Here is a 144,179-nt window from a genome sequence, read left to right as displayed (position 1 = left end):
CTTAATTCAGTTTAAAAACTGCATTATAAGATTATAATTTATTCAGTGTTTTTCACAGAAACAAAATAAAAAAAATATTTTTAGAGTTTTTGTAATAAATCTATCTTAATTGTGGCATAACGTGGAGGATAATTTGTTATAAATAATTAATAAAAATTTTGAGCGAGACAAGAACTATAAAATAACTAAAAGTTATTTTTTCGCATTTTCCACGGCAACGGACACAAAACAAATTAAATCCGCTTTGAAAAAGGGACACTCGCTTAACTAATTGGTTATAAATATATTTTATTTTTAACAATTATTCGACGAACGACCAATGTTCGTTACAATTCCATTTACATCCAAATAGAAAACGAGTATATCAGAAATACTATACTGTAGTGGGTAGTGAGAAATAGTTGAAAATAAGATTTAAAATATTGAAAATCAAATTGAATGTTTTTACTTATAATATAATATTTATTTATTAGATCACCAACAAAGTACACACAGATGCATGATAGCACAGATCAGAGTTCATAAAATTAAAAAAAGTAGTGTTACCTCAATTACAGGTGATAACTATATGAACTGCAAAAAGGATACATACAAATTATAGCACAAAAAAAACAAATGACATACGAATCAAAATTTCAAGTTACAAAAAACAATGAACAAAAACTTAATAAAGTAAAATAAAAATAATAATGATAACTAAATATATTTATATAAATATTAAATTTGGTATCGATAGCCAAACACAAATAAATGTATATTTCGAAAAAAAAAAAATATCAAAACAAAATGGCGTTTTTAAGTTATAGAAACACCGTTTATTTATTATCAAAGTAATACCCGATTGCGATGGTGATGAGTTTCCATGAACCCTAAATTATAGTTTTGATTTAAATCATTCTTACTCCATTATTATTTATTGGTTTATTTTAATTACTTAACGACCTTAGTTACAAATATTGCTTAACGGGTAATTTGTTAAGCAATGCTGTGTTTTTTTTTAATGTTGGAAACAGACAGAATGAATGAAATTTGTGTTTAAGTAAACAGCCACTAAGTAATGTTTATATGTAGGGCCGTGATTCTTTTAATAACAATCAATCTTAATTTTTCTCATTCGCCTGGCATCCCAAGACTGACACTTTTTTGACAAGAAACATCATTTGGCTTGCCTTGTAGGTAAAACCGACACGTATTAATTTTTTTTATAGTTAATAACACATGATTTAATTGATTTGCATTTAATGTTTTATACGATTGTTTTATTTCTAAAACAGTTATGGCAATCGTTATTTTAAGATAGTATAAGAGCGTTTAGCTTACAGCTTATAAGTTTGAATATTATATAAAAGTATAATTGAGTAAGCAGTATATAAAAGGACTTTGTACTATTTCCCGCACAAAATAATGTTTTAAGAGCCGTAGGTATTTTTTTATAATTAACAAGAAGATTTAACTAATTGTCTCGTTAGGCTACTTATTTTTCCTCTTATCTTATTTTTAAGAATAAAATGTATTAAGTTTTTGTGTCAAGGAATTCTCAATAACTTCCCGGAGTTAGGAAATTAGCAGTGTTACACCATCCTGTGTCTAATATATTTCCGATTATGTCTGATTGCTATTCCAGAATATAAAATGAGAGAATAGTGAGTTTATCAGATAAGTAGGCTTTGAGATTGCCACCGAGAAGACTGAATTGAGAACTATTCTAAATATAAGCGTTGTGACGATTCATCTCACCAGATAACTTAGCAAGTTACAGTTGGCTTTTGATGAGGCAACTGCACTGTAGATCACATCAGAAGACAAATTAGTACAAAAAACAGCGGTGTAAGGGTTTTTTAGTTTACAAAAACGCCTTTGATTTTATTCATATCTTAAGCAGTTCTTAAGGCAGCAAAGATATCCAGTCAAGTCCTAAAATGCAATGTTTGAAGACGAATGTTTTTAATCAATTCGTCTTAGCTACCATGAAGTATAACATATGCAGCTAACTGCATAAGTAATCCAAAAATTCAATGCCGCTCAGCGCTAAAAGGTCTATGCTCGGAGTATATCTGAAGTATAACATCAAAAATAAGGTCATCCAGAGAAGAAACGGAGTTGCCGACCTTGCTTGATTAGCAGACTCAAATGGTAGTGGGCTGGTCACGTTTATTGAATGATCAATGGCCGTCGGAGCATACGAATCCTAGAGTAAAGCGTATTTTAATCCGCAACCTCCGGTCTGGTAGAATGATAAACCTGGAATAAATAGACATGACACATCAACTACTCATTAAGAAAGGTTGAGTTAACTAATTATCTGTTATTAGGAGACATAGATAAAACAAAATGTATATAATAGAAAATGCAAATGGTTATGGACTCATTATAAGTATTCTGAAAAAAAATATTTACTAAAAAATTAAAAGATAAAAATAACTAAATTTTTATACAGTACAACTGTATAAAATTTTAGTTACTTTAAAGATATGACATGGTCTTTTATATCGTAATGAAATAGGACAAAATTATACCTACGTTCAAAAAAGTCATGTTTAACTTAAAAAAGGAAATAGTTTCTTTCTAGCATGACACTAACAAGCCGTTTCTGTCTGCTTGACCTACTATTCGCTGTCTTGTATTTCCTGGAATTTTGATGTTTGTGAAAAAAAAACCAATAACGGCATCATATATTTATATTTTTGATACGTTTTAAAATTAATACAATAATTGACAATCTTTGTATGTACTTAATTAGCCGACATGGCATAGTAGTATTTGCACGTAAATCTAAGCTGAAGATTCAGGGTTCAAAATCCTTGCTTCATTTGTTTTTATATTTTCATGCTCGGTGGTTAACATCGAATGATTTTCTTACCGCATGTGTAATTATCAGCTTACATTGGAACAATGGAATAAACTCCAAATCCTCATCTCAAGTGGAGGGGAGGGTTTGGAGTCCAGCAATGGGACACTACTTTTCTGACACCATTAAATATCGGTTGAATATTTCAAAAGTTATGCTAATCATTTTAATAGCCCAGATAGTAAATGCCGACCTCAAAAATTCTACTGAAAAATGTACAAAAACATATTTAGAAGATAAATATCATTTAAGCCCGATGGCAGAATGGATAAAATTCATAGATCTAAACCGAAGATTGTCAGTTAAAATTCAAGCTATGTTTTCATGTAATTATAATTTACTTGGTTTCAGAAATTCATTGGTATTAATGTTCTTTAATAATATTATATTATCTTGTTTTTGACTGCCTGGTTGGTCTAGTGGCTATTTAAGGCCACAGGTCCCAAACCCCGGGTTACTGCGCCTGAACTCTTTCCAGTCGTGTCGCATAACCGTCCCGTCGGATAATAAGAGTAAGAGAATAGAGAGTGCATCTGTATTTGCATATACATGTGCACTATAATATTTCCTGCGCAGTTGGTTAATCTCTCTTGAGATGTGCCGTCGTGGCTGAAATCGGTCAGGAGACATCATCATTATCTCGTCTATAATCTATGCTTTCAATCTATGAAGCGTTTCTTAAAATCATTTTTATTTATTGTACCTACGTTCATACTTCATGTTGTTTTATTGTTTTTCGCATTACTTTAGATGTTTATATATTTCAGCCATTTAAAACGTTTATCGGGATATTGACTATGTAGAAATATCTTTTAAATTTGAAAGTTCTTAGTAGCGTGTTAAATGCACTAACAAATTAAATTAAATTCTTGTAATAACTTCTTAAAAGCTTCCAAGATCCAAGATCAAAGTACGGCGTTTCTGAGATCATAAGAAGATGCTTGTCTATTTTCTGTAGGATGTAATATATTTACTCGGTATCAGATTGATTATATATTACAATGTTTTCTATATATATATTATAATAATAATAATATATATATATGTGTGTATTTTTAAGTAAAACTATATTTTTTGATACTTTCAAAAATAGATTATATGATAGGTATATCTCGAGATTAACGCGGAGCCAGATTTAGAAGTCTGGGGGCCCTTTAGCCCGGATGACCTTCTCTAAATCCAGCCCTGGATTAGCGCGCTCAAACATTTATGAACTCTAGCTTTTTATGTATAAGTATATATGAGTATATATAATATTATAACTCACGATACATAGAATTTATTTATTAATAGTATGTAGAATCACAGTTGATTTAGTACGATCCATATAATGTGATGGTTAAACTCGGGCTTAGTCAATATAAATATTATACATTAAATATAAAAGTGTTTTCAGAGAATAATCAACACTATTTCCATATACAAACATCCAAGCGAGTAAAGCTCGAATAGAGTTTGACTCGTTTTAAATAATTATATGAAAAAGTTATTTAGCAAACCGTACATAATTTAATTTTCACCTTAATTTAAACCCGCTGAAGCAACGTCAACTGATTCCATTTTTATTAAATTTACAAGTTGATACTATTTTCTATGAGTCAATTAAACTTTAGATAAAAATTTAATAAAAAGTATGCTTCACCATATTCCATGACATAATCTAACATACATTTTATTTGATTGCTTTTATTACCTTCACACAAAAAGGTTTCACTAGTTGGTCCGTACGGTTTTACACTTTACTGTTCCGTTCCCATAAGACGTAGATATAGATTATACAGATTATTATTATTATAGTCTATGACCATTTTTAACTAAATAGTAGTTAGAACGCGTGAATCTTACCCGATGATCGTGGGTTCAAACCCGAGCAAGCACCACTGAATTTTTGTGTGCTTAATTTGTGTTTATAATTCATCTCGTGAAGAACCGACGACCGTTGCAGTAGACGTGTTCTGGAGTGGAGACCATGCCTTGGCAAACTTAGCGCAGGATGCCCTCCAGCTAAGTGGATTGACGATATACGCAAGGTGGCTGGCAGCAGTTGGTGATTGAGAGTTGAAGATCGAGGTCAGTGGCGTGCCATTGGAGAGACCTATGTCCAGCAGTGGACGAGAAAGGGATGATGACATATTATACAAACGTCGTTAGATTTATTGGAATTTTTGTTAAAGCGCTTTCGTATGACGGTGTCTCAAAATTTTATAATATTTATGAGATTTTTTTTAAAATAAGGATTTTTACAATGCAACGGGCATTGCTAATAAAACATGCCATAAAACTATCTGGTCCACTTATGTGTATATGTGTGTACGATCGTGTGTATCTTCACTTAAATACATAAATAATAAATATAACAACTTTAGGATTTAAGATTATTTATTTGCTTGGTGTAGCTAAAATAAATAATAGTGCTACGCATATATAAATAATTAGGTAACTTATTGTGAAAGAAATTTGCAGAAGATTTCATATTTCCGGAGAAACTTGATTATGAAAGAGGTTTGTGGGGAGGTATTGGCAACGGAATAATAAGCCGTGGTAGTTGGTACGTCCTTACAACTTTATGTATATGGATTTAAACCTAGATTCTTTATAACTATTATAATTGACATAATTAAAATATTTCATAATCTCTTTAGCTTAAATTCATATTATTTTCTTGACAACGCTATAATTAGTGCTATAAACAAAACAAAACGAACAAAAAAAAGAAAAAAAAAAGAAAATCAGTTGACAAAATAAAAGATACGGAACTGTTTTGTTTTTGCCTATTTATAGATAGGTAGCCAACATGTTTATAAGCATAGGTTATAAAGGTGTTACTTTAATCTATCAACTTTAACATTCGTGTTGTATGTCGTTCATTCTTAACATGATCTAAATTGCAGGTCATTGATTTTGTAACGTAGATAAGCCACAGTTTCCAATGAGGCTATCAGTGTGTAATCCAGTTAATTAGCGGCTTCTCGTGTACAACTCGATTAAAGCTACTATGTAAATTGATACGTTTAGTACCAGCCATACTATTTATATGGAAACTAATTGCTTACGTTTCATATATTCACAGTTTCTTTGTACTTCAGCTGTACACTGAAATCTGAAAAAAAAGTAGAAATGTCTATCAATGATTCGTACTAAAATAAAAGCAAGCCACATTCGTTAGCTAATACAAATACAAAGCTAGCCAAGTCTATTTAAATAACAATACTTTTAATATTATTATATACTAATTAGGAATATTATTTTTAAATGTTATTTTAAGTGTATTTAATGCGTTTTTTTAAAGTATAAGTTTTAGTTTCTGTTTATACAATACTTGTTTATTTATCTGATAACAATAATTAAATAAAACATATATTTCCAACTAGAAATGTCATTGAAATATACATTCAAAACTTTTAAAAAACAACTTTACAATGATTAAGAATTCATTCGTTGTATAAATAGTGAGTACTACGTTCCATATTCATTATATTTAACTAAAAGCTTCAATATTCCAGGAAGCGAAGGGAACTCGGGTTGAATCGCATCCCACGTACTTCTAATTAAAACCAGTTCAACGTTACTAGAAACCTTTGAAACACTCTGAAAGAGGATATCCGGAACAGAATGTTGCTTTATTTAACAAACAATACATATCATTTAGTACTGTCACAACTTTAGTTAAATATTCAATAATAGGCGGCATTAAGGAAATGACGTCGTATTCAACGTCCTTTAAAAGGATATATTTCTACAAACAGGTCGCAGGCAGAGATGGAAAATAGTTTTTGAATGGCATACTAAATTTTGTTTATATACAATATACATTTTCTAACTCATATTTATAAAAAAGCATCCCTGCTGTGTATGTGTATCTTTGTTTGTCTGCTTGAAAGCGAGTAACTAAAAAACTACCAAATGGATTTTCATCCGGTTTATACAAATAACGAGGAAAGTGTAGGTTTATAATTCATTAAAGTCGCAAATATTTAAAATACCCCAAGGTAAATTCATTGATTTACGACTATGATTGTTGAAGATGTCGGAAAAATGCCGGATGGGAGTTTTATTGGTGTGTGCTCGTGACCAATAGTGTTATACTTATGTATTAGTATATAATTAAGAATTTAATGTAGGCCCTTACAAATCCGGGACGTGTAGTTAGTTGATTTCTAATTTTAAAACATTATACTTCTCATTCAGACAGTTTTTTACTGTCTACTACTTTACTCTTTCTGCTCGTTACCGCTTTAGCGGACTGTGTGAATGAGTAAATAGTAGCTCCTGTGTGCACAAACACAGGAGCTACTACTACTATTTACTAGCAAATATTTACTGCTGCCTAGCCACCAACATTTATAAAAAACTATTTAAATGTATATATAAAGTTAAATTATAGAGTATAGATCGTTCGCTAATAAACGGATTATCAAAAGTAAGTAGGCCACAGTTTATCACTGTCTATCATTGTTGGTCAAGGGATTTAAAGTTTGTTCCACTACGTTGCTCCAGTTTGGGTTCAGGTTTCCAAACGCAATAATATTTTTTCAAATCAAACTGGTAGCTTATTAGACTTGTGCGTTCAAGCACACAAACTTGAAGCTTGATATTGGAAAAGATATATATGGATATGGGAGTGCGGCCGAAGGATCCTCTCTCGCATTGGTCTCTTCAGTCATGAACGCAAGTGCCTTCGCGATGCCGCTTAAGTCATCTGTCAAAGATGCAGAGGCCTATGTTGTTATATGGATATATATTTTATTTTTATGCTATTAGGCAGATTGGCGAGTTTATGGTAAGTGAACACCACTGCTCATACATTATTGGTATTGCGAGAAACATTCGTTACGTCGATAATGCGCTACCAATCTTGGGAACTCAGATGTTATATCCCTTATAAGTGAGCCAATGTTTGTTACATTGGCTTACTTACCCTTCAAACCGGAAACAACCATACTAAGTATTGCTGTTTGACGGTATAATACACGATGAGCGGGTGCGTACTCAGACGGGCTTGCACAAAATCTAACCAACAAGTAATAAAAAGTAAAAGTAAATACTTTACAATAGCTTTTATTAGATGGTTTATTTATGATTTATCAGTCTGCCTTCCTATTTTATAAAAAATTTTAGATTAATCTGAATTTGTTCACTAGGTTACATGACAATATATTAGACTGTTCTTAAAATAAATCTAACTCAGATAGGGATATAGATCAGATAAATATGATAAAAACAGATTTGTACTAACAAGAAAGTAAGACACGTCATCATTATAGCCATTTATTATTACAGACAGTTCTTGCAACAAGTTCTTGCAAATTATACACAAGAAATGATAATCAAGATTGCGCGCAGCGAATATACATGTATTTTTTCCTACGATATATTTTTCTTTAGGACTACAGTCATAATAGTTCTAGTAATTTATCTTGAAAAGAAACTCAGTTTTTTTAGATTCTTTTCACAGTCATAAAGTAAAGAATTTCTTAGGAACTAGTGAAATTTGAATAGATTGCGATATTTGACATATTAAATTCTAAGTACAATTTAGAAAGTTATTTAATTAATATATTTTTAAAATATTTTCAAGAGTCAAGAACTGTACCAAAATATTGCATGAATCTTATCGTTGTGATGTTTTTTAGAAACATTTTAAATGATATAAAAATATATCTTTATATAGATTGCAAATAATATAAAAATATATCTTCTATATATATGAAAGCGCAACAATTATTCAGTCAAATCATTAGTTGACGGAATTATTATTCTTTAATTGCATAACTTTTATGATGTAGGGTAAACGATTAGTATATTTTTTTATTAAATAGCAAATACTGGTAAAATCATAAGCACATTCTAACCAATTTTAAATTTTTGGTATAGCGTAACTGTAACAGCCTGTGAGTGTTCCATTACTGGGCTAAAGGCCTCCTCTCCCTTTTTGAGGAGAAGGAATGGAGCTTATTCCACCACGCTGCTCCAATGCGGGTTGGTGGAATACACATTTGGCAGAATTTCAGTGAAATTAGACACAGGCAGGTTTCCTCACGATGTTTTCCTTCAACGTAAAGCACTAGATGAATTATAATCGCAAATTAAGCACATGAAAATTCAGTGGAGCTTGCCCGGGTTTGAATCCACGATCATCGGTTAAGATGCACGCGTTCTTACCACTGGGCCATCTCAGCTTTTTGCTTTAAATTTTGTTATAATATATATATATAAAATGTTCGTAATAGTGTCATTATAATTAAACAATACTAACTGGATATATAGGAAAGTGACTCAGTTAGTTTGTTAATGAACAAATTGATATCGAGTCACATACTTGTATAAGGACATATGAGTATAAATCACAAGATTTATGAAGAAAAATGGGATGAACGGAAAGAATAAATTGACGCGAACAAAGCCAATTTAAATATGTTATATTATAATATAACAACTTTTTATTAAAAATGTATTAAAATTATGTCGGGTAATGGCTTAGTCTTAAACCATTGTTTGTCAGTACAATAGCTATCACTAGCCACCAGTAGCCACGAACTAAGCTCCGTTCCAATTTAAGAGCCACTTGAGTAAAGTGTAAATTATATATATTTAAGAAATTAGAATAGAAAAAATATTTTATTGAGGGTAACAATACTTTTATAAAGAGCTCCGAACAAAATGAGTAACTAAACATTTAAAATATTTTAGTGAGTATTTAAGATAAGTTAAGCAAATATGTGCTTGCGAGTGCTTCGCCACGGCAGCATGTGCAAGCACTCCCGTGGAGCTCCTCATTAAGACGGAAAGGGTACCGCTGGTTTTTTAGTGGGTATTCCGATGTTCGGGGCGCATTTGGCGCCTTGGACACCGGCGAGTCCCACATACCCCCCACTGTTCCAGTAGGGGAAACGCGTAACGCGTTTTTCCAGCGTTAAAAATAATATATATATGAGTGCTTGGTTGAAGTTAAGTTCTAGCAGACGTGTTGAGCGTGTATGTGTGTAATATACCGATTGCTATGGTGATACGTTGAGCGTTGTCGACGCCTATTGATCTCAAACAGTTATTATACAAACATATTTTTAAATATCTATGAATTTTTCACTCATCTTTATAATGGTCGTGCATAATTATAACTTTTAGAACGAAATAATTGTCTTCTTATGACGTCACAGTTTACGTGTCGTGTTCGCGTATTTGAATTAATCGTTCGAACGTGACAATGTTATAGTACCTCTTACTATGTTATTATATATCTACATAATGTAATTTTATATAATGTCAGTGAATGAGCTCAATGTTTGGTCAAACGGTGCAATATCTCAAGGCGATATATCACTAACTCAAGGAATTTTGTAGAAAGTTACATATAGTTAACGTTTAGCTCATTAATAAAAATTATATATAATTGAATGATGAACTTGTAAGATTTTAAGAAAATATCTACGTTTTCGTCAGCCGCCTATTTTGCATATCAAATAAGAATATATAAAATTAAAAGGCACTTTTTGGTTACACAAAAAATATTCCAAAATTTACCATTTACCATGTTATGCTCATGCCCATTATATATGTAATTGTTGTTTATTCTAGAAGGACTATACTTGAATATACGTATTTTAATTGACTACGATTTTTAAAGGATTACGGACCGCGTTTCAGTTGCTTCAAACCGAATATATACATCATATTATAACGATTACTACGTTGCAGTTTCGGGCGCATAGCTTAATAGGCAGAATCGTTTGCAGGATATTGTTTTACTTTTATTAGCTCAAATAATAATATTTTTGATGCTAAATAAAACATATATCATGGACCAAATGGTATGTTTAAAAAGTATTTAAGAATATTTTTCTTTTTTTTTCAGGATGCTGGGTGGCGTGGGAGGCCGGCACGCGTCGGTGCGCCGGCGCGGCAGTTCTCCGGGTGTTCATGCGCGACGCACGGAGTCGCCGCCGGCGTCGCCGCGCCCACCGCGCCGCCGTCGTGCCGCGCTTGCCGTCTCCGATCACAAAACATGCGCGCTTATACATACGCGCCTCAAACTCGGGGATATTATGTAAGTCACTGGATATATTATGTAGGATTTCTGTCATTAAAAGAACTAGAAAAAAATATATACTGAACAATAAGTTAAGCACTAAAAGGCTTGAATACAGTTACGACTACAACAGCAGTATTTTTTTAAAGATGCTGTGAATTTGACATAAAATATACTAATAATTTATCATCAATTTAAAATTATACTTAATACGCAGTTATGTGTATTAATAACTTACAAAATTAATTGAATAGAGTTCGAGTACTTAATTATAATAATAATAATTTAAATAAAATTAAGGTAGTACTACTAAGGGTTGTACGAGTATAATGGCTCGTCGGCTTTAAGGATCGTGTTATAACTTTGTTTCAAAATCCCGTAAGCCATCAGCTCAAAACGTTCAACTCCAGTGATTGCTTCCTTCCCGTGCCTGAGAAAATGTTTGCTTTAATCCTATGTTATATAAGTTTGGAAATACGTAAATTAATTAAAATCAATTTTAATTCAGTAAGGATTACAAATGACCTATTTATGACTACGAAATCAACATTACAAAATCTTGTTTCATAATGTATTAATATATATTATATTTTAAATTAATCTAAAAGTACATAATTATAGTCCCAAAAGTTAATAACGAATATAATTAAATTCTCGTTGACGTCTCGTTCACTGGCCATAGACTTCCGTTTTATGCCAGAACAGAACCTGTTGGAGGGTTGCCGTGAACCCGATGCGAAGTCATTAATTAATTATATGTCCTATATTTTAATGTGTGCTTAAATTATTAATTGTCATTATTCGTATATGTTTTATTTTTAAGAAGATTAAAATTTATTAACAAATTTATAAAACTGAATATTTCAATACATACGTAAGCCTCGATAAATCCTGATATATCCGAAAATAACTTTGTTTGTTACGCTTTGACATCTTAAATACACAACTGAACTTTATGAAATTGAACATGCATGTTGTCAGGATACATTAAAAATTAAAAAACATAGGATACCTGACACCTGGGTAACACCCTCTTACCCACACTTGCACGCAGTCGCGGACGGAAACAAGAAACTTATAAACAGCAAAAAGAAAATGACGAAAGTACATGTTATATATTATATCAGATATTCATTGAGACTTTAGCTATAGTTTTTGTTTGTACGTAAATTAATTATACCCAATAGGGCGATGGTATATAATAGGCGATGGATTCACTGGTGGTAGGGCTTTGTGCAAGCTCGTCTGGGTAGGTACCACCCACTCATCAGATATTCTACCGCAAAACAACAATACTTGATATTGTTGTGTTCCGGTTTGAAGGGTGAGTGAGCCAGTGTAATTACAGGCACAAGGGACATAAAATCTTAGTTCCCAAGGTTGGTGGCGCATTGGCTATGTAAGCGATGGTTGACATTTCTTACAATGCCAATGTCTAAGGGCGTTTGGTGACCACTTACCATCAGGTGGCCCATATGCTCGTCCACCTTCCTATTCTATAAAAAAAAAAAGATGGTGCTCACTTACCATTAAGTGGCCCTTTTGCGAGTCTGCCTATCTATTATATATATGTTATATGCATACTCAGCGTTCTATGCCGGACTTAACTCGCGACCTTCGCTTAAGATAAAAAAAATAACAGCGTCAGGAATATCATCATTGCGTAGAAACGTGTGATATTCAATTAAATTTCACTGTTATACTTTACTACACATATATAAATACAATTCTTTCATATTTAAATATCTATTCCATACATTTTAAGATTAAGCAAACAGGCAAATAGTCGATGTTATAGCCAGCGCATATCAGCTGGTAATCCAGAGACATGTTTCTTAAATTAAAACGCACACGAGTTCCGTGTATAAACGCAAGTAAGCATTAAATAAATATTTTTGATTATTCATCCTCTGGGGCGAAGGGGAAGAAAGTTTGTAATTAAGTTTATTTCTAAAGAAGATTTTATTTAATTTTACTTTTATTTTTATAAATTAGTCAGGTCAATCGGTCGTTTTGCATGTTTATCCACTGAGGGGTAAAATAAGGCGTGGAAGGCTACGTGGAACGTCATCAATTTAGTAAAATAAGTAGGAATGTTAAATGATGTTTAATTCTCTGTTCTCGTATAAAAAGCGAGATAATAAGGGTCTTACACAAAAGGGAAGTGGACAACTTTTTAGTTAGAAATTTGGAAATAACGTGGCGCCTTCCGTCTTCAAAATTTAACGGAAACTTCTAACATTTGAGAAAAGTCATATTGTTCTGAAATGCTTTGTGTGGGAAATATCATCAAAGAAATGGTTAATGTTAAAAATTCAACTCAGAGCAAACAGACTAGGCAGTCCTTATATGCATTTTCTTCGTTTCTTGCAGTTTTGGCGTTGTTCATTGATAGCAATTTTCATAAATATATCCCGTATTCTCAGCCTATGACTGTAAAATAAATCAAACTATAAAATACTGAACGTCGTCGTCGTCGATATAACATCGTCGGCAATATATTTTCTTACATTATTTAGTTTTTTTTTGTTTTTTATTTGAAAATAAAAGTTATTTTGTTTGTATTCTTTTTGCATCGTAGGAAATAGGTTTAATTATATACGGAAACGAAGCTACGTACATACTGATTTAGATTTACATATATTTTTACTTTCAACGCCATCTAAGGAAAAACTGAGTTATTCAAGCAGAAAGTTCTTAAAGCGCCCTCTGTTATGCTTCGGAAGATAATCACCGAAATTACGGAAGCGCTGTAGAAGCGCCACTTCTCCTGCAGTGTGAAATAGTTCAATACAACGTGTCAGCGCCATCTATTGACATTTTCCCTATAAATACTACCTTTCAAACTAGATGGCAGCCTGTGTCTAGTAAATTAAATCTTTTTAGTTACAAAACACTTCGTAATAATTAAATTTTGTAATACTTAATAGTTTAAATTTTGAATCAACAGATGGCGATATAAGTATCGAAATTTTACAATGTTTAAATGATACTGCAAAACTTTTCTTAATTTTCGTATAAATAACAAAACAATTAAAGTATAAAAAGAGGAATTATATGAAAATATAAATTTTAATCTATTCAATACTTTTATTAATGTCCTTATTTATTAAATAAAGCAATATAGTATATAAAGACAATTATCAACAAATTGTATAGGTTGAGGTTGTCAGAGGCAAATGACCTATTCGATTACTGAACTGAATCTTGATTCAACTTGAATTTGGAATCAGTTGGAGCAGAAAGCAAGACGTTCAAATTCAATTTCCGAATAATAGAAGGTTGTCAAAGTCGTCCATTGGCGACGTTCGGCTAGTGTAAATGGAACGGGCTTTGCTTCCTGGCTCCACGTGGCCAGATGCCATTATTGATTTCCGGCGCAAGAAAGAGACAATGCTATATCACAATTTGTTGCACTATTTTTCGTCTCTTTCTTTCGCCAATATATGACCTATTTTTATGCTGCTTTCCCTATATTAATTCAGCCTAAGTAATTAGGTGAAAAGTTTCGTCGACGATATAATCTAACCGGTAGTTTAATTGTTGTGGAAAACAGCGTTTACATGCCACATTTTTCGTTACAACGATTTTAAATTTGTTTTCAAAGCTATGTTATGATTTATTTGAAAATGTTCAGCGTTGATATGCCTCAAATATTTTACCTTAACAATAATATCCTATAAAATATAAATTTTATTTTAAACTTTAGTCAAATATTAAGATAATTATGGACAGATTGTTCAAGATATTATTGAAATTGAGTTAATATTGGCTTTTCGTGTCTTTTTATTATGCAATCAACATAATAATTAAATATTTAAATTGAAATATATTAACTGCTTGCAAACGCTTCTTAGAACGATGGATTTTCACAAAAATAAATGTTATAATAAAATTTAAATTTATTCTTTTTATTAATTTAAATTTAAAATTACTTCATAATATAATGATTTGTAGGAAATTTTAATAAAACTTTCACGTTATTCGATCTAGTATTAAGATATAACATTTTTTTATGATGTTTATTGATGAGGCATAGTTTTATTCTAATCTAGGCCCTTGTAGACTGTAATCGGTGTACGAAACAATAGCTTAAAACCGAACATTGTAGCTCTTGATGCCAGAGCTTAACCTATTTCGTAACCATTATGATTGTAATGCGCGGATAAATGACGCAGATTTTAAATATCCATTATAGAAGTATTATACATTAAATATAAAATTATTAATACTTGTATTTTGAGTACATATAATGTTAAAAAAACCCTAATTCAACCTAAAAAACACAATCATCACAAATACAAATACATACATATCGTTATAAAAGTTTCCTATTTTTGGGCTAAACTTTAAAGTTAAAAATGTAAAGCAACAAAAAATAAATAACCCACTGCTGGGCAAAGGTCTTTTTGAAGATCAATCTCTCCAAATAATAAGTATTAAAAAAAATATATGATCAAATTAAATTGTTACACAATATAATGCGTGTAGGCTAAATCTATTTTTTTAAGTTATTCATTGATTTTAGTTTATATTAGTTTAATATGATAAATTTAAATCACTACATGCAAACATTCGTTAAATTAGACTTTTATTATATAGTTTTTAAATATATAAATAAGCGCAGAATAGAGCGCGAAGGTATAAAAACTGTCTTCAGATAAAATAAATCAATAAAAGTTACATCAAAATTGGGTCGATTTTATTCGTCCCAACGATTAAGACGTATTATACAACTCGTCTTTATATCAAAAGTATAATTTTATACTTACGATCTTATGTATAAAGCCGAGATGGCGTAGTGTTCAGAATGCGTGAATCTTAACCAACGATCGTGGGTTCATATCCGGGCAAGCACCACTAAATTTTCATGTGCTTAATTTGTGATTATAATTCATTTCGTGCTTGACGTTGAAGGAAAACATCGTGAAGAAACCTGCATGTGTCTAATTTTATTGAAATTATGACACGTGTGTATTCTACCAACCCGTATAGGAGCAGCGTGGTGGAATAAGCTCCATACCTTCTCCTCAAAAGGGAGAGGAGGCCTTAGCCCAGCAGTGGGACATTAACAGGCTGTTGCTGTTACTGTTATACTGATCTTATGTATACTATTATGAAACTGTTAATTATTTGTTGTACCGAGGAAAACTACAACGACCGATTTTAATGAAAGTTTTTGTGTTTCTCCAAAATTGGCTGCCTTATAAATATAAAAACATCCAGTACCCAATGGGTATGAAACGAGAACTTCGTATTGACTTCACTTTAACTAAAATCTATTAATACTAGTTGTGAGGTAGCGAGCATAAGCTTGTGTTAATATAAAATGTCCTAATGATAGAGACAAATGAGTTCCTATTGAGCTGACCTATTTGTTCTCGGAGCTAAAAAATCAAAGCGTAATTAAAAGGAAACAATGCACGTTTGTAGGCCATCAGCTGTTTGCTTTGTGCACTCTGTGAGGCGCTGTTTGCTGAGGGCGGAGTGCAAATGCGCTCTGAACTTAAGTGACGACTGTGGAGTGCGACGTTTATAACGTCGATAGTGGGTATTATAGTATTGTGTATAAAAAATATTCTAATTAGAAATTTTATATGTATAGAGAAATCAAAATTAAATATAGTTAGTATACTACAGTTCTAAAATTTCGGTTGCAATGCTGACTGGAACTAAAAAATATCGACACACAAAAATGACACTGAAAATCTGTCTGTCTGTGGATAATTGATTATATATAGTTCAAATGACATATGACATTAATGACAAAATTCTAATACGGGTGTCTTTTTATTCTAATATATTGTCACTTACGTACTATTTCTAAAAGTGTTAAATTGTTTACACCTACCTAACCCTAAAATAACCTTACAGCATACACAACAACGACCCCAATACACTATACTATACAAAAGTCTTACTTTTTATCTCAAATAAACAACGTAAAAAAACTTAACATAAAAGTCCTGAAAGCAATAATGAAATTATGTCTTAAAATATTAAATCTATATTATTATATTTTTTCTATTTATATTATTATAATATTTTTTTCTGTCTAAATTAATAAATGGCCTAATTGATGCACCCGAACTGCTCGAGCGTTCAAGTTTCCCGGTGCCTCGTGACGGTAGCCGCTTACAAAATCGCAAGACGTTTTGTTTACCTCATACAAGAAGCAATCTTGGTCAGCATGGTCTGCTGTATATAATGCTATCCTTTGCTAACTATTTCAGAGATATTATAGATATCTTCAACGACAACATTAGGATCATTAAAATGAAAATGGCTACACAAATCGGTTAATTTTTAGTTTTATTTTTATATTATTTATTTACTTTTTAGTTCAGTTTAATTTTGTTTTGCTTTAAAGTTATTTATGTTTATTTTGTAGGTGATAGTTTTTATAAGATTTCGCTTTTTCATGGTTGTTTTAATATTACTCTGTAGTTACTAACTAATGTAAATTTTTTGTTTTTTTTAGCTTTCATATTCGCATGTAATGTCCACATCGAGAAGACTCAATTGTAAATATTTTCGGTTAAATGTATGTCATTGTTGATTGTATAACTATAGTCAGTTCTGTGGTCAAATAAAAAAAAATCTTTAATAAGTTAATGTTACTAAGATTTATATAAGTAGGTAGACTGGCATGTCGGCCATCTGATAGTAAGTTGTACCACCGCCCAGAGATTTTGGTATTTTAAGAATAAACAATCATACCTTACATCGCCAATGCCACCAAACTTGGGAACTAAGATGTCATGTCACGTGTACCTTAAATTACACTAGCTCATTCATACCGGAACGCATTAGTACTAAGTATTGCTTCTTGGTGGTAGAATTATATGATGAGTGGGTGTTACGTGCACAAAGCCCTATCACTAAGTAAATATAACATAAACATCTACTTTGTTCTTAAGTCAGATGTTCTGATTATGGACTTTAGCAATGTGCTTAGCATTTTCATGTATGATGTATTATTGTCATTCGAGGCTAAGGCTAATTGGTAGCAACTGTATTACCTAAGTTGATTTATTCTGTATAGACCGATTAACTTAGACATAGAATTACTTAACTAATCACCCACTATACAATATTATTATATAAAGTGGGTGATTTTAGTGTATTTATAGATTTTTCTTCGAGCTATATAATTTTGATAGACTAAATTATGAATTTTATAATTAAAAGTGCAACTTCCGAGTTCGTTGCTGGTTATTTTTGGTAGAATCAAACCTCAAACTTATGTTAGCTTTATCTTTAAATAAATGATTTAAAAAATATTTAAAAAACTGTTTGATTGTATATCAGAAACGGTTTAAGATTTAAACTATAATAGTCGTTTTAAAACATAGTCAGTAATTAAATATTTAGTAAACAGATATAAAGTTTTATGAGACATCTGGTATGGTTACTGTGTACTCGCAGAGGTGCTGTTTGCTGGCTGAGTGCAAATGTGTTCCGAACTTTACGACTGTGGGGTGCGAAATTTATATCCTTGGAAGTGGAAAACGGGAGTTTAGTTATTGCTATTTTTTGTGTTAAGAATTTTTATATTGTTTATTTAGAAATAAATATTTTTTTATTGTATTTTGTTTTGACACCGTTGTTGTTTAGGGTAGGTGTATGTATAGGGTCATGGTGGTTACGTTTGGATATCTTTATGTCAGGAAAAATCGTATATAGTAACAGCTAGTAAATGTCCTACCGTTGAGTTACGGCCTTCTTTTTGAGGAGATGGTTTAGAGCTTCACCACACTCGATTGCGGGTTGATGTTATAATTATACACGAGGTAGATTTTCGACCGCCACATACGCCGAACGCGAACATGAGCTGAAGTTTGCCCGAGTTTGAGCTCGAAATCATCGGATAAGATTGTCGTCTTCTAAACACTGGGCCATCATGGCTCAGAGAAAAGGTTTAAACATTTTGTCATCAGTAATAATAATAAAACCCACTTCTTTTACCAGATAAGGCATATGCAGTATGAAATTAGGATTATTTTTATCAATAGTTAGTAAAATTTATAGGTAATAAAAATATATAATTATAAAATATACGTCGTAATAATATGATTAATTCAGATAGTCATTGGTGCAGGGGATACTGCAAATTTATATGATTAGCCTGACCATTACGGACGGCCGCGTGTTGATACCAAAATTGCTGGTTTGGTTCTCTGCCATTAAACGGATATTTGAGGATGTGCTCAAATAAAATGGATAGGTGCGCTTTACAAGAAAATCCATTACTCCGCTCACCGACACTCACGGTTTGAAATGCGGTGGGCTTATTCTACTGTACCAAGCTAATATGGATTTGAATCGCAAATAATGTGGTTTTGGCATTCAGTAATATTTAAAATAAGTAAGTGATACCTTAGCGATATTTCATTTATAATTTAATTATACAACGCAATTTACTTTTTAAGTTAATTTTAATAGTCGTTAATATGTCACTCGTTTCTAATCCTCGTTGCGCAACTAAAAGAAGTTAAAAAAAACAACTTTTTACTAATTTTGATATAAACATAACTAGATCAGTGAAAATTATGTTATTGTTTTTAAGGTTATAGGTTAATATTCATTTATTGATGAACTAAATAATTGTAATTTTAAATACTTAAGCTATTTGCCCGGGTTTATGTTAATTAAAAAAACATTGTCTTAAAATCAGTTCAAAAATTTAACCGATTTACATTTTGATTCATAGACGGCTTAGTAGACCGTGAGAACAACTAACATAGTAAAAACATTGTTTACGGTCTCCGCAAGATCGGATCCCAAGTCAGGTCTCATTTCTAGGTCCGTGGGTCAATTGCCGGTCGCGTTGCATAGGTCGTTCACCTCGGTCAGTAGGTCACCGCAACCTGCAGCAGCCATGTTTGTATTATACCTACACTTGAACTTTGTAATTGGGAACGCATTTTTTAAGCTATTGATTATTTGTTATGACGTGTTTATTGTTTTTGTTACATAGAATTAAATACGGTGTTGGTGTTTATTGTTCTTTACTTAAAATTAAATAATAGAAATATGTTTCGATTGCTTTTGGTTTTTAAAAATTGCTGTCTTTTATACAAATCATGTTGATTATTTTAGTATATTTTTTTTAATCGACAATATCTGTATGGTATATTTATTAAAAAAACTTTAATAAGGTTAAGATTAATATACTATTTTTTTAATGCAATTGCACGAAATCGTAACATACATAATAAAAAACTACATATGTGTCACGCTTATATATAAAAGATCTAATAATACGAAAACCTTAAAATATATATATACATATATTCTTTTTATGATAGAATAGTGCACTAAATTGAAGGTTATTATAATATTCATATAAAAACAAATAAGGCTGAGAAGTTGGCAAAACTAACTTCAAGTTACGAAATGTACAAGCACGTAAAGATGAAAAACGCCGCTTCCGTGCCGATTTTAAAGTTATCCCGATAAAGTAGTCGAACAAGAAAAAAAACTTTGCACGAATCGTTCCAGCCGTACATTCGAATAGTTTACGTGAAGACAGGCGACGGAGAATAAAGAGAGAGAAAAAAAGTAGGCCTAGACGGAGAAGCGTAGTGCAATACTCTCCGGCATCTCGGCTACTACAATGGACGAGGCTTGCTACATATTTCTATTAATAGGTCACTTATCTTTTTGTGACCCATTTAATCTTTACCTGCAGAAACGGGTTCTGTTTTTAAAGCTGTATTTTTTAATTTTCTGCCCCGTTTATTTAATGTATTCTTTATTCGATTCCGTGTATTTCTTTTTTATTTTAAACCTTTTTTTTTCAACGTTGAAGTGCATACACGAAATTAGCATTGTAAATTTTCTTTTAAAACGCTTTTAGCACTGATTAGTATCGCTTGAGATAAGTTATTGTTATTACTTTACATTAATTACTTAAAAATGATGTTATTCTTTTTCTATTGGCTTGAATAGTTTATAAGGAGTACAATTATGTAATCATACAAGAGAATATGTAATATGACGTCACTAATTAAACAAAGTTAATTTGTCAATTCGCTACTCTTCTCTCCATATAGCGTTTCTTCCCGAAATATAATAAAGCACAATACAATAAGCTTGTCATAAAACGACAAATTTACAATATATAGCTCTAAATGTATCTCGGTGTTATAACTTTTCAAATATCAACAAACAATTATTTAGGTATGTACTATAAAGTAAATACGAGAGAGGAGGTGACGATGTAGAGTATGACTACAAAATTACCAACATTTTATTTATTATTATTTTTTTCACCCCACGTTCGCCAACAGAGAAAAACCCTGCAAAGAAATTCGTATATAGTGTCAAAGTAAAATCTAAGAAATTCTGAGAATGGGAACATGAGAAAAAATTTGTTGAGGAATGTCAGTGTGCCAAACACTATTTTAAAACTAGCGACTTTTAGATGACAATACATCTTGGGAATAAAACTATCGCTTCCAGGTTTAAAATATAAAATGTAATTGGTAGCAACGATTGTTGAGAAAGAAATTCTATAGAGTTTCTTCCGTCGCTGCTCTTCAGATGTGAAATATTTCTTTCCGAAGCGGTTGTTGATATTTAGAAATCAATAAGCAAGTGCAATATTTCTAAATAGATTAACTTAGCTCACTGTGAATATGTACGTAAAGAACAAAGACGCTGTGGCGTTCGAAGAGCTTATTTAAGCCGAGGGTTGTGACTTTTAATTCGATTTTACTGCGCGTTTTCTTTGGCACGAGATTCATGGTTCTGTCACAAATAAATATGCCTATAAACATACATATAATTGGGCGATATTAATTAAATACTCATAATATGAATAAACTCTTTGATTTTTCTAATAGTTTACAATTTCTAACATATTTCCTTATAAAAACCTCGAAATATACAAAAATATGAGTAATAAAATAAGATTGATTATGTTGAAATAATTGTTGAATAATATAATAAAATAACAAAAAAGCTGAAAATGTATTATAATAAACAAAATTGGAAATTTCGTTTCGCTCTTTGTAGTAGAATATTTTATAGAATGCATTACGAAAAACACATTCAACTTGTATTGCAGTATAAGCAATATTTTCATACAAATGGTGTCTTTGTGCCAAGTGGCTATCTTGGCGACGTATCTCTTTAGAATATACGTAAATGTCTTAAAAACGTTATAACCTAATGAAAAATCTTAGCTAGCAAGTTATAAATATTGTTTTAGTGACGAATTTGTACATCCCTAGGGATTCCCGGGAACCCGGGTTTAATGCCAAGATCAGGTCACCTGGATTGCCGTCCTGTCTGGTAACTTCTCATAGTATTGAGTGAACAGAGCGTGCATCTGTGTTTTTCCCTACACCTGTGCAGAATAATAATATCTCCTACATAGTTGGTTAGATTTCGTTGTGAATGTCTTATAATTCCTTATTTTAGAAGTACTTATTAAAATTTAGTATCAAAAGCGTTATTAAATCGCAATTCCTACTTGATATAGTTTTTTAATACAATATATTCCTATATTTTCACTCAAAGAACTTTTAAAAATAAAATTATTATAACCAAAATGAACAAAGTTGCAATGTAATTTCTAAATGTAAAACCAAACAATCGTGGGTACGATGGGGACGTGGGAACTGATGCGATTTCAAAAAGCTACTTCTAGATCTTGTAATTTTATGATAAAAAATGCAAAACATACTCGATGCTCTACAGCAACAAGTTTTATTTGTATGCGCTATGTCGCACTATTTTGCACACAAATGATTTTAATATCGATATCGATGGAATTTCCTCCGGATCTCTCCAGCCTCATAAATCTGCACTTAATAGCATAACATTTTGTGATGACTGGGGTCATGTGGGGTGACCGGAACCCCAGGACAGTGGTTAGACGGGGAGTACTCAAACCAATTATTTGAAAAAGTGTTTCCACATATATTGAGATTGAAATATATTCGATTCGAGTTGACTTTCGACTTTTGAGCCTTTATATTCTTATAGTCATATATTTATTATGTAATTTAAATATTAAGTTAAATTACACTATATATATAATTTGGTTTAACGATTTACTCGAGTAAGTACCACTGTGTAAGTTAGTAGTCATATTTTATATTTACTTCTGTATATTCAATAAAACATAAATGTACTTATATATCTTGCAAGAAAATAAACAAATTTGTAATTTATCGAATCGTGTTTAGAATTACATGTTTCGTCTATTTATGATTATGTAATATAAATGTCCAAACAAACGTTGTATTGAGAACGTAATCATATAACTTTGGAACTTGAATAGCACACTGGTCTACGGGCTGCCTAGCGATATAAAAGTAGCAAGCTTAATCCTTTTGGAGTGTAATTATAGTATCTACTCCTAGAAAACTTTAACGCATAGTTGTACAATGAAATAGGAATATCAGTACAAATAACAGTCTGTAGAGGTCCCACCGCTGGGCTTTTAATGGACCTCATTCTACTTCGCTGATATATAGCGGGCTGTTGCAGAATTGCATGACGTATGCGGGTATCCTCACAACGTTGTTTCAATGCCGAGCACGAGAGTAGTTATAAATTCGCAGACGCAGATTCAGCAGACGAATACTTATTGGTATTTGACAAGTTTTGTATTGTAGGGTATTCTAGCCGTTTGGCTCTATTGCCTATTTATATGAGTGATTAAAAAAGGGTATTTCTAAATCAAAATTCAAATACAGTTAAGAAAAAGTCTAAAATACATTTCAAATTACATTTCTCAATCAATAGATTCTACGGTATAATTTTCACATCAAATCCTAATATTAATATTATAAAATAATAATTTAAATTAGAAAGTGAGATCAACTACAGAAAAGGACATGAGGTACCTAACACCTATTCCCTGCCTCGAACGCGGGAGAAGCCGCAGGCGGCAACGATATGTTTAGTATATTTTAAGAATATCACATTATAAATACCACTGGACTGTACATTATTGTTGTCCTAGAAACATTCCTGACACGTGTCATGTTATTATAGTTATCGATTGAAAGCAACCTTGAAGTTTATTTTTATCAATCGCGTAATAAGATCATGGCTTTAACTCTTTAACTACTGTTCCATTCATATTATATTTATTCCTGAAATAATAATAATTAATGAAAGGTGTATCATGTATTTAAGACCCAAGAAGGCCCAGTACTTAGAACAAGATTGCTTGTTTGCATTCGTGTTTACGATTCATCTAGTGCTCGGCGGTGTAGGAAATCATAGTGAGGTAATCTGCATTATGTTAGATAAAAGTCTGTAACATTTGTATTCACCAAAACTTATTTGTGCAGTGTGGTGGAATATGTTCCAATACCTTCTCCAAAAAGGAGCTCAGCATTGGTAAATTAACATGCTGTTGTTTTTTTACTTTTGGGTATTAGTATTTGTTTAGTATTTATATTATTTATTATATTTTTTTCTATATTCATTAATTATAAAATGACAGGACGTGCAAAATATTGCATTGTGGCATTGTAAGAAATGATAACCAAACCAATATTTTTTTATGTTTATTCTGTTTGTCCGGGATAATATTCCAAAAAAGGTTAAAATTACACATGATAATAAGTTAGTTATTATAAGGAATATTCCAAGGTACCGTTTATTCTACCAAATAATTTAAATATTGTGTATGTATAATTTAAATAGGCATTATGTGCGTTAAAATAGCAGATTTTCGTCACAAACTAAGTTTGAATATAAATAGGGGTTTATAACAACACAACAACTTGTAACACTGCAAGTACAAAAATGGAAATATAATTTTAAATTATTTTGAACAATTCTACATGAATCAATTTTTAAAGTGCTTTATTCTTTTGTTTTTAGTAAGTATCAAGTTACGTTATTTATACATAAGAAACAGGCCTCCTCTCCCTTTTTGAGAAGAAGGTTTAGAGCTTTTTCTACCACACTACTCCAATGCGGGTTGGTAGAATACGCATGTGACATAATTTAATGAAATTAGACACATACAGGTTTCCTCACGATGTTTTCCTTCACCGTCAAGCACAAGATGAATTATAATCACAAATTAAGCACATGAAAATTCAGTGGTGCTTGCCTGGGTTTGAACCCACGATCATCGGTTAAGATTTACGCGTTCTAACCACTAGGCCATCTCGGCTTTTTTATAAATAAGTAAAGCTTATTGAAAAGTCGTTAATAATAATCTTAAATACGAGTCTATTTAAGGTGTTACATAACAGTGGCAGCGCACTCACACACGCGCAAATGTATTTGTAGCTGTATATTATATTAAGTCTGTATAAATTAATATTCAATAAAAAATTAATAAACATTAAAGTTACATTTTACAGGTCAGTTTAAGCTGAAACTGAAGATTATCTGATTAAATATTATTCACACGTGTTTGTCTAGAGTAAATAAAATACGAGTAAAATACAAAGTGACGTGACTCAACACGTGCATTGAGCCGGTAACAGACTGGGCTCACGCTACATGTAGCATATTTCGATAAATAAACGTATAAGTTTTGGATAATGATACCTACACGGGCTAACCAAGAATTGTTATTGTTACTATGCGCAGTAACTCCGGATTCACTTTCGTTGGTCGAGAAATGCACGACATTTTTCGAAAAAACTACGGTTCCTGTCATAGTGGAGAAGTCACTGCGATACCACATCTACTTATAGCCTTAAACATTTTTTGTTTCTCTACAGACTTTTGCGTCGGTACCTTTCAGAAGACATTTTTTTGTTTCTGTATTTGCAAATTTGTTATTTAATTTCTGACATGTTATTATATATCTACACTAACATGTATTATAATTACATGTAATAAAGATGAAATTAAAATCAAAATATATTTTATTCAGGTTTGATTATGTTGCTGTTACAAATGAACTTAAAATTAAAAGTTACCACTGGCTTGGAATGTAGATTCTACCAAGAAAGATCGACAAGAACTTCAGTAGTTCTCCGACAATTAAGTTTATGTAATTAAATACAATTAAATTATTATTAATCTTGTATGGAAAGAAAATAATGCTTACTCTCCACTTTTTTATTATCTATAATTTTTTTTTGAGCACGCTTTATTAATCATAGTTTTTTAAATATAAAATTTAAATTAATAGCTAAAAATATTTAAGGAATTTTATTATTAAGGCACCTTACCCAAGAAAGGATGAATTGACTATACGGAGACGAAGTCTGTTGTTACATGTTTTTCTATACTTCTCGTGTTTATACAAAGTTTGATACTGTTTTTATCATATAATCAATATTGTTATGGATATACGTCATATTGTTATTGTTGTTGTTAATATGCTGTGATGCTTCCATAAGCATGTCAATTTTATTATAATATAATTTACCTTATTAAATATAATGTAAAAATCCTAGATTTAGATAAAACTGCCAACTAAAATTGTGTAAATGTTTTTGGGTGTAAATAAAATGTATTATTATTTTTATTACTAATATATTTTACATATTTTTATTGAATCTCGCGCAAACAACACAATTATATTTATGTAAAAGGCAAAGTAATCCTTACTAATCGCTTGACACCCAAACTTAACTCTATGACAGAGCCTTACATTTAGAGAATACCATCGTTTTGTAACAAGGCTTATTGAGAACGGATTTTGCGTAATTTTAAGGGATGTTACTGGATGAAATTGAAGATTGAGAGAGGAACTGTCAAAACATTCAAAAAGTTTTTTCTTTGTAGCACATCAAAATGTGTATTTATTCTCTAAAGTAGACAAACGTCGCGCGTGACATATATAAAATCTCTTTTAACTTACTCTCTACTAACTCGTGATAGATAGCAAACCCTAATATTGCATAATTAACCTTATCTAACTGTGAGAGTATTACAAAAAGTTCTGTAATGCGTTTCCAGCTCAATAAACAATTTTAAAATCGAAACCCATTTTGAATATCTATAGCCAGAGTTTAATAAAATTATTTATTACATATATGAATGTAGGAGACAATTTAATTAAAGTCAAAACGCCTTCCTACAAAGTGTAAACTCGTTTATGATCATAAATTTGACAGACTGTATCTTAACAATTATAATTATAATAATTTATGACCATATTTATAAATGTTGCTTAGCAGCTATTTAAATAGATACTATTTTCTCCTTTTCGGTTATTATTGTTTACTAGTCACTCGCTAGGTTACATTTATAAGTAAGACATAAATAAGTATTATTTGCTTGTAGAGTCAACAAGAACTTTTTCCATAATAAACTGTTAAATCAATTTATTGATTGAGATTATCTTGCATGATAAAGACCATGGTGGATTTTCTTAATAGAGACTGATCTACGAAGGAAATATATAATATTGTGACGGCAATCTGAGACGATTTGAGCGATATCGGGCACAGAACAAGTAGTCTACGTTCTTTCCAAGGTTTGAGAATGTAAACACTCTTAACTATGTTTTGTTACAAGATTATAATCGACTTAAAATTTGTTAAGTAATAACAAAACAATCAAGATCATGCAAAATAACATAAATCAAAACCATAGAAAAGTTATGTCGAAAACACAGACATCATGTCTGTGGAGATTTGATTATTGGAGATTAAAAAAAAACACTCAACTTCCATATTTTGAATAACAATTTATTAAAACCTGACCCGGTTTTTAAAGTCTTTCCCTCGAGATCAATAGCCTTCTACGCTAGCTACTGAACCAACGAGGTAGTTATGTCAATTTATGATAATAATTCATATATAATATTTTATTTACATTTACATATTATATTAAGTCACTCCTATATTAATGTTCAGAGACTCTTTTTCATTAAAAATATCATCTGAATCGGTTCAGCTGATCAAATTTAAATTTATATCATATAGATTATATCAATAACTATTAACTCACACAAAAAAAGTTTTATTCAAAATTGTTAATGATTTATTTAAGTTTTAAGGAATATTATAAGACTTAACAAAGTAAAGCTATCTAAAATGTTAAATTCAACCAATGGCGAATCTCTTATGTGTATTACGAAAACTTTATTGGGATGTTGGGCCATCGCCAGACTGTCTCGTAGCCTCTTTTATACAGAGGCTTGCAGACTTAATCTATTACTGAAAATCTTTTCATACATTTTAAGCTAGCATTACTCATTTTTTCATATATGTGGTTATTTTTTAAAATTTCATAAAAATATTATTCAAAGTTTTATTTACTATATAATATGAATAACTTTTTTGATTTACAGTAGATTTAATCACATTAAATCACAGCAATTTTAGGTTATGTGATGACAAACAGGTTTAACGTATAAATAAAATAAATAACAATGTTTTACTGTTTCTTAAATTCTTCGCTACATCTTACTATATTTCATAATTTGTATTATATAGGTACATTGAAATCACTTCACACCTATCTCAATTCAATACTTAATGACTTTAAGTGAGATTGAAAAAACTTCACTTTTAACAACTTCCGATTGGTTAAGTTTCAATTAGCACTCCAAGTGCATATCAGCGACTTCTTAAAAGGTGCAGAAACGAGCAAAGTCGACAATCGATAGAAAGCGTGTGTTGTGTTGTGTGGGCGGTGTGGTGCCGGTGCACGCGGTGCAGGCCGAAGGCAGAAGGCTAAAGGCGCGGTGCGGCCGCGGCGCCGAGTGCGGGCGTGCGCGCGCACAGCGGGCGGCGAGCGGGCGCGGGCGGTGCGCGGCCCAGTGGCGTGCAGCGCGCGCCGCGGACGCCCGCACCGGCCGCACCGCAGTGTCGAGCAGGAGCCCGCCATGCCCGGCCCGCGCCTCTCCCGCGCCGCCTGACAGCATGGCCCACCCGACCGCCACCACCACACGCAGCCACGCTCTGACCACGGTACGAAACGTGAACCAATTTTCATCGACAACACAGATCGCGCTCAGTGTAGCCTTCGACCAGTGACAGTGTTTCCGACACCAGTGAGGGTCGGTCAACGCAGAGTTTTCATCTCGTTTCGATCGTCCGCAGACCGAAAGGAGTAGGCGCGAGTGGCCACCCGCGTGGCCGCTAGATGGCGCCGCGCATCGCTCCTGCGGCGAGCGCTCTCCGCCCGCACCCCGCCGTCATAGCCTTTTGTTTCACGCTGTTCCCGTTCGTGTATATAAAATAATAATTGGCTGGCGACGGTGGTGAGTAGGGCCGCGCGGCGCCGTGCCGTCGCTGACGTCAGCGGAGCCCGGGCTCGCGCCGAGCCGCGCTCCCGGCTTCCCCGACCTTCCGCCACCGCCGTCTACCGCTTGTCCGTTACACGACACTGACACGTCAGGCTCAGGCCTCACAACTAATCCTCCGCCCCTCTCACACGAGCTCGGTTATCGGTGTGCCAAATCCGTCGTATTAACAAAACTCGTTGTGATTTTAGTAGCGACTTCATAAATACTTACTGAGCCGGTCGTGCGGATGCTTTGCTGAGGTTAATTCGATAAGCGGAATATTGATACGTTAAAGTGTGTAGGTTTCATTCATGTAACCTGTTAGGGTCGACGATTGGTCTGCTCCTAGCAACAGCGGATCGCGCCGATACAATTAATTTTCTGAGTTAGTCGTAGCTAAATGAACGGTGATTCTATTACGGAAATGAAGATAAGAAAAGCGGTATTTCGTAACGGATTCATTTAACTAAAGGAGTGCGCCCGTGAGCGACGCGCCGCGCCCATGCCCCTAAGTCTGGTGAGTGCTAGATTGTAAGGCTTCGTGTAACGTGCCATTTTCTTGTGAACTTTAAATAGGAGTTTAATGCATAAACACCAGTCTTTTGTGTTTTGACAATTACATAAATATCGTTAAAACCTTCGTGATATCGCTAAAGGTTAATATTAAATCCAAGACTAAGTAAGACTACATAATTTTCGTCTTCGTAAAAAATGTTAATAAGAAGGGTCAGTAAATAGTTAACCATTAACACACTATCAAAATTTTGCAAATTTGACATATGATAACAAAATAAGTGACTAAACACAGTGGGATTATCTTTTTGTGTTTTGAAGCCATTACTTATAATAATCGATATACCATAAAGTATGGCTTAATGTTAATACATTATTTTTCCATTAAGTTACTGATTCATATTTGGAAGAATTTTAAAGTAGATGTTTTGTCTTTCTCTCTCTCGGTATTTTCAAATATACACGAAAGTGACGGCTGAACCGTTTGAGTAAGATTGATTTTAGTAGAAAGAACGAACTAAATTTTACATTTTAGCCTCTGTTACTCATTCAAATATATATTTTACTGTAACTAATTGCATTTTCTTAAAATCTTCTTGAACTAATTAGTTGCCTACAAACGATATGAAAGTCCTAAAATTTACTAAAACTTAATGTAGAAGATTTTTAGTATTTAATATGTATAATATTAATATTTCTTCTAATGTATCAAAAAGTTCGTATTATTTCGCCATGTTAAATGTCTATACGTACGATAAAGCAGCCTTTTTTACATTAAAATGTGCCATCGACGTGTACAAAACGTTTCCCTCAACTTTAAACCTTAGCACTTTGTAAGTGCATAAACTATTTAGACAACTTGTTATAATTTATGAAGTAATTAACTCGTGACAAACTAGTGGAATTAAACTTCGTCTCAAGCAGATTTCTTTAGTATGTTTATTTAACTTTCAATATTCTAAGTTAAATGCATACTTAATGTTATGAAATCTTAATGATGTCACATTTTATCAGCTGTTTATTTGTAACTGCAGGCGTTTGTATACTTCCAATATGCTAATTAGTTTACGTTACAGGCGTTTGTATGTCTTGTTAAATAAAAAAAAATCAAATCTCAAATCCATCAACAAAGACACTTGCCCTTTATTATTTAAAATCTGTATGTTCATACTGACATCATTATATAACAGATATATTATTGATACGTACATATGCATTTAAAACTGTTCCTTATAGTAATATTATATAATTTAATTAAAACAATACTATGTCATGTTGTTTAAAACTGTAACTGTTTTAATTCTTTATGTTTTATAATAATATAACAAATATGATAGATACAATATGTATGTAAATGTTAAATTATTTTTGATAATAATAATATATCCTGGGTCATTTTTCACACACGGTCATCTAATCCCAAATTAAGCTTGTATAGAGCTTGTACTATGGAAACCAGACAACTGATATACTACATATACTATTTTTCTTTTGTAAATACATACTTATGTAGATAATTACACCCAGATTTGGGACAACCAGACATGTTCATGCACACAAATATCTGTCCTGGGTGGGAATCGAACCCACAACCTTCGGCGTGAAAGGCAAGCATCCACCAACCACGCCAAACGGCTCGTCATAATATTTTAATTCACTCTTGTGTTAGTTGTAAAATTTACGATTACAAATGAATTACAAGTATAATATGTTTATTACGTACGTATTGATAAATATATAATACATTAAGATTGAATACATATAATTAACTTGTATTCATCTCGTGTTTACTGTCCTTAGTTATACGGTCTAATTCTGTAGTTATTTTATTACATATATACATATACTATAATTACACTATTTATTTATGTATGAGGTTCGTAAACATAAAAGTTATATTAATCTAAAAAAATACTTGTCGTATTTTTATACGGGTTTTTAATAAAATTTATTCCAACAATTTTACTTGTTACACATTTATAGCATATAATTTTACAGTTATGTGTGATTATAAAGTCACTTCCCTTTTAAATCAATAGATTTTATTCTGTACACCTATGTAATGCTATGAAATAAAAAATAAATCTGATACAAATATTAGATATGATGACGAAATTTCGCCTATTCCGAAGAAATACTTATAAGTAAAGTCAATATGATACTTTTTTTTGTCTTAACTATACGTTCCTCGAAGAATTTTTTCAAAGTACATTAACATTAAACCAGTTATATTCGCAAGATGGACTATCAGGTAGATATTATATGTAATAATAATACTATCCCGACCGATTTCGGCCACGGCGACCGCTTCAACTCCCTGCATTTAGTCTTATTAATATTATATCGATGTCCACTTTAAGCTTTCGCGATGATATCAATATATCATTATAAATTTATTGTTTACGAGAATATGAAATTCACGCGTATTTCGCCAATATTCTAAATTTAAAGCGGGTGAAAATGCGAAGCCCACTTATATAATATACTAAAACCTTCTTTGAAACGTTCTGTTATAAAATTTATGAATATTGTTTTAGTGTTTCTTTTTCATTTAGGATAGTTATATATATTATATTATATATTCCTTATTTTTTTGTTTTAAATAATTTTCAATATCTAAAATCTTGTTATAGAATTATTAAATGAGGTATTAGATGAAAGTTTTGTGTTATAAGTAATATATTAAATTTACTCAATACAAACTCAAATTATTAAAAGTCATATATGTGTTACATAACATGACATAGGATTGACTATTTAAAAAAAATACAAATTGAACGTTAATTTTCGAAATATCATTTTCATTCTAAGATTGTTACGTTGGATTTGGGACAAAATACAACCTTTGAAATTGGGTCACTAAAGTACGTAATGTCTGTTAGTCAAGGAATGGTGGACGCGACGCGATTTCACCAATTTCATGCTGTATTAAATTTTATGTAGATGAAAAATATTTTACGAGCAATAATCAAATAAATTATTAGGTAATGATGAATTTGGTAAGCAATCTTCATGTATACTTTTAAATATAAATAGAAGGTGCTATTCCTAAAATTATTTAATGGAAATTTATAGCGAAAATATGTGGAAAATAAAATATCTATATTCAAATTATGTACGTTTTATAAGGTTTTCATTTTTAAATAATTGTAATAAATAAGACTTAACCACATTTTGGCATATTTATAACTTTATTTTCTTTGCAAACTCATTACATACTTGTTGTTGTATAAAAGTTAAAAAATAAATAATAGAATAAATATCTGTATAGCGGTAAAAACATGAAAACAATATTTTTAAATACTGTATATTTGATTGTACTTAGAAAAGGTAAAAAATATTGTATTGAACACTAATGAATGTAGCATCTCGTAGATGAAGCTACGCGATTCTACGGATAAAGCTACGATATATATCATAAATTTTAATAACATAAATGTGATTTTACAATTTACCTCTGATAAATGAAGCTTACCATATTAAATTAAATTTTATGTATGACAACAATGAAGTTTAATGTTTGACAGTTTGGTACAGTAACTGGTATTTGATTAGCATGTAACAATGCTATGTGTGTGTTGTCAGTGTTACGGGTGAGCGAACTGTTGTAGTTATGTGCTAAAGAGATTTGGATGTTTACCATAACATAATGCTTCGATATAGGGTATATACTCAATACCACTGACATTACCAATGACCTTGAAGAGAGAACACTTACCATAAAATGGTTATTTAGTTTGTTGTTAAAACAAAATGACATTCTCCTCGGCGATTTAATATTTGCCGTATTACATACACGTTTTTGGTTATCTTGAATTAATTACTAACATACTCTATTTATATACTTATTTATGATATTGGAAAGGATTCTTAAAAGTTCTTTCAATTGTTAAATATATTGGACGACAAAATAATTTACCAATTTTTTACAACAATATTTAAAACTACTGTTAATTAAATAATTTCATGGCGACGTTAAGACTATTGGTACGTTTTACTTTATCTTTCAATGGATATTTTCTATTAAAATTTTTATATGATTATTGCATATTTAATATACAGAATTAATCCTAAGTACCTAATCTAGATGATTAAATTGATATTTTCATCGAAATTGAATTTATTTTTAGTCAAATCAAAAGTAATTTATTGATATACTATATTATAAATCAGCTGCATTTTACGTTTATGCTTATATATTTATAAATCAATAATCTAAAGCATGCATGATTCTTTTGTTTGTTGTTGGGATTTTATTTAAAATTTATCAGTTATTCCAGTAGAAAACAAAAATCGTGTAAGTACAATTCTAAGATATTTAGTTTATATACCAGGTTATACATCCACATATGTTATTAATACTCACTTTTTAGTGCATTTTTTGCTATTTTAAAGTACTTATTGATTGTAAAATTAAATTATATCATCGGTACAGAAGAGTATTTACAAGAGACCCTAGGGGTTAAAATAGAATAATTACTAATTTTAAAATGGGGAAAATCTCGAATATTATACACACTGCAAGTACCTGCACCTGATATCTTTCGTGATCATTATCATAATATATAATATAATATTAGTAATATATATTATGCCAATGATAATAAACTGAAAAATTGCTTCAATAAATTTCACCTTGTATATAGATTCATTCAAGATATTTTACACATCATACCTAACACTCTGCTCCTTCACACATATGATTGCATTTCAAACAGATCCAATTGTGTTTAGTGTTGAGGCGGGCATCGCACAGGATGAAGTCAATAAATCTCAATGACTTTATTTTGGCGTTAAATAAAGGGACGATTGTCAGCAATCATTGTAAATGTTGTGCAATCTGTATCGGATATACTTTATTACATTATATTGAAACGTTGAAGACAATAAAAAGTTATGATATATTTTTTTAAATGGTTTGTAAATTGTGTTTTTTTTTAATTTCCTGTTAATAAAGTTTAAAGTGTAGTCCACCACTCTTTGCACATGGGTTCCCTCACTATGCTCTATCGAAAAGAGCAAGATGAATTATAAACACAAATCAGTGAACATCAATGATGCTTTAAGCTTTTATAATTTGATTAAGTTTCATATATTAGTTTCTATGCAAAATTGTTTGAGTTGAAAAATTTAGAATTACCATAAGAGGGGTAGCAAAATAAATGAAACATGAGCTGTCTTTTCTGTTTTTTATGATCAAAATGTTGACTACTATGTCTATATATGAAATATTACACAAAAATGCAGATCTACAGCAGAGATCTACAATTTTTTCATACAATTTTTTCATGCATCTTTATTTTTTTCTATTATTACGTTGACATAATAAATCATGTCTCAAAAAATATGCATTATATAATGTACTCCACGATTCTATTCAAATGCAACCTTTACTGTTATGTATTATATATTAAATAAATTTTAATATCGGTTCAACAGAATATATAAATTTTTGAGTAGCATTATATACCTGTGCCTACTTTTTCAAACGAATAATTACTTTGTAAACAAATAAATACTAAAGGGACCACGGAATTTCAACCGTTTATTATTAAAAAATTAAGAGCTTCCCATACTAGATTCTAATCCCTTAAACCTCCTAATAATATATAAATTTCTACAAACGTATGTTATGTCTTATATAAAAAAATTACTTTACAAACGGAAACCTAAATACCAAACTATTTTTATTACTTAAAGGATGACGCATCTTCAATAAAAAATCTATCTTTATTTTATTCTCTTGCGTAATTAATTATCGTTAATATTATTTCTTATATAAAAAGCCTTAAACTTTATATAAAAAGTTTCTATTACAAATTTCATACTTCTAGACTAACTGACTGACTGACGGCTGAGCTTCGCTTCTATGCTATACACTCCAACTTTTCCGACTTCAGTTCTACCAAGAAATACTTTGTGTGTATATAAACTTACTATGTACAAATTGTGAGCGAGTTAATAAACATATTATTTCTACAATTAAACAAGGAACATCGGTAAATTAAGCAAAGATTCTTATAGTATAATTTTTTTTTATGTGAAGACTTTTCATCAGGTTATCAATCCGCTTCAACTGCTTAAAATTATTAACTATTTGAGTTTGTTGATTCCTCTTGTTTTAGTTTTTCTGTTCTACATTTCAGAGCAGTATAGTGCCTCTACAATAAAAATGAGAAATTAATTAGATTAAAAGTTAAATAAATAATTGTGACATTCATATAAACAAACAGCTTTAGCCTTTATCGAAAATCATTATCACTTGACTCACTACTATAATTATTTTCTAAGACATCAATACGAGATTGAACTTTAATTGAAATCAACACATTCAAACTCCCTTTCACGACCTACTTTACGACACGTTTGTATAAATGCTTGCCTATGAGTTATTTGCCTACACGGCCACTGGAATCAATATGCAATCTGGTACTGCTATTTTAATATTAGTAAATAAGATGTTAACTAAATTCGTATATATGTTTTTTTAGGTATAGTGTATAATATTTTTTGCAATATCAAATGGTCCAGAGTGTAAGCGGTTTCTTCTGCCTAAAGTCTGTCTGACTGTAAAATATAAATAAGCTATTCCTGACATCGTCGACACGATGTCAAATGTGAGATCTATGATGTCGTCCCTTGTGACGATAATTACATTATAAATAAGTAATGTAATATCTTCTCTTATTCTTCTATAATGTAAATGCCTTCTCGGTAGAATTCACATTCCGAACCGGTGTAGCACTTGACGATTCATAAGTACTTGTCAAAGTCTATTTGAAAAAAAATTATTTTGATTTGATTTGATTTCATTTGAATGAGTTTGGATCTAGATTACCCAGTCATGATTACAAATATAGGTTTCATTGGAAAAATAAAAAGTATTATATTTTATATTAGAGTTTAGAAACGCACAGTAAACAAGGACGATCAGACAATATTTCTATCTTTGTCATGATTCTTTAACGATAATATTATCTTAACTATCTCGTTGCGATTAATCTTTTAATAAATATTTAAATTACACAACCGGCTTTCTTTATAGTTTTATTATACGCGGGCGTGTCTCTTAATACAAGTGAATGAACGGTAAATTTATTATAAATTATTTATTATTATTTAATTCAGCGGTCACTGTATAGCTTTTTTATAAAAAAGATCGTTGTTGATAAGATTTTGCTATGTAAGTTAGTGTATTGAGCTTGGTTCTATCAAATATCAAACTCTAATTACTGGCAACTGATGTTTATTTATAACTCAGATTTAGATCTAAGTACTGGCTACTTATGTATTCAGTACAAATATTTTTTTTTGAAATAGCATGCAATTTTTTGAATAGCATCATAAAAATAAAAATTGAATTTCTTATCAGTCATGATTGTTCTTTGAATTATTTTTCGATTATGGATTTCATAAAATATATATACTTGATGATAATATTAAATTACGCATTAGCTTGGTCAAGTGACAGGAAGCTTAGATATTGAGATAAGATTTACAGTAGCAATTGGTTTATCTTTTGCTAGCAAAATCTTGAAAATTCAAGTTTTCCCTGTTCCACGAACTCCTGAAACAGCTTTTTACTAATAATTTCGTTGTAAATTATTCTAACACAAAAAATATTCAATACAACAATATTTACACATTTAATACAATTAAATTAAAAGATTACAATATTTCTCATCGAAATATTTATGTATATGTTTTGGAATATTTTTGGAGTAGCAGTGAACCTTTAACGAAAAGGCAGAAATGGTAAAATTGTAGTTGTCCGGAATAAAATAGAAAGTATGTCCAAAAGAGGTATAAGACAAATTGACTCCAGTTTAAAAAAAAAACGATTTCAAGCAAATCTGAAACACATTACGACAGTACTGCACTGAAAGGTAATCTGTAAAAAAATAATAATAAATAAAATAGACTTATATGAATAAAACGTATTTTTCTTTGGATTCAAGTTGGCAAGTGAATACTTGCCATTATCCTATTAATTAAAATTAATGGACTGTCTTTAATAACATTGCAAGAAATTTAGAATTTAACAGTCTTTTGCAACCAGCGTACTTTTAACCCTTTTTCTGAATGATTTTACTTAAATAAATAAGGGATTTTGAAGGAGCTTTTGCTGATTTTATTGATGAATGCGTTTGACATAAAAAACGGCATTGTATACCAAAGTACCGTCAATCGATTATTTAGTTCATATTTAAATGGAGAATGCTCACAATATAGGCAGTAAAGCTATCTTTCAATAATTACGTAATTATCTTTGGATTAAATATCTATAAGAAAATAAATAGAAATAATTAAATATAGACATCATCAAATCAAATATTTAAACGATCTATTCGACGGTTGAATGAATACTACGGCAGAGATTTAATTGGAATTATTTAACGACGCCTAGGACTTAGGATTTATTCACGGTTCAAGAGATTTGCAGCAGGAACACGAAATTGATGAAAAAAACGTTTAATATATTTTTTTTGTACAAAATGTTGTGTAAAGACTGCTATAGAATGTTACTTTGGTAATAATATTTAATACAATTGACCTAAAACTTGTTTAACATTCACGATTCGAATGAAAATAAAATGTCAATAAAAGTGCATTGTAAAGAATTAAAAAAAAATTACAGAATTTTTAATTAACTTTAATTTTAATTTAATCCTTGCGATCTTAAAACTTTCAAAGCCTGTACACGCATATAATAACATCAAAATTGTAAAATTACACGTACAAATATATATGAATGTATATGAATAATAATTCGCGTATCAAAATGACATTAACAATATGCACATGCCTCTACTACATGCTCGTTATTATTCAATTTGTTAAGTAGTTGTATGACAATATCTAATGTTATTCAGTAATTAAGTGGATAAACAGTCTAAGGGGTATGGCTTATGAATTACGTATAACCGATTGATGAAACGATGGAGATTGATGATAGCTATATGCATGATTTTTTTTTTCATGTAGATATTTTAAATATAATACCAAAAGTAACGAATAAACGTAGAATTATTATAATAATTTCTCTCAATTGTTAAGGAAAACAGCTAATTTATTTAAATTGGATAAAATAAGTTAGGTACATACATGAACACAATAAATAAGAATAATACAATTAATTGTATCCTGCTGGATGCAAATACAGCATGCAAAAAATATAAAATTAACTTTAACTCTTAAACCTAAGCCGTATATTCTGGGTACATGCCACGAGTTAGGACAGAAAATTGATTTAATTAATTAAATATTCAATAAATTCGCAGTAGCAGCTCTGAGTTTGAAAGCACGTGTTAGACTGCCGTCCCTTCGGGTTATGGGGGTGGGGGAATAGAGAATGCACCTCTGTTTGCTTATGTATATATAATATAGTTGTAAATTATCTTATGCTTGATTATGAAAAGTTACAACGGAACATAATTTTTATATAACAGTCTTTTACGATCTGTCGATTATTAAATTTGATTATGAAAACGAGTATACAAGGGCAAGGCACGTTTTCTCTTATCTCGAGTATTTTAATGGGTAAAACCGAACTCGCTTTCCATCATGCGATTGCGTGTGCGTTAAGTTTATTGGTATAAGTGGTTTCTATAAACAAAAAAAAAGAGTATTTTAATTTGCTAAGATACTTGAAGTATCGAATAATTGTGTTAATAATTATACACGTCTAATTATAATAAATGTATTTTTTTTTAAATTATATATCTTTGGTTATGAATATGAATGAAAATACTTAGTAATTATTTTGACCAATAACCACGCTGTGACAACGTCTTTTATCGTTAGCTAAATATATAATTTGTAATTGTCTCGTTAGTGTATCATTTTTATATACCTATTTCAGATGAGTAATTTTATATATTTATTTAATAAAACATATATATTTTTTTAAATTTAAGATAATCGAAATTGCAATATAGCAGAGAAATGTTGCTTGCGTTCTTGCCACCATTCCACGCGGTCGGGATTTATTCAGTAGCTATTTTTAATTTTGATCTGTATATATTTTGTCTACTCAATATAAATGATTCTTACTTTAAAAAAAAATATTTTATTATTATTATTATTTTTTTATAGAATAGGAAGGTGGACGAGTATATGGGCCACCTGATGGTAAGTGGTCACCAAACGCCCTTAGACATTGGCATTGTAAGAAATGTCAACCATCGCTTATAGCCAATGCGCCACCAACCTTGGGAACTAAGATTTTATGTCCCTTGTGCCTGTAATTACACTGGCTCACTCACCCTTCAAACCGGAACACAACAATATCAAGTATTGCTGTTTTGCGGTAGAATATCTGATGAGTGGGTGGTACCTACCCAGACGAGCTTGCACAAAGCCCTACCACCAGTGAAAATTATGTTGCAGTTAAAAAACAACAATATCAGTACAAGAATCTTGTCGCAATTTAATAATATGCTGCTTCTTATAACATGTCTCTTTAATATTTTGTTTAAAGAACTAATAGTAGGAGATATCTATAGGAATTTTATACTTCGTCGTTAGTCTTTACATAGTAATTTTTTTTTGTATTTATCATGTTCACAATTTGGACTGTCATGTCATAAATTATTTTATATTATTTAAATTTCAATTATTATTGTTATGCCTTCTTTGAATTTTAGAAGTATTTTCAGTCAATAAAATTGAACATACCGTCCTTTTTATTTGAAACGCGCAATTAACTGGAATTAATCATCACGATATTATCGTTAAAATAATATAATATATATAAAATATAGTAGTACCAACAATTGTTGTTTACAATCAATATAATAATATTATGTTATGGGTTGTAGTTGATTGTTTTATTCCCACATCGTATCATATCTATAAAGACGTTAGTTTTGTCACAAACATTCCGTTGTCTTTACATTGGAAAAAATGCAATTTTATTATATAAGTTTACAATACAGAATCCGTTGTAATTTAATGTCTTACGATATTTGCAACATTTTCATAAATAACTAGTTCCGTCCGCGTGATAGGCTGGGGGGGAGTGTTTGGTACCATATTGGACCTTTTCTGTACCCCTGAAAACGTGTATACAAAATCTTATGATGATCGATTGAGTAGATAAGACGTGAAGGTGTAAGCAATCAACCTCACTTTCGAACTTATAATTTTAATAAGGATGGAAGTTTTGTAAATAAAATACCTAAGGTATATCGAAAAGTCTACTGGAATAAATAGCAAATGTAATACCGATAAAAAGTACCTTTGTTGTGCAAGGTTCCACCCGCGTTCTGTTTGCAATATACATGAAATAATAAAAAAATCTGAATATATAACATATTAACAGTGGAATATCGAAAAATGCTGAAAATAATTATGAGTGACCTACTTTTATGCAAAATTTGAAGTCTAATTAAAATAACTCTTGTAGATACGGAAATAAAATTATAATAGTTACTTATATTATATTTAAAATCCAAATTTTGCCCATTTTATATGTTATTAAGTTTATATGTTTGTGAGTTTTTTAATATTTAAGCATAACCCATTACAATATTTTTGTAAATCACAACCATAAATGAACTTTGTCTATATCACTTTACCTTACCTTTACTTTACTTTACCCGGGCCCAAGCTTCTTGGCTACTAAATTTTATGCGATGGCCGAGCTTGACACGAATCAGGGAGGATACGGGTTTATGTCCATATCAGACATCCGCGACCCCTTCCGATATCTTAAGATAATGTTACTTGTGAATACTAATGATGGACACTAAGGAATGCATATTTTACATCAAGTTTTGGAAGAAACCACAAACTACTTTTGAAGAATTGTAAAACCTAAAAATGTCTTTAATTATTTATTTATTACGAGCGTTTTATGTATTTGAGAATCATTGCAATATAATATAAGTAAATGCAGTTTCAAAACCGTCCACGTTGAACATACCGGTTTTTATCCAATAACTAGTGCCCGTCCGAAACTTCGGATTCAGCTACAGCTTCGGCTAACTTCGGCCAAAAAAAGTAACTACAGCCGCATCGAACGTAAAACATCGAAGCCAAAGTTTTCTATGGAGGCGAAAATGCACGAACCTATACGAACGCGCGCGAGTTGTGTGTCGAGCGAGGGCAGTGGCAGCGGGTGAGCGGGTAGTGTTCTTATTGAACAACTATTCAGTGCGTCAAATCTATGACGATAGAAGAGCTAATTTGTATGGCCATATTCAGGCTGTTTGACCTTGAATATTAAGTCTAATTTTGTTGTAGCAAGATTAAACAGTATTTATATATTAGTATACTTCGTATCTTTTGACATAAAACTACCTAGACATAATCGGTCGTAGTTATAACCGTTGTTAAGCGGGTGTATAGTTAAATATTGATGCGTCACAAATGGAAAAAATCGTGTTTAACTAAACAGCCGCTAGGCAAAGTTCAGTAATCTTGTCTAATTATTATGTACATTATTATTTATTTATTATAATTAAAACTACAAAATATCGTATTTACATGTTAAATTTTTATATGTTCTTGACTGACGTAGAATATAATAATTTGATTTGAAGTAATAATTATCGTGTCATATAAACTGGAGAATCTTAGAATTTATGCTAAGTATCTGAATAAGTAGTAAATCTTAAAATAAAAAAATCCATTAAGTTAAAGTTAAATAAGCAAGCATAAAAAAACTACTAGTAAAATACTTAATTAGTAAGTATTTTACTGTTGATACTTAGTATCAACGAAGTTTATTAGTGTTAGTATTTTTATATATTTTTTTCAATAATGAAGTATATATATGCTATAGACCAAGTGATTAACAGGAGGTTATAAAATGCTTGTGCAGTTTGAAACATGCCCAATATGAGAGGGCAGAGTGATTGAGAGAGTACAACTATTTAAATAATCAAGCTGTCCGGGCATTATTTATAATCCTTATCACCTATGGGGAAGAGTAATTAAAATCAGTTTTTCTTACTGCCATTTTTTTTCATAAATAAAAATAAAACAATCTAACCTAACAAGATTTTATTCGTTTTTAAATATATAGGCTTTTAATAGTTAGGTTTAGGTTTGGTTGCCTCCTCCCCGTGCATAATCAGATTTCCCGAAAGCAACATGGAAATATTCATATAGTCTAGGCAAAGTGATAAATAAGGAAGTTCAAATTATAATTGTTTAGTTCTCCCTGAATATTACATATTTTAATAAATATTGCAGCGAAAAAAATATGAATCGTATTTGATGAAATTAATAAAGGTATTATTATATATTATATAATTGGCATAAAATAAAAAATACACCAATTAAAAACAACAATATTGAACGCCAATATTTATAACTTTAAATTTGTATTTGAATTAATTGTCATCTAGCTGCTCAGGATCTGCCTCAATTCAAATCACTAAAATACGAGGGTTGAAATATAATGAATGACTATAAACAATCTTCAGTCTTATATTTGATGACCGTTTCGCGTAGAAGCGACCGCCGCGCCGTCTGATGTAGCGGCTTTGGCATTTGCAAATATTTACATAAAGATATATATCGTTTCATTCTGTTTTGTATTTGTGAGTCTCTCTATAGTCTATACTATAAGTCATTGATCGCGGTCACTGTACGAAATATCTAAGGACAAATTGTCAACCGTTTCTTTAACCAATATAAAGACTTTTATCAATGACGACTGTCAAATTACAACTAAAATAAGAGCTAAGAATAAATATATTGTATAATTTTATGTAATATTATTGTATACTATAAAACAAATTATAAGGAAATGTTATACGTGCTTATTGGTAGTTAACGACAGCTTAGTACTGTTGTGTTCCGGTTTGAACGGTGAGTTAACTGGGGAGGATGAGGTACATCTTAGTTCCCAAGGTTGGCGGCGCATTAGCTATGAATCGGGCTGTTACTATTTCTTATGATGCCAATATCAATGAACGGTGGTAACCACTTTAAAAAATGTTTAGATGGTGTAGACGTGAGGTGTTTGGCGCTATACCGATTGTTAATAAAATACTCTTACTATAAAGTGTCACTATATTGATCATGTATTGGTATAAAACTTGATCATTCCTGTGTGAAATTTGATTGTGTTTGATTGGTTTTATCGTAATTTTGACTCGTAAATGAGGAATCAACTGGTTGATCTGTGTCATGAAATGAGATACCTATAGCAAAAATACTCCAGTCGCTTCGTCGAACAAACATTTCTGTAGTTTTACAGATCCGCGTTTTAGCTTACTCGATTGTACAGGTGTATTTAAAGCTTGACATTCTGGCAAGCGCTCAGTTGATTGTCACATATGTAACAGAAGTTGTTGTCTTCAAATAAAACGCACGTTACATATACAAATGGATTTAGCTTTCCATGAATACAAAATATATACAGACCATCACTTATTGGTTAACTGCTCGTTTTCATACAATCAAGTTCAACTCACAGTAAAAATAATTTAATACAACTAAAATACCTCCGGAGTCAAATTCCGGACTACAAATTTTAATCACCTATAAATAAATAAAATAAAAATTTATTACTTCTTCTATAAATGGAGTTATTAGTTAATCAATGTATGTCTTCTTCCTAAAGTCAAATCGATAATGACAGAAAGGTATTATAATCAGTTTCAGTAAACAACGTATATAAGTAAAGTTGTTATATTTTAATTATGATTAATTTATAAAAAAAATTGACTTATTAATTTTTGTTACTTGCTCAGTATTAATCGAACATCGTAATGTACCAGCTGACTAGGCATTTGCGCTTGTTTTGTGGGCGAGAACGTGATTCAAGATTTAAAATGCAGAGAACGATATCTAAAGTTCTTTTACTAATTTTGATTTCCTTTTGATTTCCTTTTTATTTTATCGTATTAGTGTTCCTGCAGGTGTTATATACTTCGAAATGTGCAGTATTCATGCATATATAAAAGCACTATTAAAATTATTTCTTACTTTTCGGTCTTGCGATTGTCATGTAGTTCGTAGAATGTTTGAGTTTTTTTTTAATATAAAATACTGTTAGATTCATCCCAAAATACTAAATATATTAATACTTTTCCTTTTCAAAATTTTAATATAGCAAAATAATCGTAAATTACTTATTAATACAATACAGTAACAGCCTGTTAATGTCCCACTGCTGAGCTAAGGCCTCCTCACCCTTTTAAGGAGAAGGTTTGGAGCTTATGCCACCATGCTGCTCCAATGTGGGTTTGTAGAATACACATGTGGCAGAATTTCAATGAAATCAGACACATGCAGGTTTCCTCAACATGTTTTCCTTCACCGTCAAGCACGAGATGAATTATAAACACAAATTAAGCACATAAAAATTCAGTGGTGCTTGCCTGGTTTTGAACCCACGATCATCGGTTAAGATTCAAGCGTTCTAACCACCAGGCCATCTCGGCTTTTCGGCTTCTCGGCATTAATAGCAATGATGTAACTCTTAACGTTCTTAAAAAGTTTGTTTCTCGTTTAATATTATACTTTATAGCCTTTTACTAATTAACGCAGTCATTTCTCGTATTTACGACCTACTTTTATGACCCTACAGAAGTCAACAGTCTACAGTCATACGCAAGTAGCAAAATCATAATTAACAGAAATTGCCACCACATAAAGAAATACATCTACAACCATAATCTCACCTTAAATATACAGGAAATCACATATACATACGAATGCAAAATCTAAGGGTCCCCAAAAAAATTAGTTATGTCAATTTAATTGTAACCGTCCGATATGCCTTTAGCAAGTTAAGGATTTTTTTTACTCAAAACAAAATCACCACAACTAATTTATGACTTATTTTTTATCACTCAACTTAGACCGCGGTGATAGTAGTATAATTTTGTCTATTAAAAATGGAGTAAATTAATGGAATAAAAACTTACATATAAAATTATTTTGACAATCTCCTCTGAAATTCACGTAGTACGATGCACTCTTTGGTCGCAAACCAATCACGTGAGCAAACATTTTACACTTTTACGCTTTACATGTCGAAAATATTGATATCGGTTTATTGGCTGTTAATATTCGTTCTAGTCAAGTCACATTTCATTTCAATCAAAAAATTTGGTACATATTGCAATATAGTAGAAATTTATTACTGAAAAATATTTATAATTTTTATAAGAATGGATATATCATGTGGTTGATATTTATGAAACTAAAATTTAAAAAACTAAAAAGTAACAACATAAATTAAACAATTTTAATATATCACAACGATATTTTGCATAATAGATAGATACGAATGATCAATTATTCCACAATCTTCTAAAGACTTTAAAATATTTCTAGCATAGGAATTCAAATGCATTTCTTTACATACACATATACATTAGTAGTATTACAACATGTTTTATGTAAATATATCATTTATATATTTACGTATGTATATCTAAAAAAAGAGTAAAATCTATATGCTTATGTTATATGCTTTTTTATTTAGTATGTGTTAAACAGTAGTCGATAACATTAAAATTCAATGCAAATCATATATATCTGTATAAGACATAATATGACTTGTACACATGGGTGTACAGGTTCTGTTGCGAAACACTTACACGAGCGCATTTAAATTTCAGTCATCACAGCGTGTGTCATGGTAATACTGCCCAATTAAAATACACGCGCTCCCGACATTTTGTAGGACCTCATATCGTCTTAGACGTTTTAAATTTCAACTTATCACACTGTATTAAAGACTGGAATTAATTCATTTTATTAAATAAATAAATTGTTATGATAACTTATTTTATACAGAAACAATGTATATATAATAGTATTTAGGACAGAACAACATATAATAAGGTGAACGAATCTATGTTTTTATAAATAATGATACGGTTCAGCGGGTATCATTACTAGCGACAAAAAAATCCATTAATAAGTCATTACTGTATTTTTAATGAATTTATGGACATTGGTTGCTTAGTTTATGATTACTCATTATTTAGAATTTTAAGCTTTCTTGCTAGATACTTTTGTAGTCTTTTTGAAGCAAGTTGCTTGAAAATAAATTGTAAACATTATTATTAATGTTAAGTGATTGAAATGTTTTATATAAATAACAAAATTACGTATTTTATCTTCATTTTTATAAAATTAACTTTATAACAAACTACCTACTGTTTTATCGCAATTATAAAAACATCGATTTTATTTTAATGAAAACAGGCAATGAAAACAAATATATTTACTTTTAATAAGTTATTTATATAATTGAGTAAAAAGAGTGAAAATAGTAAAGAGAAAACTTGGAAATACATTAAAAACCTCTTAAAATACTTTTACAAAAACGACGAACGATTTCTGTTTTATGTCGGCTTATAGGCTTTTTAGTTGAAAACTGCTACGCTACTTCGTAGCTGTGCTACAACATTCGTAGCTATCTACGAAAATATGATACCAAATAATATTCAGATATCGCTACTTATAAATGAGTATTGTAAAATCTCAGTTTCATTCAGCATTGAGTGACCTTAAAAGTACGATATTGCGTATACCTATATTAAACGTTAATATGTTGAATCGTATTTAATTTTTTTAATATTTTACTGTTTAAATATTGTACATGAAAACTTAAAATTGAATTCTATTACAAGTGACATAAGCTTCCAAACATTTCTCTAAGCTGTCGAACAACAATAATGGTGTTTAGTCTTCTATATAAAAATATAGTGACAATTTCTTGTAGAGTCAAGATGACGAGACGGCGTGTGACGTCACACGAGCGGCACTCTGCGGCTGCGGCTATCGATCGAATAAAGTCGTCGTGTCCCTCTCACACCAGTCGCTTAAACTATACTCTTCTCTTTCTATCCTAGGGAACGCTGACTTGAAGGCTGCGTTCCGAAATACGCTACTAATATTTATTTTAACGCAACCGCCCGGTCTATTGGTCGAGCACGTGGTGAACGCGAACTAGTCGTTTAAACAGTAGTTAAAAAGAAATTTGCAGCGGTTTTTTTTTTGGAAATTAAGCTTAATTATTTTTTGTATGCATTTTGTTATGACTATTGGTATCCAGGAAATGTAAATTTTTAACGGAACAAATTTATGAATTAAAAAGTTATAAATATATTAGGCCAAAAAAATATGTACCCATCACATTATTCTTCATTTAATATTCCTTTTAGTACGTTTATTATAAAACCCTTGGTTTAGTTTGCAGTAACATATACAAATAAATGTAAAAAACTATCTACACCTTCGTTAGAAGTTGGAAATTAGACTTATCTATGTGTAATAATAAAACAGTTTAAGGATTTTATAAATACACATACCTCTAGAAAAAATAATGATTACTATATGTAATGTATACTCTCAAATAATTTTTATTTCAATTTAATCCATTAGATGCTTCTACACATAATATATTAATAATATACCGGATATAATGTACCGGAAAAAACGACACAAGCACAGTAATCCTAAACAAATAACTAAATTTCCTGTCCTGTCCTGTTACTTGTTTGTTGTCTTGGTTTTATTGACTATTTAACCATTTATGTATAAATAATATTGAAACAAAAAAACGAATAATAAAAATTCTTTTTTTTTTCCTTATGCCATGCCATGCATTATATTATTTATTCATGTTAATAGAATTGATTATTAAAAAATCATTATATATTACATCTTCATTTGGAATATATTAATAAAAAAGTGTTACAATATGCACAAAAAAATTGTCTAAAATTTATCATGCTTTATTTTATTTCATTTTAATAATAATTGCTAATATTAATATAAGTTAACTACATGCAAAATGCAGATAACAAAAACAGAATGGATGAGTCAACTAGCATTCGCGCCAAATCAGTATCGTTGGCGGCTCTGTGGCGGTCATTTTTGGCGGGAAATTGCTCTATATCCGATCTATGCCCTATACCTCGTGCAGCGTTGCGATTTGTTTTTCTATTGCCTGTGTTATACGACTTTATATTTAAAAAAGTTTAATACAAAAACATAAATTTGTCCTTTTTATAATACAATTTGTCCTATAATCTAATAATTACGATTTAGTAACTCATAGTTTTTTAATATTTTGACAGAATGTAATTTAGGTCAGACATAGACAAATATAAGTTTTAATATTTCATATTTTTATAAAGGAGTTTCTAATGTCAGTTTAGCCGAAGAGAATATTTTGTAGTAAATTAGTAGGTATATATAGTAGATTCATTCATCAACATTCTGCAAAAGTGTATATATATATACGTTTATATTTAATAGATAAGTCATAGTGAACGTGTTTTTGATGAAAAAGCAAAATAAAAATTTATAGCATATTGATTTTAAGCTAAATAAGGATTATTCTACAAGTGGACCGGTAGTATTAGCGATATCGCTTATAATATATTTCAACTTAAAATACAGCGACAGCTACGGTAGTAAATATTAAAGCGTGTGCAAATACACTCTATTTTTCTTTCCTCTCAAAGTCCAATGCGACGGCAATCGGTCACGACTCACGACTGGAGAGTGATCAGACGCAGGATCAACGACTTTATGTGTTTTCCGAGTTTTATTGGTTTGATCCTTGATTTAACTTCCACTAGTCGCTACGTCAACAAGATAATTAAAAACTATAAATAGTATATTGATTTAAAAGCTTTAATTTCATATTGAAAAAAATATTCTAAATTAGTAAATGTTTCTTATTTATACTAGTTCATTCTAGTTTCCGCACTCGACTTCACTCTGAGTACCCCTGACAACGTTAATAAAAATTTTCATGACTATTGGTTGAGTAGTTAAGACGTAAAAGATAACAAACAAACAAACTCTTATTTTGAACACACGTTCATCAAATACGTTATTTTGTCCAAAAATAACAAAACATAATTACATCGACATATAATTACATAAACGCTCATTAAGTATCACTTTAAGTTCAATAACGTGCAATCGTTAGCACGTGGACAGCTAGTAACCACAATACAACGCAATAATAAATACGTTATCTTATCATTTTCACGATAAAAATATCCACCGCATGTTAATAACACTAACAGGAATGTCAACAACTAATCTCGTGATTGCGCCTAATAAGAATCGCATCATGAATTACATCACAATCAAAATATAATTTATTGAAGTGTACTCGTACTCCATACAAGCACTTAACAAGATTGTATTCGATGTAATGCTACCGCATTTCGGAATGTAGTTACATTTATATGTTAATTAAATTTGTTTATATGAAAATCAACAAATACCAACTCCATGCTTTCTTAGCATTTATATAATCTTGTATTATAGTAACATGAAATTAAATTATAATAGAATGAAACGTGTACTAATTTTGAACAAACACAATAAATATATTGTTATCTACACATTAAATGTTATTAAAAAGAAATTAATAATATTGTATATGGTTCTAATTTTTTTTGTGATATTTTAATCAATTTTTTTCAATTGATTAAGCTTATAGTAATTGAAGGCCCTTTTATAGTTATTCAAGTCGCCTGTGTCATGTCATGTCACTAGTAAAACATAATAAGAAACCGTTTCTTTTTCAGACGTTTAATATAATATTGGCGGCTAACTTGCCATGGTCAATAGATTATTGTATTGTTATAAGAAATATGTGTTTCAATATTTCCAGTTTGATCTAGTTAAGGCAATATGATATATGATATTTTCAAAAACATAAGCGTTTTTAAGAACGATAGAACTGTAATATTTTGTCACATTAAATACATATGAGCCGGCTAGTAGATGTTCATGATCAAACTTTTTGATATAAGAAATTTAATCCCATTTAAATTACTTAGGCATAGACAAAATAAATTGGAGAACCACTGGTCTAGATGATAAAACTTATTAGTAGTTAATGTTTGTTGCTGTTAAAAATAAATATATTGTAGTGTCAATATCAATTTCTACACAGTCAATAAGCACTACGATTTATCTAATGTTATTATATTATATTTATATAATAAATATATGTCGGTCATAACTCAAATATATACACTATACTATATACTTTTAGTTTGTTATATCGTTTCTTGTCATATACCGTTACGTAGTAAATTATAATTTTTATTATAATAATTTAGTGATTTTGTGACCCGTTTGAAAAGTGATACTCTACTGGTGGTAGGGCTTTGTGCAAGCTCGTCTGGGTAGGTACCACCCACTCATCAGATATTCTACCGCAAAACAGCAATACTTGGTATTGTTGTGTTCCGGTTTGAAGGGTGAGTGAGCCAGTGTAATTACAGGCACAAGGGACATAAAATCTTAGTTCCCAAGGTTGGTGGCGCATTGGATATGTAAGCGATGGTTGACATTTCTTACAATGCTAATGTCTAAGAGCGTTGGTGACCACTTACCATCAGGTGGCCCATATGCTCGTCCGCCTTCCTATTCTATAAAAAAAAAAAAAAAAAAAAAAAAAAAAAAAAAAAAAAAAAAAAAAAAAAAAAAAAAAAAAAAAAAAAAAAAAAAAAAAAAGATACTCAGATATAGTTCGATTAAGATTAATTATTGTATAATAAATTGTTTTTTTATAAGAATTGAAAACTATACTTCTTTTTTGTGAGTTACACAAATTTAATAATAATATATATATATATATTATAAATAATAACGAAACATCGGTGTTTCTCCTTATATTTAAAACCGATTTTGAATAATAGTTGATAACCCTAATTGAACGTAATGTCAACAAATGACACCATATATTTTTTTAGTACTGTGTACCTAGACTAGTGCGAATGAAAACAGCACTGTCTAGTGACAGTGAACAGGACTCTCATAGGATCTTGTAGATCTTGTCTGTGATCGTCCTTCTGTCATACAATTTTATTTATAGTAAATTAATGCTCGTATTAAGTCACTGTGGTATAGCTTAAGCTATTCACATTTCGAAAGAAAAGAAACTTAACATTCATTTAAAAGCTCATTCAAGTTACATTAAATGAAAGGGCTTGTTATGAAAAATACTAATATGTATGTTTATAATTATAAATGCGAAAGTAGATTTTAGTCAATTAAAAGAAATTAAAGCTTAGGCTTTATGTGCATTCAGAGGTTGTGTTGTGTTGTGCTTAGTTGGGGGTAATACTAAGATTTGCTAGTCGAGATGCGCCTGATATTTTTTTAATTAGGCCAACAGCAAAACTAAAATTATGACAACGTTATCCGAGTCTTTGAAATCTAATCATTAGACTAACAAGTCAATTAAAATAATTTGTACGTAATAACCATAAATGTTTAATTAAAATTCACCCAGTCTCGTAAAAAGAGACAAACAGACATGAGACATTAAAAATATCTTCAATTTTGATATAACTATAGATTAATGAATATATTACCGATGATTAGTATTTTCACATATACAAGGCGGTACTATGCACTTTAATTACATATTTAGATAATGTCGTCGAATTTTAAAACATTGTTTAATGTTTCAAGTGAAGCCTACCTTCTTTTGTATCTATAAATATCTGATAAAACGCAGTAGGCCGTGGTAATCGTTTACGCATAAATGAAATGGTTACGATACAACGATTTGATGTATCCCTTCTTTAATCGATTAACGGTAAACTCAAGTTATCTTATTTGTACATATATACGGAAAACCTTCCATTAATTAAAACAAATAAATTGTTTTTACATAATCGTAGTAATTGTAAGAACATCCGGAATATTCTAGATTACACCAAAATGCGACTACCATATTTTAAAAATTATTACGAGTATATGAAATTTTCAAGGAATACTTTTCCTTGTACAAATTTAATTTGGTGATTTTTTCTTGTATTTGTTTTCTAAGACCTGTTGTCCGTGCCTTTAGTGTATCTTTTCTTTATTTTATATTAATGTGTAAGCATGTTTATTACTAGGCAGCATCATACTCTTCGTTTCAGGATTTAAAAAAATATCGCGATATGGTATTCATTTACAATATAAATATTGACGTCATAGAGTCCAGGTGACTTATTTGTCAATAATAAATCTAAATAGATGTAATACATCATATACAAGTGGAAGTACACACTTAACAAACTTAAGCCTGAATTTAGGTGGTTGCTTCTTTTCATTGATTATTTAAGAAATATTAATTAACAGGAATACACCGCCTACAATGGGATTTCTGATTTTAGTCAAAATCAAAATATAGTTTACTCAAGTAGGCTTTTATTATTAAAGGTAAACCATCGGTTTGGAATATAGATTTTATCAAAAATAACTGTTCTTGATAGTTCAGACTATCAGTAGTTATTCTTTTCCACAATCAAATAACATAGGTACATAACATTATTATATTGGCTTAGTAATGCAATATACCAGAAAATACACTCATCATATATTTATAGTTGTGTAAAAAGTAGCCATGTACAGACTGTGATTATCGATATACTTAACAAGATCAACATCGACGGCATAATAGTCCGAAACTCTTTTGTGGTTTTTAAAACGATTTAACAAAATTCAAGAGAAAATATATACTCGCTTAGTTCGCTTTGTTCTATTATATTGAAAATTGTAAGCTATTATGAAAAGTGACAAAAAATGCCGGTTTTTTTATTGTCAGTTCCTCTTAAGTCTGGCTTTTTTCTTTTCTGATCCGGTTGTGTTTTAGTTTTTGACTATCTGTAAATTTATTTCTACAATATTTAATAAAGAATATTGAATGGATAAAAACTTGAAGTAAACTAAACGTATTTGCTGAATGATTTTTGTGTCTTAGTATTTATAAAAAATATAAATGTTTAGTGTCTTTAAATATGTTGAATAGTTCGGCTTATATGCTTGAAATAATTTTTGACATGTATCTCTAAAATTGCGTAGATGGCGTTGCTGGTTAGAACGCTTGAATCTTAACAGATGATCGTGGGTTCAAACCACTGAATTTTCATGTGCTTAATTTGTGTTTATAATTCATCCCGTGCTTGACGGTGAAGGAAAACATCGTGAGGAAAGTTGAATGTATCTAATTTCACTGAAATTCTATATTATATATCTATATACATTTCTATTCTACCAATCCGCATTTGAGTAGCATGGTGGAATAAGTTCCAAACCTCGAAACGGAGAAGTGGCCTTAGCCCAGCAGTTGGACATTTACAGGCTGTTACTTTACTTTTTATGTATCTCTATATATTTATTCTCGTATTTTAATGAAGCGTATGTTTTTTTACAGTTACTCGTCTAAATATTGATATACAACATAAAACGAAATTATAAAATAAATATAATCTTTTTTATATGCTTAACTATATTCTTAGAATTAAAATATATATAACAATTAATAAACTTCAATACTTTAAGTAAATATTGAAAGATCTTATGAATATTAACATATTTGATTATGTAATAGTAAATATTGCGAAATAAATATTGTAGCTGCGATGGTATACAATTATTAAACCTGGTCGTTAGCTTTATGCAATATTTTATGCATGTCTATCATTAAACTCCGTATTGTCAAGTATAAACGCTATGAGAATTTTAAATCCAGTGCAAAATTACTTTCTACATTTTAAATAGATTGATTCATTCATAGTTTTTTCTTTGTATATTTCTTTAAATTAGTTTGTGTATTTTGATTTTATTTTTATTATAATTTCCAGATTGTGTTGCTGTAAATTCCAATATGACTTAAGTGTATCACGAATAAATTTAACCGTTTTTTATTGGTCTATATTTAAAATCTGCATAAAACTAACTGTAACCAATCAGCGATCGCTTAACAAATTAATTACATTACACGACCTAAAAAAATATTTTATATGCTCTTTGAATCTAGCGTTTTAATATCACGGTAAATAGTTTTTAAGTTCGAAGTGGTTTCTATTTGCGGAAAAGTTATAAAATTACTGTAACCGCATTCATATAACATGGACATACATTATGTAATTACAGATGTTCCTGTAAAACTATTTAAATTATACACACATACATATCTACGCACGCAATTATAATATTAGTCTAGATTTTGTCAACGTTGTAAAAGAAAAAGTCATCTGCCTTTACATGCAAACTAAATTTATATATTTGCAAGGTTTATGCAAAAAATGTAAGGTATTCGTTTATATGGTAGCTATACCTTACAGTACAGCAAAGTAACAGCCTGTTAATATCCCACTGCTAGGCTAAGGCCTCCTCTCCCTTTTTGAGGAGAAGGTTTGAAGCTTATTCCACCACGCTGTTCCAAATGCGGGTTGGTGGAATAAACATGTGGTAGAATTTCGGTGAAATTAGACACATGCAGTTTTTGTCACTATGTTTTCCTAAACCGAAAACAACGAGATGAATTATAAATAGAAATTAAGCACAAGAGAATTCAGAGGAGCCTGCCCGGGTTGAACTCACGTTCATCGGTTAAGATTCACGCGTTCTTAGCACTGTGCCACCTCGCAACTTATCTAGTTATACTATCGTTTGACCAAAATCCACCTTATTTATAACGCGGGCGCCGAAAGGTAGGTGAGTCGTAAATAAAATAAATATTTTTTGAGTTCTTTAAAAGGTCACTGAAAACTCATAATGCTTTGATTGTATTTATAGTTCTTTTTGTTCTTAAATAATTAAAAAATGCAAAGCCTTTTCACTCAAAATAACAATACTTAGGTAAGTTAAATAACATATTATGTGGTTAAGTAGCGAGATATCGAGTATCGAGATTTATCTATAGCAAAAATTATTATGTTTCACGCAAATTATTTCACACGCAAGAAAAAGTAATATTAAAGTTTATAAATCGAATGTCCCGCTGATCGGCCCGCTTTTCAGGAACTTCATTGTCCAGATATTTATTCTACAAGACAAGTCTACACGTTTTTCAAGATGGCGGTTAACGTTCGCGGTCTGCGATGACAAAAACTCGGATTTATACTTACCTCCAACATAATCAAGTGATTACTAAACGTGATACTGATTTATTGCAATGTTAATTTTCCCCGTAAGGAGGTTGCTAATTAATTATAATGTAAGTATTAAATTTGTAGTCTATACGAAGTATTGTTATCATTAAGTAATTTATTTAATTCCTATTCATTAGAAAATGAGTTTCTTCTTCAATGTTCGGAAGAGGAACTATTCTTTGAAATTGGCGGTAATTAAATACGATGCTGTAACACGATCTAAAAAGTTTTCTTAGATTGCTAAAGATGAACAATTAGATTATCTATAATATGATATAGATTTTTTTTTTCAAAGAAGACAGTTATCAAATATTTAAATATTAAATTCGAACTATATTAACATTTGATATTTAATAAAATAATTATATAAGTTATTTTATGATTCGAAATTACAAATTTTATTACGAGTTTTAATTGTTTTAATTGCTCTTGTTTTGCTACTTATGCGTAAAATATTCTGAAACGAGTTAAGTGAAATCAATTATATTCAGTGCTTTCTATACGAACTCATTTCGAATCTCCCTCGTGAAATGTTAAAAATATGTTCTTCAAAAATATTCATTTAAGAGAATGCATTTTTAGCACTAAAGGTCTTATGTATTTTTAAGTTATATTAACGGTATTAATAATAAATAATAAAACGATACATCTGCGTCGGGCTGCGTATCTGTTGACAATGCGTACCAATCGACCTCTAAACGCTCGTAACTCCGACGTGAGGCCTTGTAGCCACGTCGGCGCCGGCCCGACGCTTCTCGGAAGGACCGAGGACGCGTATCTGGCCACCCTCCAAACTGCAACTCTTACGTAATTCTATGAACACGTTCATTAACAACTTTCGCAGAGTTCAGTTTGTTTTGAAACGGATAAAAAGTTTGGACTTATATATGAATGTAATTAAATGGTGTCCTTAATTTATTTTTTTGTGTTGTAATATTTAGGTCCCTTTTTAGTTTATTTGTTCATATTTTATAAATAAATTATTTATAGTTAATAACGATACATTTATAGTGACATATAAAAAAAAACAATATAATTAATTTGTTTTACTTCTATTTAATTAATTATTATTATTATTACATCATATATATTTAACTTTTTTTATAACGGTGTCCTATTCATGCAGAACAACGAGTAACATGATAATTTAAGTAAGTTATTTTGATACCTTATATAAATAACAACAAGAGGAACATATTTTGGACGAATACTATAAATCATTCTTGGTAAGAATTTATAAATAAAACTACTGCTGAAGTTTAAAAAAAACACGGTTGCTATGTACTGATTTCGAGAAAATAAAACAGTAAAGCTTAACATCGAAGGTTGATCACTGAATAGCCATTAAAGAGTTCCACTATCCGTTCAGATCAGCTCGACGATAACATTATTTTGATTTCATTTGAATTATTATTTAAAAAGTTTAAAATCGAAACGATTAAAAGTACGATAAAATCGACTTCAAAATAACAAAAATATATTTTCTTATTATTTGTATATGTGTGTGCTTGCGTGTGTATTTATTATTTAAAGAAATACCTATCTCTCGTTGTACTAATAAAGAAAAGATTTTTTATAATTATTTGCGGAATAGATGACGCATGTTCGAATGTTAGCAAAGCTATACATTCAGATAATCATTTGATTACCTCGTTAAGCAACGTTATTGCGTCACAGTTGTTCTCAATAAATGAACATATTTTATTTGTTATGTAAATTAAGCGTTTTTATTGCTAGCCAGTAACATGTAGGAACTTTTGCAACCTATAAAGCTTATAATTTTCCTCTCTGCCATCTCAAAAATAAAATCAGTTTGTTGGCAGTAAAAGTGACTTTGCGCTCTTTGATAAGAACCGAATTGAAAAGTGTTTGAGTTGGTACCGCCCACTGATCATTATTTATACTATATTATATTTACGTCAAATAGAAATACCTCGTTGCTGTGTTTCAGTTGGAATGTTGATTGATCCATTGTTAACAGGCAAAAGTGACATAACACTGTTTCCAATGGTTGGTGCGTTTGCGGTATAAGAAATAGTTAATATTTATCACAATTAAAATACGGTGGAGGCTACTTACGAGCTGATAGCATTTGCATTTTGTCTTGTTTCTTAATAAAAAATGTAAGTAGTCAACTGGCTTAATGCACTATAACAAGTTAATTAATATGCCTTAAACATTAAATTATCAGTAGCTTTGGTTTTAAAACCAATAAAAAGGTTGAGGTTTTCCAACAAAGTATTACTGTTTCCATGATATTTTAGTCATTGACGTAGCAAGGAGTTGGGCGGGGTGATTACGGCCACCCTCGAAGACCCGATGCCCCCAGAGAGAAAAATGATCCAAAATAACAAAAACGAAAAAGACATTATAAATAATTCGTCATGTTAAGCATTATTTTCATAAAAATCATGTTTCATTATACAATTTAAAAATATATAGTTTTAGAATAACAATTTAGTATCTAACATTTATATTTTTAACTTATTTAAATAAAAAGTCAGTTAACTATTATTGTATGTTTTTAAAACTTACTGAATCACGGTAAAAGTTCCTAAGCAGCAGTCTTGCATGCGCATATACGTTTTATAACGTTTCTCAGAAACAGTAAACACCCCCGCCAGACCCGTGCGTCATTGTTGATGTCAAACAAATGACTCAGTTTCATTTGTTTGTTTGGAAGGAGTCAGACTTAAGGGTACCATAATAAAATATATTATCTTAACATTACTAGTGATGTGTTTATTATATTGGTATTACACAATAAAATTACAAATAAATTACGCAGTAAAATTACATATAAACGTAGTTATATATGGTTGACTTTATAATTTCATTTGAGTAAAAGAGTAACGATTGAGTTTCCTGGGGGCTCTTCTCAAAAGAATCTACTTTCCGAACGGTTGGTAACGTTACATTGAATTTAATACTGACTGCGTTATATATATTTTAAAGTACTAACAAGAACCTACTGGTATAAAATATAATTATATTGATTTTATTGTATATAAAAATATAATTATTTCGTATCTGCATCTCAATAATAAACTATAAATATATAATTCAATTTAATCAAATTATGTTTTAATACCTATGCATAAAGTATTATATAAAACCGAAACGTGATCTATTTAATATATTAAATAAAGATGTGAAATAAGTCTGACCATAATTTATCATTGTAGTTATTGTAATAGGTTTAATTTATAATAATAAGAGATATATTAAAATATCCACAACAATTGATTATTATAAGCTTCGCGGACAATAGGTAGTAACTGGCTTCGAAGTCGTAGAAACCCGTAGCTCGTTGCGGTGCGAGGCGCCTCAGAGTCGGGAATATTCGGCGCCGTCTCGTCTCCCAGCCTCTCGCAGATAGACGCATTGGAACTAACCCAGAAAACATTTTTTCCCACAGATATAGGCATCGAGGTCAGTCCAGCCGTTATGTTAATGGGACATCGGTTGGGAAAACCCTATGGCGTAAATTATAATTTGTCAATGTCACGCCACGTTAGGCGATTTTTTCTTTGATGAAGTAGGAGTATTTTTTATTTTGAAGTATTAGCATATTGTCAGAATGTTTATATTAAATTTGACGATCACTGTTTTGGATTGGATGAACAAATATTATTTTTAGTATGAGTCTCTGGATATGTTGTATTAATTTAATTATTATTATTAAAAACTCATACTTGCACAAGACAAACAGAAAAAAACAAATAAATGCAACATACTATTACCTAAAATGATTTAACAACAGTATTTAAATATTTATTTTATAGTAAATGATGAAATATTATAGGAATTTGAGCTATAAAATATTATAAAACATTTTAATATAACAAAATATTCTTTTTCCTACATTATTAAAAAATATTTACTAGGACATTATTTTATTGCGAATGAAAAAAGCGTTCAATAAAGTTCGTGTTCTATTTCTTCCAATCATTTACAATAGTATATAACATAAAAAAGGCAGCAAAATAAAATGTCAGCGTGTGAATAATTTACATTTCAATATCTACATTATTTTATTTTAAACATTATTTAAAAAAATAAGAAAGGCACTTTGAAGCTAGTGCTTTTATTCAACACAATTTTATTAGTAAAATAAAGTATATTTTTATAGACGACTCAAAAGTAATTGCAAAAGGTTATTCGAATAAAAATACTTTAATATAGTTACCAAAATATAATTTTTACTTACTAGATAAATTTTACTTGATATTACAAAGCTTATCTTTAAAATATGGTGGTTCTAAGCCTAACAGAATTAAAATTGAATTAAAATAAGTATTTATTATAATGTGAAAATGTGACTTACATGATCAATTATATAATAATAGCAAGAAATAAAAAATATTTTGAATATATTTACAAAACATTAAAAATTAATAATAAATAGCATCAAAATTATTTTCGGGCAAAAATAATGTAATAAGTTACTTTTATGTTTTAATTAAATTGTGATTTGGTGTTATATACATAAAATTAATGAAGCGTTAAAAGCGCAATGGTTTACGGACCGTCTCGCGATGTAAAAATCGCAGGTTCTATCCTGACCCTCTAAACAAGCAGTAAATAGAAATACTACTAATTAAAAAAAGGTTACTAATATTCTTAAAAAATAATATATATTTTTTGATTAAGATAATTTGTCGCTATTTTAGAGTTTTTTTTTAATATATAAAATCAAATATACTGTATATAACGTAGCTATAAATACGAGCAATTGAATAATAGACTAATACATATACCCGGGTGTTATATGTGTTAGTCTATTATTCTAATCCCCCTAGAGAATGGAGGCCCGCATAGGCGGGCCAGCCGTCAGAGCGTCACGTTAGCATACGCAAGCGATTCCGTGGCGCTCCTCGTTAAGACGGAAAGGGTACCGCTGGTTTTTTGGTGGGTTTTCCGATGTTCGCGGTGCACTCGGCGCCTTGAACGCCGGAGAGCCCCATTTACCCCCCACCCCACTGTTCCCGTGGGGGAACGCGTAAAGCGTTTTTTCAGCGTGAAAAAAAAATGGTTTACGGACCCTCTATCGATGTAAAAATATCGCAGGTTCTATCCTGACTCCCTAAACAAGGTAAACGCTTAATTGAAGGATTATATAGAAATATTAGTAATTAAAAAAAAATCGGGCATTCCTAATAATATTCTTAAAAAATAATATATATATTTTGGTTAAGATACTTTGTCGCTATTTTTATAAAGGTTGATTTTTGTATAAAATCAAACAAACTGTACATAGTGTTACTTAACGTAACAAACACATATACCTGGGTATATGTGTTAGTCTATTATTCAATTGCTCGTAATTATTTAAAAATAGAACCGGATTGTAGGGTAGATAAAAATAATGCTGACTCGTGCAGACACGATGTAAATATTGACATGTAAATAATGTAAAATAAATTATAATAAAATAATTAATTGTGTTATTTGAAGATTTTAAGTCAAAGTTTTTTAAATGATTATATTTGAAGATCGGATCGACAAGAGCGCTTTTAAATTAGTGAAATGTGTGATTTCAAATGAGGATAACATGGAAAAAACTGAGTAAGTTTAAATAGTTTTGTTTGCTATAATTCCTTGATGAGTCACGAAAACGAAGGTTTTACTTAAATATTTTTTGAGATTTTGACTAGAAAAATAATAACTTAAAATCTAAATTAAATTTTCATAATTGTTAAACTCATCTACGTTTTAAAAACAAATTTTGATATAGTGCTTCCTATTAGATCGGTATTACCCTTTGCTAATATCCATCTTCTCGTTGTAAGCTACTATTACCTGATTGAAAACAGGACCAAAAAACAAACTATTATAACTTATTATTAATGAATGAATATTTTAATTAGATGCTTTTATTATAGTATGCGTAATTATCATTATATGCCCGTTTTATTACTTTCACCCAATTTATTATATGTTAAAAATTACGTATAAAGAATTTAGCATTCTCTTAACCGATTAAACGAAGGGGCCTATTTTATAGGCATACGACAATAACTCGAGTGTTTTAGTTAATGAGGCGTTTGAAGGCCAAGATGCGCATCCTTCAGTACGGCTGATCACTCGACCCCGTTTCGCACCCCTGCTTCAATGACCCCCATTGCGAAGTATTGAAAAATCTTAAGAATATTGATGATGTGTTAATATTACCAAGGCCTTATCATAGACTTTCCGATATTTTTATTTTTGCTGTAAAACTACCGATGGCAAATAATAGAAGCTGTCTTTTTTACATCAAATACAACACAAGATACGTTTTAAAATTGATAAAAAATATAACACCCCGTCTTATTGCCTCTACTGGTGACAGGAGAGCTGGTTCATTTTTCACCCTGAGAACCGGAATTGCGATTCAAAGAGGAAATGCTGCTAGCATTCTTGTCACCATTCCACGCAGTCACGATTTGTGCAATAGCTATTTTTAATGTTTGTTTTTATACATTTAAGGCTTTAATGTAAATAATTTTGTAATAAAAAATAAATAATTTAAATAAATATATAATGTTTTCAGTAAACAAATCAATAAATAGGAAATATGTTATTGTATATAAGAAAACATTAAGAACATATTTTGAAACATTAAAATTATTCTAATGGCCGCAATAAAAATGACCGAGTGTTCTTAAAATTACAATTTTCCATTTAATATGTCAGTGATTTCTAGTATTTTAAATTAACTTTTCTTGGAACTTTACAGTTACTTAGTATTTCATACTTAAAGATTTTATAACGTTTTAATCAATTGAAATGAATTCCCATAAGTGTGATTATTAACATAAATATATGCGACAAACTTAGTCAATATCTTTATATAATAAATAATAGTGCACAGGAAAGATGTGTCATAAGATATATCGCAGTAGCATCGGAGGACAATTTCAATTAACACAGGTATCTTCAGATGAGTACCTTTATAATACGTAATTAAAAGAATACTTTAAAGTTACTTAACGTAAGTTAGTTTACTTGGTCGTAGGGCAAGCTCGCCTGGGTAGGTATATATTTAATATATATTAACAAACTGCTATTGTCTAATTTCAATAATTTTAAATAATGCTGTAGATTTAAAATTGTATAACAGTTATCATATTTTGTTTAAAACAATCAAGTCCTGTCTAACTAAAATCAGTTAATACTTTTCATCACAAACGATTAATTCACGACGACGAAGCCGCATGATAAATAACGTTAAAAATTATCATCGATCCTGATATAACATTATAACAGTATTTATTTCGTTTACTTATGTATATGTATTTAATTATTATTTAGTATGATTTAAATATTCATTAATCTATTTTTATTTATGATAATTTTTCTTTCACAAAGCCAAGACAAGAGATCGCTTTTAGAAATAAGGCTTTTATTACACTTTACACTTTTATTATTTAGTTGTGTGCAATAAACTTTATAAATAAATACATTAAATAATTTCATCATTTTATTTCATACCGTGCAGTTTTGTTCTGAGCCATAAATAGGTCACTGGATATAGTTTGGTGTTCTTTTAGTCAAATAATTCCTTTTAAAGTTGGTATCGGCGCGTTAACCAAGCCGAGGTTGAACTATTATATTAATTATATCGATATGATATTGAATACTTCTATATTGTTTTTCTTATACAATTATCAGATATGTACGTGTCAATAACAAGTAATAAGCTTAAAAATCAATAAACAATACACGAACGCATGGAATACGAACAACAGAAAAATATGTTTTAAATAACGTGTACTTTTACGTAATGTTTAAAGCAATAATAGTATAATTAACATTTTTACAGATATAATATTAACTTATAAATAAATAAACATTAATTTCATGTCCGAATAAACAAGTCATTTTTTGTGTTTCTCGACATGCATTTAATTCGTGTATTCAATAATCTGATTTTAAAGCATTTATTAAGTATACATGTTACGCATATACATAGTTATAATAAATTACTCAGTAATAGTTTACTGGTGGTAGAGCTTTGTGCAAGCTCGTCTGGGTAGGTACCACCCACTCATCAGATATTCTACCGTAATCCAGCAGTACTTAGTATTGTTGTGTTCCTGTTTGAAGGCGTGAGCCAGTGTAATTACAGGCACAAGGGACATAACATCTTAGTTCCCAAGGTTGGTGGCGCATTGGTGATGTAAGCGATGTTTAATATTTCTTACCAATGCCAATGTCTATGGGTGTAAGTGACCACTTACCATCAGGTGGCCCATATGCTCGTCCGCCTTCCTATTCTATAAAAAAAATAAAATTAAAAAGTCCAATTTTGACTTCGTTACAGTGTTCCTTGAACGCGTTGCTCTTTCGCCAACTAGTCGCGTGCAACCTTGCCACTCGCCAATGACGAAAACTAACAAAATAACATTACTTTAAGTCATTGACATATTAAACTATAAAATTAATGACGACTAAAGCTGAAATAAATTTATATATGGCACACGAAGTATTTTACCTATAATCACAGATCCAAATCTGTGCAAGCACTGTTACCACATTTATTATTTACATTCACCAACTTGTACGTCGCAGCGTGGTGGAATAAATCTCCAAATCTTCTCCTGGAAAGAAAAAAGCCTTTGTATATATGTGTGTCATAAACAAGCTCTTATTACCTTAATAATAAAGTTCAATATCCGAAAAGAATGGATGTGGTAATACAAACAAAACACTGAGGCGTAGTTTACTTAAACGTGTCACAAAGTCGATTACTCGCTACAATATTGCGGCTGCTCTCTACGTATTGTATTAAGTTAGTGAGCAAGGCTAAGGTAATTAAGCTATACGTATTCGAAATGGAATTGTCACGCTATTCTCGGTATTAGCTGCTCTATTGACCTAAATCGATGAGTCAATTCTATAAGCTAATAACTGCCGCGCCGTTGAAATGCATATCTGTCTTGTAAACGGATGCAATAGTTTTCAAACGCTTGAAAATAAATACTTTTTTATTTTTCGCATCATTCTGTTTTCAATATATTCATACAAATTGTAAACTACGAATATTTTATGGCATTTCATTGGTATTAGATATTGCTATGGTCTGATTTGTAATGTTTATTATTAAAATAAGCTTGTAACTCCGTCAGTGCGAGTAGAGACTTAAGTACAAATTATCGCTACTAAAATTCTAATCGAATTTTCATATTTCAACATTTATATTTCACCGATGTTTACGAATTTTCAGTACAGTACAGTAACAACCTGTTAATGTCCCACTGCTGGGCTAAGGCCTCCTCTCCCTTTTGAGGAGAAGGTTTGGAGCTTATTCCACCACGCTGCTCCAATGCGGGTTGGTAGAATACACATGTGGCAGAATTTCAATGAAATTAGACACATGCAGGTTTCCTCACGATGTTTTCCTTCACCGTTCACGAGATGAATTATAAACACAAATTAAGCACATGAAAATTCAGTGGTGCTTGCCCGGGTTTGAACCCACGATCATCGGTTAAGATTCACGCGTTCTTACCACTAGGCCATCTCGGCTTCAATTCAATTTATTTTATAAATTAATGAAATAAGCAAATAAATGAAACTACGAAATAAAATTGATATGATAAGTATACAATTACAAAATATAGTTAGTAATCATATTCATGACTATTATTTTATAGTTTACACATATCTAAATCTTAACTTACCTGCAAACGTTACTTACGAAAATAACCATAACTTGAGCTTAAATTGTATGCTTGTATACTATATAATAATATATAAGTTATTTACTTTTATGACAAATGGTACTAGACTACTAGTGAGTGCAACGTAACATTTTTAATATCGATTCGATTAATTGACCTTACTACACAATAAGTGTTGTATGTATTATCGAATTTTGCTGTTGAATAAAAATGAAACAAAAATGTTTATATTTTGTTTGCAGTTTTTATGCTTCGCGATTCTTATTATATTACTTGTCGCTTTATTAACTTTTAATTCCATTTTGCTGGAGTTTATTTTAAAGAATAGCGTAAAAATATAGTATTCACATGTTGGTTGTATCAATGATGTTATAGTGTATACACATAAAAAAGTAGAAAATCGGCTTTTAGTATTTTATAATATGATAGTGAAAAAAATGCACGTTCGTAAAAATGTTCGTGGTGATCCAATTTAAACGTTATATATATATATATATATATATATATATATATATATATAGTGTTATTTGTACATAATATTTGTACATAACTCGGAAGGTTTTTGGCTACTTCATTATACACTTCCAATAACGGATCTCTGGCTACTGAAACAAAAAACATATATTATTCGCGAGCTGGAATTGAACTGTGTTCGTGTTCGCTTAGCTAACTTGCGTCCATACGTATGAACCAAATATTTATGTTCGTATGTGCGTCCCAGGCTTCATATATTATAGATAAAGTCCTACTTATGTCTACAGTAGAAAAACGCCATAGGCACACAATCAGTTTTTTTTGGTATTTAAACAAAATTTTTGGTATTTCTACTATCAACTTTTGTATTACTAACACATTGTATTGATAAAAAATATAAATTGTTATTTTCATCATATATATATGTGTGTGTTCAGAACAGTTACTCATAATATTCTAATTTTTTTTAGACATATACTTTTATATATTAACTTTACTTATTAACGTTGCTTAGCGACTGATTAGCTAAGCACTGATTTCTCCCTTCCTGTCATTATTGATTTGACATTCGAAAGAAGAAGACACGGCATTGTTTAACTAATCACCAACAACGTTTACAACGTTTTATAAGTTAGGCCGTTATTAAAATAATAATTAATCTAATTGATCAAATCAAACCAAAACGCTCCTTAAAAATTGATGGACCCATCTCATTATGGAGTCAATATGCGTCATCCATTTATTATGTAACACGAGACCGATACCGAATCTTTGTTTTCATAAAACAAAGCTACACATACAGCGAGGAATGTAGGTCATTGCCTCAGCCCACAAGCCCTGTAACGAAAGGGAACCTAACGAAATGCATTAGATTAATTAATACAGTTTTATGTATGCTTCAACTAGCGATTCATGTCTCCAGGGCTTAAAGAATGGGCGTTTCGTGCTTATCAGATGCCATATGCTTTCCAGTAATTTTATATTCGTTTATTTTTTGCTATCTACATGTTAATTAAACTTAGTATTATATTCTTTAATGTTCCAACGAAACAGTATCTAAGTATTTACTATAGCTCAGCCATCGTTAGTCAGTGACGTACGCTGCTGCATCCTTTTTTTATCTCGCTGGAAAAACACATTTACAATTGCTGGGTTAAGTGCTCTTAACCTATTGAGAAGTTAGAGCTTATCCCACCACGCTACTCTAATGCGGGCTTATGGATATTCATGTGACAGAATTTAATCCGACACAAGAAGGTTTACTAACACTTTTTACACGATGTTTTTAGCACGAGTAGAATTATATATAAATTAAGCACATGAAAACTGAGGAGGATGCGTACTCGGTTTCGACCCCCATATTTCAGTTTAGCTTCACGTGTTCAAACCAAGGGGTATCTTGGCTCAACTGTAAAGTAAAATTTGAAGAAAATATTTTTGCACAAAATTCTACGTTTTAAAAATTTTAATTTAATTTTAATTACGAGGTATAGTTACATGTTAATCTGATGGTTGAGAGCACATTGGCAATATACAGTATATTCAATATCCTCCGATATTGGCTACGACTGGGCGTGACTAGTTTCCATCCGATAGCCGATTTGCTGAGCTGCCTTTTTTGTTATCTATTTACAAAATGTAAAATAGTTTAAAGAGTACTCTTTTATATTGTATATAGAATGTTATGTATAAATTAATTTTGATTTGACACCTAACGCATCAAATAATAATTCAATAATGACATTTTAGAAATTTGGCAAAATAAATTTTAAAAGGCGTGAAATACACTGAAAAGTGCGTTCATACGAATGACTATAAATAAAAAAATCGGTACACATTTTTTTTTATATAGAATAGGAAGGTGGACGAGCATATGGGCCACTTGATGGTAAGTGGTCACCAAACGCCCTTAGACATTGGCATTGTAAGAAATGTCAACCACCGCTTATAGCCAATGCGCCACCAACCTTGGGAACTAAGATTTTATGTCCCTTGTGCCTGTAATTACACTGGCTCACTCACCCTTCAAACCGGAACACAACAATATCAAGTATTGCTGTTTTGCGGTAGAATATTTGCTATTAATACTTTAATAAAATAAGCCAGCATAATATAATCAGATATGTTTTAAAATTGAATTAAAAAATAACATTACAATATTAACTTGTAAATATGTTCCAGCTCAGAGAGCTAATGTCACAGGCTTATTCACTTAGGTTATATTTGGTTCAGTATTGTTGGACCCTTCTCCTACAAGGAATATATTTGAATTACGTTATACATTTAATTTATTAAACATATGTCAGATAGAGAGTCGAATTGCCTTTGTCAATAAGAGACGTTATCCACGTAAGTAATGCAAGAGTTTTACTTTTTCATTTATAATATGTATCGATTAAAATTTTAGTATATTTATATACATTATACTTGTATGTAGCTATATATACACATTCGCATCCAAGTATAAAATATATATCTGTGATGGATTAAGCTCTAAAAGTTGTCTTTAATATTCGAGAAGGTATAAGCCCAACAGTGACAGTCAGAACATATACAGTTTGTTACTGTAACAGGTAGAATTTGCGTTTAATTGCCGATGATAAATTTATTAAGCGTCCAAGCTCACTAACGTCATACGAACTCGTTATGTCGTTAGGCACGCGACGTAGAGAATTAAATTTATTAGCGCGATATTGGGACATGGTCCCATTGATAATACGCCTTACTAACTCTCATATACACCGCAACTGAACTATTAAAATGCATTTTCACTGACTTTTGTAAATTCATCTATTGTCGTCTTTATATAAATATTACTTTACGTACGCGGTTTTGCTTCATGTTGGAGAGGGGAAAGGTTACGTACCCTATGTCCTTTTCTGTACTGACAACGCGTATGCAAAATTTCATGTCGGTAGTTAAGGTGTGAAAGCGTAACAAAGAAACAAACTCACTTTCGCATTTATAATATTAGTAAGAATTCGGGATGTCGATTTTTACGTAGCAAAACAAATTTAGTTTTCTCCGTCATTTTTACAGCTACGTTCTTATGCAATTATTGACGTTTTGACTAAATACAATAATTTCAGTACACAAGTATAAGGTACAAACATGTAAGCAGATTTACTTTTTCATTTATAATATCAATAATTGAAAGTGAAGAATAATATTAAAAAGGAATTTTATACATAAATAAATATGAAAATAGTAGCTTTGATTTTCCTTTTTATTCCTTGTAATGTAAGATAAGTTATATAACGAGGATTACTTTACAATTTGAAACTCAGCCTTATAATCTAGGTCACCATATAAATAATAATAATTAATAATTTCTATATTTAGCCGTTCTTTTTAGTACGAGTAAAATATAAAAGTTAAATTGATCATTTTAAAATATATATAAGATGAAAACTTTGAAACAAATGATGTTTAAATTTAAATTTTACTAAATATTTTCACGTAAAAAAATTAAACAAAATATGAATCTTATGTGAAAAAAGTTTATTTAAGCTATGTACTTGTAGCTAAGGATATTTGGAACTTAAACTGGCTTAAAAATCACTTTAAAAATGTGATCCACATGTAGCTCACCCTATTAGCTAATTTACAGGTTAAATAAATAATATAGAGTTAAACATTAAAATAAATTTAAAAAAAAACAAAACTGTAAATGGCTAACTGTGTGGCAAATACAAATTACTTTGAATTTTATTTATCAACTCTTAAGATTTTTGATCAAGTGCTTATTTGGCAGCTAGGCTGTGGATCTTTGCCACATTTTTTTATCTATATTTTCTACAACTGGCACAATCGATACTTTCCCGCCGAATATTATTCGCGTATCTTTTGTTTTCATTGAGTTATAAATATAACACTTTAGTGTCGGGTCGTTTTATAACCTAATACGTGTATTATTTATTGATTTTGAACTGCATGGTTATAGCATAAACAGATTAATTTAATTTAGCAGTGACTCCTTTGCCGCTTTAAGATTTATTGATTGTATGTAAAAATTTAAAACTGAATCGAGATGCTTCTATGATTTGATTACATGAATCTTAACGAAAGATTGCGGGTTGCGGGAACCCGGATAAGCACCACTGAGTTTTCAAGGTCTTATATAATGCATATGTGTATAGTTCATCTCGTGCTCGGTGAAGGAAAACAGCGTGAGAACAGAATTTCATATGCAGGTTGCATGTGTCGGATAAAATTCTGCCACTGCCTGTGTATAGGAGGACCTTGCTTGAAATACTTCCAAATATTCTCCTCAGAAGGAGAACACTACAGGGCCTTGCCCAGCAGTGTGACTTTTACAGACTACTTTACTGTTACTATGCTGTTACTACTGCTGTTCTATTTTCAAATTATCAAGGAATAAAACGAATAGTCAATTTACTATTGAAATACTTGTTGTATGTTTGTTACTCGGATAAAAGGTATTGACGTATGACCTGTCCATTTGTTTTAATTGCGATTGATTATCTTTTAATCTGATGTATTGCGTGAAAATTAATCGATTGATGGGTTTATGAAGTAACCATTAGGCAAACACTTAGCTTTATTACTGTTTATATTTTTACCAAATAAAATTTAAATCTGGTATTGACTAATATTTTTCGTCTGTATGTGTTATGTAAAATTAGAATAGGTTAGATACTCTGTTCATTAAAAAGTATAAAAATCGAGCGTGTTTTTTTTCTGATCCGCTATGACGTCACGCGAGCCATTTAGTGATGTAGATAAAACATAAACAGCATCGATTTAAAAATTACAATTGTGCAGCTAGACTACTTCTTATTTGTAATATAATATAATTTATTTTTTCGTCTAATGTTTAATCTATTATATTGATTGATAATTATATTCATCAGATGATATTCAGTTACAGTTATTTCTTACCATATATTATCATTATTTGCACATCAGAATCGTTTAATGTGTTTCATTTTTTGCATTAAGCTAAACCAACGTTTATTTTCAGATTGAAATAATAAATAATTTAATTAATTTAATATTTTATAACCAACATATTATTTGTAATTTTTTTCTACTTCGATGTAATATCCATAACAACAGTAAATAAAATAAAATAAATGTTGTTTTATTGAATATAACTTGTCAATTATTATATTATAAAAAAAATAGGACAATCATAATAAAAAATAAATGTAATAAAAAAAAAACTTGTACGTAGAATTATATGACAGAGAGACGTATAAGTTCCTTTATTATGTAACTAAGACTTTTTCTGTCGTTTCGTATTCGGCTACATTTATTTACCTATATAAAAAACGCTTGATGAAAGTCGCTTAAAACAAAATTCGTAATGTAAAATAAATAATAAATTATACTCAAATATATTTTATACGAATTTATAAACAAAACTTAATTGTTATACATAAACATCACAATACAAATTAAATCGAACTGGGACCACCTTGGAGCTATACTGAACCCAAGGCAATAAAAATCATCATAATCGATTCATAAATAAAAAAAATATACGCACACACACAACATACATAAAAGATTATAATTTATACAGATGAATTGAGAACTTCCTTGTTTTAGAAGTCGTTAAAAAAACATACATTTCAGATATAAAATGTATGCCCGATTAAATTAAATATCATCATGGACATGACTTGCTACCACGATAATGGCATGATTCGATATATTAATGTTTTCAACGTGAAGACTTGACCACGCAATTGAACAATCACTAAAATAGGTGCGCGGTAAGTTAGTGTGTAGCCCGCACTTCAGACAAGCTTGGATGGTAGGCTTGTGGTATTAAAATTTACGCTTCTTTAATATATAAGACAGATAATTAAAAGTTGATATCGAAGTAGTCATTAACTTTTAGCCGTATTAGCTCAATGGCACAGAGTACTGGAGTCCCCACTCCCAAAGCAAATTTATATATATATTTCTTAGATATCCACTGACCTATTGGAATACATTATATATTACATATCAAATCTAGATGTCATTAGTTATACAATGGTATTGTAAAATTGAACAACGAATTGTTTTTAGAAACTAAGTTATCTTAACTGCGGATCGTATGAATTATTTGTGAATTCTGAGCAGCAATGGAATTTTACTTATTATTTTTATTGAACTTTTAGAAGAATACATAATTAATTAGGTTGTATAAAATTGTTTTACTGTAATTTTCAGGTTGGCGGCAGCGCAGGAGGCGGCGGGCGCGCAGGCTCGCGCGGCGCCAGCTGATACCATGGGCGGCGCGCACCAGCCCGCTACTCCGGGGCCCAGCTCGCTGTTTATATTCTCCGACGAAAATCCTATCCGGAGGTAATTTTTTTTTTTACCCAAAAACACTAAAATCAAAACAAATAATTTAGAATTTAGAAGATGAGAAAATAACGTATTAAATTTATCTTAAAAAAAACTAAACGATTTTATCAATAAGATATCACTTGTGACGTTATAATGTGTATTACACAGGAAACCGAAAATAAACTTTAGTAGTTAATCTTTAATACAAATAACAATACATATATTATTAATTGAAAAATTAGCAAATATTGATATGACTGAATGTAATGAATCATAACGCTTTCTCCGTTGCTTTTTTTTTTTTAATTTAAGTTGTAAAATTGTGTTATTTTATTTTAAAATTTAGTTGTGCAATAGATATTGTGACATGGTAATAAGTAGAGGACGCGATTGACGTCTGAGTTATCGATTAAAAATGCTTTATTAACAAAGTATAATATAAGTAAACCTCATACGTCAGACGATAAAATGGATTGAATCACAATTATCATGACTTTTATTTGTATTAAAAAAAGAAAAATAATTTTAAAATATACATATATCATTACTTCGTTAAAAATGCATATTATCAATAATGTGCTTCTGTATATTAATAACTTCACTCTTTAAATTATACTGTTACTTAAATTAAAATCAATAGAATTAAAATTATTCTTTATACAAGCGTTACTTACTTTTTTATATCAAAATCAAAAAAAGGGTTTCCTTATAAGGCTGCACATTTCAATGTCCCGGGTTCAAATCTCATATTATATATGCAACCATATCTCCTGTGCAGTTAAATAATCTTTTTGTAGTCATGGCATAAAATAAATTTTAAAGACTCATCTAAATTTAAGAATACAAATTAAAAAAACAATTAATTTTTTGAGTTCCAAAAAAATATTGTTAAAAATGATTAAAAGTTGTTCCCTAAATCCCTCGTTTCGAGGTATAAAAAAGAAACGCGTCTCATTTGCAAGGAACTGAATATAATGTCCAATACATATTTAACGTTCTTGTTTTTCATCCATTTTCAAAACAAAGCTCTTTGAGGGTGTGCAACGTGTAAAATCCTCGTCTGAATATTCAATTACCTTTGAATGATTCATTTTTCTGCTATCGTTACATCTATGTAATTATCGTTACTTTTTCTAGCGATAGTCGATTTTGCTGTTGACAATGCCAGAATAAGTTGCATAACAGCCTGCACACTCTCGTGTGTTTCATATTATTACTTATTTATTTAATAGATAAGTAATTAATTTAAACTTATAAAGCCCAATAGTTTGTACTTTTTGTTTGTTTGTACTAGTTTGTTTGTTCAAAATCGTCACAAAAGGTTATTTATAGTCTGTAAATAATTTGAAAAGAGTTATATGAAAACAAACAAAGATTTGAAAAATACACATAATACAATTTAGTTTATAAACTTTTTCTCGTTTTTAGTTAAACTTATAATATTATAAAATGTATCATCAAAATGATAAATAGATAGTTAGAATTTTCTTTTCCTTTTAATTACGATAATTTGATAGAGCTCTTAATAATTTTTACGTCGTAGCGGACTTTCAAATATAACGGAAGTTATAAAATATGTATGTAGGACGGGTCAGGAGAATAATATTAACTGATGAAGCAGAACGGGGACGGCTATACATTTCGCTAATGAAAGAGTTGAATGTAATTCCTTAGTCTCGTGATGACTTGAATGGTTCTCCTATTTTAAGTTCAAACATATTATCACGAATTCATTCATACGAATTTTAAGAAAAAAATGAGTTGAAAATACTAACAATAATAAAAGAAAGATGTAGATTTTTATTATAAAAGAAACAATGTAATGGAAATCAAAAGAAATATTATTAATATTAAAAAATGATATGATGATGATGATACATATTAAAGTCGTATTAAGTAAGAATAGTCACAAGTTTCTGATTCCAGATGCGCTTCTAATTAATAAATTATTAAATTTTAAGTGGAAACGCACTTTCCTGTAAGTTATTAACAATATCTCATATTTAAAAATGAATTGGTTTTGCATAATATGCGATTATGTTAATTTTAGAACGGGAACTGTGATTGTGTTAATAATATCGAGGTTATATTATGTTAGTTGCTACAGCTTATAAATGCTTGGGGTCAAGAAATGGTGATAAAGGCTAAAGGCTATTTAACATCAAGATACAGCCCACGAGGTGGAGCAGGAACGTTTAACGCAGGTGTAACCGCGCGGAGAAACTAGTCATTTATAAATGTAAATAAACAACGTCTACAAATCTTGTAACTGTTGCATAGTTTATAGAGATAATAAATCTATCACCGACCATTACATCCTTATCATCAAGACTCATAAAATAGTTCGTGTAATGAAATTATGTGACAATTGGTGCGTCAATTGAACATGTGACGGTCTCGTAATGCAAGGAATTGTCATCCTTAAATGGACAACGCATAGACTTTGGCATTGACGGGGATAATCAATTGGAAAATGCTAAAAACTCAATTCATTATTAAATAATATACTCGTATCGCATCGTTATATTGCTATTATAAATTCCTTTCTGATTGTAAATATTAGGCTTAAATTTATTATTTTTATATAAGGGTTCTTTTAAGTACGATAAGACATCGTGAAGTTACCTTATTCCCAATTTTTTTAAGACAATTGCTACAGTGATTAGTTATACAATTATTTGGTAAACTTTTACGACGTCGTTTTTATACGTTGATGGATCATTGGAAATGCTAAATGGTATTGATGGGCTTAAAAACAAAACAAACGTAATAGACTCTAACGACATTGATATTTTGTAAAATGACGGTATTTATAAAAAATAATGAAAGTTAAGGCTTTTTCACATCGGGGACGTTCGAGCCATTTTATTTAACGATTCAATAAAGTAACGTGCCCGCAGCGAGCACGCTAAACTTTTGTCGAGCGAGTAGCGTGCTACTGCATGCTCGCTACAGTCATGCTACAGAGGTCAATGATATTTTCTCATCCTCATCATCTTTTGTCATTTTCGAATGGTTTTTAGTAAAAGGTGACAATTGCATATAATAATAATGTTAATTCACCGAACAGGAAAATAGTAATAAATATAGAAAAGAGGCAGAAACATGTATTAGTACAAGAATTTAAAAATCATAAGAAACCGAACAAAATATTGGCTTACTTTTCAAGAACCAGTTCCAAATTTAAAATCGCTCACATGCTCACATTATTTCAATATCATTTTCCATTTTATTATCTTTGCCCTAGTAGGTGCGCATCGTGTAATAGATCGTGTGATTGAAAAGCAACGTTAATCTTGTACAGAGTGCGCTTGACATACTCATGATACTGAGGGTAATTATACCGGGCTTCTACTAACTAGATGACAATGCTACAATGTTCAATTTAAGAGGCATGTACAGTTTGTTTAATTTCTATAAGTGTTGAATACATTCAATATTGATAGCTTTATAAAACCATACTATTAGCTTAGTTTTTCTGTAACGGCTCTATAATAAAAATATAAACTTACCGCCTTAATTATAAACATTCCTTAGCGGCTCTTTAGTTAAACACTGATTTCTCTCTTTCTCTCGTTACTTATTTGACATTCGAACATTCGAGAAGAAACACAAGTTTATTTAACTAATCATCCGCTAAACAATGTTTATAAGTAAGGCAGTTAGGTATTAATATAAAAAAAGGCATTTGTGCTATAATATAAATCGAAACTCAAACATATTCTACAATACTAACAGTTTTTTTTAAATATTTTTACGAGTCTATAATGATAATTAAATTTGATTACCCTAGTGGTAATCAAATTTACCACTAGGGTAATCAATAGTGGTTTGATATTTCGATTATAACGTAGAAAATTGATGAAATTATTATTTTAAACAATTTTTAGTATAATTAAAACGTTATTTATTTTTAAATATGTATTCGTTTAAACTCGCCCTGTTTATACATTTATTTTCGATTATACAAGCCTCAATTGTATTTATAAAGTCATATCAGAAGCTCATAGTGTAACAGTTTTCAAATTTCACGGCCTATATAACAGAAATATATTATAATAATACGTATATTATAATAAGCAACAAATACTCTATATTTATATAAATATGATAAAAAAGAAACATTTGCTATCGAATAAAAATTGATATTAATGTAATTCTGATATCTTAATAAAATATTTTTTTCAAATTTTCAGGTATACAAAGTTTATTATCGAGTGGCCGCCTTTCGAGTACGCGGTGCTGCTTACCATCATCGCCAACTGCGTGGTGCTGGCGCTGGAGGAGCATCTGCCCAACGGCGATAAGACCATCTTAGCACAGAATCTGGTGAGATAACTTTACCCATTTTTAAAAATATAAAAAATTGTCAATTTAATTTATTGGTAATATTGTTTAAGTAAATAAAATTAACATTATTTTCTAGGTTAGACTAGTTCTATACTGACAAAAGTATCAATACTATTTTTTTTAGTATGATCACGTAGTTTTAATACTTTAAATATAAATATTTACGTAAATTATAGAAAAAATATCTTTTAAAAATACTCATCAAAAATTGTATCATTTTATATCCCTAAAGGTCACATCCTACTCAAGTAAAACTTGCCTTTTAGTTTGAAATACCACTGCCCTTTATCACTGTGATCTAAATGACTTAGACTTTGTTTAAACTTTACGAAGTTATATTCAATGTTCTAAGCTAAAACACAATCTTGAAATAATAATTTAAATAAATGTTTTATAATTAATACGTAACAATTATTAACTGTGATATTATATTAATTGTATTTTTTATTTGTTTCAGGAAAAGACCGAGGCGTACTTTTTAGGAATATTTTGTGTAGAAGCCTCGTTAAAAATTTTAGCCTTAGGTTTTGTTTTACACAGGGGTTCTTATCTTAGAAACGTTTGGAACATCATGGATTTTTTCGTTGTAGTAACTGGGTAAGTAAATTTTCTAATTACTTTATACGTAAAAATAGATCAAATTACCTTATTCCTTTAAAAGAACAATCATAGCATTGGAATATAGTGTTGATGAGAGAGAACATTGGAATGCATGAATCTCACAAAAAGGACTCAAAAATAATTCAAAGATTGAAAATGAAGAAGTTTTATTGTTATCCGCACTCAATTAGGTGATTGATAGTAAGTTAGGTATGTAAGGGACCCTTACTGAAACATTCGATAACAAAAACTAGGTCGATGACGATTTTCGCCGAATACAACGTGGACGTTGACCTGCGGATGCTGCGCTCGTTCAGAGTGCTCCGCCCTCTCAAGCTCGTCTCGCGGATACCAAGTAATTCACAGTAATTGGCGAAAAGTTCAATAAACTACCTTATTATATTGTATAGAACGTTCTGGCTAGATGTGGTCGATGGATCTTTTTTGAACGTAGATGACACAGCGCTAGTTTTTGAAAATAGAACTTTTACATTATTAGTGAGAGAACGTAGCATCGATTTCTTGCCATTTGAGAATCGTTATAGATGAGTGGTTTTCGATTTTTTGTGATTTATTGTCGATGCTAAATGTACTTTGGATTTCGGTTATTACGTGTTGCATAATAGATAACATTTATTACATTGTGTATTGTTATTTTCAAATAAAATTCTAACGTAAGAATTTAGCTAAACACAATTACTTAGGTGTGAATAAATATGTCATAGTTTAAATTTTGTAACGTTTAACATGTGATTAGTTTAATAAAAATGTAACTAGAAAAACTACTTAGATCGTAGATAATAAGCTAGTGACCCTTGTTGTGTTAAAGATGTGGGAATATGGTTCTGAAATTTATAATACCGGTTTTTTACGTAGTCGTCACGAGCCTTTCACGAGCATATTCCTCAGTAGTCATTTTATTATTAAGTTAGTTGCTAGTTCAAGCTATAGTATCGAGTGATATGTGTTCGGCAGTATCATCACGCAGCTGCCAATCGCGCCCGCCGACGTCGACTTCAGGACCTTGCGTGCCATTAGGGTGCTGAGGCCCCTTAAATTAGTATCGGGCGTTCCTAGTGAGTTCTAGAACATTCTTAGTTTAGCATTGGTAGATTCACCTATAGCATCTGTTGCATAATTTGAACAGAATTTATTTTCATATATTATATATATTTATTAAAAAAATATTTAAAATGTGAGGTAAAAACTTTCTTGAAAATCATAACAAGGAAACAAATAATTTTGTATCAAATTACGCAACAGTATAATCACATGTTCTTGTGCACGATCACTGTAATTTTTCCATTTGCTGGCTTTTTAATGTTATATTGTATCTTTTAATTTACATTCATTATAATATTATAACTAAATGTTGTTTTTTAATCTTGAACATCGATTTTAGTGTTAACTCAAACATCGTTAACTGATCTATAACATCGTAATCATTCTACGTTTCTTTTCAACTATACGCTTTTTTTAAAATTTGGCTTAATTTTATCATCATTGGTAAAAGACACTTTGATATTAACCAAAATTTTAAAACAATCATCTCTAACTTTACAATTATTCGAGTGTCTTAACAGAAACTAATTGATCAACTTTTTCAATTTTTCTTCAAGACTATCATTATATAAATATTTTGTATGCAGGTTTACAAGTGGTATTGAAGTCGATAATCAAGGCGATGGCCCCGTTGCTGCAGATCGGCCTTTTGGTGCTTTTTGCAATCGTCATATTCGCTATCATAGGCCTCGAGTTTTATTCTGGGGCGCTACATAAGACTTGTTATAGCTTAGAAGATATTTGTAAGTATAATTTAATAATTAAAGTATACTTATATACTTACGTTTATTAAAACTACGGAGACTGTTCGTTAATTTAAATTTCAAGTCAACTTTACTACACTACTTTGTAAAAACTACCTAAGTTAATGCTCAGTAAACAAACAAAATTGTGCTGCTTTGTATTTCGATCATAAATAACAAGTTCTGACCCAGTTGCTACGGTAGCGGTATAAATAGAAATTTATGGTATAAATTGTGCATATAGCAATTAGTCATCGAACAAATGTTTTAATAATAATTGTAATTTCTAATTGTCAATTTCTGTCTTGTTAGGAGTTTTCTTAACCAGATTAAATTTTCCAAATCTTGTAAATACGTTAGATACGTTTATTTGTAGCTATATGATTTTATATATTTTACGCATATTCGAAGAATAATATAATAATAAGAACAATAATACAAACAGACAAAATGTAATGATGATATTACTTCTACAGCTGAAGTAGTTAACGATGGCGAATATCCAACACCATGCAATGCCGACAACGAATCGCTCGCACCTTACGGTGCGTATGTTTGCACATATGACAAGAGTACGTGCCTGGAGAAGTGGGAGGGACCGAATAGGGGAATCACCTCCTTCGATAACATCGGCTTTGCTATGCTCACAGTCTTCCAGTGCATCACCATGGAGGGCTGGACAGCCATCCTCTATTGGGTACGCTTAATATCCATTGAAAACTATTACGTAGCACTATTCTAACAAATGTTCCAAACTAGTAAAATTGATAGATATTAAAAATACACTACATTAACTTAAAAAAACTATAAATGAAATAATATTGACAATTGTTTTTGTAATAAAATGTGTATTGTTTCAGACAAATGACGCGTTAGGTAGTACATTCAACTGGATTTACTTTGTTCCTCTCATAGTATTGGGTTCATTCTTTATGCTCAACTTAGTTCTCGGTGTTCTTAGCGGGTGAGTGTATTTCATCTTTAAAATTTGACATCATTAATCATCTAAATCATATTAGCTTTAGTATTACTTTGTTTTATTTAAAACATCCATAATGTACAGAGAATTTTCAAACGAGAGGGGCCGTGTAGAACGTCGTGCTCAATTCCAAAAGGAAAGAGCTCGGCAAATGTTCAACCAAGACTTTACTGGTTACATTAATTGGATTACCCAAGCAGGTTGGATTTATATTTGGTGCTTGGGGTAGGCTATTTAAAGTCCATAGTAGGCTATTGTTAGATCTTCTTTTTTACAATTGTATGTTTTATATTTTTACCCTAAATGGTAAACATGATGGAAAGTATTATATTATATTTTATGCCATTTCGTATTTAGTTACATTTTAAGACCATTAGGCTAAGTATAACTTCACTTATCAGTATGTATCCATAAGTATTCTTATTTCTTATCAATATGAATATTAAGCTAGTTTTAATATTCACATGATCATCACTTTATCCCAAAAGGACAAAGCAAGCAGCTCGTATTCATTGCTAGATTGTATCATGTTGCTGTATTTTCAGTGAATTCGCTAAAGAAAGAGAGAAAGTAGAAAATAGACAAGAATTTCTTAAAATAAGAAGACAACAGTTACTAGAGAGAGAACTCAATGGTTACGTTGAGTGGATTTGTAAAGCTGGTAAGTGTTATTATTACTAACGATAAACAATTAAGAGAATTGAAGTTAAAATATATTCATAATGTGTTTCAGAGGAAGTTATATTAGCTGAAGAAAGGACGACAGAAGAGGAGAGAATGCATATAATAGAAGGTACAACGGTTTTCGACTTAGTATTTTAAACAAATATTTTTACCGGTGATAGGGCTTAGGTTAGGTACTTAGGTAACAGTACAGTACACTAACAGCCTGTTAATGTCCCACTGCTGGGCTAAGGCCTCTCCCTTTTGAGGAGAAGGTTTGGAGCTTATTCCACCACGCTGCTCCAATGCGGGTTGGTAAAATACACATGTGGCAGAATTTCAATGAAATTAGACACAAGCAGGTTTCCTCACGATGTTTTCCTTCACCGTCAAGCATGAGATGAATTATAAACACAAATTAAGCACCTGAAAATTAGTGGTGCTTGCCCACGATCATCGGATAAGATTCACGCGTTCTAACCACTAGGCCATCTCGTATTAATACTACTTAGGTAAATTGCATTTAATTTAGCGAAAGCAAGTCCTATCAAAAAAGGAGCTTAGCTGGTGGGTATGAGTTGAAATAGGGGAACATGCATTGATTTAAGTAGGAGGCCGAAGCTTTCCCCACGCTTTTCTCAATCTTTTCAACGAATTGCACCGGCAACACCCATTCATAAACATATTCTGTAAAAACCTTGAAGGGGAGTGATCAGTTTCATCACAGGAATAAGATATACTACAAACTTAATACCCATGATTAGTGAAAACGGTTTAAACATAATGAATAATTTATAAGAAATGGTTTATATTTTTTCAATACCACAGTCTATGGACGAAGATTAATAATTACCAAGTGAACCAACGTTTTGCTTGCTTACTCACGCATTATCCGTAACAAAAAAAATGGTCTAAATTTTTAGAAATAAATCGTATGTTTGATAAATAATGTTTTTCACAATTGAGTGTATAGTTATAAATACCGTGATTGATTATATAGTATGTTTTGGGATAATAAAACGTAAATTGAAAACATATTTTATGGTTACTTAAAATATTTAACTCGAAAAACATAACCAATTATAAAAAAAAAAAAATTCTCATATATACCTAATCTCTTATACATTTTTTATATCAGTTAAACATTATTTTGACCATAAAATAACAAAATCAATCAAAAAAACAAAATCGGCTTAGAAAGTCATAAATTTATATTTTGTAGCAAGAAGAAGAGCAGCAGCAAAGAAGAAGTTAAAAAACTTAGGCAAAAGTAAAAGTACCGATACTGAAGAGGAGGAACAGGATGAGGACTGCGGGGATGACGGTCAGTATGAAAACCCTCTTTCTGTGTATATTCCTATGTGTGTTATGTAGATGACATTATCGGGATATTTTATTTGAATAGAAAAAAAATAGAACGTACAATTTTTCCTTTTTTGTTCAAGATAGCAAAATTTCTTAATTCGAAATATAATTTTTTTCTAATTCTTCCGTTACAAATAGTCATCGTCTTAAAGTTAATCAGCTATAACATATAGAAATTTCGTAGGGTTTACCTTGGATTAATGTACATAGTATCTGTTCATTTAGCTCTACCAATACTGTATAAAATAATGAATGTTGCATGTTGTTTTCTTTCAATCTTGAAACTTGAATCTTGTGCTCATTCATTTCCATGCGTAATCGTACTCTACTTGTGTGTTGGTTGTTTACAGTTCCAAAGAAAAAGCAAGGTATGGGATCAAGCGTGACGCTGGTAGAATATTCCTTTTCATCTTCTTTGTAGTCGATCTAGCTTAGATCTAGCCTTAGGAATAGCGTACCCTGATCCCTTTTTAACAACGACTATATGATCCTGTTTATGTTTTTAGATTTTATTTAGTCGCTATTATCCAATTCCCAAAGCTTGATAATCATAATCTGACTGATGACTAGTTAAAAGTTACCTTGAAGCGTAACGTTAAAAATAATACTATGAAAGCAAAATATGACATGTCCCAGCGGATGGGTGGTTAAGATTTATGTGCAATAAATATCGGGTGGCGACTCCGGTAGAATTTCGATAGCCTCGGAAATCCAATTACTGTTCAGTGCTATTAATATAAACATATTTTTTCCAAACATACAATTTATTGATTTGTGTGAAATGCTAGGCGCTCGCTTAATGGTATTTCAAATTTGTTAATCATTGTAATTTTTTTTCAAATATATTTAATTACTCAAAAATTACTGCTTTGTTCAAAATTAGAATTTTTAACTTTTAATTTATAAAGTCATTGGAGACTTATAGTAATTATATTATAAGCACTGACCAAACGCAAAAAATAACGATAACACTAATTCAATTTCACGCACAATATTTGAAGTAAAAAAACAGCTTAAAATTATAAAACTTAACTTTACAAAAAAATACCATTAGAATATATTAGATATTATCAACTAACAAGAGCGCAAAATTAAATTAAGTCGTATGCTGCAGGTTTTTTGAAAAGCAAAGCACGCTCCGCGGGTAAATGTGCGGACTTCTGGCGAGCTGAAAAGAGATTTCGTTTTTGGATCAGGCACACGGTGAAGACGCAGTGGTTTTATTGGTTCGTCATCGTCCTGGTGCTCTTCAACACAATATGCGTAGCCGTTGAGCATTATAGACAACCTAAGTGGCTTACTTCATTTTTATGTCAGTATAACAGATTCACTTTCAGTTTCTGAAATGCTGATTGAAGTGAAATTAACTATTTTGGCTTAAATCTAAATATCAATTGATTGGTGGTAGCTAATCACTTATTAGTCACTAATGAGAGTCAGCGTTCAAATTAAAGTCAATTTAGTTAATCTGACTTTTGTCGACGAATCAGGAACATGAGCTTAATGATTAAAAATTAAATTTGTATTACAATATAATTTATTGACAAATTTATGCTATTTTTTCAGACTATGCCGAATTTGTGTTCTTGGGGTTATTCATGATGGAGATGTGGGTGAAAATGTATGCCCTCGGGCCTCGTATTTACTTCGAATCATCTTTCAACCGCTTTGACTGTGTTGTCATATCTGGCTCCATCTTCGAAGTGGTATGGTCAGAAGTAAAAGGTGGCTCTTTTGGTCTCTCTGTCCTTAGGGCTTTGAGACTATTGAGGATATTTAAGGTTTGATATTAAATACTCAAATAACGAACTTATGTATAATATGCATTTCATTTAAATAAAAATAATTAATTACAACGTCAAATTTATTTTTTCAGGTTACAAAATATTGGTCGTCGCTCCGCAATCTTGTGATATCTCTTCTAAACTCAATGAGATCTATTATCTCGTTGCTGTTCCTTCTATTCTTGTTCATTCTTATATTTGCTCTACTTGGAATGCAATTGTTTGGTGGGCAGTTTAACTTCGAGGAAGGCACTCCACCGACCAATTTCAACACATTTCCGATCGCGCTGCTTACTGTCTTCCAGGTAAATGACATAGATTTTAGTAAACTTCGAGTATAAGCTGTCATCCAAAATAAACACATAGTTATACTAATTGCTTTATTTCTGCTTAGATTTTAACAGGTGAAGATTGGAATGAAGTTATGTATGATGGGATACAATCTCAGGGTGGTATACAGAGAGGCATGATCTACTCGCTATATTTTGTCATTCTTGTGTTGTTCGGGAACTATACTCTTCTGAACGTGTTTCTTGCCATCGCCGTGGATAACTTGGCTAACGCTCAGGTACGTAAATACATATATAAATACAACAGAATTACTTTGGTAAATCTTAAAGTATGTATTTTATCCAATGATTAATTACTAAGTAATATATAATATTGAATTCTATAAATTTGACTCACTAACTCCGTGAATTTACCAAAGTAATATCTGTTATAACCTAATAACCGTGAACTATATTGAATGTTGTGTGTTGTTATCAGAGCTCATTTGTATATTTGACGCTGCTTTTAGTGTAAAAGCCAATTTATATTTACAGGAATTAACAGCAGCTGAAGAAGAGCAGGTCGAAGAAGACAAACAAGCAGTAAGTCATCAGTCTTGTTATGTAACTCTATAAGAATTAATTTATTTAGCAATAGTTGTTATCATAATAAATTCAGACGTTGTACCCTAAAAAGGTAAATTGTAAATTATAAAGTTCTATTACATACAACATCATCTTTTTCGACAAAATAGGAGTTGGAGAAAGAGATGGGTGCTTTACACGCGATGGATGGAACACCGTCTCATAACATTATTCAAACTCCATCATGTAGGAAGGTAAAGCAGAGTTACGCCGTGCTTAAACTTCAATGGTTGTGGTAGCTTAAAATATTGTTGACCAGTTGAAAACTCATATTGCCATATTGATGTTTTTTTTTCTACCAATCAAAGGTAGCCAATCATTTTATTAGTAGTAAAGTATCGTAAAGCTAGTTCATCAACCTGGTGATAGTTCAGCAATATTGTAAGTTTAGTCGTCGATGGATCAATGTTGCTTCTGTGAACCGAATGTCGAAAGGTCGAATGTTTATTTGAATTCTAACGTTTTCACTTTAGATGCCAGAATTTAATTTCTAGGATGTAATTGTCTCGTCAATGTTTTGAGTTTTCGGTTTACCTCCGAACTACCGCTAAATTTTAATGATTTTATGTTTTTGCTTTTTTATTAATTGGATGACACGACTGTTTGTATTACATATACTTCAATTTTATAGCCATGCATGTTTGATATGCAATAAATTTTTGTGTACTTTCTTCATGTTATTGAATAAAGAAATTTGTTGTATTGAAGTGTTATAATCGGTAACAACAATATATTCAAATGTTTAAGCAAAAGCATATTAACTGAGATCTTGGAAAATTAATTTAATTCCTTACGAAGTGTTAATATAGTTATTATGTTTTAGAATAAAAAGAAAGAAGAGGCCAAAAAAGATGAAGAAGAGATACCAGATGGACCAAAACCAATGCTGCCATATTCGTCCATGTTTATTTTGTCACCTACTAATCCGTAAGTTGAAGAAAGATATAAAATATCTTTAATGTATATATGACATATTATGATAATAATTAATAACTGACCTTTTTGTTACAGCATTAGACGTGGCGCACACTGGATTGTAAATTTAAGATATTTTGATTTTTTTATTATGATAGTAATTTGCATGAGTTCTGTGGCTTTGGCAGCGGAAGACCCCGTAGTCGAAGAAAGTAATAGGTAATTTGTTTTGTAACATTTATAATACTAGTATTGGTGTATTCATTTAACTAAATGTATACTTTTTATTTTAATATATAAATTAATGTAATTATTGATAACAATTCACTAAATTAGTAATAAAAAAACACTGAGTAAAATAAAATATTTTTTTCATCAGAAATAAAGTACTAAATTACTTCGACTACGCGTTCACTGGAGTCTTCACTGTGGAGATGCTGCTTAAGATAGTCGATCTCGGCATCTTGTTTCACCCAGGCGCGTATTTGCGCGATCTCTGGAACATCATGGATGCCGCGGTTGTTATCTGCGCCCTTGTCAGCTTCGGTTTTGAGATCGGGTATGATGAGTATTGCTTAATCTATGAATATAAGTATTTGTGAAATGTTATTGTTATCATGTGGATTACTTAACTTTTATATATTCATTGTAAACTTATAATTTTAATTTATGGGTGTTCTGTTTCAGAGGTGTGAAGAAGGGGGCGGGACAAAATTTGTCCACAATAAAATCGTTACGAGTGTTAAGAGTGCTCAGACCTTTAAAAACTATAAAGCGTGTCCCAAAATTAAAAGCAGTGTTTGACTGTGTTGTGAACTCTTTGAAAAATGTCATAAACATTCTCATAGTGTACATATTGTTTCAATTCATATTCGCTGTAATCGCAGTGCAACTTTTTAATGGTAAATTTTTTTACTGCAACGATATCAGTAAGAATACTTTTGAAGACTGCCAGTAAGTATTATTTTGTTGTTTGTTGTTATCTTCATGAAAATTTGTCTAAATTATTATTAAAACAATCGTTATGAAACTCTATTTGATGAGTTTGGAGATAAAAGAGATGTATACAACTAAATTAGCTTGTAATGGTTCAAAAATTCATGAGCAAGTAAATTTGTCAAAACTTACTTATTGTACTTAACAGCTTATAGGTTACATCCCATTATATTATACCACTACTTAGGCATCGAGCCAACCATTAGAAATATTTTAATAAAATTCAGCTTCGTGGTAATTGATCGTAATTAATAAAATATATAGAGCATTATATCCCGAAAACTATCACAGAATGGACAAAAGCTGTATCCTCAAAGTTCAAACCAAAGCTCTCTATATACTGGAGTATTTTTATGTTATATCGGTTTTTTATTTTCCACAGAGGATCATATTTCTTTTACGAACCAAACAGCCTCCTGCCGAAAGTGAGCAAGCGCCAGTGGACGACGCAATCTTTCCACTACGACAATGTCGCCTCCGCTATGCTCACGCTCTTTGCGGTGCAAACGGGAGAGGGCTGGCCACAGTAAGATATTTTTAGTTATATTAATTTTCTATATCATATGCACAAAATAATCATATATCAACCGTTACACAGTTAGGACTGCTTGGACCTATCAACTTAACACTTGGTGGGCCATTTTATCATCTCTTTTCTCACAGTCCATAGAGAGACTGTAACTTTTAACGTAACCTAACCGTGGTCGAGAAAAAGTATTGGTAGTTCCAAGTTCCGATTTTGAAACAAAGGTTCTCACAAAAATATCAATGAAGAAATTGGCAATTTCTTATTCTTCGGAAAGCAAGTAAAGTCGTTGCCCCTACGCCTATTTTCTTTCCTTTGGTGTAGGATAACCACCCAATTAGGTTATGAGATTGAGAAAAAAACGCTCGTGTTTATTCACACATTTGTGCACTATAATATATCCTGCTTAGTAAGCTGGTCAATTGAGTAAGTAATACGTCATGTAAAAATCAAAATGCAATTCTCTGCATTAGTATAATTAATCAAAGCTATACCGATCACATAACAAAGTTGTATTCCAAATGTAAAATTAAAATTTTGGTACAAAAGCCTTCGACTATCATATAAAATTTAAAATATTAGTGGCAATTTTACATACTTCAACATACTAATAGCGTTATTTCTACTTTACAGAGTATTACAAAACTCAATGGCTGCCACCTACGAGGACCGGGGACCGATACAAAATTTTCGAATAGAAATGTCCATATTTTATATAGTTTACTTCGTGGTGTTTCCTTTCTTCTTCGTTAATATATTCGTAGCTTTGATTATTATTACATTTCAAGAGCAGGGTGAAGCGGAGTTACAAGATGGTGAAATTGATAAGAATCAGGTAAAACAATATAGACCAAAGAGTTAATGAAAAATTCAAATGAAATCATTATGTAATATTTTTGTGTCTTCTAGAAATCATGTATAGACTTCACGATAGAAGCACGACCTCTAGAGAGGTATATGCCAAGTAAAAGGGGGAGTCTTAAGTACAAAGTGTGGAGAATAGTAGTCTCTACACCTTTTGAGTACTTCATTATGGCACTCATTGTGCTAAATACGTTATTGCTCATGATGAAGGTATGTATCAAAACTTTTAATTTATGTTTTACAATGCAATACAATTATCAATATTGCGAACAAACATAACTTTAAACACTTGATAATGATAATTTCAAACGAATCAAACTTAACAGATAAAGCACCGTAAATGTGCAATGTAGAAATTACTAAATCACTATTACCAAGTAGAAAAAAACTGTTGAAAAAACCACACGGCACATGTTATAAAGATTTAGATTAGTCGCGTAAACTCCGATGTTCACGAAGGCATGCACTGAGTCCAATTGAAATTGATATTGTCCTAAATTCATATATATTCTAAACATGCGCTGCTGTTCACGTTTAAACAATATTATAATTACCAAAATTTTTTATTCGTATAGGTATAACTTAAGAAACGATATTTAAATAGATACCGCAAATTTTCTTTTACATAAGTACGTGTTTATAATTGGCTTTAATTAGTACTGCCAAGTAACGCTTACACATTACTCACACAAACACTACACAAAATTTTATATGAATTTATCGGGGTCAGTGTACACAGCAATGGAATGCGCCGTTTATTAACCTGAGCCTATTCCATCAAGTGTAACATCAACAATTTTTTGTTGTTTATTTGTGTTTTATGTTGTGTATTCCTTTCCCCTGCTTGCTACTCATTAATATTTATGTATAAGTGTTTTTGCACGATACGCCTACCTGTCCTGCACATGTTCGGCACAAAACTAACACGTTTATTTAATGTCAGTGCTTGTGAATGCACACATCTCTGGGATCAGTTCAGGCATGAAGCCGTTCATGTTGTTCATGTTGCATGATTCTAATAATGTCCTATTCTTGTCTTATGTGTGAAAGATTTGCATGATTGGTAGAAAGGCCTTCAGCCGAGCATAAGTATTGGTGGCTTCAAGCTGCTTTACGTACATGTAACTTTTTATATCAAGAATCACGGGTGTACGACGTATTTTAAAGGTTTAATTAACATTGTTATCACCGATTCCACAAATTAAACCCTCTCTGTATTTTTTTATTTTCCTTCCTTTCTCTATGTTAATATAAAACACATCTTTGGTTATTTTCCCTTATTTTGTAAACATTATAATTTTTGAAGGTAGAAAATAGTATTATATTATCAAACTACATTTTTTGTTTAACATTTTATTATTTTCTCTGCTTGTTAAAATTTAAGTATTATTATTTGTTTTGAGATGTAATCTTTTTCTATAATAAAACTATTAACAACATTATAACAAATGCATTCCGTACATCACTGTTCTTACTATTATATCTTATTTCGAAATCAGTAGTTCGCATCAAATAACAAATAAATATTTTCATTGCCATGGGTTTATCTGACACGTCATCACATTATGGCAGTACTATAATCAAAATGACCTCTACGCGGATATCCTCAAGTATTCGAATATGGGGTTTACTGGAATGTTTTCTGTGGAAACTGTGTTGAAAATCATCGCTTACGGTGTCAAAGTAAGTACACAACTAACACTGTTAAGACTGATACTTATTAAAGTTTGACGAATAGAGGATAGGATAAAGACAATTGTAACAAATGTACTCTTTCTGATAATAACATACTCTTTTGTATATTTTCATGACTTTATGGGATTATTTCTAGCCAAGTAAATATTAACCCTTTCCATGTATTCCCTACTGGTTTCTCTCTGATATTAATGTGCTGTGCCAGTTTAAAATTTATTTTGCATTTATTTGTAAAGCATGGCCTCTATATTCTCTTGCATGTGGCACATACGTGTATGAACACAACTAATCAGAAACTCAAAATAATCGTTTCAAGCTATGCTTGCCGTGTCTTACAAACCTATGTAATAAAAATCAGGTAAGTTAAGGTTTCTATAGCTTCTTTGCCGCCTTATCGTCACCTGGATCAAATGGGTTAGTATTAATTGTTTATTGTATAAATTTCACTGGTAATTAAATATAAGGTACTAAGCAATAAATGTTGTCTGTGACTGCCTGTCGCATGTACAGTGGCCTCTGCATGAAGCACGTGCACTATTCACAAAATAACTTGAACAATACAATTTCACACACTGAAAAATTGGCTCTAAGTGAAGATGCCAAAAACAGACACAGTAACACGTACGTTCCTCAATAAACAATACAAATTGTATTTGTTTATTTATTTATTTTTAATATAGCGGTTAGTGACTAAGTTTTTAATTTTTGGTAAGAAAGCAAAGTGCTTTAGCGCAATTTCGACTAATATTATCTATAGGTTTGTAAGTAAATTTAAAATTGTTATGTAAGTTTTCGTTAATCTTAGAATTGATGATCTTACTTCTCAAAATATTGGTCTTGGTTTTGTGTTAGTTTCACGAGGCTCCACCACTACTCATGGACGTGTTAACAGTTATGAACATAGTATTTACGTTCTTCTTTCTACTCGAGACAGTTTTGAAGTTAATTGCCTTCGGATGTACGGTAAGAATTACTCCATTATTGAATTAAAATTATTATAATTAGGTAACAATTATTACGTTTGCGGATCAACAACCAGTTAATTCCATATTGGTTTTAATCCGTTTTTAAATTTAGATATGATACTGAAGATTCTCTATGCATATGCTTAAAACGTTCTAAGGAAGTACTTTGGAGGTACCAAAGTATTTGTAGTAATGTTTGATGTCATTGAGTTATTTTTAGCTCGTCTGAGAAACTTCATTAATCATTTCTTTAAGGTACGCATCATTGAACAAAACATCCTAATTTTAGATATTTTTAATATTCAATATTGACTTGAATATATTTAAAGCTAGTAAATTTTTTTATAGAAAATTTATGACATGCCGCTTATTTATTGACAATAATTTTTAATAGATTTTTTATATCACTTAATTAATAATTTTAGAATTATAGGCAAAAAACTGTAGCATTATTATAGATACTGATAAATGAAAAAGAGAGATATCCTGTTTCCTATCCTTTTTTTTCCTTTGGCAAACCTAGGTATGGAAAGCGTACATTTGTATATAAGTAGTATGATAATTTATTTTTACTTTAATACTTGTCCATAAGGAACCTAGTTTCAGATATACATATAATAATTACATAGACCTTATAATTTGTTTTTACAGTTCAAAGATGGAAAATAATTATTATCTTATATTTGCAGAATTTTTTCAAAGATCCTTGGAATACATTCGATTTTATAACGGTCATTGGAAGTATTATTGATGCACTTATAATGGAATTTGGCGTGAGTATAATTGATTTGTTATGTTCTTCTAAATGTGACTAAAGTTATGACGTTTTAGCATATGTGCTAACGAATATCAAAACTTCTTCAAAACAATGTGCAACTTTATTTGTGATGTCTTAATAAATGCCAAGGTATATGATTACAGAACGACCTTGCTGAAAACTGTGCTGACATATCCTGTCAGCAGGTAAAGATTTATCACTTTGATTGCTAGGAAACTTAGAAGTTTTTGTAAACAATTCTTGGTGGTTTAGAATTTGTTTAACAATCTAATTGATATTTAGTAGTGCTAGAAGATTACTGACATTTTGGTCTATAGAAGTTTTATAGCTTTTAAAATAGGAATCGTGTGCTAGGTGTGTTTTTAAATCTTAGATTTGAAGTTTTGTGGAATTGATGTTTCTTGTTTTAACAGTATAGACCGTATTTAATTTGCTAGAATTCAAAATTAGTGTGTTATCTAAGTCAAATGATAGATCATCTTTGTATATTAGTTTTATATAGATTTCTTATTAATTGTGACGTCAGCAATGACTTATTATTTATATTATCATGACAAACACTGTCGCTAGAAATTCCAGTACACTAGAAATTTTGTAATATGGTCCTGGTCGTCTTTAGGGCCTATTTAGATCATTTGCTTCACCAGCTTTACTTTTGTTACTTTTAACCGATATAATTTACAATGTATTTTTGGTTACGCAATCTTTATTTTTACTGATTTTGCTATATAGTTTTTTTTTTGGAAATTTAAGTTTTATTTATTTTTCTTTCTTATTTTATTAAATAAAAAAATTATTCAGTCAAGAACATAATGTTTTTTTAATAATTTGTAATTTCATGCTTTTAAAAATGACAATAAGCAATCATATTGGTTTTTAGTAACCAACAATAACAAGACTTTTACTTAACCTACTCCTTGCTTTCATTTTGTAACAGATAGGTTTAAATATTTACAGTATATGTAGTACATACGATGTAAATTCTCGAATAGTGGGTAGTGTTTTTACGTATTAAGCAAATTTTTGAGTTTCGTTTATATTATTAAGATTCTGTATTATTTATGCTTAAATAAATCATTGGCTACCAAAACACTTTTAAACTGTCGATTACTTTTGAACTGTTGATTTCATTTTAAATAAAATATTATCATTTTGATATAGACAATAAAATAAAGTTTTTAATTCTTTCTATATGCTTGGAGTATAATATACATTTTTAAACTTCCAGGAGAACACATTTAACGTAGGTTTCCTTCGCCTGTTTCGAGCCGCGCGACTGATCAAGCTGCTTCGACAGGGTTATACTATTCGAATACTTCTGTGGACGTTCGTGCAGAGTTTTAAAGCCTTACCCTATGTGTGCCTTCTCATCGCGATGCTATTCTTTATCTACGCCATTATCGGGATGCAGGTCTGATATATAACCTATTAACTAGTGACATAAAATTAATAAATATTATAATAATAAAATAAATACTATTAAAACCTTTTCGGGTAAATGAATGACTATCTATATATTTATATATCTATATATTTTTTAATATATGTATGTATCATCTAATATGAATTATTATTTCTTTATTCATAATTTCTCTCACAGGTGTTTGGCAATATAGAATTAGCAGCAGAATCTGATATGAATAGACACAATAATTTTCGAAGCTTTATTCAAGCATTAATGTTATTATTTAGGTAAGTGAAAAATTCGTTGGAAAATAGTCGGGGAAATTCTTTCATCTCGAATTACTTCAACTCTAATTATACTAACATTGCAATATTTTGATTTCACGTTTAGGTGCGCTACAGGGGAGTCGTGGCCAAACATTATGTTAGCTTGTCTGAAGCCGGCCAAATGCGACAGGGAAGCCGATAAACCCCCAAACGAATTCTGTGGCAGCACTTTAGCCTATGCGTATTTTGTGTCTTTCATATTTTTCTGCTCGTTTCTCGTAAGTTTTTTTTAAAGTAAAAATTTTAATATTAAATATAAAAACTCCTTCATATTTTATACTAAATCTTCCGAATTTTCTTCTCATACAGATGTTAAATTTATTCGTTGCTGTTATCATGGATAATTTTGACTATTTAACAAGAGACTCGTCCATTCTTGGAGCTCATCACTTAGACGAATTTGTCAGAATTTGGGCTGAGTATGATCCAAATGCAACGTAAGTACTAAGTACATTACGAGGATGAATTACAGAAGAATAGAATAGAAAGTAACAACTATTATATTTCAGAGGGAAAATCCATTACACGGAAATGTACGATATGTTAAAAAATATGGATCCGCCTTTAGGTTTTGGTAACAAGTGCCCAAACAGACTAGCGTACAAAAAATTAATTAGAATGAATATGCCATTAGATGAAGAAGGGAAAGTGAATTTCACAACTACACTTTTTGCTTTAATCCGAGAAAACCTAAGCATAAAAATGAGATCTGGTAAAGATAAAAAAAAATGTTAATAAAAAAATTAACGATGGTAGAATAAACCGTATCGATGTTTTATTTTTTCATATTTTTAGCTGAAGAAATGGACCAAGCTGATGAAGAACTGAGGGAAACGATAACCCACATTTGGCCACTTCAAGCTAAGAAAATGCTAGATTTGCTGGTGCCTCGAAAAGATGTTTTAAATGTAGGAAAATTAACGGTTGGAAAGATCTATGCAGGACTTCTTATCCTAGAGAGCTGGAGATCGACTAGGTTTGGCAAGAACAAACCAGAGGGCGTTCCGGTAAGTCATTGAAGAAAATATGCACTCTCATCATCTAATTTTCCTTCCACGTGGTTTCTTAATCAGATGTCTAAACAGAGTTAAAATTATTTAGGAGTAGTTCAACTGAAGCCAGAGTAAAAGTGTGTGGCTAAAGTGAAATGTATGTTTCTGCACAGTCTTAGTAACTTTGAGCCAATTGTAAAAGTTTCGTCGTTAGGTTTATTAACTACACGATTTAAACGTAGTGTTTGTTGATGGACCCTTAAATTCCCTATGTTTAGATTTATAAAATACACTTTATAGTTAGCTATTTATAGATTGTTGTGTTTTCGTCTCGTGGATGTATTGTTGTGTAAATTGAGATTTACATAAAATCAGCTTGAATACTACCTTAACAACTAAATGGTGACGAACTGTTTGGAACAATATTAACTTTTCAAGTAAATAATGACTACAACAATACAACGTCACATTAGTTGAAATCGGCTCTTGATGAGTCGACTACATTGGTGGTTTACTTTTCAGGCATTCAGCGAGAATAGCCCTACGGCCAATCAGCCGGTAGTATTTAATGTTTTAAGGAACGAAACTTTGACTACCTTTTTCTTGCACTATTTTAGATCATTTATTTATGCATTTGTTTTTACATAAATTTTTCCGCATCGTGTTTGAAAAAAAAATTAAATACATAATCATGAACGCAAAAAATAGCGACCGAATAAACACGGTGATCCGTAAAAACATTTCATAGAGCGATTGAAAGAATTAGAAACTTAGCATTTTAAAAATGATTTAGCTTTAGATAATAACGCACATCATTTTGGTAGCGTGGACAAAGTTGTGATTAACTAAAAAAAAGCACATATTTGTCCAAATGTTAGGCCTTAGTAAACCACAATAAGTTATTTGTGACCTGTCCTATAGTTGCAAAATTCGTAAATAGAATGTAGGCGAACATGTTTGTGTTGATAAATCTTTAGGAATTGTCTTGTAGAACTAGAAGTGTGTCTTTCCGTAGATTTATCGTTTTCCCCATTAGTGCCGTCTGTTTTTACAAATTATCGTTCGCTATTTTTATATTTATTGTATTTTTATTTACCTACAGTTAATCTATAATTTTCTTTACATTTATATTTCTTGGAACTGTGCATGATATTTTTGACTTTATACGTCAAATCTATAAGTTTTTACTTTTTTCTCGAGTATTTCAATTTCGTTTGAATAACATTTTGGCTCAATTACCTACTGTAACATATTAGAAGCCTGATGTGATGGTTTTATTGTGATACAAATTCGATGCTTCCATGCTACGCTATTATTTGCCACAATACAATGACAAAATATATAATAAGCAACATTTTAAAATGAAATTTACGCTTGCCTGAATGAAAGTGAAAAAAATCTATATCGAATTTATGATTTCAATGCGATCTAACAAGGATTGGCGATGCTGATTGGCAACATGCCTCTAGCTTCGAATTCTTGCACATTTAATTAAAACGCACTTACAATATACAAATATGCTTTTATCATTTACAGCTCCTCGCAAAAACACAAACTATCTTCGACGACTTTTTTTTTACAGAACATTCATCGACTTTAATTTTAAACACTGTATTTACAAAAAAAACTGTTTAGGTTTTTCTTCAGAAATTCATCTTCGCTGACACTACAATTACATTCCATGTTCGACTTCATAACCATGACCCATGGAACTTCACACTCGACAGTACACAAACAAAAATACGAACACGTATAAACGAACTCCAGCATGGATATGTAATGTATGGGAAGTTTGCGCATACTCATGTAGACTTTAGTGAATTATGTAAATAAAAAGGTTAAGGTTGTTAATGGTAAAGACAAAGTACGGTAACATGAGATTGCGCAAGAGCTTGGGAAGATTAGGGTGATATGGGGTGCGTGGTGCAGAAGGCGTCCTTGTTTAACTGCCTGCTGGATGCGGCGGCAGCCGGGCTGGGTCAAGGCTCGCGGACCGGCTCATTAAGTCACGAGTTACCCGGAATACCAGCTGATGGCCATCCTGATGACTCACACAGTTTAGCTAATCTCGCTAAACGATCCTCAAGAAAATCTTTCAAGTAAGCTATTAAACAATCCTTTAAACTTTGTAATGTATTTAATCGAAAATACATTTTAATGAAAGTAACGCTTTTATTTTGAAAATCCCCTTTATTTACATCTCTTATGAATTAACATGATAGAATAAAATATTTAGCTTAAAACAAGAATAACACAATTTTCTGACATTTGTTTTCTTTTGTTGCAGGAACAATAAAAAGGTGATTACTGTTGGTGAACATATTGACCCAATCATTATTGCCTTCATACAAACAGCGCAATGCTAGTTTTAAATGAACACGAGTATTTGTCTGTCAAAATTAATGACTATTATATTATATTGGCAATAACTTTCTTAACTTAAATATAAATAATTCTGTAATGTTCTGGGTTGAAGTGTTCGATTGTCGTATTATTGACAAATGGGTGTATCTTATTTACTAACTTATTAAATATTTCTTTGCCCTAGATAGTTGGTGTTGTAACATTGTTAGTCTCGCTGTTTCGATGTGTTGTCCTAATGAAGATACTGTAATCGATTATGTTCCTCGTTTCATCGTTTAGCTTTATTAAATAATAATCCTTGTTTCTGTAGGTCTAAAGTATGGTAAATATACTTAGGGGCTTAGGCCCATTACACGTCTTCTTCTATAGATTATGTTGTACTGATAACTACTTTTGGTTTAACGTTCACAGGTTGTTGATGTTTAGGTAATTTTTTTCAATGTAATAACGCAGTTTTATTTGTAGAATATTGATGTTTGTATAACGAATGATTATGATTAGGTACAATATAGTGAATGATATATGTATATTTTTTAACTACTAGGGATTTTACTAAAATGATATTAGACACAGCACTTTCATGAACGAAACACGAACACATTAACAATACTATCATTTCCATACTTAAAACTGATATACATAACGACTCTAAATCTGTGTCATAAACGCATGGATATCTAAACACAATATCGCATGATAATAATAAATAGTTTTATTACTAGTAGATCTAATTCTGATAATTATGGTAAGTAATTAATGTGTTTTAATCTGTAATGCACAAGCACAATTGCATGCACTGCAAACTGTATTTAGGCACACTAGATGTGCATTAATGTTGTTTACTTAGACCATTTTGTAAATATGGGACAGTAAATGCATAAGTCTTGTAAACACGATAATACTTCGAATGGTATTAAAGGAAAGAATTTTAAATATTTTGCGTGATTTAGGTCCTGGAGTTGCAAGATGTGGGGTCACAGCATGCTTCCTTGGAATCTTTAGATGAAGCGAGGTTGCAACCACCTCACACCTACCAAAATGGTCACCATGGCAGGTCATCTAGTTTAAGGTGAGAAGCATACAATACTGATTATTATTATATTTTATTATACACATGAAACTGAAGGAATGAAAATAGCCCATGTCCTTACCCACGCCTTTTACATATCGCTTTTACATACGCTATCGTATTTTATATTAATAAATTCTAGCTTGTAACTTCTATTAGTTAATATTGAAAGTTAATATTCATAGCATAACTAATTCAACCTTTAAATTATGAGTAATCAATCTAGTAGTTGTAATAGATAGTTATTACGTCATTAAAAAATATATATATTTTTATCATTACTTATTTGTTGACAATCATAGTTTTGTATTGATCGTTTATTTTGAATAATGTATGTAATTATACTTTTGTTTGTATTGTCAGCTATTATTCGATTAGAACATTTTGTTTTTTTTTTACGTTATTTTTTATTTTATAGTGTCATCGAAGAAGAAATCGATCTAGAAGATATCGTAGTGATTAGCGGTATGTTTAGATAATAAAAACGTGCATCCACTAATTTTATAACATAACATAAATAACATAATTCCTAAATTACTTATAATTAACAATACTGACATGCCAATAAAATGCATGCACGCATTTGCATGCATTAAGATTAAAATAACTAAATAAAGGCGGAGTTTAAGACGGGATGGCTGAAGGCGTTCTCTACGAGCCAATATTTAATCAGAAATACTTAAAGGCGGTACAAAAACTGTTAAAATAATACTTAAATACACATATAAACTTAATATAAATTCATAAATTGAAAAAAGATATAACTAAACTAAAACTAAAAGAAAATAATAGTAATAATCCATACTTAATTCAAATTTATAGTGATATTATAATATATACTATTTTATTATATTATTATTAAAATTGTTTTAAAATCATTGTTAATGGAGCACCATAGGATTCTATATTAGGACTGCTTTGTTTATAATTTTTTTGTACGAAGCAAACATGTACGTATATATTTTTTCATGTGTTTTATTTTTTTAACTTAGCCTGACCAGGTAAGGTATTAAAAAATACATTATTACAATAAGGAATTAAAAATGCAATTTTAGTTTGGGGAATTGCTACTTTCAAATACATATATAGGTGATGTATACTAAAATGTCGACATAAACAACAAATACATGGATATTAATAGTTATGTAATATCTGTTTGAACTTTAAAATCTTCCAGACGAAGTCCAAGTCCAAGAAGAAGAGGTCACTACGGGGGTTACCACCACGAAATTGGATTCTCCGACACAGTTAACAATGTTGTCGAAATAGTTAAGCATGAACATCAAAGACACGGTCGAACGCATAGAGCGCCACATCACTACCACCCCCATGGTAGGTTATATTCGTTTTATTAAGTAAGCTAAGATGCTAATGATTATAGCGTAAGATTTGATTGCAATAACACATTTTAAGTAAATCTGCTGATATTTTTTAAACACATAATATTAATTATTTAATGATATATTATTACTTAATTTTGGTTTTTTTTTGTTTCATTTTATTTCATATCAGCATATTTACTTTCGGCTTAACGCTATTGCAATTTAATAACTTTGGTAAAAATTATTTTTATGAACATCACTGAACAGCCTTTGATAAGCTACTTTTTCGCCTTCCAATATTATACCCATTTTTTTCATATAGTTTTCACGCATATTGTAACCTTAAGCATACAATTACCTTCCATTTAGATTTAGATTATGAAACTAAAACAGTTTTGCAAACATTTTTCTTCTCATGAAGGTACTCTGAAAGTTTTCTGAGAAGATGGGAACCTTAGCTTTAATGTAGTTGTAGAAGTTCATGTTCCGTAGATGTAGTAATAAGATTTTCAGTGAGCTAGCCATTGTGCTACATAATAACATAATAATAAGTTCGTAATTTAGATAAAAATTGTTTATCATAGTCGTATGTATTCCACAAAGCCAGTTTTGTAAAAAAGGATTTTGTAGTTTAATTTAGCTCGAAGTTTAATCTCATTCGTACGCTATTGTAATAAAAATATATATTGTTTTATACATAAGAGAAATTTACTACCTAATACGAATGAATGAGATACTATATTAGCTCTTAAATAATATAACCGAAAAGAAAAACCTAAATTTGGCCATTATGTAAACGTTTGTAATAATATATAATTCGTAAATTATCAAAATTGTATTGCCTGCTGCATGTTAAAATTAATAATTGTGAACTTTGGTTGCACAATGCTTCGATTGAGATTTGATATAACGCCTGGAGCGCATGCACCAAATTAACCTCGATTGAATCATGCAGCATGCAAATGCTTGACTATATATATTTATTGATATGTCTAAACCTTTTTTGTGTACATTCAAACTAGACTAATTTTTTGTACATTACACTGTACTTACTTTGTGTCCCTCAAACTATATAACATTCGGACACACAACTGCTCCGTTTGGAGTAACAATCCAATCCTGTGTTATCCAACATCCACTTCCTTCATAACTTCAATACATTCAAAACTTTTAGAGTCACCTTTGTGAGAAATTAGGTCGGTTATCCGACGGGCATAGGGTAAAGCGTGGTGGAAGGTACATGAAGGTATTCCTGACAGCAGGGAAGGAGTGGAGGGCGCCGTACCCCACGACCAGCCTGAGCCAGCCCTCGCGATCGCCCAGCCCGCCACACCACACCTACGGTGAGATCCACTCGCCACACACACTGGACCACAACACCACACCTTACGATATACCAGTTTGCTTTATGCGATCGATGTCAATATTAGAGACACTACTGAAAGTAAAGCTGACACTGCTTTTTCGGACACAACTGTTATTTTCAGGCGTGGCTCTTAATAGTGTAACTTTTGTCATGGCCTATCACAATTCAGTCATGTAACTTTGCAAGGTAGGCACATCCACATACCCAAAAAAAATACAATAAATCCTTCACTACGTTTATAATTACAAATATGTATTTGAAATCCGATCCCGAAATAAAAATTCCTTTAACATAAATTTTTAAGCACCAATTTTTTGTAAAGCAAAGGGTCCAAAATTTGATATTTTTAATCAACTTTAATTAGAAATCTAGAGGCCCTTTGCTCGTTCAAGATTCGATTTGTTTAAAGACTTAATTTAATCGATGTCGTAAAAAGCTATGCGCATGTAATACATGTGGGGGAAGCTTGCAAAAACCGCGGCGATATCTATAAGAAAATTGTTTGCACATCTGTTCGTTATTCTGGCTATATAATTTTCTCTAGTCTTATTTTACCTTTCTTTACTTCGTTCATCTAATTATATTACGCCTGTTCATCATATTCTTTATATGCTTTGCTCTGGCTAGCGGTCGTAATGCGATCAGTTAGCCCGAAGTTTGAACGCTCAAATTATTCAAAAAACAGTTTGGGCGTCAATAGGTGGTGACCGTGAGCGCGAACGAGAGCGCGAATGGCGGGAGTGGCGCGAGCGGTCGTGGGAGCGAGAGGGAGGCAGGCGCGGTCGCGGCCGGCAGCTCCCCCCGACGCCTACTAAGCCGTCCACCTTACATGTAAAGCAGCAACCACCATTCAACAGAATCAGCCACAGCCCCTCGCACGTAAGTAAAAAAAATCTTATCGTCTGAGCCAAACATATATGTCGCATGATGGTTTGTAACAAGTTATTAACAAAAGTTTATCATTTTGTCTACTGATATGTTGCTATTCTAAAAAGAAATTAATAGAAACACAGCACTATAATCAACACTTACTCTTATTTTACTTTCCACAGTTATCTTTGAGGCATACAACTCGAGAACCGTTAGAGCCTCTTCATGATGAGTACGAGTACGGTCGAGAAGTTGAAAGACTGATACACAGAGATTATAGATCTAGAGAAAGGTGAGCCACGTATTTAATGTTACATTATATAGTAAAGTCATTTCGCATATTAAATAACACTAAATATAGTAATGACGTTTATTGTTCGTGTCTTCCTAAAAGTCTCAATGAAAGAGGGCATGAGTTCGGCAGGCGCGGATGGGGCTACGAAACAGATCGCGGCGGGCGGTCATACGAGGCACCGCTGAGCTACGAGGCGGCGCTGGCGTTGGGGCGCGGCGGCGGGGGAGCACGCGCGCTGCCGTCGCCCGCCGCCGCGCCGCGCCTCCCCAACGGGTACAAGCCACGCGCGCGTCACTCCGACTCCGACGAGGACGACTGGTGCTAGCGGCGCCGTCGCGCGCGCTCCCAGCGGGATGTGCGCGCGCCGACACCCTCCGCCACCACTGACGCGCACGCGTATACTTTCTGACGCAGCCGCCGTCGCACGCGTCGCCGCAAACGTCGCCGCTCTCGAATGGACTCCCATAGCGCGCGCCGCTCGCGCTCGCGTGTGTCTAATCAAGGACGACTTTCGCCGCTCGCGAACATGGATGTGCCGCCGCGATCGGCCTTCCGCGGCTTCCGAGTGTCCGAATTCTAGTATTTACAAAGTTTTGGAAAATTTAATTTTTAATTCGCTAAAATTTTACTCTTTGATTTATATTACGGTTAAGGTATTCGAATATGAAACAGTGCCAGGCAACTCGTTTGCGCTAGGATTTTTACATAAAATGAAATAATTAGTCTGTAAAAGTAAACTTTCTATATTAAATTTGCACTTCATAAAATCTCATAATATATATCGCCTGCTGAAACGACACGGGGTCGAGACACTGGAAGTGCGGTTCGCCGCTACACTACGCAGGGCCGTTGCCCGTACACTGGGCCAGTGATGGGTATACTCCGAAGAGTGGCCGCTACCCGCGCCGCCGCCGTTCCGCCTTGGACTCGTTTCATGTTCAAGTTAGACGCTGGAAAAATCTAGCATTTCATCTTCGAAACAAATTAATACTAGGGATGTATAAAATATTTACATAGCGAATAATTTTTACTTAGTTAATATATACTAAATAAATAATTGAACATTTTTTATTGAATTTGCTGTCCTTCCCCCAAGTGCTTTATATCTATGTTATTTAAATTTAAATACAATTAACTAAATAAATATTAATTGTACGTAAACTTTGAAATATCCTGCATTATACTTAAAATTGTTAAATCGTGTGTAGGCCAGTCAATAGGCGACTTAGTGTCTTGTTACATTTGGCAATTACATCGTTGTTTTGAAACTTTATGTAAATAAAATGTTCAGTCGCAATGGTGTCCCGTATATGTCTGCAATCTCGTTATTGTGATCGAATGTAGTTGTGTAGTCGGCACTGAACGAAACGGACCAAAAGTGACAAGATTCTCTATGACGTCTCTTGACTGGATTAATGATATTGTTTATATAGATTTTGTCGCCTGGTTAAGGAGTGTGTAATATTGTTTAGGTAACAATTAATCATCCATAGACCAAGTGTATTAAAACTGTTTAAATTTTGAAAATTTTAATAGAATAACAGCATTAAATATACCTTAACATCAAGATTATCTTCAGAATCAATTTAAAATTGTAGCTTATTAATTATTATTATAAAAAAAAGAATAAAACCTAATCCCATAGTGTTCACTGTGATTAAATTAAATTTGTAATTCAGGTTTCCATTATAAAATAATATCACATAATTTTGATTAATTAGCTCAAAACGCTTTACATTTAATATAAAACGGCATTTTGAATTTTAATAACCTATATCTACAATTTAAATAAAATGTTATAAGTATATGACCAGGCACAAAATCCAAGACACCGATGACTTATTTCCGAATTGGTTTACAACTTTGCAAATCTATAACGGCAAAAGTATTATATATTCCATTAAATAGCAAGGATGAAGTGGTAAACCAATTCTGATGCGTTTAATGAAACGCTAATCATTGTGTAACTACACCTGGTACATTCGACTCATCGTCAAATTCACGAAGACACGATTTTATATCTCGAACATAATTTTAGCCTTAAAACAAATCGACAACTATTTAATGAACAATCGACAACAATTTAATATAAAGTAAATAGCATTACATTATATATAAATATTATATCTCTAAATTGAAACAATTCTCAAAATCACAATATATAATTATATATATTATACAGATATATTATCGGCTTTTACTAATCAATCGCGTTGTTTAGTATATTTTTAAGGATATTATTGTTATTTTTATTTGCAATTAATTTTTTTTTAAGACTATAATTAATGTTCGAGAGAAAGTCCTTATTCATCTAAAAACATTGTCGCGAGGCTCGTATAGGCTACGTACAAAATCTAAGTACGGAAAAATTGTAAATAGATAATTTTCTGTGATAACAAATATGAATGATGTTTATTATTAGAACTGTGTGATTGCATAGGGAAGTTATTTATTTAACAGATACGCTGTGTTGGAAAAGAATTTAAATCTGCAAACATTTGTTATAATTATCCAAAAAATGTTGTTCATTATTATCTAACAGTACATTAAAGTTGTGCATGCCTTGAGACTTTATTCTTTATGAATGATGATTGCATGTTTAATTTTGACTAGCGGTGATTGTAGGTACAAATTTTGTAAAGATAATGAAATGTTTTTTTATGAACAATTTGCTAATCGTGTGTTCAGCGATATTTTGTGCGTTGTTTGTGACTAGGTTCATAACGAATAGTACCGTATCGTATTTATTTAATACTCTTAATTATGATATTGGTATGTAGTTAAATGTATTATACAAAGTGATTGTTGTGCACAATATGGATTTATTTACTTGCAGCTCGTTTTTCAGTTATATAATTATAAAAATAAATATAAATGATTATTTTAAATGAATATTTTGATTGTTATTGTTCACTTATATGTTGAACAATTTATAAGTTCTATTATTCGTTTTCTACCTGTGTTATATTTTATAGTACGAATTATTATTCCTTGTGTATTTATGTTAAATAATTCGAAATAATTATATTGTTATAATTGTGTAATTTAAGTTTTGTTTTTGAATAGTGTAGATATTTTATAATTCATATCGAGTTGCAATTTCTTTATAGTCAGACAATTACATGAAATGCCGACAATTTTGTTTATATTCAAGTCATTTGTTTGATCATCAAACTGATTATGAAATTGCAAATTTGATTAAATGATAATTATTATTAAAATAGAGTTGTTAAGACCTTATTCGTAATTCGTTTTATTTATCAATTGTTCGCGAAGGAATGCATGTTTCATAATGTATAACTGGTTATCCATGGTTTCAGAGTGTTAGATTTCTTCTATGTAGTTTTCTCATTTAAAATGATTGATTCATGAATATATTTATATTGTTATTGTATAGATGTATGAATTTTGTTCCGTCATTTGTAATTGGAGCGATATTGTACAATAAGCCGATGGACTTTCAATGACAGAGGTATTAGAGTTGCAGTGTGCGTCCTGCTTTAGTGTTTGTGATACCCTCGTAACTACGTCGCGCATGCGTGTTTAAGACGTGTAAATATTGTAATATATAATGCGGCCGGTATGTAGAGGTCGTATGTGAAAATGTCTAGTGGTATGAACTAGTTAATATTAATGTTAGCTAGGTAATCTCGTCCCAAACTATCCTTAAATTTGATTTGGGAGTTTCACTGCCTTAAAATAATAAAAAAACGTTTTACGTAATAGTTACCTTAACTACTACAGATAAGGGCTTCTCAATATTCTTATACGTTTTTTATCGTTCGATAACACGTCACCGTATCAGAAACGTTCGTTCGTTTTTCAATTCTTCTATTCATAATCACACATTTACAATTTATTTCCTATTATAATTCATGTTACTCGCAAACGAAACATTGATATTAAAACTTTCTCTTAATGCATTATAAGAATTACACTTAATGAATTTGTTAAATCGATTTATTCGTAATAAATTGTTATCAATAAATGTTTCAACTCATTTCGTTATCGAGACAGTTAGATGAGCTAGGTAGCTGTGACAAATACGTACCGCACTTATTAAGCGAATTTAATTGTATAATTTAAAGCTAAAAGACCAAATAATAAAGCCACCATTATAGTATAAGATGCAAATACACATTTGCGTAATAAAATCGTTACCAGTTCCCACTTGCAGTATCGTGATAAGACAAATGCAAGAGATTGCTAACAATACTGCGTCGAAAGTAATTATGTGATCATTTGCTTCGAAATTGTCAAATAAGTAAGAGCATTCGTTCGCTGCTAGTTAATATAGGAACTAGCAATAAATACCGCCAAGGGTTCGAGTAATATTTTAAGTGATCAAATAATACACATGTAACGAGCCTTTGCCAAAACCACTCGCTTGTATGATCCTTTAGTAAGTTCGAAGTGAAGTGAGTTAATTGTCATGTCGATGCCATGTCATGCCTGCCTTGTATCTGTATAAGCGCTTTAGGTACCGAACGACAAGTTTTATATTAAATTGATAATTATTACTGTATATTAAGCATAGAAAGTTCATCGGCAACGAGAAGTCACCATCGATATGTTTTTTTGGTACGATCCAATAACTTTGCATAATAGTAAATACTATTGATATTGTATTAATAAAGAACCAAAATTAAATTAGTAAATAAGTAATTTATTATCCTAAAACTAAATACTATACGCATGTTTTCACTATACCTACTGGTAAAATGGTTATGTACAAGACGAGAGCTACTGTTTTATATATGAATTCTTGCTCGCCTGTAAAATTTTGCAGAATGGATCATATTATAAGATTGTACAATATGAATAAATGCAAAAAAAAGACATTTCCTCGACATCTTGTGATATTTTATTTATTTAATCGATATTGTTATTCTCGACAAGCCAATCAGGATAACAAATTGAGTGTGTTATTTAATTAAATTAGATCAAACCTAACCATAATCCTTCGGTAAATAATACTTATCCTTTAAACAAAAAAAATTAAATCCAACTAGTGAGTATGTGCGACCATATTTTTATAGATTTAAAAAACCTTTTAGTATAAATGTAGTCTAAACATATATGTATTAATACGAAACGTTAGTGCAATTAATACAAATAAACAATCAGTCTCATATCGGTCACTTAAGCCACTCCTAAGTAGAGATTTGAAATGAAATCAATAATATATGGAACGCTTAGACTTATAATGAAATAAAATGACAAAAGAAAAGTCGATTTCGATATTTTTTTACGTAAACGTGAAAAATATCTCTTTGAAACTAAAATAATCACGTCGTATTCACTCTGAAATTCATTGAAAATCTGCCTTAGGTAAATTAATAAGGAAGAGAAAATAAAAATGTCAAATATTTTTATAACTTATATTTTTAATAATTTATAATTGGTCGAGAAGAAAATTTGAATTGCCAGATACGATAATTTAATAACGTAATTCATCACAGTTGGTTCACAAATTGGAAAACAACCAAAATCACTAACGCACTTTATAATTTTGAAGAATATTACAAGAATTTTTTAAATTAAGAATAATTAGTAATTTCAATCATCAGAATCAATTGCATCCGTATCCAAAGAACTGACATCTGCGTCAACATCGCTCGTAATTTGTACTGTATTTGTATTCCGTGCTCGTTCAGGTAAGTCGTTTACAGTATCCCCTGTAAAACGTTTTATAATAATAAATCTAATACATTTTGTTGTACAGTTAGTTAATAATTGAATAATAATTGCTCAAAGAGCGTACATTTTTCCATAGATAGAATATAAATTAGAGAAGAAGAATATGACGAATTTTATTAAATTGAGATAAATAACATAACTCTATTTTTATTATTTTTTAACAACGACTCGCAAAACGATTAGCCAAAACAAAACAGCTGGCTGTTGTTTACGACAGAGTAAATGCAAATCGAGGATAATAAAAACACTTCGTAAAGCAATTTGTATTAATGAGAATAAAATTTTATACAAAATAATCTTTTAACTTTTTTGGCCACTCTCTAAACTAACATACTCGAAGCTCAAACTAAGTTACACTAATATATAAGAATCAGCCATTCTAAATTTTTCAAATTAATTGCTTTTTGACTTTAAATCGATTGAAATATTTATCCTAACCTGAGTTAACATTAATAAATGGTCTATTAATTACACATTGTAAAATAGTTTCTCAATAGTTTTTGGGCAAAAATTAATTAAAAGCAAAGTAAAAAGAACAAAACAATATATACTTGTCTCACCTTCAATACTTCTATGAGGTTCATTAATTTCGTCATTATTATTACTGACTTCGTTAATATGCATTGGTTCATGAACATACTGCGTGTATCGAGGAGTTATACTTGATAAATCTATTAATATAGGCTGTAGCAAAAATGTATTTATATTATTTTCTTAAAGTTTAGTGAAGATCTTTTTGGTTGGAAGAAAATAAAAATTGGTTTTAAATTAATTTAAATTTTAAAGTATATTCGCATTCAATAAATTCTATTTACGATTTGCTATACGAACGGTTAACATTTTTTAAGCTGACATCAATTTTTATGATATAAAGTTTGGATCTTAACTTCGTTTTGTCCAGACGATGTTGCACTCGAACTAAGCGAGGTTCCCCTGCCGGAACTATCTTGGGATTGATCACTGTGCATGCCTCTACCATCGCCAGCACCAGCACCAAAACCAACTCCTGGTTCCATCGCATTCCCATTCACATCAAAAACCGGTTCTCCTAATGGAATCATAGGAAGAAAATCGTCCTCAACTTCTGACTCTGCAATCTAAATAGTCGTTTTTCTTTTTTTATTTTAAATTTGATTTTAATTTACAAGTACTAACACAACACGTTTATAACCAAAATTAATTATAAATGAAGTCATATAAGGGCACACCAACGAAGTTCTTCAGTAACAGCCTGTGAATGTCCTACTGCTGGGCTAAGGCCTCCTCTCCCTTTTTTGAGTAGGAGGTTTTTGGAGCTTATTCCACCACGCTGCTCTAATGCGGTTTGGTGGAATACACATGTGGCAGAATTACAGTGAAATTAGACATATGCAGGTTTCCTCGCGATGTTTTCCTTCACCGTCAAGAACGAGATGAATCATATCACAAATTAAGCACATGAAAATTCAGTGGTCGGGTGAAAACTTGCCCGGGTTTGAACCCACGATCATCGGTTAAGATTCACACGCTCTTACCACTGGGCCATTTTGTTTTTTTTTTAAGTTCTTCAAATTAAGTAATATATAAATCACCGTGGCCAAAATCAGTCTAGAGGACATCATGTTTTGCGTTCCTTTTAATATATATGACTTTTAAACTACTACTACTATATTATATATATTATATTATTATATATTTTTTATATATTTTCTAAAATAATTTTTAAATAGAAAGCTTACAGATGGCTGTTGGCTGATAATATTGAAGAGCCAATTCGGAACATATATATCGTCTTCATATAAACATGATTCGTAAGTATCAGAAGATCGACTCGACACAAACAATTCCTCTGAAACCTGATATTAAAAAATACAAACATTTTTTAACTTCTTGCTTGAATTTATGAAATATATAAATATTACTATCGAACATTGGGTAATAAATTGACAGACAATATAATTATATTGACTGAAAACAATAGAGTTATAAATGCGTTAATAAGCGTAGATAAATATAAACTTACAGCTTGCCTTGCAGAACCTAATGCTAGACTGCCGGTTTCAGAATCAATTAAGTTGACACTATCTAAACGATCACCTACAAATGATTCTGTATTCATTGAAAATCCACTAAACGCTTGTGCAGCTAAAAGTCCGTCTAAATTCTGTGAAATGTTTATCCAAAATAATTTCAACAATTTATAGCCGTTAATTTAAATATTTGAAAACGCCAATATAAAATATATATTAAACGCCAATATGAAAACAACTCACATTGATAATATCTCTATCGTTCCGATCAAATATGTCTTGTACCGAACTAACATTTATTACAGCATTATCAAGTTCATTGTCAGCAAGATAATATTCCGAAAATTTAGAAGTGGATATTGATGATAAATCGCTTGATTTAAATGAAATCGAATCGATTTCTGTTGTATTCATTAATGGTTTAACTTCCGGAGAACTAAAAAGTGAGTCATTTTGATCTATTTTCGAAAGTCCATCTAATGAATTTTCAATGTCGCTTTCTATTATGCTGTTTTCATTAGGGATTACTGTTGTAATACTTAACGGTGATAAGCTGCTATTAAAACTAATGTTATTATTTTCTTCTCCATTTAGTATTATAGTTTCAGATCCGGAAATGATGCTGTCATTAGAATTACATTCAGTAATGTGTATTTTTTGTTCTATTAACTGTCTTATAGCAGACATGATACTACTTCTTGTGGTATGCATAGACCTGCTAGGACTGTTATTAACACTGTCTATTGCATCTGAATTTTCATTCTTATCGTTGTTTGAATTAACTGGTTCACCTTCAATTGATTGTAAGTCCGATATATTATCATTTGAACTTGTGTTAGGTGAACATTCTTCTTTGCAATCAGAGTGACTATTGCCGAAATCATAATTGTGTTTTAATAGTTTGTTAGAATTTAACACATCAGATAAATAATTATCTTGTTTATTATTTGAATGATCATAAATTGTGTTTGGTTTTTTTTTATTATTTTTTATAACTGTTGGTTGGTTAGGAGATAATTGTAATTTTGAATGACCGGTTGTTGCTTGCGCCATAAAAACGCTTTTTGTTTTTCCAACAAACGCACATTTACTTGTTCTTGGAACATCTTTTTTGCAAGAAAAAGCATTTTTTGATGATTCCGGTATATTTTCTTTGTTACTGCACATTACCGTTGACTTATTAGACGTTTTTTTATTACTTTTATAACGCTTGGAGCAATTTTTTATTTTAAGAGATTTATTTTCTGATTCAAAACCAGAATAGCTTCTATCTGATGATGGAGAGTCTCTACGATATGCTTTATTACGTGTGAACACAGCACGAACAGTAGCTACACTGTTAGGCGATGAACATGGAGAACTATTTTGTGATGGCGGGTTGCGATTCAAATTCAAGGTATTATTTTCAATTATTTCTGTAGGCGTCGTTGAAATTGGCTTATTTGCACTGTCATTTGTTTCATTTTCATTTCGAAGTACTGTATAATTGTTGTTGTTTTGCACATTTTCCGTAAATTTGAGTAATTCTTTTGTAATTTCTTCTCTTAAAGAATAAAAGAACGCTGCTTTGTTTATATCAAAGCTTTTGACTCTAGGATCGAAATTAATTTTACTGTCACGATTCGCATTTGAATGTTGTCTTTTTCTTTTTATGTACATGGGCACATAGTCTTTCTTCCTACAACTTTTGTTATCGTCAATGTTTCGACGTATAGAATTCAAATCAATCGTGAAATTTTTGGGGTAAAACTGATTCCTGTTTTGTGAATTTAGTGAACTGAAAAGTAAATAGCTTACACAAATTAAAAGTTCAACATATTTACGTTATCCGTATAACAATTAATTTGGCATACCTGACATTTATTATAGACGTGGCCTAGAAATATGTAAGAAAAATTAGAATAATTATTAGAATATATTATAATGAAGTATTCATTTAATGATATAATGCATTATAGTATTATACCTTGACTATTGTTTTGTGTAATTTAACCGCTTTGCTTATGTTACTTTTGACAGCCTTTTTGTTTCCTTCATTTATTAGTTTAATTTTTTTGATTGTTGGTTTCATACAACATTTTGTCGATTTAAAAACGCCCAAATTCTCTAAAGTTCTAATAGTATCCGTGGGTTCTTTGGGACTTAATTTTTTTTTATTTTTTAGTAACATATTTCTTCTTTTGATTAATTCTTGAGAATTAGTTGAATTTACCCAATTACCTTGATAAACAACATCTTCAGAAATCGTTCGCTCTTTAAAGCTGTGTACATGAATTCCTCCATAGATTAAATTTTTTTTTGCGTAGCTCATCTGAGACCTCTCAGTAAAATTATTATCTTTTCTTAGGAGTTTAATTTCATTATCACTTGCATTTTTTGAAGTAATAATAAATCGTGGCGGCGATCTTGGCAAACCATATAGACTGCCGCAAAGTTCAGAACCTGAATTTTCAATTTTAAGAGGGCTACATGCCAGCTTTGCTAGTTTAGTTTTCTTTGCACTTTCATAAGAATTAGAGATATTTTTAATTTCTTTATCATCGTTCGCCTGGACAGTTTTTGAGCATTTAACTCTACTCATATCGATAATGTCAATATCTGAATCCTTAATTTTGATACCCGTAGCGATGGGCAGACCAGCTATTCTTGATGCAGTGTCCATTAATTCGGTGCACGTACTAAAATCATTTGTTCTTTTATGTACTAGTATATCAGCAAATGAATTGTTGATTTTCATGCCATTTGGAAATAAATTTGGTATTATAGTTGATGAAGTCGTGGCCGATATAGTTGCACATGTTAGAGAATTATCTGGTCCGCATTGGGCGTCTGTAGACAAATGTCGAACGCCTTTTGAAGTACTCGGTTCGTTAATATCTATTAAAATATTAATATTTTTATTTTGCTAATTTGTTCAAAATGTTAGTTATAGGTATTTAAATATAATAAAAAAATATTTAATTTAAATAGGCGATTCTTAATTGAAGCTTATAAAACCTTCATGTCATACATTATTACTAGAAATATTGAAGAAAAATCTCTAATTCCTTAATATAATATTATAATTGTTGATTTTCTTACCATAAATAAAAATCATTTCTGGCGTTAAATTTTCTGTGTCCATATTTGCCTTTAAAAGAAAATCATCATCTTTTGATATATTTATTACTGTTTCCAACACTTCGTTATCTATAATCTCAAAATCAAGAATTGGATCAATTCCAATATTACGACGTAGCGCTATCGATTCTTCGCCATATTCTGAAACTATTCCCACAAACAAACTCTCTTCAGTAGCGGCTATGTCGCGTTGTTTTTCAAGTTCGTTAAAGTTCTCAGTACTCATATGACAATTCAATGACGAATCTATACAGACACCTTTCATGTCTTTTACGGTGTGTTGTTCGGGGTTGCAAAGATTTATCATGCTATCAGGAATCTGAAATACAATAAAATATTAAACTCAATTGATCAACTCATAAAAAACCAGTAATATTAAGCGGAAAGCTGGCTACGGAAGTTATGTAGTAAGGTGCAGTAATTTTTTTATATAAACTAGCGACAACAATGGAATAGCACTGCAGCCAGAAGTAGCTCCCGAGAAGGAAATTTTAATGTAAAGGTTTATTGCAAGGCGGTTTTGATTTAATTATGGTAATGGTTCAATTTTTATTAATTATATGTCCTTATTAAATTATATTAAATGATTTTATTTATTAATGGGCGAAAAGCGACTAATAATTGTCAGATGACAAAAATGTTAATACGAGAAATATATAATACTCATATGGTATAACATATATACGAATACATATAACAAAAGCTGTCGAGGTACAAAAAACACAAAGGTGTTAGGTTTAAATTTATCCCTAAAACGAAAAAAATCCATGAAGCAGACATCGAAGACTGCGTTAAGGTCGAAAACCTCTGCTATATGCTCACATTTGAGAAAAAAGGCTAGATGTGCTTTTAATGTTTAAACTTTTAAAAGATTTTTTTACGATATTTTTACTTTTCATATAAACAATTCCATCATTATACTCTTTGGCAATTAATATCCTGCTTTTCAGTCATAATTAAAATAAAATAGAAGTAAGCAGAACTTGAAAATAAAACGTTACGAAGACACAAGACAAATTAATTTTTAAAATATTTTACCGGTTTCGATAATGTTGATCGCAGCTTCTGATGTTCTTTTGTCTTTTTGTTTTTAACTTTGTACTGACTATTTACTATTTTTCTAGATACCCTTTTAACGGTCTTTGTTTTAGTTGATTTATTTTTGAATGCCTTATTTTGATTTGTACACACACTCAAATGTATACTAGATTTATCATTGCTTATTGTAGAGAAATTCGTTGTAGTTGCAAATGGACTTTTTAGTTTCCTATTATCATCATCATTTGGAAGGGTTTCATTAGATGTATAATTATTGGATTCACAGCTAGAGCCCCGTTCATTGTTATCACTATTTTGTGGCTTTATTGTTTTTATATCATGAACCTCATCGAACGGATACATTATAACGTTATTCTTAAATTCTTCTGTTACTGCATGTATTGAATTAATATCATTGTGATAATCATCTGAAAACAACACAACCTGAAAACTTGTTTTATAAATTAAATTCTTAATAACCATATAAATATTATTCACATTACCATATTCTTCTAGATCATTACTTGTCACACTAACAGCATCATCAAATTCAAAATCTGCTAACTGAGCTCCTTGGCGAGCTTTGTCAATATTAATATCTACAATAAAACTTATTTGTACAATTATATAATTATTTATTATTAATAATTAATAGTGATGACTTCTTTTTACTAGTCTAGGTTAGGCTGTTTGTAAGGCGCTCTTGTTATATACCATTCACCGCTGAGGTAAAGCCGCATCTTCTTTTAAGGACAAGGTTTGGAGCATATTTAATCACGTCGCTGCAGATTTTCATCTGACACAAGGAGGCTTCCTCAGTGATGTTTTCCTTTATCGCCAAGCGCTAAATAAACACAAATTAAGCACATCTATTGGCGCATGTCTGGGTTTGATCCCGCAATCTGTGGTTAAAATTGGCTTATCCAAAATCTTAGCTTGTCCCTAAATGGACAATAGGGGAATAATTCATTATTCTCACATACCATCAGGTGTCTGATTTTCCAGCCAACGTTCCTGCTATATAATTAAAAAAAGGAAAATGATTTTTTTATAAATAGTTATAATACCTGATGGCGCGACGACATCGTTATATTTAGAAACAATATCTTTACTGGAAATTGAAAAAGGAATTAAATTGTTTATACGACATAACATACACAGCAATTCTAATTATAAGCTAAACTTACACTGTATTCTCATTGGTCGAGATCGTGTTAATAATAATTTTATCGTTATGCCTTTGATTACCTGAAATTAAAGTAAAGTATAAAACAGATTCACATTATTTGTATAAAAATATTGAAATTATTTACTCGATTGTTTGTGAACAAAACTTGATAAAAAATTCACTTGGTAAATTTTAGCTGGAACTTCGATATAGGTATTTTATTAATATGTTTACGATTATATTATTTATTACATATGTTTGAGTAATGTTTGTAAATATTAATGTACGTAAATATTAATTTATTAAAACTAAAGTTCAGATAAATCGGCTTCAAGACATGTTTCCGTTTGTAAGAGTAAAAATAATCTAGAGTAGAGACGGGGGCTACAGATACAATTTCAGGACGAATTATCATTAACATAAATGATTTATCGGATGAAAGAGAGGATGAGGACGACTACGAAATATCTGAGAAATTCATGATTAAAAATTACGGTTAGTATAATATTATTTATCTGCATTTATATTTATTTGTCTGCTGACGGTGCACTTCTACCTTCCTAAAAAAAATTACACTAATTAGATTTCAATATTCTCACAGTATTCAATGGCATTTAATGGATAGCTCTCAAGGTAGTGTCGTCTCCTTCTTTCAATAGACTTTTCCGTTAGAGTGAGTAGATCAAATAGCTTGCACTGCATCCAACTAGCTGGTGGTGGGTCTTGGCGTTCTTTGGTTGTGTATAGAGCTAATTTCATCAAGCGACACACGATGCGATCTAGTTCCGTTGTAATATCTTCGTCCGCGGTAAGTAATTTACGAAGTTTACGGACTTTCTGATCGAGAGCACGTCGAAGACATCGACCTAAGAGCGTTTATGATTATATTTATTCTGAGGAAGCATTTCATGTATGGAAAATACAACTTTATTTTTGTAACTTATTTGTTTGGTATTTAATTTACGGTATTGTCGATACGGAGACTAAATATTTTTTAAATTGTGCATTGTTAATACATATTTACTAGATTATAATGATTCATTTCGAACAAAAGCTTATAACAAATAAAAAATACATAATATTCGAATAATGTTTTTTTTTTTTTTTTGTCGTGTAATATTAATCGAGCTATAGGTACGATTGAACTTTCACACGAAAAATTGTAATTTAATTGTTAAAAATATAAAGTGATGTAGAAACTATAGGTTAAAAATATAGCAAAACGGCTTACTCATAAATGTTGTTTAGCAGGCGACTAGTTACACAATGCTGTCTTTTTCATTCAAATATCAAATCAATGATGACAGAAAAAGAGAAAACAGTGTTTAACTAAACACCACTAAGCAACGTTTACAAGTTTCTTTAACAAAATAAAGAGCGACTATTAAAAAAATATGTTAAAAACTAAACGCAAACCATTATAATCCGGTAGGGTCGCACTACCTTCTGATATTGTATTGGAATATACATCTGACGTGTCCCACTGCAAAAAGGGCATTTTTTTAAGAATATTTCTTATACTTCATCGTAATAATAAAGTATAATAACTAAAACGTAATTAACATGCTATGGATATATTTTTAACACTGTTGTCGAATTTCAGTGATTTCGGTCTCTCAAAATGGTTTTCCGACGTAAAGACTTAAAAACGGTAACATTACCACATAACTTCTGCCAAATTCGATATTCGGAGCTAATTTAAAAAAAGAATGTATGAAACACATTAAAAAATCTAACGGCCTCACTTATAAATGTTGTTTAAGGGTTTTACAACTCTCTCATTCTGTCATCATTGTTTTGACATTTGAAAGAATAAGACAGCAACTTTTTACTCACCGCTAAACAGCATTTATAGTGAAAGCCGTAAATCATCATGTTGTCATATAACTTAATATCTCAAATAGTAACCGTTCAGAAAAAACAAGATGGCGTTTATATTAAGTCAAAATGTTGTAAGTAAATTTTGGGTATAAAGATAAAACATGTTTTCATAGAAGATAACATTTAATTACTTATAAAAGTACTTATTACTAAAGAGAAAGGTTAACATATAGGAGTGCATCTTTTAAATTTATTAAACTATTAAAAAAATAAAAAATAAAGCAATTTCCGCATCAGATGTTAATTTGAAAACTAAACAATTGAAACAAAAATAAATAACGGTTAATATATTATAGATAGAACGGTTAATATATATAGAGACAAACGTCTCTGTAAAAATTTTGATCATTAAAGTTAGTTGTAACTTCAATTCTCAAATAAAACTTAAATAAAAAAAAAAAAAAAACTAGTTAACAAATTCAAATTGATTGTTTACATCAGATAGAGTGTCCTCTCGCAAATCTTCCTCTTGGGTATAGAGAGAGATATTGTCAATTGTTAGTCGAGTATGGATCACTACATCGTCCACTACGTCATATCCATTCCACTCGAGAAGTTCCCTGCAAACACAAAAGAAAAACGGTTGTTATTGATTTTTTTTCTTTAAAATGCCAATGCTAATATTACTTCTAAAATATTATTTGTTTTCATTAAATTTTACAAAGGCAGATATAATGACAAAAGGCCTAATCTTCGAGTCAACCCGTTGTTGAATAGAGAATGTAAACAACATTAAGCAAATTTATATATTCACAAAATTCCAAATGCAAACTTAAAAATAATAGTAACACATTTAATACATACAACAAGTAATAAAAATATATCAAAATAATATTTTTTTTCTATTTCCATTTAATTTTATATCAAATTTTATTATCATCTGTAATGTTACCTATATGTATGAATAATTTACAATTTATACATAATATATGTGTATATAATTATATTTGTCTAAATTTCACAAGGAACACTCACCTCACTTTGTCGACATCCGTTGTAATATGTTCTACGGCTCCCATTAATTGATGAATAGGTATTTCTAACTTCTGCGTGTCTGTTGCGAAATTTAAAGGTTGATCTACGTCTATAAGTCTATTGATTTCCTCTGATATAGCATCTAGGATGCGGCATTCATCTGATTTAATCTAAATGTAAAAGTTACAAAAAAAAACATTTACATGAAGCTATTCAAGGCGCGTTTGGCCAACTCAAATTGAGAGACTCTCCTCTCGAGGCGCTAGTTCGAGCGGACAAGATAATAAAAAAGGCTACGAGAATTTACAGACTATTTGGTAAATGATAGTATAAGAGCATCACTAGTGGATGAAGTTCCAACGAAAAAGTGCATTCCTTTATTTCGCTAAAAAACTGTAGAGCAGCCTTGAGCTGGCATGGCTGCGGTGGCATTTCACCATTACGAAGAATCTTTCCCTTCCTACTTCTTTTTGGAAAAGGCTAAGAGATGATTTAAAACGAAAATCTAACCTTAAAAGGATAATTATATTCTCTAACAGTTTTGTAGTACTGGTTCCAGTATGGTGCGTTTTCTCCCCAGTTTATATTGAACCAAATGCTTCTTTGGATGTTTTCGTTTGATTGATCCTTATTAAAGTTGAGCATCTTCGTCAAATGTCGAATCTCATCCACAACTTCTCTAGTGTGATCAAAATTATCAGTCTTATTCTTCGCCAATAAACCCAGTGTGACTTTTGAGAATTTCTTTACTTGCAGCATTGAGCAATTCAATCTATAGATAGTAAGGAAATAGTAATTAGTGTAAGCCATTATCACAAAATAATACATAGTTAACAATTGACACATTCAAGTATAGCCCATGCCATCTACAAGAGTAGACATATAAATAATTTTGACATTGAATTGACGCGATATCATTGGTCAAGATCGCGAATAATCTATGAATATCAATTCATTATGGGTTCACGAAAAGATTTCGTTTTGAATGTCGACGAATTATTATAGGAACTTTTGAAGATAATTTTGAAATAAGAAGAAAAGCTAACTAAACTCAAAAAAAATAGAATAACAGTCATTCAATTATTGAGAAATATATGTAAAAAGGAACACAATCTACAAATAAATACATATTAATTTCTTTAATTCGTTGATTTATTATTATTTATTGCACATAATATACAATGCTACAAAAATAAATAACTGGTATATACAATATGCAAAGAGGGGGCTATCACTTACAGTGGTTTATGTTTCTATTTATATTGATTTAATTAAATATATTACAACTAATTTACTACTACCTGTGTTTTATGACAATTGAATGAAATAGAAAAATACTTTATAATATTTAATTACAAAACTAGAGACCTGCTCGCAACATCTTCTATCTCATACACTCGATACATCTTTTTCCTTCTCGGTATAAGTATGTTTAAGTACACATCATTGTCAAACAAGAAATTCTTTTCTAACTCATAGTCCAAATTACATTGCAATATCTTGTCTTGGTAACCAAGATTATCCAAAGAAAATGATGGTGTTGTTATAACAATTGTCATAAAAGACTGCTGATTATATAATAATTTGGTATAAGATTCATCGCTGATAAGGAAAAGTTAATATAGAAGGAAATGTTTAATAAGATTTCTAATATATATGGAATTTAAAAAAAGTTTCTTCATATGTAATCTAATGTCCAAATAAGCTTAGCATCTTTGTTATTATGTTTATACAGTTTTTATAAATGGAACATTCATTAAATAATTTAATTAAAAATAATATTTTAATTTATTATGGCAAGTTGAATACAAAAATATCCATACTAATACTATAAAGCTTAAGTTTGTTTGTTTATATGAAAGTAAACAATTATCTGAGAATCATCTAGTAAAATTTGAAAAAATATTTTTTCAATTTTCACTTCTTCTTGAGAAAAGTAACAGTAACGCAGAGCAGCCTTTGAAATATATGTATGGGTTTATATTTGTAGTTTGTTTTTTTCAATTTTAAATATAACGGCCGTAAGATTAGGTTAGAAATTGTATAATTCTTACTTGTTTTCTAAATACAGCATATTGTCTGAAATTGATTCTGGAGTCTCCCAACTTTCAGCCATGTCACTTAAAGTATTAGGACTTGGTGCCTCTGGAATCAATTTGAGTAATGCATTAAGTTTAATAAATAAGACTTTGTTTATTCATCGTCATTATATATACAAAAAAGAAAAACAAATAAAATAAAATAATAATAAAATAAAATAATAAGTGTTTTGTACTATTACTAGTTAACATAAATAGCAATTTTTTGATAATTTAAAATATAAAATACTGCCCTTATAGTGAAGAGGTGAGTGTATGGTATATTTATCGTTTTCTAACAATATCTAGTCAACACAATGTGGTAGTTTACACAATGGTGGTATACACCAATAAAAAGTTTTTTTTTTTTTTGTATTAACAGCTTCACTTTGTGTTAGTAAATAATATTTAAGAATTAAGTAATTAAAAGTGTTTTTTAACCTGTGATAAAAAATAGTGTGAAATACTATTTTTTAATAGTGTGAACCTTCTCCTCAAAAAGAGGAGAGGAGGCCTTTAGCCCAGCAGTGGGACATTCACAGGCTGTTACGGATAAAAAATATGATATCAACATCTTTTATTTGAATTAGTCCACCTCAATGGTTCCCAATTGTATTAACATTAAATTTACAAAATACTAACTTGCAACAAGAGCCAGACTGTCCAAATTTAAATCAGGCTGTTTTTGATAATCCTTTGCATAAAAAAGTGCTAGTTGGCTACAACATCCGAGATGTAAGGTATCAGGCGGTCCAGGAGCAATTCCTTTAGACATAACTGTGTAATGTGGGTAGCGAGTAACAATATTACTACACCTGAAAAAAATAGTAGATTGAGAAAATAACTCATTTTACACAACTTCAAAAATATCCCATAAAATTATATAATATATATTTTTTTAAATACTGCATTACGATTAAAACAATAAGCATAGAATATATTAACTTACATACGTAACAAAATCAATTCAGTGTTGATTTATCCATAAAATATTATTTTATCTTTTTTATTAACCAATAGACTGAGTTATGAAGATGAAAAATGTATTTAATTTTCAACTAATTTTCAGATGAGTTAGAGATTTAAATTTGAATTTAACTCAGGATTCAATGACAAAGCATTTAAATGAAAGATTATTTTAAAGATGTAGTACATATTCAATGTTTTTTTTTATAAATAATTATTCATATTACCAGTCATGAAACTGTTCTCTGCTCCACTCAAAGAAATGGTCAAGCCTTCTAAGACCATTTTTTTCTAGAACTTTGAAGAGAACATTAAAATCCCCATTGGGTGTAGTGATAACGGCAACCCTCGGTTTTATAAATCCAAACACTGTATGAACAAATCTCTCCAAATCATGAGGAAGCATATGTTCTATCAACTCAATTGCTATAACGGCATCACATCCTATTAGTCTATAGTCTGGATCTGCTGCATTACCTTGGTACAGCTGAAATAATTAAGCAGAAAAAAAATTCTCTATTGAGATTTGATAAAGAGAATATTAACATTATTTAAATATTTATGGATGCTTTTAAGTAGCTGATAACAAGATACGAAATCACACCCAAGGTAACCTGTAGAATATAAAAAAACTATAGTCATTCATATATTCCACAATAAACTATTAACTACTATTACTAGAAATAATAATAGTTTTAGTAAATCTGGTATTTCAAACTTACAGTTACTTGTAATGGGCTTTCTCTCTTTGATACATAGTTCTCAGATCCGAGAAGGTCAGAAGAACATCGAACTGGTATAGTTTCAATATCAACACCAAGGATATATTTCAAACCTGGTACATCCTTTAAATATTTTATGAAACTCATATTGTGGTAGCCAAAATCTACAACCTGTAAATTTAAAGTTAGAGTTGCTAAAATGACGAGGGTTTATAAGAATAATATTTCAGCCATCACATACTAAAAAAGTTGAAGATATATAGTTTTCATTCAGTAAAATTTACATGATAAATAATGTAGTAAGTCAAAAAAGTTATTGGCAAAAAACAGTGTTTCAACTTATTTGTACATTTTTGTGGTTTATTCGGTCTTTAAGTTATAATTTCTTAAAGAAGCGTTCCATGAACCATATTATTTTAACTCACGATTATACTATTCTTAATAAACTTTTATGTAAGTACTTATTTATTTTGGTTCACTGTGTGCATCTATCCTAAATGGAAAAATATATGTTGCACTTCAGTATCAGTTGCAATCAAATAAGTGTTTTGTCGCACTGTAAAAGTGTTAGCATAGTGTAAATATCAATATTGAGTTTGGAAGTCATTGCGAATGTTTTTTCAAAACCTAATAATTATTACCATGGGGAAAAACAGATAGTGATTTTCGCATCTGTTTAAGTGAAACATTTTATCGATACTTAGAAGTTCTAAAAACATACAAAGTATACATTTCATGTAGCTCAGCCTCAAAATAAAAATACCAGGAGTATTTCGTCTTTTTGTCTTCCATAATAACCAGAATTTTTACTTCAACAAGTGAAAGCAGTGTATAAACACTGAAGAAATGTTCATAAAATCTACGTAAAGATTTTTTTTGTTTAATTCATTTTATTTATTCTTAATATAATTATTTTAATATCTATTATGATGTCTGCTACCTAATAAAATTGATATCACATTAAGTAGTCGATAGACGAAAAAAAAAAAAATCAACCCACCTCCTTATATAGTTTCAATCACCCATTACCATAAAACTTGAAGTTTATTATTTATTACTAGAGTTTTTACCAATTATTTAATACTTTTAATATTGACTAATGAATTTATATAAAATCTACTTGAATAACAGGTAGGTAAACATTTCAAAATAACTTTCAGATTAAATTTGTATTTTTTTTTTATAATACCTTTTCCAAACTTCCACACCAACGTTCATCCATAAGACAATCTACGACTGCGGCATACCGCTGTACATATACCGGTGGATAAAACACTACACCTTTTTTTTCATCATATTCCGCAAATACGTGTTCATCAGAATCATCATCATCATCATAACTGTCTTTGTCTTTGAACTGGAAACTCAGTCTTTTGTAATAAGGTCTTAAAAATCTATCTATTACAGCGATCAATGATTCGCGAAAAAACATTAAAATTTGCAGTGCAATTATCATTTTAGAATAGGTAATAAGGATATTTAAACAAGTAATATTTGCCTCCTGATATACTGATATATGTGGTAACGATTATAACATGATGTTCACATGTTTACCACTGTTTTGTTTTTTCTGTCACAATTCTCAAAATTTCTTGCCGGCTGTCATCCTCGATTCTATCTAACGCTCAAAAATTGTCATTTGTAATGACGAATGCTGTCAAAGACAGATTATTACTTTTTTAGTAGGCTAGTAGGTAGGTATTATGAGTTTTACCAGCAACCTACAGGAATTAATCCAACTATTGGCAACCATCCAATTACTGGTGTATATATTGTTTAATGTATGAAAAAATTTATACAAATTTATTTATTGTTCAGACTTGGCATAATCAGATTAAAGAATAACGATTACAATGAGTAATCGTAATCGTTAATCATTCATCTGATAAAAAAATTCTGAAGTTTGTTTATATAATTTTTCAGTTTTTTTTGTATCGGGGTTGGCACCGACTTCAAACCGATCAAAAGATAAATATTATTATCGGTAACACATACTAATAATAATATTTTATTGAAATTATTAATAGTAACTCCTTGCCTCGCATGGTTGGGGGAGAGGGACAGGCATTAAGTAAAAAAAAACAATCTATGCCCGTCCTCGGAGTCTAAGCTTGCTTCATACCAATTTTTTACAGACAGAGTTACTTTCGCATTTATAATATATATATATATATATATATATATATATATATATATATATATATATATATATATATATATATATATATCTATATTATATATTTATATATTAATAATTGTATAAATATATTATAAGTGTAATAGATAGATTAATTAATAAGTAATTATAACACTGGATATTAAATAAAATAAGACAAAAATAATTACAAAGTAATACGTGCATTGTTGTCTGTTGAAGTAAATCTGTATTTTCGACTATAATATAAGTAGAATAAGAATCGAACCTATTAGTTACATCTTACTTCTTTACTCCCTTGTAGGAAACAAGGGAGTAAAGAAGTAACTCCCTAACTTCTTATATCTTTACTCAATTCACTCAATCCTATAACTTTTCAATATAGGTATTAAATATGTACCTAACATTTTTGTATAACTAAATATAATTTAGAAGTTAAAAAAGTTTAGAGCCCAATTATAACACAAATTAAAATAATTAAGATATATTTTCATTTAAGAAGAATAATATACCATGTTGTTTGTTATATACATATGTAGGTATATATAATTAGTTTTTTAACACATTTTCTGACTTGCAGAAAATACCTAGATGGCATTAATGGTAGAAATAATTTGCCTTTTGTAGCGAGATGGCCTAGTGGTTAGAACGCGTGAATCTTAACCGGTGATCGTGGGTTCAAGCCCGGGTAAGCACCACTGTATTTTTATGTGTAATTTGTGTTTATAATTCATCTCGTACTTGACGGTGAAGGAAAACATCGTGAGGATACCTACATTTGTCTAATTTACATAGTGCTTTTATAATAGTTTTTAATCTACACGCTAGATGACGCTCCTAAGCAGTTTTAAATAATATTTAATGTTGCTTATATTACTCTCTAGGTGTCGCTGACGGATTCAGCATTTAAGTAAGTTTCGACGAATTCGTAATATGACTTCGAGGGTGTCATCGGATTGATAGGAGGAAGAGCTAATTCATCTTGCAAGATTTGATCTAAACAAACTGGCAAACATAGCAAGCTAAATAATACGTTTCTATTACAAAATCGTATGTAATAACAAGTAATAAGGATTTATTTTTACTTTTTTTTTACTTTGTTTTGTTTGTAAGAACTGTTCGTTTCCATAATAATTAGAATTAAATGATTTTATAGTGTTTTTTGTTTATCTTAGAAATATGAGCTGAATAGTTTAGCTGATAATGTTTTTTTTTTTAATTTATACTAGTTATTATCTATCTTATCTCTATTCTTACTAAATAAAAAAATACATACAAAATGCCTAGGTACCTATCGCAAATATTCAATGCAGAATATTATTATATCGTGTCCTTATAAATTTAAATCTACATTTTTTTTTTAAATTTATTTACTTTGTGAATTAAGAAATTAAGAATTAAGAAACGCGTTGGAAGACTTTTGAAATAATGTTTAATATGTTTTTTTACTTCCATGTGTTACAAAGGCTCTTCAAGCTTGAAAACTTTTTGCATCGTTTACGTTACTTAAATTATTTATTAATTGTCCCAGCAAATGTTGTTTATTGTAATGCTGTGTTAAGTAAGTAGTTATTTTTTTACAATCATATTTTTTTAAATATTATTTGAAAAACGAACGAAGGTAACGCCAAGAATCGGGCCATTATTCTTCAATTGTGTTAAATAAAAAGAACAAAGAGGACTTATCTAATTTAATTTTTCTATAAATAAATTTTATATACCTACATGTAAATATAAAACTAAATAAATATAAAAGCAATGCAACTAAGAATAAGTGAATGGAAGCATTCCAGAAAAAACTGACCACGTATCCGCATTGATTTACTAAGAAAATTGAGTTATAACGTATCATTTCATAAAATAAAAATAATTACACATTATTTAAGGTTTTTTTGTATATTTTATAATTCAATAATAAAGTTAATTTAATTACCTATGTAATTAACTTATTTATCGAATTTTGTAATAAAAGCTATTGGACCGTAATTGACTTAGTAGTGTTTAATTTGTGTATTATTATATCATGTTACTACTCGGCGATGTCGGAACACATCGTTAGATAAGTAAACTCCATATTGTGTTGAGTGGAGATTCTGCTAGGTAGAAATCTACATTCTGGACCGGTATTATCCTTAAATTAAAATTAATCTTGAACGTCCTTGAAAAAGTAAAATAGTATAAATTATTTTGGTTTTGTTTCATAGTATACTTTGTTTCCAGTATATATAAAATAATATGCTTCATTCATAATATATTGTTTATATTTTCATTAAATGTATTGATTATGCAAATATGATTATTCTTGTTAATTCTTTCACCACCGCTCATAGAAGTTGGCACTGTACGGGATATTAACCATGCGCCAACAAGCTTGGGAACTAAGTTGTTACATCCTTTATGCCTGTTTTTACACTGGCTTCTAACTTACCCTTGAAGCCGGAACACAAAAGTACTAACTAAAACCTTACCACCACGTAAAGTATTTAAAGTAATCTAGTCATAAAATATTGCTTAGGCTTAACTAATGTATGAACTTGTACGATAATTTCAATCAAATTCGTTCAAAGGTATTCTCTTAATATATGCACAAGCGGAAGCCGATACTTTTAAAAACCTGCAATTACAAAATACTGGCATAATACCTATGTATTATTTTTAATTTTATTTAAAACCCAAATGTTTTAAGCCTTTGGCAATTTAATTTATTGTAAAAGCATGCGGAAATCTTGGTGTTAATTTATTTCCTTTTGTTAAATTCAAGCAGTGAAAGTAGATATTGTAGAATTGACAACATTGTCTGTGATCTATCATCCAGCTACATAACCGGTAAAAATGATAGTTGTGTGTTAGCTGCAACATTTACACATTGGTCATAGCCTCACAACTATTATGAAGTTTTTTTATGTCCTTTAATTATTTTTGCTTAAGTTTTGTTTTATAACGTAATAACAATCTGTCTCTATATATATTGTGAAATATAATATTACGGAGAATGTATATAATATTGTATTGTACTGTGTCACTCTTTTACGCTCTGTTGAAATTTCGATTAATTTATGTTTACAAAGAGATTACCTAAGTTTAAAAAAAAAAGTAGCTATCGCGTATAAGGGATTGATAAGGATAATTAAAAAAATTAATTTGGAATATTATTAAATATTATTGTAAGACAAAAATACATATTAAAAATGTGATTTTGTTTTATTATTAAAGTAATTTTTAGTATAGTTTTCCTTTAAAAAAATGTCTTAAGAATTTGATGTAAATCAATCCATATGCTTTTTAATTTAGGCAAGTTGTATAAAAACGTATTATTTTTTCTTTTTCGTTTTCATTGAATCTGAACGCCTCGAAGTTATACATTATAAATCGCCTTTTGTTACGTGGTATAATTCATTATTATGTTTGATTTTAAGTAATAAATGATGAAGGGAAATAGAAAACTAGTTTTTCTTATTAGTTTCAATCGTATTGTAAAGTTACATTTCGTTACAGAATAAAAATGTTTTTTTTTTTTTAAAAAAAATGATGACAAGGCGAATAAAAACAGAGTAATAGTAGATGATATTTTAATACATATAAAATACATTATATATATCCTATATTGTTACCTAATCGTTTTATATTATTGTAGTCTAACGAGCGAGGATACGACCACGGTTTTAGCACATGCACATAACATTAAAGTAGTAAATTAACTAAATGGTTTAAAGTTCTATGAATTATAAAATATTATTTGCTCATATTTTTATTTTTGATACTAGACTGATCTATGGGTATGACCCACATTCAATATTAGTCAATATTCAGCTGCGAGTCGAAGGAACAATGTCACGTGAACTAGTTTTATATCTATAACTGGTCTATCGTTATCACGATAGCTGGCTCGACGTACGCTATTAGATAAGTACATTCTGTTCAACAATTTAAGTGACAAATATAAGTTTATTTTCTAATAAAGATAATTCATACATATTATTCGCCACACAATTTATATTATATTTATTAAAAATTGTAAAAGTACCGTATACTTTTGTAGTTTATTAAAAGTTAAAAATGTTTTTATTTTTTTATTTTGTTAAAAAACACAAAGATATGTACATATATATAATGCCTTTTTTGTACATCAAACTACTACCGTATTATTTTAATGAGAACAAAAAGCTTATATTAAAAAAAAACACTGTCAAATGGTGTGGAATAGACATTACACATTACTGGACACAATAACTACGTTCTATTAAATGAAAAAATATCAAATAAGTTAAGATAAATAAACGATAAGTTTTTGGCATAATATTTTTTTTTTCATTTCATATTATTTTTCATAAATATACGAAATATATTGTTTTATATTAATGACAGGCGATTAGTTTAGTATACCACTAAACACACCACCTAATGGATTTCTAGTTACAAAGCCTTTCACTCAAAAACTATCTAAACTGCTCTCTATCGAATGTCTTAAAACATACGTGTGAATATATTATTAAATTGTATATGTATGTAAGAATTTATGTATTTTATAAATTACTTTATATATCTCTTCGTCTTAAAAACAAATTACTTTATAAAAAATTGCCATTTTTTTCTCACACGTAAATCGAAATATTCCGAATAAAATTGCAAATAAACTATGATAGTCGTCTTGGTTTCCTGATATTTTATTTTGTAGATATCATTTAATCTTCTGACAGAATTTCAACCACGGAGACAAATCCTTAGGACTAGTCCATAGAATACAGATATACTATACAACTTTGTCTGAAAACACAGATATATAAGACTCTCTATCCTCTCTCTCTTAAATATAAGTCTATCTTAACTATGAATTACTTCTGAGAAAATTTAGAAAGAAAGATAACACCAGAAATTTCTATTGGTCCTCACTTACTTACTCGTTGCTTGAATCCAGAATTATGTAAAGGAATCTGCAACATTCTAAGCTAACCCTAGACCAGCAAGCCAAGAACGAGTTAAGTTTCCCTTTTTCAAGCTGCAAACTACATAAAGATATAATTTGGTATAAGAAACAAATATTTGCACCAAGGTTATCTAATACTGGGTAATGAATTATGTAAATTAGGCATGACGCAGATCATTTATTTTGTAGGTCTCGAGATTCTTAATAATGTGGTCTTATTATAAGGTATTTTTTTATATATAATTAATATTTTATTTATCTAAAAAAAATACTTTATATTAATTCAAATAATAGTCATGTCATAAAAAATGTTTTTGTTACATAACTATTATTTGGTCTAGTGGCTAGCCACTATGTATCACATCTGATGTAAGGCCGCAGACCCGGATGTCCCGGGTTCAAATCAAGCCAGTTTGGGCCAATAAAAATTAATAAAATAATAGTTTTTCTGTTGAAAATTCTCAATAGCAACCCGAAGTTTGGAAGTTGGAAGTATGTACACTCCTGTGCCTCGGTGCTTTCCGTTGTTGTGCAACTGTGTTTTCACACACACTTGTACACTATAATATGTCCTGCGCTGTTGGCTAATCTCTTTTGAGATTGGCCGACGTGGCAGAAATCGGTCTGGAGGACTACCATCATTATTATTTGATGATATAGCGTATATAATATATATATTTATAAGACGATAAAGCGGAAGCTCGTAAGTTTGTTCTTAGAATCTATTAGGCCTCTGCCTCGAATCTCGCGGGCAGCGGGGCGGCGGCGGCGGCGGCGCGGGAGCGGCAGGATCTTACGCGTATAATCAAATGGACCGGCCCTCGAATACAGCGGTGCAGGAGCGGCGCGGGGGCGGGCAACGAGCGGTGCACTCCAGTGAAGCGGTGACCGCCCGCGTTGCGCGTCTGCATTGTAGGTATAGTGTTGTACATTTTTTTTGTGACGTATCAAAATGTCTTCGGACGTGCAAGAGCTAATTATTTCGGCAATCTTTGAGAGGACACCCATATGGAACAGCAAAGATGTGAACCATAAAAATAGAAGAATAATTAACCAATTATTAGTCGTAGAATTTGTCGGGATTTTGTCTCTGTTCTTCATAATTTCGATAAAACTCGCCATTTATTTTCCTTGCCCTATAGTAGGGATCCACTTCTTCTTTTGCCCACAATAAATCGAGCGTTAGGAATAAATTTGAATCAAAAAGATGTCGCCGTTTTTCAGACATTTCGTTCGCGAATAAAAACAAATATCTCGACAACACAACCACGAACACAACACTACACCGCTATAGTGCCGCGCGATCTGCCCGCTAGTTTGGAGAACAGGTATGCGTTGCCCGCCCCGCTGCCGCGCCGCCGCCGCCGCCGCGCCGCTGCCCGCAAAATTCGAGGCAGAGGCCTTAGAATGAAAGATTCCAATGCAACATGTAATAATACATACATACATATTCATATTTTTCAATTATATATCACAAAATACTGTATAATAAATAAATCAATTAAAAGTGGAAAACTAGCATCATTAACTTTCATTTTTTTAAAGTCAGAAGATCCTTTGACCTCAAGTCGTATAGAGAAGTTTATAAGTAATATTGTGGCTGATCTCTCATACAGTTATCTTTCGATGAGAGCCTCAATATATCGTATTATATAACATGTTATTTGAATAAATTAGAACCGGATTCAATGAAATTATCTTCCAAAACAGTAAATAAAGAATTAAATAATTTAGCGAATAATCTTTGACTTTTGATAATATTGTTTTAAAAAAAGATAAGGAAATTGTCTCAGTTTTTTCAAAAAATATTTGCTTAGATTCCAGTTTCGGTAACTAAGTCAATTATATATTTTCTAACGGTTGCGATTCTAACGGCTAAAATCATTAAAGAAAATGTAGTGCAAGCTTTAATTGTGAACGCCAATGATAAAAAGCACTAAAGGTTAGATTCATAATTCAATCATTAAATATTTAAAAAAACGCTGATTCTGTTTAACTTGATATATTTCCTGAGCAAGTCAAACAGAAAGAAATTTGAATCTCGTAGTTCTTCAGACATCAATAAATTTGGGCCAATCTCAGACACAATTTAAGAATTTGCTTCATAGAAAACAATTTGGATATATGAAGATAATTAATCTATACATTATTCTGTGATAAATCGAATAGATTTTTTAAAAATTAAGTTTAATAAAAAAAGTAACACTTTTTTTCAATTGATTTTTCTTTGATTTAGTACAAAATTAATTTATGAAAATTACTATGAAATTAGTGAATGTGCTATCGATTTTTTATTAGATATACGTATATAATAGATATAATTTAGAGGGTCGACGAAAAAAGATCTCCCAGACCGTCAATTGGTATGGGGTACCCTCAAGAATCAATACTTGTGAGCCTTATATACATAAGATATTTTCAATATATATGCAGAGCATAGTATAAACAACTTAGGTAAGATATATATTTACATATAAGGCGAAGCTGTGTTAACTGCTGGAATCGAGCTGGACTTCCGGAAGACGGACCTTCAAAATAAATTGCAAGGGAAGTTAATTTTTTTAAATTGAATATTTCAACTTCAGGATCCTCTGAGAGTATCAAATTTTGCTTAATACATTACCACTGGTAAATTCCTGTACCACGATAATATCTTGTATTTTCCTATGACCTACTACTATCTATTTGTCAAAATATTAAAACAGTAATCATTTTGTCATTAGTATTATAATATATTACTTTTGTCATTGCAGTGAACACATTTCTCAATTGATCTCAAAAGCTCTTAATTGATTTTTCATCATTGAATTATTAATCCTACCTACATGCCTGACAAATCTAGCGTTCGTTCAGAATGTAGGTGTGCATGTGTAATCATCTTCGTTTGATAATGTTATGCGAATCTTTATCATTGGTTCCGGGCGCCAGCATCGCAAAGGTCGATTTGGCAATCATTATGTCTATGTGAGTACCCGTTGAACTTTAGCAAATACTTACGTGAAATTTCTAAGTTTTTGCTTTTATAAAACGCAAGTTATGATTGTATGTGTTAAATTTATTTATTAAGATATGACTTTATGAAATTACATTGAATTGATATATGTATTTGCAAATACGACAAATGACGATGAAGAAACAGTTACAACTTAAATAATATTATTCCTTATTTATAGTACCTAATTTTTACATAGCTACTATAGTAGAAGTATAGGCAAAGGTAATAATTAATTTGATCTACGTAACAAATGACATTTACTTGCAATTTAATTTAAACCAAAAGCTTAAAATTACTTAAAGCAACATTCAGATATACTTATAACATACACACGACAGACTTATAATATTCCCCTATATATATGTTAATTACTAGATTGTATCGTAGTTCATTTATTATGTATAGATATAAAAAAACCAGAAAAATATATACGCTTGGCCCCAAACTACTTGAATGTTGAATTTCATGGACCTAAATTTAAGAAACCTGTCAAAGTGAATGGTAGACGCTGGTCCACGCGTTCAACGCGCTTCGTTGGAAAAAATATTTTCAAGCAAGCTGGCCGATTTATTATGCACGACATGGCGTAGACTGTCTGAGTTTTTAGAATGCACAGTTAAATACATATATGTCGAAGTAGTTTAAGGTTCATACGGGAATCTTTTCATTGTTATTTTATAAACTATGCTTTGCATACGAAAATACTAAATATCTGTAACTTAAATGGTAATACTACAGTATCCCTACAGGATTATGTTCCGTTCTTTATGCTTGTTCGATTGTCACAGTTAGTGGTTACGATATTGAGTGTATCCCCAGGAATGTCACTTTTAGATGAAGACATCAGCTGATTAGATTGCTTAGCAGCCACGGAGCTTAGTATTGTTTCACTTATAAAATAATTTGTTAAATTACGCCTAAGTCTTCGTACCGGTTTTAGTCGCATACGCAGGTCAGGTGAAGAAAAAGCGCGCGCGACGCTTGCATTTGTCAGTCGCACCAGGGTCGTCAGAGGGGTCGGACCGCTATCTAGTCATTGTATTTTTAAATATATTTTAATACCGTAATCAAAAGGTCATCATGAAAGTGTTCATCGTGTTGGCAGCAGTCGCCGCCCTTGCGAGTAAGTCTATATATTAATATATATGCTTTAACTTTATTATTTACGCTTTATAATTAAAGTTATTAAATATGTTTAGACTAATAAATCAAAATATTTTAGAAAGTGTCCTTGAACATATGTAGTCGTAGCATTAATTCATTTAATTATACATAATAGATTGTACTCTATAATAACGCTGACAGTATAATTCAACATTTTTAAAATGATTAAAATAAAAGAGGAAAATTTTGTCTCAAGAATTTTGAATTTCAAAAACAAACTCTCAAATATTTAAAAAAACGCAATAATGCTTAAGATTGATTAAAACTACGAATAGGTCGTCTTATAAGAAAATTATATAAAAAACTATAGTTATCATTTATTAACTTCTTCAACCATATGCATTCAAAATTACTCAATATAAAATGTCCAAACTTTTGTGAACTTTTATGTACAGAGTCTACAAAATACTAATTAAAATATATCATTTTACTTGCAACGATCATAGCTACTTATGTGTGCTTTAATTTGGCTTGACTGTTCTATAAACTTTTCACGTTCAGACAAAATTTATACACTTCCTAGCGGCATTTTTTCCGTTATACCAAGTTCTTTATTTGGTATTCATAACGAGTCGTAATGTAGTAATAGTATTGCATATTGTTTCTCTTCGAACAAGCAGCATTTTACAATACAGAATTTGTGGATTTTAAACACATATATTTGAAATTCGAACAAGATAAAAAGCAATGAATAAAAATTGTTATATCAAACAAGAAAAAGGTATCATAAGTATAGCTATTTATATGTATTTTGATCTAGTTAGATTTCACTCTTGAATGCGTTTGCGGAAATTCGATATTGACCTTCGATTGTACCATAGTTACAAATTACTCCATAGTAATATAGCAGAAATTACGAATTACTACGAGTTGCGAGTTATGCCATATAAAATTTACGCAAATGGTAGATAGTGACTTTTGCAATGTAACCGCTTTACATAAGTGTTTCGGAAACGGTAGCTTTTACGGTTAGTGTAAAAGTGTCGTACATAAAACCCGTTCAACACAAATTAATATTATATTATTCCAAGGCAAATGTGGTATAATACTATGTAATTTAAAATCATATATTTAATCAACTACATGAGAAGAATTCTGCATTACTTTTCCTTTTTATGTTAACAATTTTTTTACTATAACCTACACGTACATATAACTACACGTGTATAAAATATTAGGGTTCCAATATTATGTACCCAAAGATACTAATAGAAAAAAAAATGTTCAGTAAAAGCCGAGTCATTAAAATATATATTAATAGCTATAATGATGAATAGCTTATGTAACAAATATAATTTAAATATAAAATATAATTATCATTTTATATAAGTAGCTAAACAAAATTTTGTTTAGTTCTTATTTTAATTTAGTTACGATTTTTAGTAAATAACACTAAACATATAAACTGATTCACGAAATACTGTGCAATATTCGCGTATTACACACGCAGTCATACAAACAGACAGCTTCCAACTTGCGTTAAAAAAAGTAAAATTCCCTCTAGCTCAACGCTAAGATTTATTCTCTTTTTAAGGAGAGGGCTTAGAGCTTATTCCACTACGCTGCTCAAATGCGGGTTGTTGGTGGATTTAAATTAAAATTTCAATTACTGATCTTGTACCGGCTATTTTACTATTGATTTACATAATTGAACGATTTGTAAATCCATATTTATTTATTTTTGTGTTATACAATTTTTCCTTATACGAGTTATAATTTAGTGATAATTAACATAACGCTATATAATTATTTAATATATGTAAAATAAAACTTTGAAGAAGTCGTTCAAGGATATCATTAAAACTTGACATTTATTTGCGTATACCGGTCAGCAACTGAGATGTTGACGTGACTTTGAATAACATATTGCGTTAATTTTTACCCGAAATTAATAAATCACTTGAGAAATTAAAAGTAATCTTAATATTTTATCACCGACATGTGTGTTATAAATTATGTAGGCAAATTAAAAATAATTATATACTACCAAAACCGACAACAACAATAACAACGAATTATTAGAGCTTTGTGGTGAACTTGGCTGGACTCAGATATACTAGGTAACTAAAATAAAAATCATTTAAGAAAAACATAGAGACAGTTTATCTCAAATTTTCAACGATTGCTTAATATCCAATCGTAAGCATTTGATATAAAGTTGATAGTTCACTAGCAAGATTCGGGTCACAGCACGACCCTTGATGCATCCGAGCGATGCACCTCGTGTCGCAAGCCTTCGCTTTCACTTCTCAATACGTTGCGTCACTGCTTACGCTAAGTTGCAATAGGTTGCGCGGGCGTTAATTCGAAACCCAGCATATTGAACCCACGTGGACACAATCATTATGACTGTTTTTTTTTAAATATAAGCTTAGCAAGAATATCTTCTGTATTTAAGCACATTTAATTCTTTATACTAATTCGCGAACGCCGAAAATGTCATACATAAGTATAAATATGTATGTCATTATAAATATTTATTACAAAAGTAGGGAAATGAAACCTATATCATTCGAAGGGTTTCTTTACCTTATCAAAAATTTGCATAAAATAAAATTGGTAAATTTTCATTGGTAAAGTTTTTTTTCCAAATAAAGATTTTCGGCCGTATAGTATTTTTAAAACGGAGACATATGTAGGACGCATCATATATTCTTAGATCAGAATAGTATAAAAAACTTGCGTAATAATTAAATTGATATTTCAAAAGGTTACCAGTCAACTATAAATTAGAATAAGCTTCGGATGTACCATAATCATTAACATAAGTAATCATTACTGTGAGAATATTTTAAGCAATAACCGGCTTAGCCTGTCCGTGATAAGATTGAAATTCAACTAACTGACCTGTATAGTGGATATGTGTCAAAACAAATAAAAATTCCGATTTTAATCTAAAATGTTTTATGTAATCTTGAGTTTTCGCCACAGCCTTGACCGATAGTAATTCAAACCCATAAATTAGCAGTAAATGTGCTATTTAGTGAAAATGTCAAATGTTAAAACAGTTTATATGATCACACTTCTATGATACTTCCGCGTCAAATAAAATATTGATTATGAAAATTTTATAGACGCTTTCGCATTGAACATTTTTTTTTTATTTTACATTTAAGCATGAAATTTTTCAATGCACGCGTGCAATTCCACGTATTCATATTTTTAGGCTAATGAATTCCATTTTTAGTTTACTAAATCATTTGCGAAACATATGATGATAGCTGTAATACATGACAGGTATTCATGTTTTTTATCGATGTGAAATTGTAATAATAGACATGCAACTTCTTCACACATTTACAAGTCTGAAGTCACCTTTACGTGATGAACAATTAACTATTGCCAAAGCACGCGTAAGAGCAAGTGGGCAATATTGTTTGTTGACGCTAAGCGATGATTATACAATGTTTCGTTGTTATGTAAGATAAAAAACAGCCGTTCGGTCTTTAGAGTATCAGAACACTGTCGGTCTGATTCTTGGCTTGATTAATTCAGCTTTCACTATGTCTGATAATTTTTTTTCAGCTTGTATTATTATCAGTGAACTGCTATTTTTATTCATGAATTAATTTTAGACTTAATTTAATTTTTCAAAAAATCTATATCTCTTTTTTTTGTCACAGGCGGCCAATTTAAATGCCCGAACAAAGATGGCCAATATGAGGATGATAGGCAGTGCGACAAGTTCTACGAATGTGTTGATGGTGTCGCCACCACCAAATTGTGCCCCGACGGTCTTGTGTTCGACCCTACCATCAGGAAGATCAACAAGTGCGACCAACCCTTCAATGTAGATTGCGGTGACAGGACCGAACTTCGTAAGTATTTAAATAAATATTCTATTGGAAAATTAAGATCAAATTGTATAGTATTTTTACAAAGGAAACAAAATATGGTCTAACAGCTTTTTTTCTATTCACATAATCAAAAATTTTATTTAATATGCAATGAAAAAAGAGAAAGAAATATTCTTCTTAATATTATACAAATGGATACATAATAATTTAACATACCTAAGTGTCCAATATCAATTAATTGATTCAAAATCAATACCATAGGACTTTTATGTGTCTGTGTAATGCTTGTATGTGGAGTACAGTCATTACCTGGAGGTCATTCAACGCAACCGTGCCAGAAATGAAAGTGTCCTGTCCACCTTTGACCACCTAGGTCACACCCTGATGATTTTCTAGATCAATCAGAGTCGTGATTGTCATGTAATATTTACATGAACATAATTTAGAATGTCGCTTTTATTCAACACGCCATATTTTATCTATGTATACTTATAAATAAGCAGATGTTTTTTTTTGTAATGCATAAATAAAAAAACTGCTAAACCAATTTACATAAAGCCCATACATTAGCTTTATGTACGAGAAGATTATTGGCATTATGTTATCTGAGAACAAAAAGTGAAACCTGAGTCGTATCAAATAATTGATAACAAAAAAATACAAACAGCATGCAATATCAAGCGTACGTTGCAAAACATTCTCGCTAGACTTTTATAAAAGTGAATTATATGACAATAAAACAGCCTTATTTGTTTAATTATTTTCATGATCAACCAGTATCATGATTCTATTTACAGATGAATAGTACTTCTTAGTAGTTTTTTTAAAGATATATTTGCATGGAATTCCGCAGTCAAGTGCGCGTGACTTGTTTGAAAAGCATGTAATTTACCTTTCCTATAACATTTAAGTATAAATAAGTCGTCTTACTTAAGTATAAGTATGGTCCTTGTAGATATTGTACGTCTGTAGGCATTTTAATGGGACGTGAAAGGAATTCAATAACGGACAAATCAACTTGTTGGATCAAGGCGAATTGGTCGAGAACGGAACAATGTAAAAATAGTGATCGACGTTCGAAATTCTTGATATCTAGAAATGAAAACTTATTTGTTACTTCCTGAACTTTTAAATGGTTACCTAGAATATGACCTCAACGTCGCAACCAGTACGATTTCAAGGTTTACGATATTTATTAATGCTTTTATCCCCATTTCTAGTGTTGAAGTTATGTCGACTCAAAGATGATGCAACTCTTACACTTTTATTAATAATTTGATTTCAAAAGTCGTTTCGACCGCTTGCCTTGGTTTCTTTTTGCAATATCTCACAGTACTATCATAAATCACATTATATCTACTTTAATAAGTAATTATTAAAGTGATTTTATAATTTTTTCTACAGGCACTCAAATTAAACCAAAAACATACAACTATATCTACTATATTCTATTTCTCTCACCAGAACCCCCCAAGGCCAACAGCCAGTGCCCACGTCGTAACGGTTTCTTCGCCCACCCTGACCCCTCCGTCTGCAACATCTTCTACAACTGTATTGAAGGTGATGCTATCGAGGTCAAGTGTACCGCTGGTCTGCATTTCGATGAGTACTCCGGTACATGTGTGTGGCCCGATTCTGCTGGCAGACAAGGATGTATCGCCCAGGAAAGTAAGTACATAACTTTAGTTACACATATTTTTAAGAAATGAATTATTGTTAAAATTAATTTGTATACTAATATAGATGATATTCAATAGCCCTTATATTCTATTTATCTATGGCATATATTATTAAAGTAATAATTCACTATAGCGATTTCGAATGTCAACTTTTTTTTCTGAGAGAAGTATGATGGTTCAATCTTAGATCATTTTCTAGAATCGTCATAAATATATACAGAGACTAAGATAATACTTTAAAAATTTTTGCAAGACTTATTGCACTTTGGCTTTGAAGACAGATTTTCACAATTCTTGATACCAGAGAGTATGAAAAGCAATCTGTGTATAAATTATCATGATACCGAGATATATTAAAAAATATAGTGTAACTTTTTGTTACTCTATAAGGCGTAGATAAATTAAAATGTTACAATATATTTCTTTAATGAAAATATATTGTAACATTTTAATTTATCTCTATCTATTTATCACAATGAATATCTTGCCCATAAATTATAATCATATAAATGAATCATTTATTACATTTCTGTAACAATGACTAATACAGCCAGTCATTGCACCAAGCTTTAGTATCTGTAAACAAATTGACACAATACCAGCCATTAGTCTCCACGAGCATTCATGTCGATTACCTAGCCTCTCACTTAGGCGGTCACTGGCACAGAGCTCGGAGCTGATATAAATGCGTTGCCACGTAATCATACACAGCTGTGAGGCTGTTCAACGTGCCCTTCTATAAGTTGCATTCACTGTTTTAATACATCTGAATGATCCCCTATTTATATCTTTCGCGACCTTTTATTAAGATTGCCCTATTTCAATATGAATGTATAATTAGTAATTAAATATATAACGTTATATATTTTATAACCGATTCCAATGCAATATCATATTTGAATTTAATATTAAAATATTATTTTTATTTAGAGCTGAATATTCCTTTGTTATTTATATGTTATTTATAAGATATTTTTGCCATAAACAATATTAAATTAAAATTTAAAAACTATATATTTATTATAAGTAAGTAAGCTAACTAAACAGATTAACATTATTCATTGCAGAAAAGACCAAGGATGGTTTTGAGTGCCCCAAGGATCAAGTGGCTGACCCTCAAGGTCAGGCGGTCGCCCATCCCAAATTCCCGCACCCCAATGACTGCCAACGTTTCTACGTATGCTTGAACGGCGTTGAGCCTCGTGACCTTGGTTGCCAAGTCGGAGAGGTTTACAATGAGGAGAGCCAGAAATGTGACGCACCTGAGAATGTCCGTGGATGGTAAGTAACATACAATTTTAAACGTTGACATTTTAATGATAAATAAATGTAAATTTTTACTCAATTACTACCCGCAATATCGCAGTATTTTCATTACGTACATGGAACTTAAATGTATAATATCTTTGACCATTTCATTACGAATTCGAAATTGTTTTCCTGATATTTCCTGGTTTTAAGTATTCTAAAATATATTTAAATAATTTTCTTACAGCGAGGACTGGTACAAGGACTCTGAAGACGCCGCGCCAGCTCCTAAGGCGAGATCCTAAGCTAGTGATAAATATATAAGTTACACCTAAGACTTGATAAGTTAATATACTTTAAGATTTAAAACAACAAGCGTATTTTATTTCATACCTTAAGATAACCTGAACAATAATAAAACAGAAAATAAAATGATTTTTAAATAGATATATCTAATTATGATCGTTATATTGAAATTATATTTTTGAAAAACTATATTTGTCACGATTTTTGAGTAGAATATAATTATTTAAATAATTATAAAAAATATCATTTTATAAATCTTATACTTTTTTTAGACTATATGTCTAAAAAAGTAATCAAGAATGTAATTAAAAATATATATATCCACTTTTTCATAACATTGAAAAATTACAAATTACTTCATTGACCTGAACGTTAACTCACCCTTGAGATATCAAATTTGCAATCCTCAGTTTTTAAGTAGTAAATTATTTTCATATTTAGAAATATTGGATTGTCAATTAATTATGAAGTTAAAATAATTAGAGCAGTAAATAGCTAACAATTCGATTAACGAACTACCTTATTAAATTAAAGGATATACGGTTAATTAAATTATTTTCAATTCAATTGCAATAACACCTCTCTGACATGTCATAATTAATGTAGCATCATCATACATCGTTAGTCGAACATTCTTATAAATTGCAAGTTATGCAGATATTTTTAACTATCTATTATTTTACTATCAGTATATCGTGTTTGCTAAGTCACACTGATCGTATGTTTTAAAATAAAATGATTTATAGTTAAAATGAAACATACGATTGGGACGATAACTAGTTATCGTAAAACTTAACGAGTTCTTAAAGGTTAAGAGATGTCGTCGTTTAAGGCAATTGAAAGTTGAAAAAGATTTGCAACTAAATTAATCACGCTCATCCAATGCCAAGATATATACATATGTATGAGTACATAATTTACTTCCGCAAAATATGTTTCATCACAAACATGACGGTGTTTTTTAATCTTTATATACAGTAATGCAGATTTATTTTATATATGATTTATCCTATTTCTTTTCATCTTCCATTCCTATTTCTGTTTAATGCATAAAAGTGGTATATAGACCTTAGCATTGCGATTGATCGCGACACACTATGGCCAAGTGTCAAGGCAGGAATTAAATGCTATCTTAATAGGTACATCTCGATTTAAAAGGCAAAGTAAAGTAAGGTTGTTCACAACATTTATAGTCATACAAACTATAATATATAAGACTTATTTTATTCAAAGTGATACATTTCCAATAAATATGTACGATTAATCTAAATAGTATTAATATATATTTTTTATAGTATAGGTAGGCGGACGAGCATATGGGCCTGATGGTTACATTGGCATTGTAAGAAATGTTATCCATTGCTTACATCGCCAATGTGCCACCAACCTTGGGAACTAAGATGTTATGTCTCTTATGCCTGTAATTACACTTCCCTTCAAACCGGAACACAACAATACCAAGTACTGCTGTTTTGCGGTAGAATATCTGATGAGTGGGTGGTACCCACCCACACGAGCTTGCACAAAGCCATCACCAGTAAATTAGTACTATGGCGATACATTTAAAATGTCTTTTATAAAGATAATGTAAGCTTTACAATTACATTTATATTCTAAAATAATATGATAAAGTGTTTTTAAAAGCCTATTCGACAATAGTATATTTTAATTTTCGTTTAATTAAATGTCGATAGTACCTTACAGACCTGTTAAACAGACTTTTTTCTACACTTAGTAGGCAAGCGTTTAACCGTTGACTTGCCTGATCTTAAGCATTGACACGGTCTAGGGTGTAGCACGCTTGCTTAAAAGAAACCTGACGGCTATATTATTACAATTTGCTAAGTGGCCGACTTTTTTTAAATACTGGTACTTAGTCTGAGGCATCCCAAAACTATTCCCAAATTGTAATAAGCTGTAATTTTCTTTGTGGGAAATTGCTTGGTAGGGCCTACTTTTTGATTTTAATACACTTAAATAATGAGAAAAAGCTTTCTCAATGTTCTCACCTGTAATTGTATTTATTATTTCACTAAAATAATGTATTATAAAAATTAATATATTAATGTTAAGCGTTTTTTATCTCGGTAAAAAACCACCTTTCCCCTACATTAAATGGAGGAGTGGATATGAATCGCTATCGCCAAGTGCGCTGGTATACCTACTAAAGCCAGTGGTACCCAATCTGTCTCTTTGGGGGCGTCACATGAGTTACCCGGATACAGAGAACTCTTCGAAAGTGCACTTAGCGCTGATGATTTTTCCCTGATCTACTTTTTTCACGCCATTCCGCGTCCTTCTGAGGTATGACACTCTCGCATGATGAGACCGACAGGTGGAAACCGAGCTATGTGTGATTCTTGCCCTAAAACCACTGTCCACGGTACGAACTGGAGAGGCCGTGGGATCGCGTTGATGTAACGACTCTGCAGAGCCCCTCTCGTGCCTCGGCGGGGCTCTCCTCAAGGGCGAAAGTAATCTACCCCCCCACCCCGCACTCCTCGCTTATGTGTACTGCAGCACTGCGCCGTCTCGGCTGCCGTCCTCTTAAGGGCCGTCTCAAAAAAGACACACGAGACCCCTCACGCATCCATGGCCCCAGGATTACACCCTATCTTTTAAGCCACGGGCGTCGGGGCTGAGGGAGAGCAGAGACGACAATGACGTCGTACAACAAAAAAAGGGAAAATAATAATCAGTATGTATTTATATCACTATATATTTCTTACGCATTGTTTCACGATGTGTTAGATATGAAGTGTGAATTATGACGTCATAACTGGATATATCTATTAAAAATAAATTAGTCATAACATAAACAGGGCGAGGATACTTTTTATAGAGCCTATTATGCAGTTATTAATATGTATATGTGTCAAAGACAATAAACTTTCAAAACTCTCGACAGCCTTTTGTTTACTGAAATGTTACGTATAGGTAACATATAACCTAATTCTTACACTATGTAAGCTTTGTATTTAAATCGTTAATATTTTTGCTCATTAAAAATATATAAAGAATGTATTTTTATCTCTTATTAAATTAACATAACTTAATGTTGCATTGTATTAACTCCACCAGCCGAAATTAAATTTGGAATGAGTTCGTTCATTTATTTATTGTGTTCAACGTTATTTAATTTTCATAATTAGTGACATCATTAGAAAACTGATGATTAAAGTGGCGGATAGGATACGTATAAATTTATCTATACATGGAGATGAGAACATTTCATATTAAGTACGTGAAGGTTAGCTACTCCTTTTTTTTTTTTTTTTTTTTTTTTTTTTTTTTTTTTTTTTTTTTTTTTTTTTTTTTTTTTTTTTTTTTTTTCGGGGAGGAAAGGCATTTACGCCTGCCGCCCGGTCCGGGGGGACCGGGACGGGTATGTGGGACTCACGGGGCAGAGGGCCACCGTCCTACCCACTAAAACCTCCCCGGATTTCCGCCTCTCCGCAAGGCGGCGGGGTCACGGGAACGTTGTGACTTACAACCGCAACCCCGCCAGCGGTCGTCGCCACAAGGCGACCCATCTCGAGAGCGCGCCAGGATGTTGGGGCGCGCCTCCCTCCTCTCTGTGCCTCCGTCCTGTTACGTGACGGACTCCCCCGAGTCCGCCACTGGAGGCTGGGCGTCAGGGCTTGAAGCCCCGCGGCGGATCAACAGACTGGCTCCGCCGCCAACCACACCTTAACTCTGCGGCAGCGTCCGGCCTGCGAAGGCACGTCGCCGTCGAAGAGGTCTCCTTCTTCGTTGCGGGAGCGAGTCCACGTCGTCCTCCCGCTCCCGCTCTGCCTCCTCCTTTTGCGACATGACACATGCGCTGAACCGTGACACTGCCGCCCAGATCTCTTCGCTTCCGGCCATCTTCTCGACGACGGCCGGAAGCGACAGGTCCCCACCTACAGCCGTGGATAGGACCGCGCGAGGCTCCGCCCAAGCCGGGCACTCTACGCGCGTGTGTTCCGCCGTATCCACGGCTCCTCCGCCACAATGGTGGCACTCCACCGTCGGCTCCCTACCGACCACCTCACGCAGGTACCGGCCGAAACAACCGTGGCCGGTCAAAAGCTGTGTGAGGTGATACGTGGGTGGGCCGTGCTTGCGCTCGACCCACTTCCTCAGCACCGGCCGAATGGCCGCAACGAGGTCCCGGCTAGCACCCGGGACACCCAGTCTCTCCGACCACTCGGCGAATACCCTCTCGCGGGCCTCCTCTCGCCACGTCCGAACCTCACGTGGGTGGGGCCGGTTCTCCTCCGCTCTCACTGCCGCCTTGATCCGCCAATAGACCCTCGAGTTAGCCTCGGCCTCGAGGTCCCATGGCGGGCTTCCGGCGAGCAGGCACGCCGCGGTGTACGACACCGTGCGGTACGCCCGAGCCGCTCTGAGCGCCATCGCTCGCTGCGGACGTCGCAGCGAGGCGACGTTACGGGCGCTCAGAGCGTCCGCCCATATCGGCGCCCCGTAGAGCGCCATCGAGCGCACGACGCCGGTGTACAAGCGCCTGCAGGCACCTCCTGGCCCACCCACGTTCGGGAGGATCCTCCCTAGCGCCCCGGCTGCAGCCACCAACTTTGGGGCCAAGCGCCGGAAGTGCTCTTCGAACTTCCACCTGCCGTCGAGCACGAGTCCCAGGTACTTCATCGTCGACCCGACGGCGATGGAAGTTCCGCCCACCGTTATCGCCGCCCCCGGAGGTGGCGCGTTCCGAGGCCCGTGAAAGACGAGGGCCTCGGATTTGTGTAGGGCCACCTCGAGGCCCAACGCGCGGATTCGGTGGACTACGTGCGCCACCCCAGCCGTGGCGCGATAGGCCGCCTCCCGGTATGAACTGCCGCGGGCCGACACGAGGGTGTCGTCAGCGTAGCACGTGACGCTGACCCCCCGCAACGTGGCCCCGCGCAGCACCCAGTCGTAGCCGATGCACCACAGGAGCGGTCCTAGTACCGACCCCTGCGGAACACCGCACGACAACGACCTGACGGCCCATCCGTCCGCAGTCGGGAAGGCCACCGCCCTGCCCGAGAAGTAATCGGCCACGGTACGCCGCAGGTAGCCCGGCACACCGTGGAACCGCAGGGCCTCCATCACCGTTTCCCAGGGCAGCGTGTTGAAGGCATTGGAAATATCCAGCGACACTGCCA

General features: G+C 31.2%; 3 protein-coding genes across 20 annotated transcripts; 2 read left to right on the top strand and 1 right to left on the bottom strand.

Moving 5' to 3' along the window:
• Window positions 1-28,478: 28,478 nt before the first annotated feature.
• On the top strand, window positions 28,479-101,572 carry LOC126775508 (voltage-dependent calcium channel type A subunit alpha-1). Of its 18 annotated transcripts, none has more exons than XM_050497513.1 (41): window positions 28,479-28,735; window positions 71,780-71,914; window positions 76,096-76,228; window positions 76,707-76,846; window positions 77,825-77,925; window positions 78,499-78,654; window positions 79,131-79,351; window positions 79,515-79,618; window positions 80,179-80,294; window positions 80,367-80,426; window positions 81,519-81,620; window positions 82,012-82,029; window positions 82,776-82,973; window positions 83,228-83,442; window positions 83,538-83,750; window positions 83,840-84,013; window positions 84,270-84,317; window positions 84,470-84,553; window positions 85,183-85,286; window positions 85,371-85,493; window positions 85,654-85,833; window positions 85,962-86,228; window positions 86,653-86,796; window positions 87,430-87,631; window positions 87,706-87,870; window positions 89,233-89,343; window positions 91,010-91,093; window positions 91,242-91,283; window positions 92,327-92,509; window positions 92,699-92,790; window positions 92,894-93,047; window positions 93,139-93,266; window positions 93,339-93,541; window positions 93,625-93,836; window positions 94,344-94,379; window positions 97,136-97,254; window positions 98,432-98,586; window positions 99,839-99,919; window positions 100,643-100,821; window positions 100,995-101,104; window positions 101,207-101,572. In XM_050497513.1, the coding sequence occupies exons 2-41, from the start codon at window positions 71,838-71,840 to the stop codon at window positions 101,430-101,432; spliced, it is 5,460 nt and encodes a 1,819-aa protein (XP_050353470.1). In that variant the 5' UTR covers window positions 28,479-28,735; window positions 71,780-71,837; the 3' UTR covers window positions 101,433-101,572. The 18 variants fall into 18 exon arrangements, 14 of the variants coding, with proteins under 14 accessions (XP_050353470.1, XP_050353489.1, XP_050353461.1 ...); XM_050497532.1 differs by having other exon boundaries at window positions 100,628-100,821; window positions 101,237-101,572; XM_050497504.1 differs by having other exon boundaries at window positions 99,836-99,919.
• A 4,902-nt stretch (window positions 101,573-106,474) lies between these two features.
• On the bottom strand, window positions 106,475-122,369 carry LOC126774635 (uncharacterized). The gene is made up of 24 exons (XM_050496179.1): window positions 121,954-122,369; window positions 120,765-120,935; window positions 120,270-120,529; window positions 119,719-119,891; window positions 119,053-119,143; window positions 118,367-118,600; window positions 117,509-117,770; window positions 116,999-117,168; window positions 116,460-116,583; window positions 115,559-115,625; window positions 114,742-115,008; window positions 114,042-114,085; window positions 113,689-113,803; window positions 113,478-113,573; window positions 112,975-113,402; window positions 111,898-112,255; window positions 110,783-111,693; window positions 110,670-110,692; window positions 109,060-110,593; window positions 108,810-108,950; window positions 108,526-108,642; window positions 107,695-107,904; window positions 107,368-107,491; window positions 106,475-106,785 (listed from the first exon to the last, which is right to left on the bottom strand). The coding sequence occupies exons 1-24, from the start codon at window positions 122,218-122,220 to the stop codon at window positions 106,667-106,669; spliced, it is 6,306 nt and encodes a 2,101-aa protein (XP_050352136.1). The 5' UTR covers window positions 122,221-122,369; the 3' UTR covers window positions 106,475-106,666.
• A 9,420-nt stretch (window positions 122,370-131,789) lies between these two features.
• LOC126775901 (protein obstructor-E-like) lies at window positions 131,790-139,098 on the top strand. The gene is made up of 5 exons (XM_050498070.1): window positions 131,790-131,961; window positions 135,626-135,820; window positions 137,264-137,467; window positions 138,546-138,759; window positions 138,974-139,098. The coding sequence occupies exons 1-5, from the start codon at window positions 131,919-131,921 to the stop codon at window positions 139,029-139,031; spliced, it is 714 nt and encodes a 237-aa protein (XP_050354027.1). The 5' UTR covers window positions 131,790-131,918; the 3' UTR covers window positions 139,032-139,098.
• Window positions 139,099-144,179: the final 5,081 nt, after the last annotated feature.

Source organism: Nymphalis io, chromosome 2 (assembly GCF_905147045.1).
Source record: "Nymphalis io chromosome 2, ilAglIoxx1.1, whole genome shotgun sequence".
NCBI lineage: Eukaryota > Metazoa > Arthropoda > Insecta > Lepidoptera > Nymphalidae > Nymphalis > Nymphalis io.
This window is presented reverse-complemented; position numbering and strand designations above follow the sequence as displayed.

What these genes read in the sequence shown, in the direction of transcription:
- LOC126775508 (XM_050497494.1), top strand. Translation starts at nt 71,838, where the DNA reads ATGGGCGGCGCGCACCAGCCCGCTACTCCGGGGCCCAGCTCGCTGTTT. An exon ending in CCATCTTAGCACAGAATCTG is followed by an intron (nt 76,229 to 76,706) that starts GTGAGATAACTT and finishes TATTTGTTTCAG; the next exon opens with GAAAAGACCGAGGCGTACTT. An exon ending in ATTAGTATCGGGCGTTCCTA is followed by an intron (nt 77,926 to 78,498) that starts GTGAGTTCTAGA and finishes TTTTGTATGCAG; the next exon opens with GTTTACAAGTGGTATTGAAG.
- LOC126774635 (XM_050496179.1), bottom strand. Translation starts at nt 122,220, where the DNA reads ATGATAATTGCACTGCAAATTTTAATGTTTTTTCGCGAATCATTGATC. An exon ending in AGAGAACAGTTTCATGACTG is followed by an intron (nt 119,892 to 120,269) that starts GTAATATGAATA and finishes TATTTTTTTCAG; the next exon opens with GTGTAGTAATATTGTTACTC. An exon ending in CAGTCTGGCTCTTGTTGCAA is followed by an intron (nt 119,144 to 119,718) that starts GTTAGTATTTTG and finishes AATTGATTCCAG; the next exon opens with AGGCACCAAGTCCTAATACT.
- LOC126775901 (XM_050498070.1), top strand. Translation starts at nt 131,919, where the DNA reads ATGAAAGTGTTCATCGTGTTGGCAGCAGTCGCCGCCCTTGCGA. An exon ending in AGGATGTATCGCCCAGGAAA is followed by an intron (nt 137,468 to 138,545) that starts GTAAGTACATAA and finishes TATTCATTGCAG; the next exon opens with AAAAGACCAAGGATGGTTTT. An exon ending in CCTGAGAATGTCCGTGGATG is followed by an intron (nt 138,760 to 138,973) that starts GTAAGTAACATA and finishes ATTTTCTTACAG; the next exon opens with CGAGGACTGGTACAAGGACT.